Here is a 142951-nt window from a genome sequence, read left to right on the forward strand (position 1 = left end):
GGTTATCATCCTGGAGCATTTGGTACATGTTTATAAACAGTGCTCAAAACCATACTTAATGATTATTCATATAATGTTAAAAAGTAGGGGTGGATGGTATAAACAGTATGGAAAGTACACCAGTATGAATTTGCCCTACGATCCCTACGGTATGGAATTTGACTATACCATGCTGACCAGTAGAGCCCTCACAAATCTAAAGTGGAAATGTTGTAACTACACCACTGGAAGGCAGCAATGCACTATACCCAAGGTCAATAATAGGTGGATCATGGGCCGGGTCCAGACCTGGACCTATAATCGATAAATTATTGAGAATTAATAAATTTTACATTAATACACATAAACACTAGTTCAGTTAATGGACGCATTAACACAGTAGTATTGACTGGACTATTATTTTATTTAATTTTAATGGTAAATGGAAAATGTATGTTTTATTTAAAGAATAAGAAAGATTGTAATTAGATTATTTATTTTACTTTATTTTTTTTTATACTATGTATTTCTGTATTTATGCAATTTGCATGGTGTCAAATAAACAGTTGGCTGAGCGAAGTGGCACTGATAATAAGTAACCATCACCTTCCTCATTGTTTCTCCCATTTTTTTCAGGAAAATCTTTTCTGTACACAGGACCTCGGCCTGAGACCTGTAAGATGATGATTTTTTGACACAGCATTGTGACTGTCCCACAGCCGTCTCCACATGGCCTGGAGTATGTGGAGGAAGGATGGAGTGGGTGTTACACATCCTTCACTGCCTGTTGCAGAGCTTTGCAGCTGTTGGTCATTACAGCCTGTTGGCCAAGCTTTCCCCTTCCAAAAAATGCTTCCTCTGGAAGGATGATCCTCAGCAAACTTGAGTCCTGCACTGATGGTGTTGTGTGACTCAGAAGTTGTGATCACCACTCCCAGTGGCACCCCCGTTGCAGCTGAATGTGTCAGGAGGAGGAAAATCTTGCTGTTCATTCGGTCGCAGTTTCCTGACGGATCAACAAACATCATCTCTCCGCTGTGCTTCTCGTGTTTGTGCACTCTTTTCATTACTGGACTGCAGAAAGCAACGATGGTTTGACTGATGTCTGTGCACATCTTGGCACATATCTCACCTTGTTCCGTCTTGTTGGCATTGAGGCACTCTTGTAGATTGCACAACATGGCATCCCCAGAGGATGCTCCATAAGCCCTTTCAAAAATGGTGTAGTGTAAGCTGTAATGAAGGCAAAAAAAACTGTTGTAATACTTGTTTGAACTTAACAACCACAGTGAGCTGGCAATGAAGCAGCAAAGGGTATGGTGAAAGCCATACACTTCAGGTACATGATGAATAGTCGTGAAACTTACCTTTAACAGTTCAGATCAGGGCAGGTGGAGTGATCTGCTGAGGCATGCACATAAGAATGCAAGATGGCACCGCCGGGTTTGGTCGCCGCTGCGGCAGCTCCAGTCTGACTGTGCATTTATTTGATTTTTTTCTTAGTTTTCGCAACTTCTTATGTGCCTTTTATAACCACATTGATTAGTTACGATCGGTACACCCTTCTCAACATTGGATTAAGGTTGACCCACCTGGCAATCCAAAGTTTGGACACCACAAAGTGGCCGGAGGAGATCCTTAGGAACGCCAGCCAAAACAACAACAAGCCTCCCCATGTGTGTGCGCACAGACTATCATTTGACAAACTGTAAATAAAATATAACAAGGTGAGTTAACCCTCTGCCCTGAACTCTAAAACACTAATCAAAGTCATTCTATATAGTGTTTGCAAAACTACAGCTGATGACAATAAAATCTCTCTGCAAGTGCACTCTCCTGTGTATCTGTATCCAATATAAGAATGGTGTTGTTACCAGGAGAGAATAATAAAACAAAGTAATATGAATAGGACAGTCTTTTCAATAGTTACATTAAACCAGAATTAATTTACATCTTACAACATTACAGTATACACAGGCTGCCAGCACCTTTTCAGATTTCCATACCCTTTCCATGATTTTTCAAAGTCCCATTAAATTTTCAATCACGGCTCCCCTCTCCTGCTCCTCTGTCCTGTCCAAGCTGCTCTGCTCCACTCTCACCACCTGCCCTGTTCTGCTCAACTCTGTATTTAAATGAGAATTGACAAAGGAAAAGGAGAACCTTAAAGTGAAATGAAAGCACTAATGCTATGACATGATGATGACATATCTGACAACAGATTGAAAATGCGCCAAGGGACAACAAACTTGAACTAGCTTGGCCATCCAGTTTGGTACTTTTATACCAAGAAATTAAATCATAATTGTATTACCTAGTGAATATATTGCTACCAAAAGACATAAATGGCTTCAGCACATGTGCTCAGCTAAGCTGGATCAGTAATGACGTTTACCTTCTGAACAAGTCTGTACACTTCCTCCTCTTTGCTTCACTCATTTCTACACATAACTTCAACCGCTAAACTCCAAAATTGAAAGGAAATAAATTTATGCAACATACACACATTATCTTAGTGAAAACAGGAGTGTAAAAAAGCTTAATAAACTAAAATTAAATGAAGCCCTGTTCCTATGAGAGGCAAGAAAAAGACTACTAGCTTGTTCCATTTCACTAATTAATGTTATAGCTAGGAAATGGTCAAACAAGCCTGCGTTACCTAGCCATGATGTAATTTGAGTTGCTCTGATATTCTGCTCAGACCACAACTGTCCTGACAATGCTGAGAAAATTTCAATACGTGCTCGCTTGCTTGACAGTTTAACTCAAACTAAAGCTTGCCAGCTGGATTAATGTAACAGCCCTGAGATGCCATGGATTTATATTTAATTTAGATTCCGTTTTCTAGTGATAACATGTTACTTTTCTTTGTTTTCTCGAGATGTCGATTTATTTATGTCATTTTCAGGAAATGACGAAACTATGTATCGTTCTTCTGAGATATTAAATTAATTATGTCATAATCATGGGAGAACAAAGTTTCGTTATTCCGTGATAATCTCGTTAATAACTCGAGGTCTCGAGAAAACAAAGAAAAATAACGCGTAATCACGAGAAAACGGAATCAAAAGTTAAATGTAAACTGATGGCATCTTAAGGCTTCCATAGGTGCTTGTCACATTACTTTAAACGCAGTGCTGTGCCAATTTGTGTATTTCAAACAGAACCAACAACTGATTAAGCTGACCTCACACTGACAACTTTAGGCTTCTAGTGTATTTAAATGGGCCATCAGAATATGTGACCCCACACTTGGGAGAAAATGTCTGACACACCACCCAAACCATTTCAGGTGACTTCTTTTACCTTCTCACAAATGACCAAAAAACTGTCATCACTCTGGTCGACAGCTGGACCTAAGCACAAAGGGTCACATATTTTGATAGCTGTCATCAGAATATGTGACCCCATTGTAAGTTGGGAGAAAAGGTCTGACACACCACCCAAACCATTTCAGGTGACTTCTTTTACCTTCCCAAGAATGACCAAAAACTGTAATCGCTCTGGTCAACAGCTGGCATAAGTGGTCTCATATTTTGGCAGCTGTCATCAGTAACTTGTGGGAAAATGTCTGACCCACCAACCAAACCATTTTAGGTGACTTCTTTTACCTTTCCATGTATAATCAAAAAACTGTCATCACTCTGGTAAACAGCTGGACTTAGGCACAAGCGGTCACATATTTTGACATGAAGAATGGTTTGGCTGGTGTGCCCTTTTTAAGAAGCTCTTCCAAGTACTTTTCTATGTGTGTACACAGCGTGGTATTTCGCCTGCTTGATTTCTGTTCCATTCAGAGAAGAAGCCTACCAACTGGTGTCGTGGCAAGTTTTGAATATTTTGAATCTTTAAATCCCGAAGCAAAACAACGATATTTTCAGAAAATTAAGTCAAAAAAGACATTGAGCAGAGATATTGAAGATTACCCTGGAACAGGACTGCCAACTTTTCAGTTTAGTTTGGAGTGAGATTCGGTATCGGTGCATTTTATGAGAAGGCCTTCTGTGACATTACCCACTGCAGAAGTCAGGGCCATCACTCCTCAACAGCCAGGAATTTTGTTTAAAAAGTTCAGCAGCCAAATTCACTGTTTTAAAGCATTTATAGATGAAAAGCCAAGTCAATAATCATGGTATGGTTGATCTTCCCCCAGAAAACTGTTAATTTCAGAGACTGTTTTCCTCCATTCTACTGAATTTATGGAGTAATTTTTTTTTGCCAAAATGTGGAGTCAGGAGAACAGGGAAGGGGTCTTTGAAAAAGGGGACTCTCAGGAGAATTTGGAGGGCTGGCAAGAAGCTCCATCTACAAACAGTAAAAAAGGTATGAAAAGTATGTGCAGAAGAAAAACACATTGTTCAAAGACAGTGGATCCCGCAGGATAATTTCGTCTTAGAAATAGAAGAGAGGATACAAACAAAGAAAGTACATCAACAGGATCAATAAAACAGGATGAAATATTTTGTTTTATTTAAAGTGAGAAACAGATGAATTGCCCAAAATACTTCAATTCAAACACTGGACCATTTTGAATTCCTGAGTTTATGTACGGTATATGAATCCTATTAGCGTTACAGGGTTTGCATGGGAGTAGAGGTTCCTCCTATTGGAAACACCTTGCTTTAACTGGTGTGCTTTGTTGTAACTTGTAGCAGACACTCAACGCCGCGCTGTGCGTCTCGATAACTTGTCAGCACGGACGCGCTGCTGTCTGTCCGACCGACGGCTAATAACGCTCGGTGACATTATCAATTATAAATGTGTTTTTCACTGCGTGAGAAAATGAACGAGTGGCGTGAGGGAGTGTGAGAAGTGTCAACTGCGTGAGAGTTGGCAGCCCAGCCCTGCCCTGGAGTAACGTATCCAGACATCGTGGCTTATCTTTTCAGCAACCGAAAAAACGACTTTCCCTTGTCTCTTCCAATCCTGTTGGAACACCCAACAATCGCACAGAAGTTCACCATTTTCATTGCGAAAAGGTTTCTTTCAATGGCCAAGAGATCTAATAGGCTACTGACACCAAGAGACAAGTTGCGAATTCAGAATAGCTCCATTTGCACACAGAGCAATGTACTTATAAGAGGTTTTAAAAACTGCTCCCAAGATGAAAGTGTACAAGATCATTGACATAAAATTTAAGTACTCATTGAAATCGAGAGCTTCAGCGGGTTTTTACGGCCTACAGAGGCGATAACACAGCGTAAATGCATGCATTGTTAAGACTAGGTTTTGCGCCATCATGGTGGATATTAATTCGTCACGTCACTAATGGGATTAATGAATAGAAGTGTAGTACCGCTACCTAACGTAGCGCTGCCTTCGTATTAATCATGAGAGGGCTGCTACTACCCACTATAGTTTGAGTTAAGTACATTCGCTAGGCAACAAGTTATCCACTTCAAGTTTTTTTTTAATTTATTTTTAAATAATGGTACATACACTCAAAGACATGCATTTTGCATTGATGAGAATGGGTGCTTTGGTTTCCGTCATTAACAGGTTGCGCTCTGTCTCTACTACTACCCATGGCCGCCATCTAGTGAGACATTTGCTATACTGATCACAATTCATATTGGCAGAACCAGGAAAGAAACACCTCAGGATCCTGCAACATTAGACCCACCGGACCCTTCAGGTATAGGGTGTTCATTAGCTGATTTTGTAAAGTAATGCAGATTAAACATTGATTAATTTTAAATATGAATGTGATAAACATACTGTTTCATACAAACAAATACATTCACCTGTTAATATAATGCACGGCAATATTAGGGAACTAGGGTTATTTTAAAACCAACATGCAGTCCAATAAACAATTTGAAAGTTTAGTAATATTTATAGATGCTGGAGAATCAGATTTTGTGGACCAATCAGGAAACTCTGAATCCTCTTATGAATCGCTTGGTAAGCTCAAATGTGAGATACTGTTATTAGAATTTCTACTCCCAAGTAGGTCTACATTTCAATGCACATTATTCCCAATTAACAACTTGTTGGTTCAGGTCCCGATGATCATGACCCAATGACCCCAGGCCAACCAGTGCCACAAAAGACAAAAAAACCCCACAAAACCACAAAAGACACAGTGCCAGGTTTGTACAGACTCAGACCCAAAAGCAGATTAAGTTCAATAGTTTAATGAAGCAGAGATTGACTTCTCTCAATATGTAGCACAAAATCTCCAGTCTCACGGGTAAATACGCAAAACATAAACAGAGCTCAAGATAGCCGTAGACCAAAAACAAGGAAAAAATCCAAATGGAAGATTGACAAACCAGATAACATTCCAAAGGAGAAACATGCACATTGGCAAGGATTACTGGGCAACACTTAGCAAATGGCTTCAAGGAAGTTTTGCGCAACCTCTGCATCCACATACCCAGTTGCAGAGGCCAAGGTTATGATGGTGCAAGTAACATGAGCAGTGCCACTGTTGGGGTCCAGGGTATGCACCGCAGGCAGTTTACATGCACTGCAGTGGATATAGTCATGGCAAGATGAAATCAACAGTCATGTTTTTGACCAATAGCCCCAAAAGGGGATGTTTCTTGACTGAGATTGTTTCTTGAAGGAGTGGCCCAAGTGGGGAAGAAGAAACCCCTGATTGACATCTGTCAAATGAGATGGGCTGCAAGGCATGATGCATACAATCATTTTGACAATTACTTTGTATTTATTGTGAAATCTCTGGCTATTATGAGTACACTGGAGAGTATAACACAGGTGTAACCACTGGATAGGAGGGGAGGTAGAGTAATGAGCAGAGGCCACGGGACTTTTGTCTGGTTTTCAAGACTTTGGATTTGTGATCATATTCTTGTCTGTATACCATTTTCACATCTGTCAGGTATCACCATCAAACTGCAAAGCACATCAACTGATGTCATCCAGGCTTTCAGCATGATTGATGAAGTGAAGAGTTTGTATGTCCATCTGCAGGAAACAGTACAAGCAAATTTTCATACCCTCTACTAACATGCAGTCAGGCTTTCTGATGAAATTGGTGTTGATCCAAATAGTCATTAAAGGGTCACTGGCAGACAGCAGCACAGAGCCAGTACACCTGCAGAAAGTGTGGAAGGGTACTTCAGAAGAAACATGGTAATGCCCCTCCTTGACCACATCATTACAGAGCTTGATGCAAGATTTATCACCATCAGTGAAAGCCTGTGTTCTTCATGGATAAGTTCCCTCTGTGCTGTGCAAGGAAGGCGTTACGGTAGGCATCTCCACTGCAGTGGATTTCTACAAAGAGGATCTCCCATCACCACAGCTTATAGATCACGAGCTCAGTAGCTGGAAACATAAGTGGACCATGATTTCTCATGAAGAAAGGCCAACAACATGTGCCACTTTACTTTACTTTTTAAAGCAATCAAGAAGTGTGATCCTCTTTTCTACTCAAACGCGCACAAGCTCCTCAAAACTTTTCCCATTACATCTTGTGAATGTGAGAGGACATGAAGTACTCTGCAGAGATTGAATGCTTTCTTACGCTGCAGCATAGAACAGGAGAGATTGTCAGCACTTGCACTTATACATATGCACTACAATGTTGCAGTGGACCTTGATGAAGCAGTGTGTCAGGTTTAGAACGGAGAATTGGACCCAAAAGCAGATTTAGTTCAATTATTTAATGAAGATCTCACTCAACAAGTAACACAAATCTCCAGTCTTGCTGGGAAAAAGCAAAAAACACAAAAACAGCACTCTAAATAGCTGTAGACCAAAAACTAGGGAAAAAATGCAAAAATAGACAAACCCAAAAACAGTCCAAAAGAAATCCAGACAAAGGCAAGCAAACTAACCAAAACAGCAGGCAGAAAATCCACAATTCAGAAACTGGCAGGGTGCAAACAGGCAGAATACCAAAAGCAGGATAGGAGTCTAGATGGACACAGTCAAGAGGCTGGGACAATCTAACAAACAGGGACTAGTAGAGGAAGATATAAATAGGCTGAGTAATACAAACAAAATGAGAAACAGGTGAACTCAGAAGGCGGGAAACAAACAATGCCAGGAAGTAGAACACAAGTGAGGGGCGGGGTCAGAAGCACAAGGAAAACCAAAACAAACAAAAGCACATGGTAAAACAAAAACACAGAATGACCAGCAGGAGGCCACAAAGTGACAGTCCAAGCAGAGGTACTGACACAGTGGACATATTCTGCAGAATGCACCCAAGAAAGCTTGAAATGGAAGGTGTTCTGTGTGGATAATGGACAGTTAATTTTATAACAGCAGTATAGCAGTCTATGTCTCTGCAAAATATGGATAGGTTTTTGCCGTTATGTGGTTTATAGTTCAGGTATGTCAGTAGGTGGCTGGACGGTGTGGCTTCACTAAATGTAATGTATGAGCTGTTTATTTTTCTCTCATATCAAGTGCAAAGAATTGTATAGGCTATTTACATAACAAAATACAGGATACTTTGGCAAGATTGTGCTGCTATGATTATAAAGCTCTGGTAATCTACTTCTGAAATACATGTTTGAGTATGGTTCCATAAGAATATCTGTGGTTGCGTGCACGTGCTAAAAATGGAATAGAATGGAAAAAGACCCACCCCATCTACCAAGCTGGCTACAGCCCCACCATGGTAACATTAAATACTGTTTTCTGATTGATTGGCAGTCAGTGGTATGTCCGTCAATACTGTAAATGAAAACTTCAGTTTTATCACCTATGCGCGCAACCAAAACGGCTGTTGTCGAGGGTGGACTTTCATGTGCATTATTTTTGGGCTTTTATCCTTCCAAGGTAAATTTTCTGTGACGAATTGATGAATGCACAGTCTGTCTGAAGGAATTCTATGCCTGTATATATGTATTCTCTCTCTTTTATTTTAACTTAGACTTTTCTCATGTTCATTACCTATGAAGTTTCAGTACTTGTTAGCTTGTTATAATGACATTGCCCAAAAACAAAAGGGCTAAGGCTGGTAAATGGTCCCTTTAATGGACCTATAGCCTATACAACTTGGTCAAAGAGAGGTCTGATATAACTGAGGCCAAAGTATCAAGGCATGCGGTACATAACAAAGCTCTGGGAGAGAAAGTTGATTACATATATATTCAGGTGGAGGGCATTCATGTTTAAACTGTTGAATTGAGACACATCTGATTTCCGTGCAAAAAAATATGCTATGCAAGAAAAGCTCAGTGAAACAGTGAGATACGTGATTATGTGTTTGGCTTTGTTGTTTGGCTTGGTGGACCACTGGCAGGAGGATATCAAGACCAGCGTCACATCTGTGTGCAGCACTGCCCCAACATCAAACATTGCCACTATTGACGTGCTTCATCACATGGCAGGGTTTGACAGTAAGAATCCGCGCCCAAGACCTGTGATTATGCGTTTCATGTCGTCACATTTGCAGAGGGCTGTACTTTGAGGGTAACTATGGGCAACGAGTGCCTGAAGACAAATAAGCTGCACCTCAAAGAGAATCTCACAGTCGCTGACAGAGCAGCAATGTAGTGCCTTGAGGTAGAGTGCTTGACGAAAGCGGCGACAACTGCTTATGTAATCAGGTTTATATGTATATGTATGTTTATCATGACTCCCCCCCACACACACACACAAACAATTTTTCATGACATGTCCATTTATATTTTCATGAAATACAATGAGAGGAGGCGATGTCCTTTCTGTCTGTTTATTGATTTACTGTGCGTAGCTTTTAAGTACAGCTGGCACCATGTGTTAGAACAGTCTTCGTGGATGTTCCTCTTTTCTTGTTACTTGCTCTGTTTTTGAAAGGACATTTTTCTTTTAACTTTCTGGATTTTTTTGCTCACTTTTAAGCATGGTCTTTGTGAGGGTGTCTGTGAGGATGGCAGCTTCCCCTCTTCTTCCTTCCCCTGCCAGTTTGTTTACTTGGACCCACTTTTGGGTATGGCCACAGTACTGCTGAAATGAAATTATCCAGAGGTAAGACTGGTGAGGTGTACACCAGTGATTCTCAAGCACAGTCCTGAGGGCCCCTTGAGCTCAGGACTGACACACCTGATTTAAACTGTGATAATTAAGAGTATGATTCTTAAAAAAAAAAAATCATCAACAAACTGAATAATTACAAGTTGCTGATAAAGCACCTGGAGTTTCTGAACACTGGAATGTTTCACAAAAGGGTGATGTTTGACATCCTTGTTTATCTCCACGCCCAATTTTAAATCAAGGTCAAATGCCACAATAAGAAATTTGTGTGTTATAATGGGGTTTTTTTTCCCTCACTGCTTCTCTGGCATAGACATGCCCCGGCTGAAGCTGCTGCATTGTGATTTGCCGGTACTATGTACAGAAAACAATCAGAAAATGAAAGCTAATGATCTGCAGCTTGGTTCTGAGGTGGCATGCAGTAAAAACTGGGATAGAGTGTTTGTTTTTGAAAAATTTGGTATGAACCGTGACTCTGTTAGAAAAGGGCAGACTGCAGTACCACAAAAACGCAAGGACAAACCAAATGTTCAACTGTCCAACAATACATAAGAGCAGCAGATACATTGGAATCGGTGTTTCAGTTTCAGTGCATTGCACAACTGCTGTTAAGGATTCCTTAACTGATTTAAGCAACAGATGCATAACATCAACATGCAATGCAATTCAAGAGACTTTGGAAAATATAGTAGCATATCATTCTGTACACCTCCGGCCCCAGTTTAATATTAGCTGTAATAGTCCCATCTTAAAAACAGAGTTGTTGAAAATGTACTTCCAGTTCAGATCACAACAGTAAAAAGCATCTCTTCTAATGCAACAGCCAGCATTTCAAACTAAAAAAGCAGATAACAATGCATAAAATAGTCTGTAACAAATGTTACCTTAGAGGTTTTGACAAACAAGGTAATGCTGTGCAACTCCTCATCTCAATCATAAGTGACTTTGTTAACCTGAAAACTTATTTTATGCACAGTACCGCAATGATACCATGTTTAAGAGATGCACTGATATGGGTGCATATCTGATATTACAGATATGTAGTGTAGCTAAATGCAATTATATATCTCAACACCCTTACAAAGTGATGTTTAGAAACAAAGGTCATGACTGGTATGTTGTGGACGATATCAAGCATACAATGAAATAGAAGCATATACACAAAATTATTTCTACATTATTTTTGGCACTTCCATAATTTGATACATATTCAGAGGAGCCTCTGTGTAACTTTACTCTGATAGAGCAGGGCCACATTTGTGAAAGGGAATGTGTTTTAAATTATAAGATGTGCAGGAACCCCTTACATTTGCTAAAGAAAATATACATACATTTAAGTGCAGAAAACATTCAAAGGTTAAAAGGGTTTGGCAGATGGTTTCAGGACAAAATTACTGATTCTCATTTTGAGCTCCTAAATAGCAACACAAGTGAATAACACCCTAACTATACATTTGTGACACCCACTAAATGCGTGGTCATATTTGTATATTTTTGTAGGTTTTATTATTATTATTTGTTAAATTTTCGACCTAGATCATGTGTTTTGTTTTCCTTTAGGAATTTGTGGTCCGCCATGGAACTATATGTTATTTTATTTTCAACTATATGTTCAGTATTATTTTCTTACAGTAGAGGGCTGTGTGAAACAGTTGTCAGCATCCAGCCAAGATGTTCCTTGTAATTAGAACTGGAGGTTCTCTGAACCTTATGTGCGTCACCTAGTCTTATCATCTATTTCCTATATTTCAGGCATATTTGTGAAGTGTTAGCCAGAAAGAACACGTTAAATGAATTTGACTGAGGGAGGAAATACTAATACACGATACTAATATATCATGTCCCATAAATGCTCTATGCAGGCCTTGGTATTTTAAGTACACAGCTGGAAGATGCATAAAGCCATAGGCATGGTGCTTGTCTGGAAGAGGGGTATACTCTGTGTCCCAGCATGAAACCTTGGTAGTAGAGGAGAGCCTCCTCGCAAAGGTGGCAAAAGGTTGACAATTTTTATCAAAGCTTGAAGAGAAGACTCCAAGAATGCATCGAATTTACTCAAGGACTTCATAATGACAGATATCTCTGATCCATAGAGAGTGAGTGGGAGGAGCAAGAGCCTTCCACATCAACAGTATAAGTCACATTCTTACCAAGGCAACAAAGCCCATGAGGTCAGAACAATTGTTTGGAATTGACTTTGTGTAGTGTAATTTGCCAAACAATGCCATAATGGGAGTAGGATCATAGTGTATATCTTACACTTCTGATAGTGTTGAAAATATTTCCACCCACTAGTTGTGCAATGATGGGAACATCTGTATCATGGAAGCAGGGGCTTGATGACAGCGATAAAAGGTTGGATCTATCTCTGCATAGATTCTACTGCTGGATGATCCCATGTTTGGTACAGATAGAAGATGAATGGACTTGGTGTCAAATACACTCATACACTGTTAACTGCACATCTAATCATCCACCCATCCCCACAACCACAACCACAAAGAAGTAGCAACAAGAAACAAGCGATGCACCATTCAGCCGTTCATGAAAACAAAGGAACAATATGACTGACAAGGGATATGAGACGTTTTTAGCCAGATCTTGATATGCAGAATGATGACATGCAGTAGATTTGTGGCCCTAACACGTCAATTTTGCATAAATTTAAGAATTATTTTCATACAACCATACTAATTGGGATTCATGTCGATAAATATGAATGGACGTGAGCGCGAGCACTCATTCTCAATGTGGCAACCATTTCGTTTCACATTTGTGGCTGGTAGCCTACACTGCTTTTTGTATTTCAATTCCAACCTTGAATGAAGTAATATTTTCACCAGGCTGTCCACACTTATGCACCCTGCATGAAACAACACGGTAAGAACGCACGGGGCAAAGTATCTAAAGGTGGGTGTACGCTGTGCGATTCTGGGCTGTTCCGGGCGAAAGATGACAAACGTTGCGATATCTTTGGTCTTGGCTTGTAAACGGTGGTCCTAAATCGCATTCTGAGAGAGGTTCTAAGATCCGTTGTCACGGTCTTGCGACAGTGTCAGAAATTTGGGATGACCATTTCATAATGTGACTGCTGCTACGACCTTCGTCTACAAACCAACCAACTACTAACGCTACGTCCACTAGCGCTCATGACGTTTTATTCTTGTATTGTCTTAGCATTCAGAACCTGTGTATATCGCACAGTCGACACGCATCAAACTTGATGTCGTGCCCAATTCATTAGATCCATGTCGCACAGTGTGGCTCGCAATTAACTTATAAGATTGCTGATATCTCACAGTCTGTAGGCACTTCAAGATGCGCTTTTAGTTGTCCTCGGAACATAGTAGCTTCACCACTGCAGACTAACGTCAATAACAGTCGCCGTCGCATAACTACGTGTTTTAGTGTAAATGCAGTCGGATTCCCACCGCAGTTGTCTTTTCCTACGTCCTTATGACGTTTTCCACCGAGATCAAGGAAGAGTGGTTAGGAAAGGACAGAGGAAGTAACTTTTTTTTTTTGTAATTTTTTTTACTATTCGACCGTAGCCAAAGTTTTCCCAGGTTTAAGTGAACAGACCTGTTCTACAGCGCCATCTTGGCCTGGTGTACATTGCTGTTTTCGTCTTTATTATGTTGTCCCCGCAGTCCTGAGTTAGATGACGTTGTGAACTGGGGCAGAGTTGAACGATACTCGTTATCGGGAAAGTCGTATAAATAGAGGATCATTCGTAATTTCGAAAGGTGACAGCTTTTCCTCATGATGCTGAATTCAATATAGACCCATAATCGAGTTTCTCTCAGACCTACAAATGAGCAGTGCGAGCACTCTGTCAAGAGTTTCGACCTTCTTTAACGTCGTACGGTCTGCAGCACTTGTATCATTCCTTCCAAACAGAAAATTCAACACTACACAAGTGGCAGAAGTCCACCAGAACACCACTTAACCTGCAAATGGCGAGCATGGTAATCACTAACAGGTAGAGGATTTGTTTCTTTCATTTATATAGCCTATGAATGATTTTACTTTTTCTGAGTTCTTTGAAATGTTTTCCCACAGTTGTCATAATGCTCAGATGCATACATTTGTAGCGTTATTTTGATATACGAAATATAAAAAGAATCAATTTGCACCGTTCAAATCGATCTCTTTACAGGAGTCTAAGCCTCAGCCCGTTAATATCAGTACAGCCCTCTCGAGCGCTCGTGGACGAAAAAATTACAATTACTGTGAGAAACTTGCCGCCGAAACAGAAGGTGACGCTTCACTCACTGCATCAATCAGAGGATAAAGATTTTTGGGAGGCATTTGGACACTACATCAGTGACGAAGATGGAACTGTAAATAGTGAGTGCAACGATAATTTAATGGGATTTCTACTAATGATATTTAAAACATGTTATGCACTTGTTACGTATCCTGTTCAAAATTAGCAACAACAATACACGTGCAATGCGAACCGTGCAATGTGAACTGACATGCATTATACCTCCACAATTCTTAAAATTTCTGGTACCCAAATTCCGTACTGCTCGGTCTTTTAATTACCACAATCATAAGTTGTCACAGTAAATTCACCCTCTGGAGAATAAACTGACAACAGTAATTTGCCTCCAAAAAATCTAGTTTTCCTTCATGGATTGACGGACTGTAAACGGTACCTACAACTGTATTTACACGTTTTGGAGACCTATTTTTCAAGAGTTTTTTTTTTTCTCTTGACTGACCTTGGGATGAACCATCTTTGGCAAGCACAGGCTCGCATAAAATGGTCTACACTGGTGAAGTTAATTTAGACAATTACTTTGTGCAGTCCAGCATCCTGTCCTTCACAAACCAGTGATGCCGTGGGGGTTTCCTCCAAGCAACATTTTCAGTTAGCCAGATAATTTAAACCAAATATGACTGTGATGTGACACCTTAGGTGTTGAGAGAGCAACCACATGCTCTACTTTAAAAAAAAAAATCTCAGAAAAGTGTGAATTGGTCAATACAGCAGATGTGAATTGCTCAAGTCTCAAGATACACAGTAATCAACTCAGTGCTGTCTGTGAGTCCAAGTGCACATGTACCAGTCAGTCATCTGCAGCTGTTTATTAACTTTGGAACATGTAATGGTCATGCCCGCTAGATACATGTTAATGTTTATCCTGCAGACACAGCAGTCTGTCAGACTTGAAGCAAGTGTATGCCGATAACACCTGGACAAAACAATTTGTGCACAAAGGCTCTGAATCAAAAGCAAACAATCTTGTAGCTGTAAACATGTTTACATAGTTTTAATCTCCCATCAACAAAACTGTAATTCCTTATTTCTAAATATGAACCGTAGGGGCTGTTCCTTATCACCTGTGATCTGTGGGTGTGAACAGATTCACAAGTTGTAAGTCTTTATAGACACAAACCATTGTTTTTTCCACATTTAAATTATAATCTGTAGTTGCTGATAGCTTTAATAAATTGGAAACTCCTCTTTGACTGTAAAATGTATCTCACATTGGCAAATCTACACACTTGACTTTTGGACTGTGATCCCAGTCAGAAAGACTTGTCTTGGGAATTGTAGTTCTACGGCTCCACTCTAGGATACTTTTCACTCAGCCAGTTAGAGCTGGACTACATCCAGCAGCATGAGGCAGAGTTGATCAGTCAGACTTTAGAGCAATGGGTTATGGGAATGTCTCCGTTTTACTGTCATCATCCTAGGTACATATCTGTACTACCATTTCCCCACAGGCTGCTATGACCTATATGACAGCTGAGCTATGATTATAGTAACAGTATGCAGGTGACAATGATTACTGTCAGATGGATGATATTTTTGATGAAATTTAAGTATATCGAGATGGCTAGAATATAATTTGAGTTTACCACCTAATCATTTATTGCTTTGCATAAGTTCCACTTGTCTTCTTTATATTGATGACTTTAAAAATGCTCTCAGTTCAGAGTAACTTTAAGATGTTTAAATACCCTCTACCTGCTATTTCTTTGACATTTTCTAATATTTTTTTCAATCCTTCATTGAGCGTTCAGTGCACTTTTTTCAGAATGAATGGGTTTAACAATTTGGAATACGTGGGAAACATACATTTGATGCATATTCATACAACTGATTAGTTTATAGATAAGGATGCTGTTACACACTGAAGGAGATTTTGGACAGATATGCAGACTGCTTGGTTGATTAGGACAAAAGTTCAAACAAGATTCCTTGGAACTTACTGGCTTCAGGTCTCTTGACTCAGATTTATGGCATCAACACAGAAATTTGTAACTCACTGACAATACAGTTCCACACAAGGGAACTCTAGGAGTATTTATACAAAACAGAACAGGACTAGATTAACTGAACCAGATGTACCAGATATAACTAGTGATAGGACAAACCAGGAAACCAGGAAGTAACTATGCAAATGACCAGCAGAGGGGAGAGAGAGACCCAGGCTGCGACAGGTGCAGATGAGTGCTTTTGTGTACAGATTTTTTTAGCAGTGGTTTATCTCTGTAGCTGAAATGTTTTTGATGTCTTTGCAGTGGCAGAGGATGCAAGCCTCGGAGGCACATATGAAGGAACGGAACCCATGGGGCTGTTATGGAGCCTGCAACCAGTACCGGGGAGCCGACCCGGGCTGAGGTACGTCAATGCTCAAATGCAGGTTTTCCACATGCCTGAGTTTGGGGATAACACAGGACAGGGTGGTGCCAGGAGTTGTTTGGGCTCATGTGCGACATTATGACTTTTCTCTGTGTCTCTGATTTTAATTCGTCAGGTTACGCAAGATGAATGTCCTTTTGCCGATGGTGGTACACATCTCAGTGCACAGTGGACACATTGTCCACGGCTTTAGCCAAGCTGCCGCCCTAGCAACAGCTGTAACTGAACGTTGGTTCATGGCACCTGGTGTGAGGAGGGTAGATGTAAGAGAGAGTGGAATTAGAGGAACCCTTTTCATCCCTCCAGGTAAACATGCCTCCAGGCACAAGCTCACTGCAGTCACCTCTTGAAATGCTGTCTGTCCCAGATTGAGGTTTCGTAATATTGGGCGATTGCTCCTAATTGGTGGGAATTTATATAGTGCACAAGTGTAACTAAGAGTTATTTAGAAGGTCCAGCTTAAAGTGTGCATGTCACAAGCTGGAACTGTCTTATGAGTCTCATGTCTACCTTAACAAAACAATTAACACTTACAGAAGGTCAACGCCAGAGACAGTCATATCCAAAGCATGATGAGGACAAGTAGAGAGCCTCTCCCGCTGCTATGTTCAGGTTGTAGAATATTAGTGCGTTGTGCGTTGATCAGTGTGATTTGTCCATGTCAATACACTGGTACAGTGGATTATGAGGAGAAATATTAATAATTTTTAGATTGTCCCTGAAACAGGATACCTGTGCAAAGTGACTGGTTTTTATTACTGAGCACAAAACTGGTTCAAAGGGGTGAGATACATGAAAACGGAACCTAACTTAAAAAAACAAAACAGGCCAGTGGCGTCAAACTAACAAGGTCAAGGAAGAAGAAAAGGATAAAATGTACAGGCAAAAATTGCTTAATCCACAAAGAGAAAGAGCGGATGCAGAGGATAATTGAATGAGTGACTGATTTTACTAAAGACCAGTGAGGTGGCAGCGCTGAACTCTGATAGGTTGTTCGTGAGGGAGGGGGAGACAATGTTATGATTGATTAATCATTCACAGTGACAATAAACCAATAGCCACGTCCCGGAAAATGTGTGATTTGTTATTATATTTTTGTTTGGTGTTCGGCAGGACATCTTGTGCTTCATGTTCTTTGTTTAAATATCACTGTTTGTGTTTTTATGCATCTTTGTGTGTCAGACAAACCTGTTGATGTTGCCAAGACCTGTGCGTAAGTCATTAAATGATCCCTTAGACCTGGAAGGCATGCTTTATTCCACAAACACAAACCAAGGGAAACACATGAAACACACAAAAAGTGTTTCAAAGGTGTTAGGGCAATGGGACCAGCACAAGGAGGGGCAGGTGTGGTGGTGTTTGGAGACTATTGCTTTTATCCTGCTGCGGCTGGGTTTCGATGAGCTGCAGGTATCACTCATCAGTGAGCAGTCAGCCATGCCTCCTTGGTGTTTCCATTGGAGGCCTGTCCCCATGCACCTTCTTCACTGGCTTGGCATGGTGCTGATCTTCCAGATTATGTAGTACTCCACAGTATATAGATGCAGCATTTATGACTGGGCTGGCCTCTGGTATTACTGGTTACAGTCTCTTTATTTTTGTTTTTAATTTGTACACTTTTCAAATGTATTTTCTTTTTGTTTGTTAATTGGGGGTCTCTCACTAGGAATATTACCTGCACTGCCACAAAAGATTGCTGCAGCTGTCTCTGGCGTACTCCATCCACATCCCGTAAGGTCACTTAGGTGGCTCCACTTGCATGTGCACCCTAACTGTGTGTGTGCGTGTGTGTGTGTGTTACTCAGGCCATGGACCTTTTCCTGGAATACTAGACATGTGGGGAGGAGGTGGTGGCTTGGTTGAATATCGTTCTGCTCTTCTTGCATCACATGGATTTGTGTCTTTGGCTCTGGAGTATCTCTCTGTGGATGAGAGGAGGGAAATAAATGTTGAGACCACTTATTTTGAGGTAATTTACACAGCAGTCAAATCTGACCCTCACACTGTTCACCTCTCAAACCAAGATTCTGAGTTTACAAACGTAGCCCCTCTAACCTTCCATAGATTTCTAATCAGGTCTCTCTCAATAACAGGTCTCTTGCATAAAAAACAAATTTTGTGTCAAATGCAATCATTGTCTTACACATTATTGTTCAGCTGAACCATTTTTGAAATCTTGGCAACAAGATTTAGTCCAGTTGTTTGGTTGGGATTTTTGTACCTGAAATGCATCTTTATAAACTTATTTTAGACGGCCTATCAGGTCCTCCAGAATCACCCTCAGGTGCAGAGAGATAGTTTGGCTCTATTAGGTCTGTCATTTGGCTCATCAGTGACCCTCACCATGGCAGCCTACTCTAAAGTCATAAAGGTAAGCTTGTTTTGCATGCACAAACCCTTGTTCAATCTGCCCTTGATCCGTACACAGATGCTTTCACAAGCATAGCATGTTCTCTGATATGTTTTGTGTTTCAGCCGCAGTGTTGTGTGTGTATCAGTGGAAGCCATGTCCACCTTGTCAATAAATCCCTGTTTGAAGTCTTTCAGGATTTTAGCATGTGAGTATTGAACTTGGACTGTCTTTTCCTTAAAGGAGAGTACATCCTTGCTACTACTACACTTGCTCCTAGTCTGCACAGAACACATTACATTACCAACAGGTAAAAAAACAACAACAAAGCAATGAAAAACAAATGTTTGGATATTGTGCTTTATTTACATTATATTTATTGCTGTAGTTTATCACTGTGCTTATACTCGGCTAGTTTATATCACTTATCTTTATTTTTGAGGGTCGACTGTTAGTTTGTCTGATATTGTTTATGTTCAGACAGGCTTCTGTCTCAGCTTTGTCAAGTCCTTCGCACAGAATTTATAAAATAAAGTTCTTTTCCATTTCTGTGTTTCAAAGCTTCACACTCTCAGTGAAAGGAAAAGAGGCAGATCTAGAAGTGTAGAAGTGTGATTTTTTTTCCATTTCAGATACTGTGATTCTTGTATTGGGGCGGGGGCTGGAATTGTTTTATGGTTGTTTAACATGTTTATAAAATAGTGTCGATTATAATGTATTTGTGGCACTATGTGATAATGAGTTTGAACTGTAGGAGTTATAATACATAATTATGGTTTAAGGTAGTACTTATGCAGTGCTGTAATTCTGGGTATATTGAAAGTGTAGGTGTGTTATTATAATAAGGAATTATGGTGGGGCCCTGGTAATACAAATCTGTCGTTTGATTGTAGCAATATGCCTAAAGCCCGTGTGGATGAAAACAATCATGTGATCTGGAGGGGCCTAATCCTACCAATCCCCACAGAGCCTGGCAAGAAAGTGGATGTAAGTTCAACACCCAGCATTAACCTGTTCTTTTATATTATGTAAACTAATACAAAGTATTGTGTTGTGGCAAAATCGTCTGTGTTCCTATCAGTATATATGGATATCTGCATATAATGTTGCAATGTTGGCAAATGTATGTGAGGCATGAGGTATCCTGCATTGCAGTTGTGGTTTTCGTGTGTGTGTGTGTGTGTGTGTGTGTGTGCGTGTGTGTCTTCATATTACTGCATGTATGTCAATACCCTGTTGTAATGTCACAGGTCGGCAGGATAAAGTGTCCAGTACTTTTGGTCCTTGGTGAGGATGATCAGAACTGGGCTACAAAAGAGTCTGCCCAGGATGTAAGTAACCCCTCGTCTGAGCATGTCTGAGTCTCAGGAGGTGTCAGTGTTCATGTCTCACATTATGGGGAGAGTCTGTCATTCTGTGATACAGTTTACCTTTCCCCCATTTGTTCACTAACCGTTTTTGAAATGACAGATGCTCCTCTTCAGAAAGCTCCATGTGAGCATAATGGCCTGTGTTCATCTTAGTCTTTACCTAACCTAATCATAGTGAGATGAGTAAGAATGTGTTGTAAACCTGAATATACTCTCTGACCTTTGTCTTTAGATGGAGGCTATGATGGAGAGAGCGGGGAATAAACACTTGCTCACGGTCCTAAGCTATCCTGGTGCGGGTCACCTGATTGAGCCACCTTACTCACCTCACTTCCGCTCCAGCAACTTCATTATACAGCAACTTAAAAAGAAAGGTTAAGACAAACAAATTTGAATAAAGAGAATATGAGAATGAAAATTTGTCTAGCAATGCCTAAGTCTCTGTTTTATTTTTGTTTGTTTGATAGTGATCATGCTTTGGGGAGGACAGACCAAACCACATGCATATGCACAGGAAGATTCCTGGAAGAAAATTCTGGACTTTCTATACCAACACCTTTACAACAAACCAAATGCTTCCCTTCAGGCCAGACTCTAGTGCTGTGTCCTGGGAGCAGAATGAACCACGTATCCTGTAGTAGATTTTTTTCTTTTTCTTTTCTCTTCTTTTTTTTTTAATCAGATTTACTAAAATTGTGATAACAAGAAACAGTATTTTGTGATTATTTGTTTAGAGAAAAATAAACAGCTGAAGAATTGAATAGGCACCATGTAATTTTGACAGAATGTTACTTACACATATCTAACATAGTTACAGAAGTGCCCACACAACAAAAAGGAGCATTGCTTTGGACATGTTCAAATAAAGCGGTGGAGCGCACTTATGGGTTGTTTGCTCGGATCAGGGGATAGCGCATGTACCATCTGAGCCAGGCACATGGGGGACACAGAATGGATCTGGTCCCATTTAGGGATGTCACTAACACCAATAGTTTGGTGCCAAGTTGATGCCTAAATTCAGAAGATGATAATGGCACTACTATTTATATTACACTATTAGTGCCAAGTCAAAAATCAGACTGACTGCAAGCAGAGGAAGAACTTGGGAACACCAGTGAGCATGTTAAAGTGGTGCACAGTGGAGCTGCTGCTGTAATTGCACAGAAAAACTGTAATACTCATCAAAAATAAAGTTACACATGACATTTGAGATGGCTAAAAGCTAAACTACATTCTGTCTTCTCCTATGTCTAGACTGTAGCTTGTTATAACGTCAACGACGTCCTTACCATTCAGTTAGGTATCTGTGAACAAAATGTAAAGATGTAGCGTTTTACGCAGACATTTACGAACAATAACTGTGTGTCACCATATCAGTTCAATTTTGAGCACTGCTTGCTATTGGAATTAATGTATATAAATATTTAAATTACAGCTGTCTGTTTCATTCAGTTCCTAAACTTTGAAATCAGTGTTGAGTTAGGATATCTTTTTTCTTCTTGAAGGATATATGCCAGTGACAGACCTGCAAGCCAGCCTACATGTTGTCTGTATTTTTACTGACATTACTGGTGGTGCCCATGGTACTGCAGGTGGAAAGCTGTGCAGTGAACAGGATGATTGGATTTCGGTATCACTGAATGTCAGTATTGGTATACTTGAGTAATGATTGGTTCACTACTTGAATGATACATATCACCACTTTAAAGTTGCTGTTACTGTTAGTAGTCAAGTCTTTCATAATTTATTACTGTTGCATCTTTTATAATATATTTCTGAATGGAAACACAATAATGTTCACTTGAATAATGGAGTCTAAAGCTGCTGTTTAGTGTTAACTGTTAAAGACTCGAAGGCTACGAACCACTGTTGTAGTTTTTATTTGTTAATATTCATACAAAGTTTTTTAGTAAAGGGCATGCTTGGTATTGAATCACTGGCAACAGTTGCAGATGTATCGACTCAGGTATCATGAACTTTGAAATTTCACTGGTAGCAGAACTACCAAAATTCTGGTATCATGACATCCTTTGTCCCCTTCCTCATCCTGAGAATTCGGGCCAAAATTATTCTCTGTATCAAGCAGAACTACAGCTTAAAGGATTGGAGATTTTGACCAAGAGTAAAATATTTCCATCAGACAGTTCAAATGTAAAAAAAAATAATTGGTCTGTATGAAAAGAGATCAAAGTCTGCAAATTGAATTGGTCCAGACAGAGATAAACAACTGTGTATGCTGAATAAAAAAAAAAGATTACCTAACTTTTGTATCTTATCTTATCTTCATATAGGTTACTTTGTTTCCTACACTAGGACAATTAAATCAGTAGGTGTGGAATTTGCTTGCAGTAAATGCTATCTATACTGAATCAAACGTGACAAAATCTGTGTTTAACAGTAGAAATGTCAGGGCTAATGATTTCTAACCATATGGAGCATGGTCAAAATACCATACTGTTATAGATTTGTGAGGTTTTGACGGAAAAATCAAGGTCTTTAAAATATTGAACAAGGGTTTCAATCAAAACGTGGCACAAGGTCAGTGTGTGGTACAAGCTGTCTTACCCTTTTTCAAGCAGAGTGTAATTTATCACATAGCGTCTTCAATATAAGTAACATAAATAAGCAAATGTTGGTTATAATCCCAGTATGTTAGCATTGTACCCCGTTCATATAACTGCATAAATTCATTGAATTCAGATAGTAACAGTGAGTTTGGAGTAAACAATAATATTACCTGCGTGTTCTCTTACAAAAGAAAATTAAAAGTCGGTCTCATAAAGTTTGAAGTCTTGCATCACTCCTCTGTTGTATAATTGTGGAGAGGGAAAAGTTCACAAATGTTCTGCTTGCAGGTTGTTTCTGGTGTAGTATCAGCGTAAAGGATCTATTTTACACACTAATCAGAAGTTCCAATGTACAAGTTGAGTCACAGCTCATTTGCATACAGTTTGTTCATGTAACTCGTAATATTACAAAATTCTTTATATTTGCTAACCTGCTGATAGCATGATATTAATTAATTCTATTCATAGGTTCTGCAGGAGGAACAGACCTATATTATTTTAAAAGAGGAGGAGTGAGAGAGTCAGTGTCATAAGAGAATGACGGATGTTATACTGGGAACGTGTTTGCATGTAATTTTGGCACAAATTTGCCAGAGACTGTTGAGAAATGACCAGGTAAGCCTTAAACACAGCACTAGATGTCCTCATTTCACCAAGAAAATGTAGAGAGCTTTTTTGTGTTTGAAGTGCAAAGGATCACAGATAATCCTCTAGGTGTATCCATGACTACTTGATTCCTGCACACTGTGAATTCTCATGATAGAGCCAGAGCCCATTAGCCACAGACTTGCCTGATCCAGGCCAACAAGAGGCTAGATCATGACTCCACTGAAATTTGTTCTCTCAAGGGACAATTCACACCATATGCTGATGGATGTGGTATGGCAGATGCCTGGTGGATCCCATTGAAGCTGACGGATGACATTATACTTTTCTTGGCCCAGACTAGTTCTTGTGGATCCAAAAATGGCAAGTCTTTCACTGATGTGCTTAACAACTGACTGCATTCCAATTTTCCCCCTTTCTCCCATTTGGGTGTATCCACTTTCTTGTATGGCATGACCCAATGCCATTGTGGAAGAGCAAACACTTACTCTGAGACATACAAAGTGTCCCACTGTTTCTTTCCACCTGGTACTATACAAGCATCTCCACAGGAAAGTAATGCTCTTTGAGACCCTCTATTTACCCTGAGTCACCAGGGTATGCTCCCAACCAGTTGTACTCTAAGTCTGACCCAGCAAGTGTAATTTCCACTGCACCACATTCATACGCTCCATATTATTGGCAATTCTGTGGTGATGGCCATCATATGGTTAATTAATTCAAAGTCTTTCATATAACACAGAAACAATTGCATTGGAATCCCTCACCATCTTCCGCAAGAAACTGAAAACCCACCTCTTCAGAACCCACCTGTCCCCCTAAGCCTAACCCCCCTTCCTTTAAGAAAAAAAAAAAAAAAAAAAAAAGAAACCTTGTCTTGTATCTATGTTTGTCTAAGAATTCCAGGGCGCAATACGAAGGAGTAAATTGACGCTCAGTCTTTTTAGCGATGTATGCTTATGAGGTATTAGGAATCCGACTGATGCACTGATTGTAAGTCGCTTTGGCTAAAAGCGCCTGCTAAATGCTAAATTGTAAATTGTAAATTGTAATAAAATGTCCTCATCTTTCACCTAGGAGTATACTATGGGTCCTACGGGCCCCTAAGGACACAAAACTGGATGGGTCAGTTTTTGGGAAGACTACATGCAAAATCTAACCCAGAAATGGATCACTACAAACAAACGAAGCCAGCTGATTTGTTTAGTACTAATGTATGCAGTTTACTTTATTTACTTCATAATTATTCATATGGATTTAATTCCTTGTCTACTGTTGCCTCTCCTTTTCCAGAAAGATGTGTAGGGAACAATACAGGTTTCCATTCCTCATTCATTTCTTCCACAGAAACTGCCTAATTCATAATGTGAACCATTCAATTTCTTTGATATTGAATTTAAAAGATTGATCTGTTTTAAGACAGGGATTTTCACGCAATAGTAGGGGCATGTCTATAAAAAGAAAGCAGGGGGCGCAGTCACTCTACAATAAGAACATACTCTCTAGGTCAGGGGCTGGCAAACTTTTTTGTGTTGCGTGCGATTTTGAATTATTTTCCGGACGTGAATGGTTCTTTGTGACGTGTCATGTTTCCAAATAATATCTTTATGCGAAATAACATGAACATTGTTACACAGTTGGATACACAGTGTAACTCACTTAATTCATGTCCCCGTGTGGTTCCTTCGCTGAGCTGATCTATTTGCAATACTTGTGTGATGAGTGTGAGCACAGGCCTCTGAGTGCTCCACAGATTAATAGTAGTGTGCCTATGGGTTCCAGGCCTGAAACCAACTGAACAACTGTCAAAAAAAAAACCCAAACAAACAAACAAAAAAAAAACACGACCACACTTTACCTTAGTCTTCTTTATTCAGAAATGCACCATGTTTTGGCTGACACCTTCATCAGTGGCAAAAAAGTAATACCTACCAAACAGCTTAATATACTTTTTTTTCAAAAGAAATTTGAGGCTTAATATAATTAAACAGTACGTCATCTACATAGGTGCCATCTTGAGGCTCATTTAATTTTCTAGCAAATAACAGATACCAAGAAAAATAAAAGACAAAATACTGTCATGTGGTATTTATATATGATATATGAGTTTCAGTTGCGCTGTTTTCCACATGTTTGCTAAGCCACAAGGACACTGAAGTACACAGATAACACCATTAGTGGCACAGGTATTGTGCCCTTTTGCATAAAAAAAATTAAAATTAAAATTAAAATAAAAATAAATAAAAAAAATAAAAATAAAACTCCTTTATAGTGCTTTCCAAATCAGACGAAACCAAAATGTCTTTTTAATGTTGTTTCCCTTTTAATCTGGCCTGAGAAAAGGGGGAATCTAGAAGTGAAGACACAGGAACGAGTTCTACTAGATTTATAAGCTGGCTACATAAGAGACTCTCTGATTAAACCCTGTTTTTCTTATGAGCATCATCAACTCACTGTTTTGGAAAACCCACTGAATAAATAGAGTTTTTTAAATCCTTCTGTATTTGCTTCAACATCTTTCTCAGAGGAACAGATTCTCCATAATCCAGTGCCATTTAAACAAGACGGTGCCATTTAAACAAGAGGCACTGGATGAAAATTGCTCGCAGTCAAAAGAGTATTTCTCTCTGTGGGCTTGATATACATCGTGGTGGACAATTCACAGCCATTTTTGAACAGTGTAATAAAAAAAAAAAAAATGGAATAGATTCAAAACGGAAATTCACATTGAAACTAAGGATCGGCCTGAGTTGACTGTAAAAAAACTTGAACTCTCTTAATATTTCCATGGCCCCATTGAATACCAAAAAATGTCATCAATGAACCTGCCTCAAGATGCTATGTATCGCCTATAGGGGTTGCTGTTATATTTGCAATCCATCTCAACTTTCCCCCCAAATTATTAAGGGCTGCACTTGACCTCATGGCAGTACCAAGTGCCTGCAGATAGAGGGAATCATTTTGGTGGGGATCGATTCAGTCAATAGAACAACAAAATCGACTGGCAAAGTTTAATTTGTATCATTGTATTTATCAGATAAAACCTTAAATCCTCTAAACCAATTTTTGTGCAAGATATTAGTGTACAATGAGCTCACGTCAACAGTAGTAACTAGTAATTGTCTTAGTCATTAATATTTATTCACTGACAACATGTCTGAGGTGTCCTGCTGTTACCAGGTTCTTTTGGGGTGAGGTGCGTTCTGGGACCTGAAACAAAATTTACTGGATGACAATAAAGCGTTACCTGTTCAGTCCTAGCATCTGACTAATTCTCACATGTTTCCCGCTCTATATATTTCTAAAGACTCATTAGTTGTTGAATGTTTCACATTAATTAAATAGGACTTGCTACAATGCCCTGCATGAGAACGAAGGGTTGAAGAGATTCCTGAATCAGGAAATCCGAGGAGTAGAAAAAAAACTAATGTCGTTTCGGGTGATGGTCTCAGACATTCTAAAAGCTAGTTAATTAATCTGTTTCAACAACATGCGACTCACGTTCGACTACGATTTCAAGTATTCCTAAATTGGGAATGCGAACCTACTGGAAACGTCACATCTCCTTTAACTTACACATACGATACTCAGCGAGGAAAAATGTGACGTGTCAAAGAAGTGTCATGTGTTTATAATCTGGACCAATGAGACTGCTCAAAGTCATACATTGCAGATTTAAGCCAATGGCTTTACGATGCGTGGTGGCCTAGGAAGCAAAGTTTTTTTTGACTGTTGTGGGCTGTCAGCTGCATAGACTAGAGGCGTACTTGAAGCAAATACAAGTCCTCAACACACGGGTGAGTTTTTAGTTAATGATGAGCTAATAATGTTTATATATTAATACCTTTTCTTTACTTATCCACAGAAATAGTCTGGAGTGTTCTGTTTGTATGAATAAGTAAACACAGCTTTATAAAATTGCAGAGGAACTGGGACTATATGGGACGGTAGCTACTTGCTTTTTCCCCTCCAGATTTTTACTTTTTATCAGAGTCCTCTCTCTGTTGAAAATGCAGTACAGTATTTAATAGTCCAGAAGTTAATAACTGTAAATAGAAATTGTGTTTACTAATATTCTATCTACTGCTAAGAGTCTGTTACTTGTATGTTTGGAAATACTGACAAGCGAACACCGCAATTTCCTGAAAACATTTAGTGTTATACTGACACGCCTCTTTCACTTGAAGCGTCAACTGTCTTCTTTTTTTATTTTACAGAGCTGGTGCACAGAGCCGCAGTCATGGCAACTGCACAATCCATGTTCATTGCAGCTGTATGCATTCTTTTAATTAGCGAGCTCGTCCTCGCTGAAAAAGACTATTACGAGATTCTGGGTGTTTCGAAAGAAGCCTCCGAGCGTCAGATCAAAAAGGCTTTCCACAAATTAGCCAGGAAGTATCATCCAGACAAGAACAAGAGCCCAGATGCAGAGGCAAGATTCAGGGAAATTGCTGAGGGTGAGTTGTTTCTGTTTCTGACATGTATTGCATTTCTTACTCTTAGACTTGGAAATTGTAATGCTTCACTCCCAGTCTCCCTCTTAAGTCAATATGATCAAAGTGTTCAGTAAAATCTTGTCCTCCACCTAACCTTCCATCTTGCAGTGTCAGCTGAAAGTTTATCTATTTCCCTGTCTTGTCTCCATCTCTCCCAGCCTATGAAACATTGTCAGATGAGAAGAGGAGGCAGGAGTATGATGAGTCCAGGAGAAATCCATTCTCCACTGCAGGCCACGGAGACAGGCACTTTCATCAGTCATCATTTACTTTCAACTTTGATGATCTTTTTAGAGACTTTGAGATCTTTGACAAGAGACCACATTCCCAATTTGGGGGACATTATGAAAGTCATTTTGAGACCCAGCAGGAGTCACAAAGTTGGCAAAGGAGCCATTTCCAAAGTTCGTTTAGAGGAGGTATGTTTGATGACATGTTTGAAGATATGGAGAGAATGTTCTCATTTGGCCAACATCCTACTGGGGCTGAGGGCAGGTTTCATGGCTCAGGAAGACAGGCCTGCCGAACTGTGACGCAGCGCAGAGGAAACATCGTGTCTACATACAGAGACTGCTCCTGATTCAAAAATCACCCATAAGTGTCCCTTGCAACCCCCCCCCCCCCCCCTTCAGTGCAATAATCTCATTTTGGAGCCATTGATGCTTAATGAGTTGTTTGTTGTTGAAAATGACAATTGTTTCTTGTTTTGAAGTGGTTTTGAAGTCCTCATCCTCTGTAAACATCACAAGAGCAGAGAGGAGATGAAAAACAAGCTTTGAGAATGCAGGACATGCTTTTGGTTCCAGATATTAAGACAGTAAAGCTTTTTTTTCTGTGTGCTTTTGAACGGATACTTCCCAAAACTTGTTTACAGTTATCTGTCAGATTACAGATCGCTCACTCTTTTTATAGTATCACTCTCATTCATGAATGACTTTGATTTTATTTTTGCCTTATTCTCAGGGAGGTGAAATTTGTATGAATGTGCAATAATTACCAATTGATTTATTTGCCTTTGCAAATTAACTAAGCTTTGACAAAGTATGATAGTTGTGCTTCCACTTTCTAAATATTAGTAATACAGCTACAATAAGACCATGCTTGTTAAAAAGGGTTGTGTGTTGATCAAAGTTTGTCATTTGGGTTATTAAATCTACATCACACATGTGCTATTTCTGTGGCTGAGAACAGTGAGCAAAAACTTGCTTAACTTTCCTAGGGAAGGTCTCTGTGGTACTGTCATTGTGGTTAACTGTGGTAACTTGACAAAGTATACCCCGTTAGGAGCAGAGCACTTAATTTTAAATATACAATAGCAGATCCCCTTGGTCATTGTCTCAATATTTTATGTCTCCATCAACTGTTACGCTTGATATATTTTTTTTTGTCATCATAAAAAATGTGCAATATTCGTGTCTAGTGCCTTATGCATTGTTTGAAACATCTTATTTTGAGTACTGATCCCCTGTTGTGTGTAAGTTATAACAAACTGTGTTTGTGAAATTAAATTTTGCTGTGTTAAATATAATGACGAATTGTTGTTGTTTCATTTATCAAAATAAAATGTTTGAATTCCCCCCTTTCTTCATGCAGTGTTCCAAAATCATACTTTTTTTATACACACACACATCAGCCAACTAAACAAATGTTTAAATGGATACTTAATAACCCATATGACATCAGTAGGGTGTCCTTTAACTCAGGACCAAAAAAAATGCTTTATCAGTAGTGTTAGGATGTAGAATATATGCAAATTCTTTAGTTTTTCTTCTGCTTGAATTATCATGAAATTTCGACCCAAAATATGGCTATTAAAAGCTTATAATCAAACAGAACAGCTCATCAGAAGTGTGCTGTTATTAGAATATTTAAGTTAAAAACATTGCAACTTTCAAAGAAAAAGATGCCATTCCGTAAAGCAAGAACATTCTATTTCTCAAGTTTCTTTGACAAGAGGCAGGGCTTCTAGGGAGTGTGACAGGACCTATGTGCTCTGCTCTCCCCTTCAGTTTACATGCTTCTGTAGAAGAGACAAAGGGCAACACAGTGCCCTCTTTTGTATATAAAGTGAAATACACCATAAGCTCCGAAACTCTGTACCAGGTTCCTGTGACAGTAGGACTGAGTGTGGACTTTTTGCTTGCATTGATTGCTATAAAATGTTATGTGAGGTACAAGATAAATTTCAGAGGTTTCATTCGGAAATAGTGATCTATGCTTGGAATTTTTCTATATAAGATAATGTGTTTACTGCTAGCCTTTAAGTGCAACAATTTTTTCTCTCTTTTTGAAATACTTTTTTATCATGGTTATATCTGTGTAATATTAACAGTATGGTGTGATTCTTCTCACAATCTAGCATAAATTTACACTGTGTTATAACATTTTAAATTGTATTGCAAGATTTTGTAATGACATAAATACATAATACTAATACAAGTGCACCCCTCAGAATTGTTATTTTTGTGATAGTAATTGTCAGTATAATGCAGGGAACTAGCAACTACTTTGCTAAATAAGAGAGCTGTAAAAATCTACAATTCCAATGTGTTTATGACACGAGACTGCACAACAAATCCAAACAATCATAAAGAGCAAAATGTAAATGAATATAATCATCATGAAGTGTTGAGTGCCTGGTGTAAATGATTACATTAACAACATGGCATGATACATTCATATTGTATTGTTGTACAGCCACTGGCTTTGTATACTTAAACTGATATGTTTATCTGTGCTGGACACTTTGGGAACTTCTTGAATTTTCATTGAGTGCCCGTAAATAAAGAAGCTGAATAGCTGGCAGCGGTGTTGCGGTTGCGCTGCCCTTCCCACATTGGTTTTGGTATTAATAGTGCTTTTGAATAGAAGTGACACAGAAGAGGAAGGAAAGTGGTTGTTTGTTTGAGGAGATAAAGCCGTCTCACTGCAGCTTTGCCTGACAGGATGGCAGGACCAAACACAGGCACGCATACACACACACACACACGCACACACATGCACACCATACATACCTCTTCACAGAAACAGTCACATGCAAGTAGATGAGCCATGACTGCATGTTACTGTAATACAGATTTCACTGAAACAGTTCTTTGCTTAAAGGCTCCTTTGATTAGCAGGATTTTCTTTCAGGTTTGTATATGAAAAATATTTTAATGACATGTTATTTATTCGTAATGTAGGAAAACACTCCCATGAAGTCCTAAATCCAACAAATCTCTTATTTTCTGTGTGTTTTGTATAAAGTGTTCCAAGTGATATTGCAAGTGTTAAGTGGAGTGATGATATACAATCATATTCACTTCGTTTTGAGGCACTTTAGTTGTGCTTTTGTATTAAGAGTGAACCCAGGGCAAATGCCTGAATAGAGTTGATTTATTTTACTTTATAATGGACTTTGATGGATTGAAGAGGATGGAGGTATTCGTTACTGTGGTTCTGAGTTATTCACCAGCAGCTCCACATTTTATCAGTGAATGCAGTCAGGAAACTGCACCACTATGTGCCTTTCTCTCACTCATGCTCTCTCTCTCTCTGTCTCTCTCTCTCTCTCTCACACACACACACACACACACACACACACACACACACACAAAATGTATATTTTACATGTACTTGTCACGTTTATATACATTTATATTTATATATATATATATATATATATATGTCACGTACACATTTATATATTTGTATATTTCCCTCTTTTTCCCTATGTGTGCATGCGTGCGCACACACACACACACACACACTTATTTTTGAAAAGGATCTAGAGAAATTGGTAGGCCAAATAGATAGACCTAAGGTCTTCAGTAGGTTAACAATGCTGTTATCCTGATTTGTGTCCACATGGTTAGTTCCTGTCAGGCAACTGTTTATTTGGTTGAATAGCTGTAATCTCAGCCCTCTGAGGCCTCTTGTATCTATATAATCTCTCCATCTGTGGATCACATCTACATTTACACTCTGCAAACCTGAAAGGGGAACTCCGGGAGGTCGTCAGTTGATATTTAAAACGTGTGTCCCTACAGCAAACGTAATAAATAAGCCTCTCACAACCAACTGTTTATTCTGAAAACCATGGGAGATGTGGTGGTCAAAGAAGTCAAAGAGATTTCAATACTGGAGTGAGGGAATGATCTCCTAATGTTTGCAAACTGTTAATTATCTCAAACAAAAATAAGAAATACACGTGTTATCCAAAGCCCAGAGGACTAAACTTTCTTTGTGTGAAAAAAATGTCCAAGTGAATATATTCTGTCTCCTTATTTTCTCATATATATTTCTTTTCTCATCAAAATCTTAACTCCATGGAATAAAAACGTTAAGCGTAAAATATAAAAAATGAGTCGATCAGGCAATCAAAATTAAGGAAGTGTGATTCAGACAACAGCCCATTGTTAGTGACAGCAATGTGTTTGTCCATCAGTGCGTGATTTTAAACACGAAGTCCAGAGTGTACCAAAGGTGTGCATATTTTGTAACAGGTTTCGTCTTTTTAATTTCAGACTTCATTCAAGTTTGAATGTTTGCACATTTGGTCATTCAAAGACACATACACATAATGATGAGATAGAATAAATAACATCTGTGTAAGTATGGCCACATTTGGAGATACCATAAAAGTGACTGCCATTGGAAAACATTGTTCATAACATTTAACATCCTCTTTCTTTCTTCCTTTCTTTCTTTCTTTTTCTTTCTTTCTTTCTTTCTTTCAAATTGTGATAACACAAGTTTGTCTGACAACATCTACCCAGAAATGCAAATCGTTAACTCAAACACAAGTGTGTGGTCCCCTGGACAAACTAATGGTTAAAATGTTTTGTTTTTATGGATGGAGATGGAGAGATAGCATTAGAGAACAATTGTGGGAGGTCTGTCTAATCTTCATTTCCAAAAAGAGAAGTGTTCTGTAGCATCGGCTCCACCATCACTTAACGTTGACACATTTAAATTGACCCATGTCTTTTTTTTTTTTTTCGGGCACACCTATTCGTTTGGATGAACTGCTAATATCAGGTGCTCTCTCTATATATACCTGTCTGAATATACCTGCCCAAAGACAGAACAACTTCGCCATCGTTTGTGGAACATAACCTAAGATCATATATATGTTGCTCAGCGACGTACTTTTAAGAGGCAAAATGGTAAGTTTTAGTCATGGATCATGGATTTTTTTTTTTTTTTTTTTTGAAACTCACTATCAGTTGGCATTTCCTTAGAGGGTATGACCATTGTTTTATTTCATTAGCTAAATTTGAGGTAAGAGGCAGGCCAGAAATAAAATGTTCTATTCTCTCCAAAGATCATTTTTGAGTGTTGATGTATTTCAGTTGCTGCTTGTCATTTCAAAAAGAGGAGCACATTGACAGGACAAAGATCATTAACAAGGTCACTTTATTTAGCACATTTGATGAGTTAGTGTTGTTTTTCTTTTTATGCTGCAATTAGGGCTCTTTGGACAGTGACATCAACCAAGATTTTCAGGATGCCATTGATGTGATCCAGCGACACTCTAACATACTGTATTATGATACAGGTATGGCTGTATACTTGTATTTATTACACTAGTCACTGGAATGCATGTTTGATAGACAGAGGATACACTCTGGAACCCCTTGGCCACCATGCCTCTAAGTCCAAGTCTGCACTTGATCCTGCTCTAAATTCTAGTTTTCGAAGCCAGTCACTTTTCATTGACCACTTCAGGTTTAATGATAGTTAAAAGACTTTCTACAGGCTGCCTTAAACAAACTTATGGAAACACTCACTTGAGGTCCTCCTGTTGATTTTTTGCTGTTTCCATCCTACTTTCATTCAGAGAACAAATATTATGAGACTCTGGAAAGCCAGCAGCCGCCCCTGGCCCACAGCATTGCCTGTTTCCAATTCACAACCCTCCCTGAAGGATCTGGACCCACTTACGAATGGAGTGATGCATCTGTGAGTATCAAGTACATGGGCCAATGGTTTGGTTTGTCTGTATGCCCACTACACCAGCCTGTTATGGTGCCGCTGCGCTCAGTTTGACTCTTGCTCTGTGTCATTTGTGAATTTGTCAAGATCTGATTGTCTCTTCCTCCTTGTGTTTAGCCATGGAACCACTCTACGCCAGACGTTTCTACAGGTCCTCTTATTTGTGCCGAGCCACCACCGTTTTACCCATCCTTATCACAGCGGAGCGGAAAAGGTGAGTAGTGATGGTTGTTGGATTCTTGGTCTCAAGGAAACTAGTGTGTCAGAGGGCCAAACTTCGGTTCTCATACTATTTTATACATATATATAAAAAATCTCAGTTTAGTACAACCAAAGAAACTTGTCCATTTCAAGGAAGCAAAAAACAGGTTTCAGATCTTAAATTAGGTATAGACAGTCCTACTTGTGGAGAATATCATTTCTTGCAAAATCACTGCCCCTAACCTTGCACAACCTCTGTACTGTTCAAAAGCTCATTTTTACATAAAAAAAAATCACACACATAAAAAAACCACTGAATCTCTCCATTAAGACTTTTTAAACAGTTTCCTTCATATCTCCTCACAGGGCTACCCTGCTATAGCTTCACCATGAGATTAGACATCTAGACATCTTCACATCTTTGTTTTGCTCTAGAGGTTTGTGGTTGCTAAGCTTAAGTTTCCAAATCCATTCTGTGTCTTCAGGCAGGAAGAAGCTACGACTCTATGAGTACTTATACGAGGCTCTGCATGATGCTAACATGGTGGACTCCATCCAGTGGACAGACAGCAGCAGCGGTGTCTTCCACTTCATTTCCAAAAATAAAGAGAAACTGGCCGAATGCTGGGGTCAGCGCAAGGGCAACCGAAAAACCATGACCTACCAGAAAATGGCACGGGCCCTGCGCAACTACAGTCGGACAGGCGAGATCGTCAAGGTGCGCCGTAAACTCACCTATCAGTTCAACCCGGCAATACTGCAGAGGCTGGGTGGCGGTCCCACAGTGGGGCTCGGATCCCGCCCCTCAGCCAGGGAGCCAATGCAGCAGTCAGGCAGCCCATACACCAGCATGCCCACTACACCAGCCTATTATGGTGCCGCTGCGCCCAATGAATGGCACAGCTGGTATGGACAGTGCTCTTATCAAGGGGAGTATGACCTCACAACTGTTCTCACAGCAAGTGAAAGCCCCAAGACCTGTATTCCAACACAGTGACTATGTAGATGACAGACATCTGTTGTCTTCCAAGTGTCCAGATGAATGTTGACCAAGTCCTGTCATTCACACTCATATGGTCAAAACCAGCCTTATTTAGAATGGGCTGGTGGTCCTGGAAATGAATGCGACCAATACGAGAAACCATTAAATGTGGCAGGGAAGAGCTATGAGTGTCCATTATGAAAAACATCAATTGCTTTGATCTCTACTGAGATTTCAACCAATAAGAGAGGTCATTCCTGGGACATGAACAAGAAATGTCTGATGTATTTTACTTTTATCACCATTTCATAAAGCTCCCTTGATTTCCCTGTTGTGGCTTTGTTCTGCAGTTATAATATTTTTATTATTCTTATTTAAAGAAACATATCTGTCTCTTTTTGTAAATAAATAGTAAATTGTATAGATAGTTATTTCATTGATTTTTTTTTTTTTTTACAAAAAAACAAAAATAAAACTGTAAACTGTATGTGTTTAAAGTAATAGAAATAAACCAACAACTAACAACCATTTCTGTGAGTGAATATGTGCGAACGTCAAATCCCAACTTAATAAATAATAGCTGAATGTCTCTTAATGAGTTTGGACTATTCTTTAAATCAGTTTTCTAAATTTGAATCATTCACTACTAAACTGTATTTACTACTAACTGTAATTATTGCTGAAGGATTCTCCATTACGCATAATTATGTTAATGAGCATTTTATGAGTCACAGTAAAGGTTCATAAAGGCTTACGTGCTTGACAAAACAATGAATAATTTACATTTGTTCACTGTTAAACTGTAATTCTTAAGATTTAAGATTATCAACAGCAGAAACGTCTCTTAAAGGCCCACTGAGACATACTGTATTCGAGTGGTGTTTTCCCAGTGGTCTATAGGTGCTTCGTGTGGGTGTCGTGGTCCAGTACTGTCCTTATCTCTCACAGTAGGGAGGATGTGGTAAGTCCCTGCCCCTGGAGAGCTTGGTGAAAATGGCATTTTTGCGTGCATATATTTTTGAAAGTGTGTGTGTTTGCATGTGTGTGTGTGTGCACGTGCGTGTGTGTGTGCTCTGAGGTGGGCATAGGGGCTGACATATATTCCTGTGGGTTGTGTGGGCCAGAGATCACAGCAGGAAGGCCAGGCCACTCGGTTAAAGAGTTATGATAAAAGGCCCCAACCAACTAGACTCTCAGAGAGACTGCTAGAGTGTGCAAGAAACACGCCTCTGGACTGTTGCGTGCATTAGGTGAGGTGTTAACTGCTTATCAAATTTTATTAACTGCAATTGCATTGCTGTTTTCTTGATCACACTTATGTTAACTAAGACAGGTATAAGACAAATCACATCACGACAAGACCAAGATCAACAAGATCAAGATCTCGACAAGATCAAGTCAAGGGTGATTCATGGAGCAACAACTTGAAATGGTAAATACTGAGTTCTGAATGAAAGGTTTTCACTGCCATTAGTTTTGTCCAAAGGGAAAAAAACACTTGTACCTTTTGCTAGAATTTTTCAGCAATGTATCAGACAGACCTAGAGGTGATCATGGAGTTTCTGGGAGAGCACTACAGACAGGAAGGCAGAAGAGAGCACATGGGGCCAAACAGGATTAATAGTGAGTAAGAAGTTTCAGAAGTAATTGTTTGGAGATATAGTGGACATATTATTTACTCCTCTAAACAGAAAGTATTCCCAGTATGTTAATGCCAAAAGTAAGGACACAGATGAGAATTGAAGTCAAATGGCCATTTCAAGACATTTTTTTGGGGAAAAAAAATATTGCCTCCAGAAAAGTGAATATAACATTGTCATAGATCTGGAGCAGCAAAAAAAAAAAAAAACTTGTTCAATCACAACTTTTTCAGTGAGAGAAACTTTTATTCAAATTTCTTTTCAGTGGGAGATCTCTACGCCTTGGCACCATCTGAAGTGTATGGGAATGATTTGGGTGTGAGAAACGCCCACTGCGACCAGTTTGAACACACTGAGTCAGTTGGGTTTCTTTCCTTGCCAACAGCCAATCAGGTCAGATGAATCCATCACTGCCATTCTTTTAGTCTGCCAGTGACAGTAGTATGTAACCTATGAGTTCTTTACTATGACCGCGCTATCTCTCAACTACTATCACACAGCAAACGGGCGAGTCTGACCTCATCATGACTGAGATCCAGTCAATTAGGAAGCCTGTCGCGGGGTTAAGCAGTTCAGCTCTCGACAATAAACAGCACCTGCAGACTCAGAGCTCACACACCGGTGATGCTTTTACAGTTCCCGGAAGACAAAGCATAGGGAGACATTTGACTCGACTGTCCACTCCCAGAAGTGCAGCTGAGTCATTGCCCGAAACTACACCTGCAGAGAGAGGTAAGTTCTTCTTTTGTGGTTTTTCAGAAAGATGTTATCAGTGCAGCTGAGCTCAACCTGAGGGAACAAAACTTAAAGATTTTAAAAAAGAGCCCTGCCCTTAACTGTCACACACACACGCGCACACACACACTTTCTTTCTCTCTCACACCCACACTCACACGCACACATAAACAAAAAAATCTGAGTTCTCCGCTATCTGTATATCTATGTAATTCAAATAAAATTTCTAACTGGCATGTGGTTCACTGAGAGTGCTTATCAGTAGAGTAATGCCAGTACATAACACGTATTCATTTTGTTGATACTGAGGAAAAACAAACAATTCTTGTTGTCTCACCCCAAACTCCAAATCCAAACATCCTCCTACAAAAAGAAAAGTAAAAACTGCATATGTTTGCAGGGAGAAAGCTGCGGCTATTTCGTTTCTTGTTTGAAATGCTGGAGAACCCAAAAATGGCCCATTGTGTTTCCTGGGTACCAGCATCCGCTGGCCTCTTCCGCTTCTCATCCACACACAAGGAGCATGTGGCAGAGCTCTGGGGTCAGAGAAAGGGCAACAGGAGGCCAATGACATATCAGAAAATGTCCCGTGCTCTGCGCAACTATGCCCGCTCTGGCGAGATCATCAAAGTGAGAAAAAAACTAACATACCAATTCAGCCAAGCCACTCTGACAACACTCAGGAGTCAACAGGATGTACACAAGGCTCGATACTGAAATGCAGATTTTTCAAGACAAAGGCATTCTTTGTGGATAAGAGTCTCCATCCCTTATCATTAATGTATCATTGTCTTATGTTGCCTATTTTACAAGTCCTTAATTGGACTAGAGAGGCAAGATGGCTAAATATAGGAGAAAAAACTGAAGGAGACTGATAGTGCTTTAAACTGACTAAAGCTACTGAGATTTCATAGTAGCATTGGTTAATACTTGCATGTGCAACGCACGCTGACACTGTTTTCTTGATGAGTCAACAGCCTTTTAAATAAAGAATAAAACTGTCATGTTAATATTGACTTAAGATATTTTGGTTCTCCATTGTATTGTGTATGGTAGGATAAACACTGTACATTTGCATGTTATTTTGAATTAAATCTTTGCTTTTGTTTTTGTGGTACCACCATAATCTTTACATGTTCTTCCATTCTCCATGGGGTGGCAGTATTGAGGTGTTTGTGAATTGTAAGTTGATATGAAATGATGAAATGGATGATTTACAACTAACACTAGAAGAGAGGGGCAGAGAATGACACACAAACTGACATTATGCTACTAGATTCTTCATATATGTATATGTATATATATGTGTGTGTGCGTGTGTGTGTGTGTGTGTGTGTATGTAGGTGTATATATATATATATATTTTTTGCAGTTATATATCAGCTTGAAACTTTTTTAAAAACACGAAATCCACATTTCAGTCTTAACATGACAAATTACTGACATAGTTCTTCAAAGAGAGAGTAAGTCTGTCAATGTTTACATAGTTCTTGTCTTTGCCAGTTGTGCACAAGTATGTGCTACACCACACACCAGGTTTTCACTGAACAGGACTTTTCTTGTCCAGGTTCATGTCTTACTCAAGACTCCACAATGCCCTTAAAGGTTCACTTAGCACACCTTAAGTAGATGTATTTAAGTTTAGGTCAATTTGTCAGACTAACAGATTATTAGTGTTCTAAATTTGAGAGAAGTGGCTGGCTTTTCCATCTGCTTACCAATAAAAGGAGGAGGGCATGCTATTTATAAAGCCATTGTCCATACCTTCCACGCTGGGTCACCATGCTTGAAAATGACTGTTAATCCACAGGGAGTGTGTATGTACTCGTTGTGCGTGTGGGCATGTCTGTCTATGTTTGTTTTGTTTTGTTTTGTTTGTTTGTTTTTTGGGGGGGGTTTTGGTGCTAAGATAGGAGCTTTGTATACTTTTTGCTCAGTGACGGGGTAGTTACTCAAAAAAAGTAATTAGTTATAAGTTAGCAATTACTTCTTTAAATTGTAATGGGATTATTTTACTCCTTACTCCTCTTGAAAAGTAATTACACTACTCATCAGTGTTCTGCAAGTCACTGAAAATTAGCAATTAGTTACAGTTACTAGTTACTTCTTTCAAAAGTAATTGAATTACTTTACCAATTACTGCATATAAAAGAAATTAGTTCCGAGGGAAAGTAACTTTTGCATTACTTCTAAATGTTTGCTTCAATTCTCAATTTAATTCTAATGCATACATAGCTATATTATTTTAGTGTTGCGCTAGCACTGGGGTCTTTCATGATTAGCTTTGTAGAAGCGTGTTGTTTTGCCAGGTGCCTCAGAAGATTAGAATTACTATTCTTTGATGTGGATAAAGTTCTCACACCTGCACATAAGACTACAACTCACCAGTATATTTTGGACCATGTCGAGGAGGGAAAAGTATTGTCCATATTTCCAGGACAGCAAACTCATATTGCCCAAACTGTCGGCCATTGTGTGGGCTAATGCTGATTGATTGATTGTTTCACTCATTCGTTGCTCCACCATGAGGCTGGGTGACGTTAGATCATAAACAAGAAACTGGGGGGATAGGTTGCATTTGTCTGCTATAGTCTGCAGTTGCGCATTAATATTTTCATGAAAGATAAAAGTAATGAGTAACGGGACCATTTAAATTTCAGTAATTGTCATTGTGTTAATTTGAAGAGGTAATCAGTTACATTACTCGTTGGCCTCAGCTTGGCCTCATTCATGGGTTCACATTTTTGATCAGTGATGAAAAATAGAAACACACGAGCTTAGCCATCTAACAATAACTATAGTGTAGCTACATTAAACAGGATGTTGTCATTTAGCTTCAATGGTTGACTACCGGTAGTTTCTGAGGTAGCTAGTAATACATTTTAGTATCATCATCAGCCGACAGCTGTGTTATCTACATTTTGTGATTAAAAGTAACATTAAAGCTCTCCATTGTCCTGGTTGGCTAGACTGTATTTTCGGACCTTGCTATGTAGCGGACCTTGCTATGTATCAGACCTTGCTAGCTAGCTAACTAACCAGTTGTCGGTCTTGTCCCATTTAACGGGAGCTACTGTCAAGGACCCAATCTCTCCTTAGTGACAGTGGGTAGTGATATTATAGATACACAATTAAGGTGAAAAGGTGTGTGTCGCATCATAGCTGCATCTATTACCGTGTATTTTAACATTGCTGGAACAATGTATTGATCAATTAGCACCCAGGATGGGAACTATCCATTTTATAAGTTAAATTGAAATATTCAGTACGAAAAGCATTCTTTTGAAAAGGTGTGTGTAATGCAGTACAGGACATTTTAATAATCCACTTACTGTAATGTGATTACTGAAATTTCAAATGTAATGCTTTACTTCGTTATGGAGGCAAGTAATATAATTATAGTAACACGTTACTCTGTAACTCGTTACTCACAACACTGTGCTCAAGTCCGTATGCAAGGGGTGTGTGTGTGTGTGTGTGTGTGTTGTGTTTTTACATGTTTTTTATGTGTTCAAAGTCCGATTTCCTGTGGGGTACATGTGCATCGTGTTTGTGTTTGTGTGCAGTACTTCACCAGAGTGTGTAAAGTAAACAGCAGGGGGTGCTGTTGACTTTCATAGTTTAATCTAGTTCAGTCTTCTCCCCAGCTCCAGAGAGGGTGACCTCATGGCTGAACCACCTGAGTGATGTGGTATGAACCTTTACCCAGCCTTGGTGCCTCCAAATGGGTTTCATTATGGTCTCTGTAGCTGACCCACATGCTGTTGCCCTAAGCCCTGTCTTCACAACTGGAGTCCACACAGGGTTATAAATGGGGCCATCCGAATGCCCTGTGCACTACCAATAAAGGCCACATACCTCAACTCCTGGCTACCAGACCAGCTAGTCATCTAACACTGCAACTGAGGGATATTTCTCACAGAATCAGACCAAGCCATCATTAACATCCCCCCCACCAAGACCCCCCCCCCAACCCAAGTCCACTCCATGTCCCCCTCGTGTCACCCTTCCCCCTGTCATGTGGAGAGAATTCAGAGCACAATATTGTGTACTTGGATGAGCAATTTCATGGCGGTGTTCTTTTTTATCGGCTTAACTGCACACATTCCAGCCTTCCGTCCCACAGGGCCAGGCACAAGGCTATTCCAGACAGTTATCCTATTGGTGAGGCAATGATTTCTCATCAGGAGCTTTTACTATTCTTATATTAATGGGTGGAAATGGATAAGGTTGTCCTGAAGTCCACTTTCTCCAAACTTTCCAAATGTCTGAACACTTGTTGACAGAACAGTCACAGTCAGGGAGGTGAGGAGTTCTGATATATCACTCAACCAACATGCTGACAAGTTAATTATGCTCTAAGCTATGACAGAAATCTCTGCATTCTCTCCGTGAACTCTCTTGTCTTGTGTCACTCATGTCCAATGTTAAGTAAGTTTATGTTTATGGTGACTTTCCAAGAACAGGTACATGAAACCCCTGTCCAGGCATCCTACCAACATTTACTGGCAGAATAGTATTGCCCGCCATGCTTTGAGGCTGTCACTGCTGGATTAAACTCATATCTGACACCTGGGATCAAAATTATTGTCATTCATTAATTTATCTGCAGATTTATTTTTTAATTTATTTATTGATCATTTAAGATCTTTTCAAGATTCTTGCAAAATGGAGCTTTTATTCTGAGTACTCATGAATTGTTACCATGTCCATTCTGGACAATGTCCCTCCCACATTGGTAACTCTCCCAACTGACCCACCCCCCCTAGTCTACTTTCAGCATATGTGTCTTTCATTCAGAGCTGTCTGTAGTGGGACACACCTCCATTTAATTATATCAATTTGTTATGTCAATTTGTTCCAGGTTATCAGGAAGCCCAGCTGTTACTGCAGCATTATGACAAAAAGTCTGTCTGTGTCATACCTAGAACTTTCATTCAGAATGATAACCATGTATTTTCTGTCTCTAAGTCAATTTGAATACTTGTGATTTTAATACCAGAGAAAAAAAATAAATATTCCTGTTAACTGAAGATCCCTGGAGTAAACTGAAGCCTATTTTCTGTTGATGTGCTTGTCCCAAAGCCTTTAAAGCAAGGAGAGGTAGGAGAGGGTAATCTATGATGGCACACTGCAGAGCTGATAACTGAGGTGCCCTGAGATGAAGCAGGATGGGTCTCCACTCAGAGTTTAAGGGAGTCGGGGGTGTGGCCTGTCACAGCACTACTTAAACCCTGGGGACTCTGACTCCCCCAGATCTGTTGTTTCACAGTGGCTGCGCCCCACATCGCTGTCCTCTGCTCTCTTCATCCCATCTCATCGCCTGTTGCCCAGACTCACTCTCATTCTCCTGTTATCCCTTTTTCATCGTCCATCCAAGGCTGTCTCTCCCTGTCACAGACCTGGGCTGCTTAGCACCCTTCAACTAGCACCTAGAGTCTCCTTCTGGTGACACTTGAGACTGGGACACATCTCAACATGCCTGAGCCCACAAAGAAAGGTAAGGTCCATTCCAACTTGTGCATCCATTCCACGGTTTCCCGTATATGGGACTCTGGAGCGTCTGCTAATAGATTCGGATGATAGACATGCCAGCAACTTCTAACTGATACATGAAAACACCATACTAGTGGGAGCATCACTGTTTTACACCATCATTTCTTGTGTTCTGTTTGGATCTTCTGAATGGGTGCTTGCATTGACTCCACCAGAAACGAGGTCAATTAAGCTGTGAAAGCTTTGAAAGCTGCAAGTGTCTCCCTGGAATTCTGAAAGTGACTTTGGGCATTGGCATTGTGTTACTGCCACCCTGTTTTCTCTCTTGCCTCACCAGTGGGATATAGGGGAGAAAGAGGCAGAGTCTAAAAGGAGAGGCCCTGGAGGTTTATAAAAAGACTCTATTGTTCTTGATGTAAGGATAGTGATGGGTAGTAAACTGCTGCAAGGTGATTAGCAGTATTATGTCTTGCAGTGGCTCTTTGAAGGAGAGGCGATGAGTCCTAATATGTTATGTGTCCCAGGGCTGCCTTCTTCTCAGGAGCCCTGATAGATGATGCAATGTTGTGGTCCTGGCAGGGAGCTGAGGTGGCATACCGGACAGATGCCTGTTGATGGCAGATATGTCAGGGGTGATGATGTCTAGATCCATGGGGATCCAGTTGCTGGAGGTGTCACGAGATGAGCAATCATAGACTATGTGCATGCTTCATCCTCTTCCATATGTTTCTTTCTTTTTCCCTATAGGAGTACTCACTTCCCTAGAAGATTTCTTCCATTGTACTTCATAGCATACTATGTATGTTCTCTCCTACTATACTTTTCCCTGTATGTTAAAGCTTCACAATAGAATTGAGTCAGGCTTTGTAGTTGAATGTAATCTTTTCTCAGAGCATTGTCAGACTTCATTCTCCCTTGGTTTTAGTTCTAAGTTCTCTTTCCAGATAATGGGTACACGTGTTCCTGTCTCTCCACACCCCTCCTTTCGATGTTCTCCTCCTCTTTTGCTCTCTCTGCCTCAGGACAATGGGGATTACGGGACAGAGTGATAGGGATTTGCACGATTGGCCTCGTGTCAGTTATTTGGAAGAGGCCCGTAATTTAGCCAAAAACAGAAGGTGTTAGCAGGACCCCATTTCATAAAGCTTACAGAGAGCCACTGACAGGCGCTGTACAGCCCAACCATCATTGTCTCCCTCTGCTTGATGGTCTAACCCTGAGTCTAATCATCATGTTTACAACTGTGTGCACCACATTGCATCAGCGTTTGTTGTTGGCTAAAAGACATATCAAGTGGCAAAGGGTCACCAAATCAAAACGCTTTGTGATGAAATGATTTACTGCTGAACTGATTTTAGTATGACAGCACCTCTGCTTTTTTGCAAGAGATTCAAGCACTTGATTGATGTCTGTTAGGACAAGCCAATGAAGTTTGCATGCCTGGCCACAAAAGCCATCCTCCATAAATAGCTCTACTGGATGGAGTGACCAGGAGACCACGTCTGTTTGAAAAAAGAATTGTTCTCATAAATGTGAGTGAACAGCTGAGGGAGAGGAGGTCTTGGTAGCTCTGGATGGCATGGCTGAGGCTTTAAAAGGCTGGATGAGAGAATGAAGGATGAGTGGAGTGAGGGACTCTTGGGATCTGGATTCCTGGTCCCGGGAATAGTTCAGAATGAGCAGCCTTTTAATCCCCATCTTTCTATCTTGCTTTCTCTCTTTCCCTAACTCTCTGTCCCTCTGTTTCCGTATCCTCCATCACTCTCTGGCATGTGGAGAATGATGAGCTCTTGTTTGTTTGAACTCAGAGCCCTGGTCAATAATACTTTTTGCCCTCCTGGGAAGGATGGTGTACTCCATGACCACATACCACTAAAAATAGCAATAGAAAACAAACAAACAAACAAACAAACATATTTTAAAAATGCAGTTGCATAAGCATAAGCTCAAGCTAGGGAAAGGGATCATGCCACCGACACGTCGAGGTTAAATGTTGAGAGCCACAGTTGTTTAGGAAGGAAAACCCACTGTCTTCAGCTCTGTTCATTTACAGTCAGGGATCATACTTCAGTCATGGTCTAAACCATTGTCCCATTTCAACTTTCCCACTCCATAAAACGGCCCTTACATCAGCACCACCGGGTGTTGCCTTACCTTCACTGTCTGCGAGGTTGAGTTTGTGCATTGCTACCCTGCTGTCTGGTGCTGCCATTCATAAGCTTATCTGCATGACCTTTCAGAAAACAGGGTGGAGAGAAAGCCCTCTTCTTTGAAGAAGTCTCAGTTAATAAGATCTCTATCAAGAGACAGAGGTAGCAATATTGGCTAGGCTGGTAGAGGGAAGGATGGTTGGGGCTGTATGTGAGCCTGTCTGTCCTCACAACAGCAGAAGCAACAGCTGAACATACCTGCAGACTGGGCAGCTGCAATGAGTAGGTAAAACAATACTGTTCGGAGCTTTGCTCTTTTGGCAGCGCAAGACTGACAGCAGGGATTCTCTTTGTGGGCAGGATTCCACTCCAATGAGCTTTGGTGATGGAAACAACTCTCAGATCATGGACAAATTTATATCAAGACTAGTGTTGCACTGAAGTCTAGAGAGGGCAGTATCTTATAATGGTGGAAACACTAGACAGGAAAAAGAAGAGATGAGAGAAATAAAGATGTAGATGACAGATACTTAAGGAGAGTGGATGATTAAGAATGACAAGAAGAAAAAAGTGGTTTCCTGCTCCTAGCTCTCTCACATGATCTTGGCAGTTAATATATATATATATGCCTTTTTACCCAGTTATACATGTTTTCCCTTATGTGTTATGCATTCTCTCTTTCAGCCTTAGGAAAAAAAAAAAAGTAAAATGAGACGATCATGGGGGGACATGGGCATAGATTTGAAAATGTCACTGGTTAGAACTATGAAGAGAAGAAGGCTTGAGTGTCTCAAGGGGGCTCTCTGCTCTTCTAATGTTCACAGCAGACGATTGGGGAATCTCAGAGGGGACTGGGCTGGTAACCCTCACATCAGTCTGAGATTCTGTAATGGAACAGTCATCGTCCTTTAGCACAGCCTGAGACGGACATAGACCTCACTGTGCCAGGCAGAATTTAAACTGGCATCCTTACAGAATTCACAGGAGACCAAGCCAGTGACCTATGAGTCAGAGGGTATTATATGCGGCCTGTTCAAGACCGTGTGTTAAATACGGCCAGAGGGTGCTGCAAATGCTGTATGAGTGAGAGAATATTATATGTGGTGAGAGTGTACATATATGTAAACAGTAAACAGTAAAAATTTGATATTTCTTTGGTAACAGCTGCATTTTTAATTGTCACTGAAATAATTTTGTTTAATGTGGGTAACTTTTTCAATACTGAAAATGTTTTAATGAGGAACAGACTAAACAGGTGAAGCATGAGTTTTCATCTGCGTATTTCTCCTTTACTGGGGTAGAATTATAGTAGACACAAGTGCCGTGCATGGTGGTTGTGGTCCCTCCCAACTTTGTTGAATTGAATCTTAATTCTACTGAACTTTTACACTGAAAAATTTACACTTTTGCACGAGTACTGCTTTAGTAATGGTCCTCTAAAAGCATGAATTTCACTGATAAAATGCCGAGTTGATCTCCACACGTGAATCAGTCAGATATTGTCCTGTCGTTCCTTGGATCTCTCTGGTACCTTTTGCCGACCCTATTTTTAAACCCTGCCAACTATGCTTTACCCAGAGATGTATGGCTTCAATGATCCTGTCTGGCCAGATCTTAAGTCCTCTAATCGGTTTGGGTCAGGCAGTGTTCAGCTATAGGCTTTCATCCCTCTCTGTGTGAGGATCCAAAGATGGAGTCAGTTGGAGTTTGTTTATTTAGTTGAGGCTAATCAGTGTCTGGACCATTCTCATTCAGTTAACATTATTCAGTGCTTAGACTGATCCTATAACAATCAAACAGACACACAGACACATACACACACACATACACACACATACATAGACGTAGATATAAACACACACACACACCCTAACAGAAATGTTCCTTTATATTTGACCTTTGGGGTAAAAGCAAGACTAAACAACAAACACTGTTAAGTACTAAGCTGGGCCAAAGAGGACATAAGGAAGAAAGCCTAATTAAAATGCTCTTTTTTCTTTCCCTCTGTTTCAGATGATGGACAACCAGAAGGTGAGTAAAGGGTGATGCTTCTTAGGTTCTAACTCAACAGTAGTAGATCACAAGGAGAGAGTGAGGATGAAGGCATTAACGGAAAAGAATTTCGCTCAGTTAGCAAGTTTAAATTATGGAAAAGTTCCCAGAACTCTGGAAGCATGAAAAAAATCAAATATCCAGAGGTACAGTGTTTTGTTCCACTCTTCTGTGCCTCCTAGAACACTGTTACATTCACACATAGATTAAGCAGTTTGCAAACAGTTTTTATGAATGACTATGCAGTGAAACTTTTGTAGTGTTCCTGACACAACATCCAAGACAGACTTTAAAGTAATACATCCATTTGCCTTGGAAAATTTTTCATGCTAGCAAACCCTTTTGTTTCATTAATAAAGGTTTCTATGGGAGAGATATCAGTGTAATACTACAGCGCACTGGCACATGGTGACCATATTTAATCATGATTTCAGGGTAGACTACTTTACATATGGTGTATAGTGAGATGACAGTACATATGTATGTATTCAACAAATGCCACTCATAATACTTTTAAATAAATACCTACACAAAAACATGTGTGGCTTGTGGTTAAACACTTAACCCAGAGAGAGGGACAGACAGACAGAGAGAGAGAGAGAGAGAGAGAGAGATGGTGGTCATCAGAGTAATAATTTGACTGTGGAGAAGAACTCAGCTCTCACTTACACTGTTATCTCTCCTCCATTCATGTCTATCGGCCTTTTATTAAATTCACATTACATCTATACAGTTCAAAGCAACACCTTGCACAGGATTGGGTGACTACACCAGTTATGCTAATACGTAAATGAATATTGCAACACCAGTGATGTGTGACTGTTAATGCTGCCAGTTATTAATGTCAGAATGACAATAGGTGCATGTCCCTAGCGTAAATGTGCAAACATGGTTGCTGTCCTTAAAGATCACCATGAAGTGCAAATGTGAACGGTGTTCACTCGTCTGCAGAGTGGCTCGCTGGTCAGTGGTGGATGCTAACCCAGTGGTCTGACCCTTGGCATTCCACTACAGACATGGCTGATCCCTGTCTGTTGATCCAGCTGACCGCTAAGGTCCATGTGACCACAGCACAGGAATTTTAATGAAACCCATCACTGACCTTGAAGTTGAGGCTCTTTGAGCTGCGTATGGTTAGAACGGCAAACAACCAGCCCTAGACATTCCCCATGCTGTCACTGGTGTCTGAGTCACACATTTTTTATATTTTTCCTGCAAAAGTATGTCTATATTTATGCTACACATGGTGTTGTTGTCTAGATCAATCAAATCTGGAAGGCTTCCTAATTTTGAATGATGTGAAAGATTAGTTTTAGTAATCTGGTATCTACAGTCATGTATAATGTTACTAATGAAAAAGCACGTTTCAGGTTTTTATTTTTTTTTTTCCTCACAGAACTGTAAATCCCAAATCTGTGTCACAATATATGGTGCATGAGGGTTAGATTTGTACATGTATAAGCAATATCTAAACATTTCATTCTGAACCAGATTCAGGCCTTTTCTTCCCACCTACTCATTAAATAGAAACACTTACATCATGCTCACTCATCTACCTATCCCTTGAAGAGATTGCACCATTCCTCAATTTCTTCACTTGTTTTCAGACAAGCAGAAAAGAGTTTGGGTGATTCCTCTTCATGGACTGTGGTTTCATCTCTTGTACTGTTAGCGTGTGTGTGCGTGTACGTGTACGTGTATGTGTACGTGTACGTGTACGTGTACGTGTGTGCGTGTACGTGAGCGTGTGCGTGTGAGTATGCGTGCGCGTGCGCGTGCGTGCGTCTGTGTTTGTGTGTTTGCATGCTGATGCTTTGTGCAGCTGTAGTGCCGCATGCATATCTGCTGTATTTGTCACATGCTCAGAGAATCTTGCTCCTGACGGTGGTGACGCTCCACCCCCACCAGAGATCACTGTCCAGGAATCAACACGAGGTAGGTCTCCACGCATTTTTCATCTTCCTCTCCTTTGATGGTCCCTCTTTCTTCCCTTCTCTATCACTGTTCAACTCTCTCCCTGGTCACTCAACACACTAAACTCACTTGTGTGAGACTGTGTGTTGTGTGGGTGTCCACTTTGGTTCTCTTTAGTCTAAATACCAGCACTAAAGATCACACATTTTCTACATTTTTTCACAGTTCCCATTTGATGACATAAATGTGTTCTTGTTCAGCTGACACCCAAACACATGCCACTATGAACTGATCCAATGAACAGCAGGCCAATATGCACTAAACATCCACAAGCTGAGCACATTGTAGCATATGCATGTTCTCTCTCACTCTGCTTTTACTAACACACGCCTGGGCTTGCTCTGCTGTATTTTGACCTTGACAACATTAATGTAGACCTTTCACATAAGCTACAGGTGACACAAATGCCCCCAAAATTCTACAGAAGTCTAGAAAGGCAAAATGCCTACATTTAAGGTAAAGTATGGGCCAAAAAGCACAGACTCACAGCTCTGTAGCACTGGCTTGGATCTGTTAAAAAAGCAAACAAACAAACAAACAAACAGCTAAATAGACTTTCAACAGTCAAAGGAATGAATTCAGAGGCAGTGCTATGGGGATGTGATGTGTATTGCACATTACAATGGAAAATAATTCAAGGCAGGGACTGACCACTAGTGGTCATTCCCTGAGTGTGTTATTCTGTGCTGTTTTGGAATCTTCAGGATCATAGATTCATGATGCCTAGACTGGTCATTGTCACAGGTCACAGTCACTGTACAATGACCAAGCTGGTGATTGTATATCTATGGTTGGTTTCTCATATGCAGCCTTGCTCCGAGGCTGCCAATATGTGTGCGTGTGTATGTGTCTTTGTTGTGTGTCTTGCTCGCTTGCTTTGAGGTTTGCTGCTCCAGCCTTGCGCTATGTTCGCTGTGCAGAGGCTGAGACGGAGGGGAAGGTCCCCATAAAGCCTGAGGGGACGGACATGGTCACAGTGCAAGAGCCAATAGCAGCTGAGGTGGCAGAGCCACAACCAATAGTGACCGAGGTAGCAGAACCCCAGCCAGTAGTGACCGAGGTAGCAGAACCCCAGCCAATAATCACCGAGGTAACAGAGACCCAGCCAATAGTGACCGAGGTAACAGAGACCCAGCCAATAGTGACCGAGGTGGCAGAAACCCAGCCAATAGTGACCGAGGTGGCAGAGCCTCAGCCAGTATTGGCTGAGCCTGTAGAGAATGGGCAAAAGGAACCAATACCTCCACAGCCAGTGGAGGTCTGTGAGGTAAAGGATGTGGCCCCCAGCACACCTGGTCCCTCTGGTGAGTACTGCTCAGTCTCCAGCAATAATGCACTCACAGCATGCTATAGCAGACCTGGCTCAAACATTGTCTGTCACCAAGTAGTTTTGTTGTCAGAACTTGTATGTGTTTGAAAACACTTTACCAGTGCCCAAAATATCTTTTCACAGTTTGTTTATGTCTAGAGTATAATCCTAAAATAAAATCTTCAAGGCGAGATTAAGATGATTTAAAACAAAAATGATTTATGTCATGGTACAACTAAATAAACACATATGATGCTTTGAATGCATATTATTTGCATAATTATGGATAGACACGATAAGTAAATTCCAAAAACCTGCCTTTTGACAAGAGTTAGGACATGATGATTCAAAATTAGTGGTCAAACTCTACCTGTGGACCCACCCCTTTAAATAATACAGAGCATAAATTGTCTATGTTGGTCGAGTAGTATGATGTTGCAGGTGGGAATATTCTTTCTTCAGCCTTTACACTGTATTCCCACAGAACATGGTGCTGATATTTTTAATCACCACAAGCTAATACATTATTAAAGGTCTTTGTTTCATGCAATATAATACTGTAACAATAATATTCTATGGCCACCAGATGTCCCTGCATCTGGATTTGGATCTGCATTTAGCTCCATTTTTCACAAATAGATATATTTAGGTTATAGTACTGCTGACCATACTAATGATATAAAACATTTGAGAACTATCTATGGTGGTGGGTTTTATGGCATGTGATTTGATAGGGGTTCACTCAGCTATAAATATCCCACAGAGAAGCCCTCAGGCTCAGGTATGGCTTTTCATGCAGTCAGTTGTCTTGCCCCTTTACTGACGATTCAAAATATTTCCAAAGAACACAGGATCATAAAGTTAAGCAATAATTTAAGACCTTCATATACCACTATGCCTTTGTCTGACCAGTGTGAACATTCTAAAGTTGGCAGACAGCTTTGAAATATTCCAGTGAAAAATAATTTTGGTGTTAATGAGCAGAGATTCTCTCTGTTTATATATATATATATATATATATATATATATATATATATATATAAACAAATAACTGCAAGATTAATTAATGTTATTAGTGCTGTCTACTTTGCTGGCTCTGTTATCATGGAATCAAACAGGTAACTTGTCAGAGGTCTAGACTAATTCTTAAACAATTCACAAAAGCAGCAGTCAACATATGAGTTCTTTACACTGACTTAAAGTATGCTTAATATTAGAGTCCTAAATAGTGTTACTTATTTCAATTAATAGAACTGAACAGCCTGTTCTTGATTAGCCACTGATGTTTGTGTTTAGACCCTACTGGACATCCCTGATTAAGATGGCTAGTGGTCATAGTCAGAAACACTCGACATAGATGTTTGACCCAGGTCTACAAAACGTCATTTGTTCACAATCATGCAGGCAGTGCTTCCATAAATAATGCCCCCACCCCCCATCCTCCTCCCCCAGCCAAAAGATCTTGTGTAGCGAAAGACCAATGTTCAGCCCCATTTCCTCAATTACTGTTTACCGAAGACCTAAAGCAAACTGTTTACCACAGTCAGGTCACCACCCGCAGGCCGCCCTAAAGCCTAAACTCTACTATATACTAAAGTCCACTATCCACTAAAGTCTACCATAGTTCAAAGTCTACTACACACTAAAGTCTAATGTAGCCTAAAGTCTACCATACACTAAAGTCTATTGTAGCCTAAAGTTTACTACAGCTTGTCTTAGTGCTGTTTTATTTTCTCTGTGGAGGAAAAAGTAAGGAAAAGACTGTACCTACTACTGTGCTATGGGGACTACTTGGGCTGAAGCACTGCCTGTAATGATGAATCTGGTATGACAATAATGATGTAAAGCACTAGTGTTAAAGACAGCGCAGTAGCTTATGCTTTGCTGACAGCAAATTGAGGCTCCTAAAATATAATCCTACATTTTGCCTTTACCATACCCACAATTACTTTATATACTTGTCTTATTGTACACTGTGTCCATTACATTGGGATGTCTTATGGCAAGGTGTCATATAGTGGAACGGAAGTGAGTGATTGAGTGATTTGTGAGTGATTTTGAATATGAAACCGAGTGAGACAAAGAGAGAGAGAGAGAGACAGAGAGAGACAGAGAGAGGGTGAGTGTTTGTGTATGTGTGTGTGTGTGTGGAGAGAGATTACCCCAAATTAACTTTATCTCAATCAGCACCAGCCAAAACTGAGGAGAAGTCTGCTGAGTCAGAATCTGTAGTTACAGTGGCTACCACATCCCCATGCCCTGCTGTAAAAGGTCTGGCACTGTGTGTGTGTGTGTGTGTGTGTATGTGTGTGCTCATGTGCAAATATGTGTTCATCTGTCTCTCTCTCTGTTTATCTATCTAAATATGTTTGAATTTGCAGGTGTTCATCTGCTTTGTGTATATATGTACTCTTTCATTCCTGTCATCATGCTTTCTGTGGCACCATGTATCTCATACATCATTCTGTCTGTTGTACATTTTTGCTTAAAAATTGCCGCTGTAGTATGTTACTTTATCCTATGCCTTTACTGAGCAACACTCAAAGTCAATTTGGTTTAAGCAGCATGAAAGTGTAAACATAGAGCTTCTGTGTGACAAAACATAAACTGAGATCACAACTCACCCCATGACACAAGTATACCCACATACACACACTCAGACAGATGTGATGTCATGCCTCAAATTTCAGTTCCATGTACATGACTGTCACTTTTCAGTGTTGTGTAATTGCCCCATCATCCATGTTTCAGGAGAGTGTGTTCTCATGTCTCTGAAGTACTGTCTGCTACATCATTTTTTGTCAGTACATGTCATTATTTGTCATTATATGACATGGAACTGTCACTCATAGGTGGGTCTATGTGTCAATCACACCTTTATTACAGATAAAGATGATGATGTCACCAACAGCACCCCATCACCTCCACCTCCATCAGGTTTGTAACCACGCTGACACCATCCTCATCACCTCAATTGCTCAGACTGTTGTTATGGAGGGAGCAGGGCCTCCTTTCTCAGAGTAAAGTCTCACAAGGGCTTTGTTCACACTGCATTTTGGATATTTTTCATTCATATGTGACACAGATTTGATGTTTGTAGAGTAGCAGATCTCCTTAACTTAAATTTGGACTGCATGTATTTGTGGTATAAAAAAATCTAGTCTCTACCCATCAAATTGGAATTTGTTTTTAATTTAATTCAATGTAAAAACAAATAATTGTGTATTTGTCATTTCTGTGGAGTCTTGACATTGTTATGATGTTACTACAGTGTTACTACACCATTTGAGTCTTGACATAACTACATCGTTTTGATCACTGAAAGAAAGGTTTGGAGACGATAGCAGTATCAGCTGCTGTCACAGTTCAGTTCAGCCAGCAGAGGGAGCAAGAGAGCATTTCTAGAGGTCATTGCTCTCAATCACATGATCATTTCTTTACTAGTTTCTCCTCTTCTTTGTTTTCTTGAGAGTATTTACTTTTCTGGTCTGTTTAGTTTCTTTTCTTAACCTTGGAATTTTCCTTGTCTTCAGCCTTTATGTCTCACTGTGCCAAGTTCTTGAGTCTCTGTTACTGTTTTTTTGTTTTGTTTTGTTTTGTTTTGTTTTACTTATCAAAGACTGTTTCTTTTTTAGAATATTCTAAGCTTCTTTAAAAACCATTTTGGATTTTACTGTCTGGACTGGTCACTGAAGTGATTCTGAAACTGGATTCTCACTCTCTAAGACTCTCATTGTGACAGCTGTATAGAATGCTAAAGCTATGTTTTTGACTCTTTTTGTTTGCCTTGTGACCTTTATCAGCATGAGGGGACCAATGCTTTTGACAGCTTAACCTGGAAATAATCTTACAGATGGGAAGAGGCACCATTATTTTCTATGTTGACCTGGTAGACAGAGCACTGTGAGCTCTAATGTATGTCAGTTTACAATAAAACTGGATATGGTTCAGTAAAAAGAGAACTGAAACAATTTAGCGCAGTGCGAACAAAGCCATAGAGTCGCTTCAATGGTTTGGGAATGTTTGTGTGTTCACGGGATAGAGATTCAGTTACCACAGGGAAACATTTAAAATTTGAGGTCTACAGAGGTTACACATACATTTTTCAAAACAATGTAAAGGATCTTTTTTTGGGGGGGGGGGTGGGGGGGGGCATACAGTGTTCATTATGAAGTTTCTTTGCATCTTCATGAAATCAAGCATACTATAGCGAACGCTAAACAATGTTTGTTGAGCAGAATGGATAAAATCAGCTTAATGCATTAAATGAGCTTATACAAAAGTGCACAATGGATAAGCAGAGATATCCATGTGTGTCATTTTTTGTGTGCATTGCCAAAATGCAACACAGTTCTGACAAACAGTTGAAATCTTTATATATGATTGTATATAAAGACATGAAATGTCAGACATATATGTACACATACATATATGTATGTATACCTTTACATATCTATCTGTCTGTCTACCTAGCTAGCTAGCTAACTAGCTAGTTAGCCACACACACACACACACACACACACTTAACAGCATTAACAAGTTGTTGTTTTTGGAAACAGCACCCAGATGACTATGCATATAATGCATGTATTATTATACAAGTGAAGATTGTATAAGTACTACACTGTCCCTGTAAGGGACGACATGGCATTCTTTGCAACACTAATAAATGAAGGTGGGTCATAAAAATATTCCAAAAATGAAAAACTATGAGGGAAAATACTGTTTATTTATTTTGAGATTAAATTTTGAGATTCATTTTTGATTATTTATTTATTAGTCTGCTTCCCTCAAGTGAATCCAGAATTAGCATCCACTGTATGATTTCTGTGGGGAAAACTGTAAGCATGTACAAGCATACAACCATAAATACACACATGCACAGACACACACACATACACACACACACACAAATTTGTGTGTGTATATGCATGCATATATTTGTGTACATACATATGTATGTTTTTGTCTATTGTCCATGTATATGTGGTGTTATGTTTGCACATAAAATAAAACATGTGTAGTCAGAGCGGATTTTACTACATGGATATTTATATCCTAACAAATCCGTCTGACTAAATCTGTTTGGTGGCACATCTGTTTTATGTAATAATGCTAACTGTCATACATAATTTGAATGTTATGTGAGTAATAACATGGTAAGAAACAAACAAAAAAGCACTTTTTTCAAGTTAATAATACGAACCACTGTGTTTCCCTTTTCAGAGGACCGCAGTACACCCAAGAAACTGTCTATTGACCTGCCTAGTAAGACCCCTGTCTGATCTCTATAGCTCCAGTCCTGACCAAACTCTTATCAAAGCATCATGTGCTATTGCCTGTTCTAGGAAACATAATGACAAACAAGTTTATTTTAGCGGATGCTTGAATTTAGGAATCAGGAACTTACTGCATTTTTGACCCAGAAACCATGAAGAATTAACACAATTATAGCACACAGTAGAAGTAGGACTTGTATGTCTTTGTCTTGGTCTTGTCCTAAGAATGTATTTGCCTTGTTGATGCTGGCTTGCAAATTAATTATTTGTGTGAGCACAAAATGGAGCCACATAGTGACAGCTCTATTTTTCTTTTTTCTTTTTTTTTACCAGTGATATAAAAAAATATGGGCTACTTATACCATATTTTAGTGTGTTTGAATATAATGAAATTTGTCATGAGGTCAGTGTTGTTTCTACTGACCAAAAGTGCAGAATGGATATATATTCAAAAAACCTGATTGGTTTTCCAATACTATTTAGTGCATGTCATAATTTTGGTCAGTTTAGTAATTAATCATCAGGAGATGGAAATGGACAATTTAAAGGATGGCTGCCTTTGGTCACAGTGATGTCACTATCATGTGAAAATTCCTAAAGGAACTTGTCATAGGGAGCTTGTTACTGCATGTTGCTTCTATGTTCTGAGTCTTTGTGTGTGTGCTTCAGTGTGCCCAATCACAATAAGCTTTTCCATAGTATGCTGTAAACTTCTCTCTGTCTCTGTTTAGATGATAGCGTTCCTGAGTCAGCCATGGGAAGGAAAGACTCAGGTAATCTCAAAACCATAATGGCTATAAAACATGTGATACCATTACCTGGTAAACAAGAGAGAGTAGTGTGATGAAGGTCACGTGAGATCATCTGAAACTTACTGAGACTCACTTAGTCTTAGGTAATAATGAGGCCTCTCATTTAACTTCCTCATTCTGGTTGGTTAAAAGGAACCTAATGTAAAAGGTACACAGGTTCAATTTGCCAAAACCAGTGAAAGTCTCTATGGAAAAGACAGATTTCCTAAAACATCATAGCTCTTCCATTGGCGAAATTATTGCTTGCAGGAAGCTATGAGGCTTTTGGAAATGACATGCTTTTTCATAGCACATGGACAGATAAATGGGGAGCTCTCTGTACGACAGTTTATCATTATATGAAGTATGCTGAAAGCCATCTGGGATTTTGAGTTGTGGTTTAGCTACCTTTGAGGGTTCTTGATGAAAGTCAGAGTGTTCACAACATTTATGACCATGTGTTAAGTCCTCGGTTTACGCCAGCTCATCCTAATGAAAAAGACTGCATTTTTATGACTTTTCTGCATTTTTCTCATTTTCAGATTTTTGAGAGTTTGTGGTGGACAGGGTCTCTGAACATTACCCATCATTGTCAGATATTTACTGTTTTGATAACTGTTCTTCTCTTTTATCCCTTCTCCTGACCAGTGATTACTGTTTTTTTTTTCACATATACAGCTTGCCTTATTGCTTTGATTTCAGCTGACGGCAGTAAGCAGGCTGCTTTGAGCTTCGTGCTTCGGTGTGTGTGTGTGTGTGTGTATGTGTGTGTGTGTGTGTGTGTGTGTGTGTGTGTGTGCGTGAGTGACAAATCCCTTGAGTGATGTGTCTCTCCCCTCTGATTGTGGATAGTGTGGTCCCTGGGGGAGGGGCAGCCTCCTGAAGACATTGAGAAGCAGATTGAAAATCCTCCTCTGTCCACCTTGCTCATTGAGAAGCCTCAGAGTGGTTCTATCACAGTAGGTGAGGGAGAGCTCATAAAACGTAATCCTGGCACTGAGCTCAAGTGAACAAAAACAAATAAATACCATCTTAGCATCAAAGCATTTGTAAAGTGCTCTTATTCTTTGTATTCCTAAGGTGGAGACATCACATTCATTGCTAAAGTGGAGGCCAAAGATCTGCTGCGTAAACCAACCATTAAGTGGTTCAAAGGGAAGTGGATGGACCTGGCTAGTAAGACTGGCAAGCACTTGCAACTAAAAGAGAGCTTTGACCGTTTCACAAAGGTGACTGTTCTCACCCTACATCACGCAACACAATGTAATGTAAAATGATCTTACCTTTGTGTACTCAATATTCCACCACATATCTCTCCCAAATCCAAATGCCGTGGAGTGGTTATTGCCAAAACCTTTCTTTTCAACTGCAGATCCACACGTTTGAGATGCACATCATCAAAGCAAAAGAGAATTATGCTGGAAATTACCGATGTGAGGTGACATACAAGGACAAGTTTGACAGTTGCTCTTTTGATCTGGAAGTTAAAGGTTTGTCCTCTGGCCATGAATCATGCTCCAATGTTCCCTGGTTGCGAAGCAAGAGAAGACTGTTAAAGAAGAGTCAGACTCATAGGAGATGTTGACATTTGTTGCTGTTTTTTTTTTTCAGAGGTTCCAGAGGCCACTCAGAATATTGACATTCGCTCAGCTTTCAAAAGAAGGTAATGGGAGGTATTGTCTGGCATTGTTTGTACAGGCAGTACAAATTATCGGTGAACAACATAAAGGATTTTCAGTAGGACTCTAAAACTGCTGTGCCAGCAGGATTAAATATTATTCTGGTGAAATACATCATCTTTCAGTTTAGAGTAGTCTTGTTTTGCTCAGTCAACCCTGAAGAAAAGCTCAGTGAAAGGAAACCAAATCTCCTTTACGTTGTCTTCAGTTGTTGTTCTGCTGAGATGTAAGTCATGGAGCAATAGATGTATAAAGTTCTGACTGTCTGACAAACCATCTCGGGGCCTGCCAGTTTTGCTCTTTAAAGTAGGTGTAGAATAACATTTACTGAAATCATGGTCTCAGTGAACTAGTACAAACCGATGTGGAAAACATGGTTTGATTAAGTCATGAGTCACCATCAAATGTTCAGCCTTTAACTGTTTTAAACTGGTATTTGACCAATAAAACCAACCAACCAACAAACCATTAGAACAACCAATGTGTTGAATTTTTCACAAAGGCCAACGCTTGCATTTGGAACCTGCTTTCCAACAATGTGTCAGAAAAACAACGCAAAGCTGTCCCAGCTCATGCCATTCTAACAACCTCCAGCAACCTCCAGCGTTGCTGTGATGTTGTGAGACCATTGTCATGAATTCAAGGGGTTGCTCTTGAAAGCTCCAACACAAAGCCAATTTGCAAAGAGAGGCAAAAGGCTTTTTGTCTCAGCTCCAATCATGCATTATCCTGGAGGACCTAATGCATAGATTGGAATCAGTGCTCTGCTTTGCGTTGATCTCTAAGCATTGTTTTTCTCCAGTGCCTGTGACTGTTTCTCTGACTGGATGTGTATTAATCTCTTCTTGTTAACAACAGCAGTGAAGGCCAAGAGGATGCAGGAGAGCTTGACTTTAGTGGGCTTCTAAAGCATAGGTGAGAAATATCTCCTGGCTAAAATGAGACCCAACCCTCCACCTCTCTTCTTTATCTTTATCTTTTTGTTTTCTCTTTTTCTTTCTTTCTTTCTTTCTTTCTTTTTTTTTTCCTTAAATCCGACATCATCTTCTTGTGTCTTTCTCGTTTTTCCCTTTTTGTAAATCCAGAATCTCAAATTACTTATCTCAGTTTTCTTTTTTTTCTTTTGTTCTAGTTCCAAATTCACCGTTTTTGTTTTCTTTCATCTGGTTTGTCAGTTGTGCTCCTCCTTCCCCATATCATAAGCGTATTCAGTCATAACTGAGTGCTCATCTACGTACATGTCATAGCTGAGGTGTGAGTCGATGGAAATCGCTATGTGTGACTTCTCCATTCTTTCCCCTCTACATTTTATTGGACAGTGTGAGGACCAAATCATCACGTTACTCTTATTATTTGGCACTACCTGTATTTTTGAGTTTCATTTTTCCTTTTTTTTTGTTGTTGTTTTTTTGTTTTTTGTTTTTTGTTTTTTTTTTCCAAAATACCTGATCTGTAGTCAGGTTTGATTTTTATATTCTGCAATGAGGTGAACAAAAAAAAGAGGTCACCAAAACTAAATTCAATCCGTCCTTTAATCCATTTATTTGGGCCTTGTCTCTTCTTCTTCCCTACACATTCAGAAACAGCAGGTTAGTAGAGAGAGAGTACCATAGGTAAATAAACGATTAGACCTTATCACCGGTAAGTACTGTAATCATGTAGCTTCCCTCAAGCATGTAATGTAGCTCTAGGAACTGGACAAGCAAGAGTGTTGGCCTACTGTAGCATGGTAACACTTCATTCAAAAACAGCATTCATAAAAAGCTTCACTATCATTCAAAAACAATGGAAATGCTTCTGCCATTTGGAATTCTTATACTACTGAGTTCCCACGATCACATTTTTACACAACTAAGCAGACAGCATCCTTTCCAATTGTTTCTGCTGATTGGTGAGATGCTTAAAAATGAAGCTGTGAAATAGTGTTATCGCTACATTATAATTGATTTTCTTTTTACTTCAACTTATAAGTACAAACCGCAAAACTACAAATGTTTTTTACAGTGTTCTTAATAATGCCTGAATATGTATAGACTTGAAAAACAAAACACATTAAAAACACAAAAACAATAATGTTTCCTGCTATTTACCTCAAATCTTTCAGACAATCTTTGGGAGATGTCTGCAAAAGAAAGCTGATGTTGATTGCAACTGACTAATGTACCAAAACTACATGCCTGTTAAATGTGATATAACAAATGACACCTAACCCTAAAATCCAGAGCTCCTCTGGATAAAACACTTCTAATCCCAGAGGCAGAGAGTTAGATCTGATGCCTCATTCAGATAGGACAATTACAAAGGGATGGGCATAAGTCAGCCATGGTTTAAGGTATCAACACCCAGCGCTGTTCATTCAGTGTAGAGTACTGCGTGTTTATAGTATCTAATATACTGTGGATTTGCATGTGTTTCACCAATGTCCCTCAGTTCCAGGGACAGTTTCATCTGCATCATAATGTGTCACTCTAAACATCAGACCATCATTAGTGTCATCATGTACCCAATAATGTGTCACTCTATCCCTGATAAATTCATACCACGCCAGTTATCAATACCCCTGATATTCTATTTTTTTTTTTATATATATATAAGACCTGAGCCTTAGCTTGCTGTAACACACAACTCCACAATGAGTCTGCTTTCTATTTGTCCCTGCACTGTCAGCACAACTAGTATGTTGTGTGTAGAGGCTGAAAGCTCCACTCTCTCTACAGTGGTTCTCCTCTTATGTACCTCCCCTAACCAAGCCACCCCACTCACTTATCTCTTGTATGCAGTACACACAGGGGAATATACAGGATATATGCCCATCTCTTTGTGTGACATGTCCTGAGGAACTAGAGAGAGAGAGCGAGAAAAAGTGAGTGTGTGTGTGTGTGTGTGTGTGTGTGTGTGTGTGCGCGTGCGTGCGAATGAGAGAGACAGGAGAGAGACAGATCAATCCTGGATTTTTTTTTTTTACAATTTCAATTACTTCTCAGCATCCTGGTTTGTGAGTTCCTCAGCACACGTCGCAAAATCCTAGCCCTAACCGGGGGCCTCCTGACCCTGTGTATGTGTGTGTATGGTGTCAGGGAGCCCAAGCAAGAGGAGGTACCTGAGGTGGATGTGTGGGAGATCCTGAAGAATGCCAAACCTGAGGAGTATGAGAAGATTGCCTTCATGTATGGTATCACAGACCTTCGAGGTCTACTGAGGAGATTGAAGAAGACCAAGAAAGAGGAAAAGAAGAGTGAAGGTGCTGGTGGTGTTCTATACCTCCTATCACACACATCTCATTCATCTTAGTGCTGTTCATGCATGTGTTACAGACTCATGAAAGCTGTAGGTATAAAAGTAGGTTTATTTTGTTCAAAGACAGCAAAATAATTCAAAAGCCAGAGGTGGTTCATGGAGGTGAGATCACAGGTTCCATTCTCAGCTACCAGGCCAACTGTGGCCGAGAGTCCTTCAGGACTGACTGTCAGTCTTTGTAACTAAGAAATGGGAGTATACAGAGTGTCTTGGTTAAGAATGGATGCGGTGAAACATAGAAGACCTACACATGTTAGAGTGAGCGCCCCTAGCAGATCGTAGTGTATGGATGATTGGGAATTCAGCTGAAAGAAAATTTCACAATTAACAATGAGAGAAAATGTGAATTTCAAAATAGAGCACAACTATCCTGAAAAAACATTTCATAACAAATTTTTGTCAAAATCAACTAAACTTTGTTCTGTAGCTTTTGCCAAGAAGTTGGACCCTGCATATCAGGTGGACAAAGGGGGGAAGATCCGGTTGGTGGTGGACTTGGCTGATCCAACAGTAGAACTAAAGTGGTACAAGAATGGTCAGGAGATCCGTCCCACTCCAAAGTATGTGTGCTCTCATTGCTCCTGTGCTGTTTTCACCTTTGTCATTTATTTTGATGTTTCCCCTCTCATCTACACACAAATGAAAAGCATTTTTGGGACCTTTCCTTAAAATGTGTTTCATTTGTGATTTGGTCCGTTCACATTTTGGTCCATTTTTGATTTCATTGTGAATTTTACCCGTATTTTGTGGTACTTCTGTGGTGTTCTGAAACCATGGTTCACATGCAAGTTTGATGATTAAGAAAATCTTAAAAATTCAAAACATGCACATCAAATTGAGATGAACAATGAGTTGGAGTAGCCTGTATTTGTCCAGACCAGCTTGCTGTGAACCATCAGCCACTGAGACCCACCAAACAGACAATGTTCTCTAAACCATGATGTGGTCTGGGGGAGTGACCAGAAACGTCCAGGGAATGTTGTGTGTTTTGGGATTATGCCTGATCATAGGCTACATTTGGATGCAAAATGTAGTGTATCATGTAAAAAATGGTCCTTTGTTATTAACGACAGGTCCCTCACTTTACAGGAAAACAACGCTACCTCCTTCATAGGTCTTTAATGGACCCCGGCTTTGTAATATCCACCATTTTGGAACATATTATGAGAGAAATCACACAGATTGCAACATCTATTTGATGCTTGAGCACTAGAGGAATAACACTTAAGATAATGATGCCAGTTATATTCCTCCAATGTAAACCTACTACTTAGTTTATTTTGTGGTGTGGTATCACTTTAAGTGTTACACTACTACGGCAGGCTTTTTGTATACTTACATATAATTTAGAGTTTATCATGTTAAAGATAAGAAAGAATTTGTGACTGCTTTCTGACTTCATTCATATGTTTTTTACATTGATAAATTTCACTAAATAACTTACAAGAACCACTAAATTCTCCCTTTAAAAATCACCAGGGTGATCATACAGCAAGTTGGGTTGATTCAAAGCTAGGAAAACTTAAAGCCATCTAGGAGGTCAGTCATGTTTTCCTGGTCCTCGATGGCGTTCAAATCTCAGGATTCCCTGTTCTCGGAAGGTTGTTTTTGTGTTCTCTCTCTGTTTGACCCTAATGGCTCTTCCAGTCCCCCAGGCATGATGTCTCTCTGTCCTTCTGTCCTGTCTGTTTGTCATGCCATGGTGCTCCTTCCTCTCCGCTATAACCATCTCCCTGTGCTCCGGCCCACATTGTGGCTCCAGTAACAGGAAGTAAGTCTGCTTATCAACCCCTGCATCCTGTACTATCTGCTCCTGAGCTCTGGAGTTACCTTCAGCTTGGTATAATCTGACAGTTACTGTCTGTGTTCAAAATTCCATACTTGCATGCAAGGCAGTATGGACTTATCATTGAAATGTCAATATTTTGGGGTATATTGTATGTGGTTTTGAACACAGCTCTGTTCCACAAAGGTGTTCACTCAATATAAAGCCTCCAAAAACAGAGGTTTGATTTCCGCTTTTCTGAAGCTACACAAACTACCACAAATGATGCAAACATTTTCTATTTCTATTTCTTTTTTTATTATATATATATATATATATATATATATATATATATATATATATATATATATATATATATACACATATATATATATATACATACACATTAGTAGTAGTAGTCATAGTAGTACTAGTAGTAGTAGTATTATTTACTAATTGCTTTACATATTACACAGCAGTGTTTGTTAAATTCAGTCCTGTAAACTGAAAAAAATCTGTATTGACCGATTGGAAGACAGATGATTCATGTGTCTTAGTACTGGATTAGGACAATAATTATCATGGACACTCAGTCTCTTGGACTAGAGTTTTGAGACACCGTCACAAACTATTGTCATATTCATCATGAAGTTTGAGTTGTGGAGACATTGTGGAAGCTCAGTGATTTGACTGACGGATGTTCACGGTGTAGGTATATCTTTGAGCACAAAGGCACACAGCGGATCCTGGTGATCAACAACTGCCAAATCAGTGATGATGCGGCCTACTCAGTCACAGCAGGAGAGGAGAAGTCCTCTACTGAGCTTTTTGTGAAAGGTGGGTCCCTTTTGTACAGCCACGCACTGTTTGAACTCACAACTGGACTGTCATACTTCAGTGTTATTCTTTATCTTAAAGTGCTTTGATTACCCTTAGTGTCCTTACTGTAACACCCTCACTTACCATGCTCTGATTTGACCCTGGTCACCACACTACTGAATTAAAAAAAAAAAACAATAAAAGGAAAAAGTGATGTTATGTAATGTAAAATGTTACTCTTGTCATTGCTGAGGTGTATGAATTGGTATAGTACACAGCCTCTCCCTTCTGTATATGAGTATTTTTTAATGTCCCATACTGGTGATGTAATGTGCGTCTCTCCTGTACAAAGAGTTACCGATAAATATAGTCAAACACCTGGAGCCAGTGAAGACCACAGTGAACGAGAGGATTGAACTGGAGTGTGAAGTATCTGAGGAAGGCGCCAAAGTGAAATGGTTTGTTTGTGTGTGTGTGTGCGTGTATGTGTGTGTGTATGTAAATGTCAGTCTGTGTATGTGTGTACATGTGCATGTAAGTGTTTGTGGGTTTGAGTAGCACTGAAGCTAGACTGCCAGTGCACCAACCAACAGAGAAAAAGAAAATGATGGAACAATGTGTGGCATCCATGTTAATTGGCTGTTATGGAGCTCCCAGGAGAGTCAGTATGAGTGTGTGAATGTCAGTATTTGTATCAGTTTCAGTTTTTCTGTAAGCCAATATTTTAGTGACAGTTGTTGTGTAAATATTTGTCTCTATGTCTGAGGCTGAGGTTCCATGTCATGTGTCCTGTAGGATGAAGAATGGTGTCGAGGTCCCTACAGGAGTGCGATCTCGTTACCGTGTGAAGTCTGAGGGCACCAAACACTGGCTGATCATAGAGGATGCAACGAAAGAAGACACTGGCACATATTCCCTTATGGCCACTGGGGGCACCACTCAGGCACATGTTCAAGTTGACTGTACGTGAGGTTACTTTTTTAAATTTTATATATATATATATATATACACACACACACACACACATACACAGACACACATATATATATATATATATACAACAGGAGACAAAAGTGTATGTAGTTAACTACTAGTAAAGATATTCAGGGGCTCAAGTAAGAGCTTGAGATCGCATTAAACTGTTTATGTAAAGATAGGTAGCTGCAAATGAGATATCTGCTTTTGCCATTCGATGAAGTGCTCATCAGTGATTGTCTCATAGTCAGCTTGTCGGACAATATACCTTACAAAACACTTTTCTGTTATTCTCTAACTTCTCTTTTATACCCCTTCTCTCTTTCCTCTCCCCAATTTTTCTGCATTCTTTCCTTGCTTTCTTTTAGTGAAGCCTCTAAAGATTCTGCAGGACCTGCAGGATGTGACTGTGCTGTTGGGCAAGCCACTGAAGCTCCATTGTGAGATCTATCCAGGGAATGTTCCAGGACGCTGGTACAGAAATGGTCAACTCATCCAGCCAAACGATCGCATCAACATTATACACAGAGCCAAGTGCGTTCCCTTGTCCAGCCAACCTTGGGATCTAATCCCTTACGCTTGTCAGCTACAGTACATGTCACAACCTTTTCACAGGGTGGAGTCAGACTCAGCCGTTTGTGTTGCCTCTGTACAGGGTTCACAGACTGGAGATTGAAAGCGCTACAATCCATGATGCTGGAGACTACACATTTGTGCCGGAAGGATACTCTCAGAGCCTTTGCGCCAAAGTTCATATCATAGGTAGCGAACGCCCCGTGTGTTTCACTGGAGAATGGTGCTGATGTGGCCCCAATACTAGGCCAGTATGCAGTGACATTTTGCACTGAAACTCTAGTCTGAACATCACCTTACTCTCTGCAGATCCACCAAGAGTGCACCTGGAAGCTCTGAATGTCCAAGACAACACCATCACCATTGTGGCAGGGAACAAGCTCCGTCTGGAAATTCCCATAAGTGGAGAACCTGCTCCAAGAGTCATCTGGATGAAAGGAGAGAGAGTGAGTGGTAGAGACAGTGCAGAGGAGATGGAGAGAGAGGCTCAACTTTTAGTGTAGGAGGTCAGAGTTGATACTGATTGTCAGTTCTAGACCTGGAACATGCATTAATCATTTCAGGACTGTATGATTAGCCTTCCAACTATTCATGCAGTTTGGTCATTAATAAAACTCCTGAAAGGACTTGATCACTGGTGCCAGCCAACTGAGAGTGAGCTGTGTGTATATTTAAATATTCCAACACAACTGAGTTAGTCAGGTGTCAATGAGCTTGTCTTCCTTTCCTGTTTTCTCCATATTTCAGGTGATTTTGGACACCGGCAGCCGGGTTAAGGCAGAAACTTTTACTGACCACACTTGCCTCACCATAGATGTTACAGAGAGGGAAGACACTGGCAACTACAAGATTGTTCTGCAAAATGAAGCAGGAGAGGACACAGGATGTGTCAAGGTCAAGGTTGTAGGTAAGAATCCCACGTAACATCACTGCCAGGCATCAGTTACCAAAATTGCCTCTTGTTACTAAATATGACCGACCATTTTTTGCGTTGTTTATCAAAGCTAGGATGTGGAATATGCAATACCAGTTAGTGTGTGCCGATACTAGTTTGATAAAAGGTGGGGATTTTATTTGTGGCAGTATCTGAGTGCCACTCACTATGTGCTAATTGTATATGTAGATATCCCAGACCCACCCGAAGCACCTAAGGTTCCAATGGTCGGAGGAGACTGGTGCTCCATGACATGGGATCCCCCACATTATGATGGAGGTTCACCCATTCTAGGTAGGCTAAATACTGAAAGAACTTTTTGTAGTGATACAAGCTATTTTATATAGGTTTGTGATTGTGTGTGAGCATTAACGTTGTGTATTCTGTAGGGTACTTCATTGAAAGGAAGAAGAAACAAAGTTCCAGATGGATGAGGCTGAATTTTGATCTGTGCAAAGAGAATTCCTTTGAACCTAAGAAGATGATCGAGGGTGTGCCTTATGAAGTACGAATCTTTGCTGTGAATGCCATCGGCGTATCAAAGCCTAGTGAGCCTTCCAAACCGTTTGTGCCTTTAGGTGAGTATCCCTTTACTGCTTGAACCCTCATATCCCCCTTAGCCACATCCACATCCCAGAACCAACAACACTTTTCAGGGGCAATAGACTCTTGTGTGTCTTATAGTTACCTGTGCCATAACAACTGTCTTGTGTAGTATGAACATAACCTTCAGTAACCTTTTAAATAGATGCAATAGTGAGAAGCAGGGACCTGGTCACTGCTCAAGCTGTGATAACAGCATCTGTCTCTGTCCTTCAGTCTGCAGCTGTTGCCCCTAGTAACTCCAGAATTCAGAACACTCTGACTGTGACCTCTGCAGTCCATGCTGGGGAGTTAGAGGATATTAAATATGTCTTTCTAATGGCTGCCAAATAGTGGAGGGATTAGAGCTTTAAGAGATCAGGCCCTATGACCATCTAGCTGCAGGTTCAGAAGGAGGACCCGGGTAAGAATAGAAGAGCTGCAAATAATGAGATTTCAGAAGATTGATAACATACCGTATACACACATGGAGGTTCCACTGTGGATAGATATAACACTTATATAATTTGGACTTTAGTCACAAGTCCTAGTGTTTTGTTACCATGGTAAAACTTTTTTGACTGCTGCATTTCCCTAAGCTGTGACCAGTGAGCCTACCATGCTGGTGGTGGATGACGTCACAGACACTACAGTGACAATGAAGTGGCGTCCTCCAGATACAATTGGTGCAGCAGGATTAGATGGCTACCAAGTGGAGTACTGCATTGAAGGAAGTAAGAGAATATTATGAATCACAAATTATAGACTATGTTCCATCCTACTAACTTCAAAAATGTATCACTTATATGTGTAACTAATAGCTCTTGACTGATATTATTTGACACATAATTATATCATAATGATCATAAATGTTCAGGTTTTGTAGTGATAAGCTATTTTTAGGCAATTTCATCATGCTTACATAATGCGTGACTTTTTTATTGGGGGATATAGTAAGATTTGTAATCTGATAAGTATAGTAAGATTTGTAATCTGATAAGTGTCTCATTTCCTTCACAGCGGACGAGTGGATCTTGGCAAATAAGGAGTTGACAGAGAAGACCAGATATACAATCACTGGTCTGCCTACTGAAGCCAAGCTCTTGGTGCGAGTGAAAGCCATAAATGCCGCTGGAGCCAGTCCCCCACGCACCACTCAACACTCCATCCTGGTCAAAGAGGTGATCGGTGAGTCCTGCCAATGACTTCCCTTTTCCCAATTCTAAAGTGTATACTACTCAAACACTATGTAAACATGACTATTAACAGCTCAACTGCTGAAGCCAAATGGGATCAATAGCAGGCATTCGTGTTGTTCACTCATGGCCTACTCATCTTCTTTCCCCAGAGGCACCAAAGATTCGTGTACCACGGCACCTGAAGCAGACCTACATGCGCAAAGTCGGAGAAGTCGTTAACCTTGTTGTGCCATTCCAGGTAAGATGGCTGGTGAATATATACATCCACAAGTATGTCCACTCACACAAGAGTCTATTGGTGCTGCACATCAGATAGAAATGTTCATAGAGGTACTAATGGTTTTGTGGCCACTGCTACAGCTGCTGCAGTCACTTTTTTAGCAATAATATCAGCAAAATATTGGAGCTTTCACTGGGACTAGATATAAACATACAGAAGCTGTTCAGTCATGTTTCAAAAATGTAGGTAAGGGGGTTAAACATGTCAGTTGTTTAGCACATTCCAAAATATTATTTTCCTTCTTTAATTTTTCCATTTTTAAGAAGCTCACACATCTTTTATATAACTGTACATGTCATTTTTCATCTGGCTCTAGGGAAAGCCAAGGCCAAAGGTCACCTGGCTTAAAGATGGACAGGCCATTGACCCCACACAGGTCAACATCCGCAACACTGAAACTGACAGCATTTTCTTCATCCGCAAGGCCGAGCGAAAACACTCGGGGAAATATGAGATGACTGTTCAGGTGGAGAACCATGTGGACACTGCCATCCTGGACATCCAGATTGTGGGTTAGTTGATCACTGAGACTGCCTTGTGACAGGCAGGCCTGGGAAAATGGGACTAAATTATAACATGTCAGTAAACCAGATGTATATGTAAAATGTGCCTTCTGCATTTTTGATTATATGTCTTATTGATACTGTCCCCTGATAGACCTTCCTGGACCACCAGCATATGTTAGAATAGAGGAGGTTTGGGGGGAGAATGTTGCCCTGGACTGGGGCCCTCCAAAGGACAATGGCAATGCTCCCATCACAGGCTATACCATCCAGAAAGCGGATAAAAAGACTATGGTATGGAAACACTTCAGCCCATAAATGTAAAAAAAAATTATGTGTGGGTTACACACTTGACTTTCATTGTGGTCTTTTATTAGTGCCATAAATGTCACTTAATAGTTGATATTACCGATGTCTTTGATCAAATGCTTGGATTTTCAGTTTTCTGCACTTTCAAAAAATGGAGAGAAGTTCATTTAACTTGTAACATCCCACAAACTTTACTGATTCACCACGGCGTTAACAATGTTGACCGTGATATCATGACTCTCCAGATAAAGAAATATTTAAATGCCAAATGGGTTAAAAAATAGAAAAACAACAAGAAGAACCAGTCTCTTGCCAATGCATAATTTTCTTATTGATGAGCACATATTGTACAATATATATTTCAGGTGGCTCAAAGATTTCTTTTCTATTTTTGCAATATATATTTATATAAAATATATATATTTTCACTTGCTGCTTACATTTCACTGTGTTATGCTTCATTAGAATTAAACAGGTTACTAGTAGCATGTATGCATATAAGTGTGTGAATGTGATGGTATATAACTCTGTGTATCTGTATGTGCTTAACAGGAATGGTACACATGTATTGAGCACTACCATCGCACCTGTATTACAATCTCAGAGCTGGTGGTAGGAAACGAGTACTTCTTCCGAATCTTCTCAGAGAACATGGTTGGACTGAGTGAAGCAGCCACTGTAACCAAAGATAGTGCTCTCATTGTCAAGGAAGGTCAGTCCCAATGATAGCTACCACTAACAAATTGTCTTCATTTAGTTTGCATTGGTCCGCAGACTTTGTCCGTCTAGATGTAGCTGTTGCCTCTTTCATGTATGTGAACTTTGCTGTGCTGAACTGATGCAAGTCCATAGCTAGTAAAGTTGGCTTAAGCAAAAGAAGTGTTGACTTCTAGGCTTGGGGTAGGCAGTACTTTTAGAGGGCTACACTCCTGTTGTGTAGGATTTTGTTCCAGTCCTAATTTAACACATCTCAATCAAATATTGAGAATGTGCTCAGGACTTCGGCAAGCCACTACAGCTGTGTTTGTGTTGATGTGGTGCAAAAAATTGCACATCCTACACCCTCCAGTAGGAGTATTGCCCAGCTCAGCTCGAAATTAATGAAATTCACCAGAGCTCCAGAACCCTCAGAGACTGTGAGGTCCATTATCTGATGTCTTGGTGCTGAGGAGCATTAGAGTTGCTCTAGAAGTCAGCCTCAAATCAAATGATGTTGTCTCTTCCTCATCACCATAAGGGATATTCCCACATGATACAGCTCATGGCCCGTATCATGCACAGCCCCACTCTCCCTTTCCCTCCTCTTCCTCTTCCTCTCGTTCTCGTTCAGGACTAAGTCTCAAGAGCCCTGAATACATCGACTATGACTTCACTGAGGCTCCCAAGTTCACCCAGCCGCTAATCAACACCTTCGCCATAGCTGGCTACAACGCCACTCTCAACTGCAGCGTTCGTGCCAACCCCAGGGTATGTGAACACAGCCTTACAGAGGCTATAAACTCTTTACTGAACTCATTGCCAACTCAGGGGTCATCCTGCATTACAGACTTAAATGTTTTTTCCAATTACAGAGATGAGCTTGGTTTGTAGCTCAGTAGATGGACTCAGGGACCACTGATAGTCTACTTTTCAAATAGGTCTAATGATTAAATATCCCACAGTATAGTAACTCCTCTGGTATGTCATTGTTTGCCAAAATCTGCATTAAATGAAGAAATGCCATCAGAGAAATATTAGAAAACTACAGCTCCCTCTCTTTCACAAACTTCAAGCTTGAGCTCAAATATAAACTTGATGTCTACAGTATCTGATATGCAAGCTCTAGAGAGCAGAAAATGTTAGAACTAAGACTGAAAAATACACAAATTGAGAGACAACCCTTGTATGTAGAGAGAGTCAATATTACACAATAACTGGCTGTAATTCTACAACAATTATCTTCATAATAAGTTCAGATAACTGTCCTAGTCATAACTATTGTGAGCTGACTGGCAAGTCAGTATCAAGTTCAGTATGACACATAATTTGATAATGCTGTATGTAAATGAGTGCTACAGTGGAGAGTACATTAAATTAAACAATTTATAGGCCACAGTTTAACAGATCAACAGATTGAACTTATTTGAACTAAACTACACTCCCAGTGCTCTCTACAAGGTAAAGCTTAACACAGCACTGAGGTACAGTACCAACTGTGAAACAACTTCAGGTAAGTCATAAGGAAATGAATTACAAGTAGAGCAGTCCTACAGTTCACATAGAATCTCCCAAACCATGGATGGTTACCCGAGTGCTGTTTTTTTTTTTCTTGGAATTTTTTTGAATAGATACTCACAAGCTTTCTGTATTATATCTGAAAAAAAGGGTACAATTTTACCATTTACTGAAGTTTGTGTTTTATAAGGTTTGGTTTGCTTGTTCCTTTTCATGTTTGTCTGTTTATATTCCCCACCCTCAGCCTAAGGTCATATGGATGAAGAACAAAATTGCAATTGTGGATGATCCACGCTACCGTATGTTTAGTAACCAAGGTGTATGCACTTTGGAAATCCGCAAACCCAGCCCTTATGACGGGGGTGTCTACAGCTGTAAGGCCATCAATGATCTTGGAGAGGCTCAGGTTGACTGCAAACTGGAGGTCAAAGGTTAGACTTCACTTAGGGGCAAAGAGTGTGTGTGTGTGTGTGTGTGTGTCTGTGTGTGTATGATAGGATCACCTGAACAACTGCACCTAGCCCAGCACCTCCATATTATCGCTTTAATGAGGGCAGTGTATTTGAGTTACTATCAGATGCATATTTATTACAATCATTGCAGTTGTGTGCACAAGAAACCACAATCCATATCAGATACTTTGCCTTCAAGTCTATACAGATTTTTCCAAGAGTCACAACACCTCATTTACAATACCTCTTAGTACCAATATCATTCACAGTACCACTTTAGTCATGATATGAATTTCTAGGGTCTGATGAATGCATTTGCCTGTTTTTTTTTTGGAGAGGGCAGTTTACATGTTTACCTGATTGACAACAGTCTTAATTGACAAAAGGATGATAAAGATGCCCTTAAACCTCCTCTGAACTGACTGGCTTCTTATTTTCACAGCCACCAGTGCAAACTCTCTGTTGTTATCCCCTCTACGCTAGTTTGCAAAATGTAAGAGTTCAGTGCCATGCCACATGACACTAGTTTCAACAATGGCACTTGCCCATATAACCGATGTTCTCTCTCCATTTTGAGATTATGAATAAAACAATCTTAGCTTCAGACATGCTGATATGATGGCAGGCATGTTCTATCATAGCACAACAAAGGTAAATTCGTATCACTGATGTACTGTTATGTTATTTTCAAATGCAAGTGATAACACATGTTCAGTAGATATTTAAATGGTTGAGGCAAAAGATATTTAAATGGTTGAGGTTTTCTTTTCATAAATTTTGGACAGGAGGTTTCTTATCCTGCGACCTTCATCCTGTTTAACTTTTTTCAGATGTTTTCAGTCATGCTTACAAAGTTCATGCATATATTATTTTCTGCATGTCACAGTAGAATGGTATTTCACTGTTTGGACTGGAGATCACTGCATTCACAAGAATAAAGGATGGGTTTCACTTTTGATTAGTCTGTCTATCTTCAACTCACAACAGGTCCCATGATGCAACATTTCCATGAATCACAGCTGTGATAGTTGTCACACCCAGACAAAGACCTCTGACCCACATCGACTCCTGCACATTCACATGAAAACACTTCAACTGACCACACTCATTCACTGCTTACCTCTGTATCTGATGACAGATTGTTGCATAATACCATTGCAACATGTTTCTCCCTTTTCATAGCCACAGTACTGATTTGCTTAAGATCAGTGACATTGTCTTGGCATACATTTGTCATGTGACATCTATTCCCTTTGGACAGATAGCATTGGCTCCATTATAATATGTGCTTAACTCATTCATGTTAAGAATTTAATAACTAAGTTCAGTGAAGTGCCCTACACCACACATAACCCCCTCATGTAAACAACGATGGTTAACCCCTCTTCTCTTCTCTTCCTCCAGTCATCACTCAGGAATAGTGATTGTAATGTTGTCATCTAAGGTAAGCTTTCATATGATAAAAGCATATGAAGCTTATTTCATTCATTCTGCATCTCTTACTCACAAGTGTAGTCCTGCTTTTGTGGGACTGCACAAATAAATAAATAAATAAATTTGCATGTGATCTACAATGAGTCATCCTAAATGAGAACCACCATCCAAAGATAAATCAGGTTGAAGCGAAGCGAAGAATACGTCTGATCGTAAGGCCATAAATTTGTTAAAAATGTGATGCACGAAGTCCAACAGCTTTATTTTGCTCTTAGTATTTGGCTGCTGTCTGAGAAAAGATGGGGATACATCCCAGTTCAACAAAGCTTTTAGTTTGAGGAGACTTGCTAGTGGAATGGTTGTTACGCTGCTTGATGTGTGAGCTGCTGTTTATGTAATGTCAAAGTCTTTTCTTTGTGTAACATCACGCAGTGCACAAGGAGAGTGAACCGTAAGACTAGAGTCTTTTGTCTGACTTATCAGGATGTCATACCTTAGCATTTTTTGAGCTAATGTCCTTCCAATTCTGACTTAAACTATTTTCCAAATTCTGCTATTAAAAGATGATGAATCCGAGCTATACACCGTGAATACGTTATCAGACAACTGATCAGACATGATGAGACAGTTAATTACACAGATATACCTGGTTAATAGTAGTATATTAAGAAGTCTTGTAAGAATGCAACAGAGATAGTTTTATATGCACTGTAAGATTTGCCTGAAGGTGTGCAGTTGTGTGAAATAAGTATGCCCATATGAATGCTGGCAGCTCTGCAGACCTCAGCAGAAACCACTTTAACTCAGTCTCTGTTTTCTGTGTCATTCTCTGTGCTTGTAAAACACTGACACATGTCTGTCTCTATCCTCTCCCCTTTTTCTCTTTCTTTCTCTCTCTGCCTGTCTGACTGCTGTACTCTGACCAGATTTCTGTATATGTGGAATTGTAGTTTGTATGCTGAAGAGTGACCTCAAACATTTTCTGGTGCTCCAACACTGAGTTTTTAGTGGTTCTACACTGTTTTTTGCCACTGTCCCTGAAGCTCGATGTCTCTCACCCTATTTTACCCTTCTGTTCACTCCTTTCTTAAATTTTTTTTTCTCTATTACTCTAAATTCCCTCTCTATGTAACTAAGTGTCACAGAATACATCCACCCTTTATTTCCTTTTTTATTGTGTTATATGTGTAAAAATGCTGTTATTTGTAAACAGCAAACTAAACCATGCGCACTGTCTTATTCTCTCTCTCTAAGGGGGGTTTACCTTTTATGAGCTGATGAAACGAGGAGTTCCCTTACACCTGATTGACAAGTACATGAACGAGGCAAAGGGCTCAGAGTCAGACAAGAAGGGCTCGGACTGATTGCTGGTTGGCCCAAATATTTGCCCAAATCCAACCCCCCGCCCCCAACCCCATCATCACCAGCAGTGATTCACCTCTCTATCTTCATAAGCTGTACTGGTGTAGGGGAGATTAGCCCATCTTTGGCATGGAGTGCTGTGTACTGGCATGGAGCTAGGATAGTCACCATACAGCCTATTTATGGCCAGTTCTGTCTCACCCTGCTCCCCTGATGGCTGCTCTTTCCAAGGCCTGTTGAAGCTCAAATGCATGTCTGCAGTGTATGTGGATGTAACCTCAAGAAACATATATGCACACTACATGAAACACAACATATTGTGGTAGATTCAGTATTAGACTTCCATTAGAAGACAAAAGGATATATTTAATTTATTTATTGGTCAGAGGTATATGGGAATAGTTATTGTAACACTATTCCTAACATGAAGATAGGATATAAATCAGTCATGTGTCCCTCTGTTTCTTTTTTTTGTTATGTTTTGTTTGTGCTCCAGTGTGAAACCTCTTCACAATGTACTGCTATAGATGGAGTGAAGTTAGTCTGTGCTATGCTGCAGAGACAGAACATCTCTTACAAAGTGATAAATGTAAGATTCACTAACTGGGTGGAAATAGAAGTGTCCTTCCTCTGACTCTCTAGTTACGCATGGTTGAATTTAAGTATGTTTCAGTATCAAAAATTATTTTGGCCTGACACATTTGAAAACTCTGCATTCTACAAATGATTTTTGTTCTAATTTTTCCCTTTACTGTCAGTCTGTATGTTGTGATTATTTCAATAAACATCACACCCTCACTAATTTTAGTACCATACTTCTTTTTTACCCCCCTTTTAGTGAGAGATACATGGGAATAAAACACTTGATGTCTGAAGTGCTTTCTTTTTGTTTCCATTAAATCAAAAACAGTACACTTGGGGGGGGTAGTAATCAGTGTATATGAAGCTAATCCCTTGGCTCCAGGATGGCTAGCTCTCCTGTGGGGATGCTGCAAAGTAATTTGGCTTTTGCTGCTGCAATACTCAAACAATCTGATAAGGAAATTCTGATGAAGAAAGACCCTGATGAGCAGGTGTAGCTAAGTAGGTTCACTGTCTGAATGTAGAGCAAATTGCCAGATTATACATTATTTCAAGATCAGCATTTGTGCAACAGCAAACAGACGACACACACCAAACTGACTATGCTGTTATTATCACTTTGAAACAGTAAGTCCATCACACAATGGAAATAACTAAAACAATGCACACACAAACTCACAAACTAGGCACAATTTTAGAGAAGTGGTGAGTCATAGCAGAGACTCGTGAACAATGAGAAGATGCTGAACTCTTGGAAAATGCATTAACCACAAAAGCTTGAACAACGCGTCGTTATTTCTTCCAGAAGACAGAGCGAGCGAAAAAAAAAAGACTTCTGGTGCTCACTCTGTCATCGTACAGCAATGTTTCAAATGAAGAGTAACAGAATTACCATAACTGTTTCCTTAAAATGCACCGAAGCGCCATATGAGTAATTGGACCACTCTTAATAATGGTGTCGATTACTGGATATTACGAATATTACTGGACTAGTTGGCACACCTGGTGGTGAAAACGGTATACGTCTCAGTGTTTTAAATTTCCCGGCTCCGTTCCCTTCCGGGCATCAGTTTCCTGCTCTTTTTATTTTCTCGGTCTGAGACATACAGTGAAAGAGCGAACGTTGGTTCCGGTCCTCAAGATGACTGTCCTCACGTAACCCGTACCTATGTGCACCTCTTCTGGGTGATCGCTTGAAACTGGAACACCAGAAAGAAATCAGAGTAATTTGTACCGAACTGGCTTGCACTTTTGGGGCCCTGCCGTGACAATGCCACACTGCCTATGCCCGGAGCCGCTGTCAGCTGCTCAGCTCAAGCGACTGGAGGAGCACAAGTACAGCGCCTCGGGTCGGTCTTTATTCGAACCACCGTGCCAGATATATTGGAATTGGTTAGTTCAGCAGATACCGACGTGGGTTGCACCTAATACGTTGACTATAGCTGGACTTATTGTCAATATTGTCACCACTGTCACCCTGGTTTATTACTGTCCGACAGCAACAGAGGAGGTAAGTTCGACAGCGACATTATGAAACTTCTCGCGACATTGCGTTGCGCGTCACAAAGCATCGGTCAAACCTTTGGTAGCCTATAAAATGTCCACGTTTGTGGTGACTGTTTACCCAAACTAAATACGAGACTATTGAATTGTATTCGTTAAACCTCTAAATGCCCATTATTCACTGAGGCACTGGACAGATATAGGATAATTCATACAGTTACTGCTAAAATTTACACAGACACTCGTAAGCTTCTTTAGCGAGCATTTAGGCATCAATTATCGAGAGGTTACTTTCCCGTAACGCTCGATAAAACTGCCCTTAGCGTGTTGCAAGATATTCTGTAAGTGTCAGAAGATTGCTACACATTCTGTTTATTTTCTTACAACTGACCTACAGTGTACAAAATCGTTACAACATAACTTGCTGGACTTAAATTCTATTTATAGTGTATTGTGGAGAATTCAAGTTACACCAGACTTGACAAAGTACGATTTTTTAACAACCTTGTATCCGCAGGTAGAAATGATCTTTGTCGGTGTTGATGCGTGACCTATCACTAGCCGACAGATCAAACCGTAGACAAAGTCCAGATTCCATCGGTCAGGTTTACTGCCAGTTCAACAGGTTACGCAGGCTACTGTGCTGTGCCTAACCCGCATATTTAGTAGTCGACGGTAGTGAGGACCTATAACCTAGCTGAACACTGTACTCCCTGCACGCTGAACCAGGCTTGAATGGTCGTAATTTCCATCAAAATGTAGATGTCTAAAAAATGAAAACATTTATTGATTTACAAGATTTTGACTGCTTGGATTGACATTGTCACCATTTGCATGATAAAGTTTCAGTGATCACAATAATTACAATATTCCATTTATCATGTGTGATGCATGCCATGGCGAAACATGTTCACCAGCTACATCATTCACATCTCAGCTATGTAAAGTTGCTATATAGAGTGCTCTGTGCATTAGGACATATTCATGTTTAGACTGCACCCTTGGTAAAGGTAATTCCATCATTACACCATTAAAAACAACCGTTAGAGACACTGATATTTCTAGCAGTGTTACTTTATCGTAAGGGCTGTTCAGAAAGTGTTATCATGAATATTAACTGTTATCTTCATTATGACATTGCAGTGTGGGATGCATGTTTTTTCTCCACTGCAGGCCTTTACCCTTTAGACTTTAGCAACTGTCATTATATTATCTGAAGTCTTCAGCAAACATGTTCACTGAGCTCCACAGAAACTGCATAGAAAGGATTACTTGAAATACATTGACTTCAGAGCTTTAGTATTATATTAAAGATGAGTTATTTTCATAGTAATGACCATGTGATGAAGTCTTTAAGGGAAGTACGTGTATATAGGCATATTTTGACATGTTGCCTTTGCCAGGTCATATGTTAGATTATGACATATCTGCTTTCCCTCCAACACTTATCAGTGTGTGAATCCTGGAGAGGGGCACTTTGTCCCTTGTGTGTTGTTTGATAATGACAGCACAGCAAGGGGACAAAAACTGTTGCTCTAAACGATAAACAGGTCAGGTTGTTATTCATGACCATATCAGGATCTATGCTGCACTAAAGTGTTTGTAAATCTGTTCACTTTTCCTGTGTCTCCTCTCAGGCTCCAGGGTTGGCCTTTGTCCTTAGCGCCTTAGGCCTGTTTATTTACCAGTCTCTGGATGCCATTGATGGAAAACAGGCCAGACGCACCAATAGCAGCTCTGCACTGGGAGAGCTCTTTGACCATGGCTGTGATGCAGTCTCCACAGGTAAATCAAAGTCACTAAAGCATTCACAAACATATCTGGAGCACTCACAAGAACAGCTGACAAACTACTGGCAACTGCAACATTTAATACATGCACAGATACAGTCACCCAATCCCCTCTGCTCCCTTTGGCAGTTTTTGTTGCCGTGGGAACGTGCATATCCTGTGGGATAGGAGCATACCCTAATTGGATGTTCTTCTGTGGCTTTGTGGGCATGTTCATGTTCTTCTGTGCACACTGGCAGACATATGTGTCTGGAACATTGCGCTTTGGCCTGTAAGTCACGCCTTTTCACCCCCTGCACTATAATTAGCAGTATATTTTATAATATATTCTATGACAGGTCCTTTTGTGTATTTTATTATTCACTGGATGACAAATCCTTTTTGGCAGCACTAAAGTATGATCCATGCGTTTGTTTTCATTATCAGTGTTTGTACAAGTTGTGATCTACTACACAAATCACTCTGTTGCTACCACCCAGGGTTGATGTGACGGAGGTCCAGATTGCCATTATAATCATGTATCTGATGACTGCTTTTGGGGGAGTAGGTCTCTGGGAAATAACGGTATGACCAATGCATTTACACCAACCCTCCTGAAACATGAAATAATACACATCCACTGTACTGCAGGGTTAACCAATGCAACATAGTAAATCTATATTAGAATTTTATAGAAAAACATCTTAAAATGGAACTTGTGTCTTTGCTCTGTGCTGCCCATGGAGTCTTGATTAATCTACAAACGGGCAATGAGAAGGTAACTATGGTAACTATTGCCATGTCAACAAGTCACCCATGGACATGATCTTGCTGAACAGCAGATTATGTCACCACCCGGCTTCCTCTCCCATCATGCTTAGCATGCTTGCAGCTGCAGTACCAAAAAAGAGTGTTAATTCTGTAGAGTCTTGATATAGTCTCAAACAAATAAACACCCTGCGTCTCTGTAGTTGCCTGTTCTGGGAGTGAAGCTGCACATTTTCCCCATTCTGGGCATCATTGGTGGCTTCCTGTCCTCAACCTACAACTATTTTTATGTGATCCTCAATGGTGGAGTAGGCAAAAATGGCTCCACAGTAGCAGTAAGTACATGTATGCATAGCGCACATATCACCTTCCATAATCTTAAAAATATCTCATTTTATTTTTGTTTGCCTCACTTTTCATGTGACATCTCAGCTGTCCCTATCAGGTAAAATATAAAAAACAGTGTCACGGTTTTGTCTGACACGGTATTTGTTAAAATGAGTAAAATTTGTTTAATCTGAAAAGTTAAGTACAATACAACCCATTGTTCCGAACTGAAACTTACCTTCATATTCAGTGTAAAGTCTCTCTCTAAGCTCTCACTACTGAAGCCTCAAAAATTGGAAAAGGAAAACTGGGTGAAGAGAACATTTTTACTTGATAGCTTCAGGTTTTGTCAGTTACATTTTTACTGATGCATACTGCTTAAGACTGAACAGTGAAATATTAATACATATAGTGTTCATTATGCTCAGTGCATGTTTATGAAACAACATAACCATAACGACCTAATAACCACTATGATTGAATCTGAACTAATAATGAGTAGTATTATTGCTTATAGTAATGACATGAAAAACTGTGTGCGTATGTGTACACTATCTATTGTATGTGTATAAAAGTGTTAACGTATTTCTGTAGGACACCAGTGTGCTGTCGCCAGGGCTTCACATTGGCCTTATCCTCACTCTGGCTTTAATCATATTTAAGAAGTCCTCCAGTCAGCTGTTTGAACTACACCCCTGCCTATACATCCTAACCTTTGGCATGGTCATTGCCAAGATTTCCAACAAGCTTGTGGTGCGTTCTCAGTCCTGACTGTTTTTCTTTCTCCCTCTCTCTCTGTCTTTTGTTGCTGTGTCATTATTAGGACTGTACTCTGCTGTGCAGAGCGGATTCACTTTTCTAATGATGGGTTGATCTTCAATTCTAATTCTTTATTCTGAGTTCGTCCAGTGGCCAGATAAATCAATGTGTTATGGAAGCAGATTATGTGTTTTGCAGTTATTTAGCTCTCCACCGCTCACAATACTGAAATTCCAAAGTTAGGTTTTCCCAAATACCTGTATTGTATACTTAGGTATTGTCTCAATATCACTTCTCCAGGTAGCCCATATGACCAAGAGTGAGCTTCATCTCCATGACACTGCCTTCATCGGTCCAGGGTTACTCTTCCTTAACCAGTACTTCAACAGCTTTATTGATGAATATGTTGTCCTTTGGATTGCTTTCGTGAGTCTTCCTTCTATAACTGAAAGCTGTGTATCCCAGTTGTGCTCTTGGAGGCCTGCAGCTCTGTACACTGTGGGTCTGTTTGTTCTATAACAGACCTCCTTCAGTTACTCAAGGGCTTTAAAAGTAGCTGATCTGTACAATCAGGTATGTTAGAGTAGTGAGAGATATAAAATGTGCTGTTCTGTGGGCCACCAGGGGCAGGATTGGGAGACATTGCTCATGATCCCATAAAACCCTTGGTCTTCAGTTTTTGTTTTGGGTAATTTCTTGTTCAAATAGTGCTAAGCCTCTAAATGTGAACTCTACTGTCCTCTATCCTTAATGATAAATGATCTGTAATGACTGCTGATCTCATGTAACTGTCAACGTCTAATGATGCCCTCATGTGTTTGGCCAGGCCCTGTCTGTGGTAGATCTGATGCGTTACTGCACAGGTCTGTGCCTGCAGATTGCTGCTCACCTGCACATCCATGTGTTCAGCATTACCCACACCCACAAAGACTGACGTTTTGCCCGGGAGGAGCAGGCGGGGGGGCATGGTGAAGATGCCGCCCCGTTACTGACGACAGAGCAGGAAAACCCTTCAGATCCAAACCGCAGCAGCCTTTTCAGCGTAAGCACATCTGACTGAGCGCAATTCAGTCGGGCTAGGCCGAAATGAATCAAGCATGATGCCATGAGTGACAAGACAATTTGGTGCGAAATACTCTTCCACTTGGCGTTAATGTGTAAGCCCCTTCAAGTGCAGGGAACAAACCATCTCACCGGAGGGAAATGAGCATTTACGTAGCATACATGCTTGGAAAATGAGTGGGAAAACTTTTTTTTTCTTTTTTTGACACTGTAATGCAGTTAGAAAGTCTGACCAGTATCCTGACCACTGCCTGGGAAAGACTGAATATTTGGAAGAAAACATAGGATTGCAGTTGTAGTGTTTGGCTGATAAAGTGGGTTTTTAAAAGACAGAAAACTATTCTGTGACCAGTTAAAATGCTAAGTATTTTGTGGTATGGAATTTTGGAGGATGTCATTTGACAAAACAAAACAAGCAATTATGGCTGAGTGTGCATTTTTTTTTTGTAATTCCTGAAATCAACTGATTGTCATTCAGAATAGCTGAATTTGGGCTGGTTTTGTAATTTGTTCAGCAGACCTATCATTTTCACTGTCACCAGTAATGTACAGTTAAGGCTTAAATATTATAAGTAAATTTAAATACCATCAAATTTTAAAATGAACATGAAACTGTAACAGCAGTGGTGTAGCTCACTGAATATCGATTGTTAAATTATTACCTTTCATTGTACAGTTCTGTGTTTTTCAAAGGCAGTTTAACCCAGAAGACAACATATAAGGGCAAAACAGCCCAGCTCAGACACAAAGTAATATAATTTAAACGAAACCCAATGTTTTTATTGACGTGGTCATTGCCTCTCACATAAGAACCCCAAACTTCATTCAGATTTAAAAAGGTTCGAATACTACAAACACATTCCTGTCTGTCTGTATCACAGCAGAAAACAAGCAGAAAATCCTACTGCATACAGTTTTTTTTTTTTTTTAAATTAAGTACAGTTTTAATAATTGGGTCGAATCTGGTGAGAATGAATCATGCTAGGAAAACAAAGAAAGAAACAAATTTTTTTAAATGGCCAATCTTACGATCATATTAACTCTAAGAAGTGGACTTGAGGTCAAAGGGCATAATTTCTTTGAGGATCGGTATTTCATATTGTAATTGTCAAGCGCTGTGGTTTATGGTGGGACCAGGATAGTGTGTTTATGATGGAAACAGGGACAGCTTGATCTCGGAGGAACTACAGATTGTCTCTTACCCATTTTTCTGTCATCCTTTTTGTATCTTGGTAAGCCTTTGGCGTTTCTCTGTACAAGAACTATGTCCCTGTTCAGAACACACAGTTACTCTCTACCTGCTTCTGCTCCTCCCAAAGGGCTAATGACACTAATAAATTTTATGTAATTTACTAATAAAAATGTGTCTGCAGTCTTGGCTTTTTTGACGTCACATAATAACTAAGTTCAGAAGGACGCAAGGAAGGCATTTGTGGTACGACCATAAATAAAATAATTGTTTTTTGAAAAATTGTTTTTGAAAAATACTTTGGACAGAAATGACTTTCACATAAACTGCAATCTTAACACTTAAAAAACCTAAATAGGTAATGGGAAAATGTGATCAAAGATGTCAAGCAAGAGTGCAATAGCAACTGTTGGTTCGCTCGTAACTGTAGCTGTCAATTCAAGTGCGAACTTTGTACATTTCGACAACCCAAGCCATCTGCTTGACAAAGGATAGTCCGAAGTTCGCAGACGTTTCACCTTGTTAAGAGGACAGCCAACGTTAACATCACGAGGAAAGGGGAACGTCATTCAGCCCTTAGAATATATCACCAGGAAACAAGCAGCTAGAGACGATCATGCAGATATCAGTATTACTGTGTTAATAATTTTACAGTTTAAAATTAAACCTGCCTTTCGAGGACATAACAACCGTGACTTAAAGCAACTGAAGCGTATCTGGGTAGGTGACCTTCGAGGAACTGATATAGCACTCACAAAGAGCCCAACTCATGACGGAGCTGCACCTGAGGTCTTGACATTTGTTTTTAAAGTACAGTAACAAAGCACACGGTCATGTACGGAAAACTGGACTTTGATATTATCTTATGGATGTTGGATGATTCTTCCTTACTTACACACACTGGAACGAAAATTTGACCGCGGGACTGTCCATTTAAGTTGCAGAGTTTATTCTTAGGGACAAACAAGCTAGATTCATCCCCATGAGCAGTATCCAGTGTTTTACACACATTTTCATTCTGTATTTTCAATTGAATTGTGATTACGCTAGAAAATCACATGACAAGCAGTTATTTGACATCAAAAATCGGGGCAAAATTGGGTTAATGAACATCCATTACAGGAAGCTTGACCAAGGCAGTGTGATTTATACAGTCACTGGCAGTGGAACACTGCTCAGAGTGAACCACTTACTGTAAACACTGCCAAAACCCCATTCAGTTAAAAGGACATAAAAATACAGATTCCGAGATCAGAATTCCAGACAATCAACTGTCTCATACAGCACTGAAACAAACATGCAGATGGCTTTAATCTGTGTGTTTGAGATCAGAAACATGTGGCATTAAAAAAGTACTGCTCTGATAAATCTGCCAAATCTGTTACGAACAGCTACAACTGGAGTGTTGATTGTGCTTTTTGCGCCACATGTATTTGCAGAAAAAATGCAAGCGGGAAGAACTTTTTTAAACATAGCAACACGGATTAAAAACAGAGTTCAAGCAGAGAGGCAAAAAGAAAAAGTGCACTGGAGTCATCCATAATTGAGGAAAAAAAGGCACTGTCAAAGCAAAGACTAAGGAGAAGAGATGGGGAAAGATATAGGGTAATACCTCTTCTCTATTTTTTTCCCTCTTCACAATTTCCAACGTTATACACACAATAATTCAAAATCCTTTTTTGAAAAAAGTTTCATGGCTCTGCCCATCAAGGCGAAAATAATGCATCATATAGAACATCAGAGACATGTCTGCCAAACACATTCAGTCTGAGTAAAAACACAGTAGTCATACAATTTTGATCTGACATAAACGCAAGTTAGTCTCAGACGGATCAGTGACTCGCAGAGCATATCGACCGGTGTACAACTCAGTCTCTTTAGCACCCCCTGGTGGAGGAAATAGGCAAGGTTCAGTTCCCTGCTGCTAGGGCTTCGCAAGATTCCGTACATCCCTTGCTGCTCCTTTCAGATGAAGGTTCACACGGATCTCTCACGATCTTGACAGATCATTTGGTATTATTTCAGATTGCAGATTGGCGATTCAACATTTGCCTGCATCCCATGCATGCCATTCATGCTTGCCTCTGCAGTCTTTCCTCCTCACTTTAGAAGAAGTGGCAGAGTGGAGAGGTAGGGATAGGAAGAGTGTTTCAATAGTCTGGTACTTTCTCTTCCTCACACTCTCTCTGGGTTGAGCTCCTTAACGACTCTGCGTCTGGGGCACAGCCTGCGCTTTAGCACAATCAGCTGAGGAGAAAAACATACAGCATTAGGATTACTCTAAATCTACTGCTCGAAAACTGCTCTTCTTCACAGAAATACTGCACATGCACCACACATTGGTTCTTTCAAAACTCTGATAGGCTTAAAAAAAAAACAGACAAAAAAAAAGGAAGCAACTACAAGCAAACCCAACACAAAAGTAAAAGCACTCTTTATATGTGATAACATTGTGAGTCTATTTTGTGGGACAGTGTTCAGCCCAGTCCTCAACTTTGCTCCTAATCGCATTTTTCTGTTTCAGCTATGTACAAGAACACCTGCTATGCATATGACCACCTGATTCAGCTCATCAGGTAATTATCAAGATAACTGTGAATAAAGTGCATTTCTGTAAGTCAGAAGCTGAATGTTCAGGACAAAAGGCTGCGGAGGACTGTGTTGAAAAACACCGCTTTTGACCATCTGCCAGATCATTAAAGAAACAACTTGCTGTCTAGCTGTGCATACACACTGTGTGTACATATGTGTGAGAGAGAGAAATATAATGAATAAACTTTAAAGATGGTGATCCTAAAGGCAAGGAAGACACACATATAAATTTAGGAAGACATCTTCCTAAATTTATACTTCTCATTAAGTTCTGTTAAAATTAGGGGAGCTAATTAACCATTCTCAGAACAGTGAGGGAAACCCAACACCATTACAACACATCAATGCATATTAGCCCCACTACATCAGTACAATTGTGGGTGTGATTGACAGTTAGTGAGAAATGTCACAATGCCTGGGTGATATCATGGCATTATGACTCTAGGACTGTCTCTCTGGAACATTCTTACGGATTAGGTCAGCCAGAGAAGGTTAAGGAGAATATTCTTTACTCAGAACTGATACAAAACTCTATTCAGCTGGCCGTATGGAGAATTTTTCAAATGTCTTCTTACTGACCTGCTCAGCAAAGAAAGAGATGACTGTAAAGATGACCAATGTGATCAACACGCAGTGCGTCCAGAACTTCAGCTTGTCCCTGTAAACACGCCTGGAACAGACACAAACATTCAGAACACTTCTGCCCCTCCCTCAAATGGCAATATTAATGAAGTCTACATACACAGCGCATACAGAGGGCAGCAACTGCGGAATTTGGGGTCCCACAATGAACAAGATCATGTCGATTGGCTAGATTCCACAGCTCAAGAGTCTGATATCATCCAGAATGCCAAGAGCAAGAGGGTGACAGGGTGACAAGGTGACATCATTGGAACGGAGGAACAAAGTCACCTGTCCCCACCTCTAAGTGCACGGCTAAATTAACCATTCAGCCAGATTGGTTGTTCTCAATTACGTGCACACACACGCACATACACACACATGCACACACTTGAGCATGCACACAAATACATGGGATACACACATATATACACACATACAAACAAAGACACACACGCACGCACAGAAAGACCCTGCCAACCGGTTCCTGCCAAAGCCGCCCACACCGAAGGCTGGAACACTATTTCTGTGTCTCACGGGAACTCTTCTGAAGCCTATGGCTAATTTAGGGAACACTGCATCTGGACAGATTTGTCCCTTTAGAGACGTGGGCTCTGAGCAGCCTTCACAACCCAAGTCCAGCAAGTGCTGACAGGTTCAGTAATCTTCCTCTGGGTGATGACAGGCATGAATATCCATCTCTCTCATGGAACTGCAACCAGGCTACAAATGGACTATAAATGACTGAGGCATGCTTCCGTGCGCACACACACTCACAGAGACACACAAACAAACACACACTTTCCGACAGTGCTAATGATTCTCATCCAAACCGTAATAAATTAACTTCAAAACAAAGTTAGAAAGTTGTAAAGAAACTATAGATTGGCTTGAAATAGCTAAGCCTGTAAAGGCTATAATAGTCTTTCGAGCCTTCAAAGTAACAATGTTTTACTTAGATTTGTAGTTGTGAAGAAGGTCTGTGCCGCTGATATGGCCTTGACATGGAACTTTTATACAATGGTGTGTGTGTGTAAAGTGTGGGTGGAAGTGATTATAGTGCAGGTGTGTTCTTATTGTTTTTAGACACACTGAGGTTTTATTTAACTGACTTCATAAAATATTTTATGTCGTATTTTGAAACACAGGCTGATCATGGATCATAGAGGACAATGTTGCTGAACCGCAAACAAAAACAGGTAACGCTCAGACTAATGACTCACTGTTTTGTTTTTGTTTTGGTTTGGTTTTTTCCTCATTTACAAAGTTCATACCATTCCTGCAGCTCAGCCATGTGGAGGAAGCGGTTGCGGTACTCTCGCGGCAGCTCAAACTGCGAGGGCAAGGGGAACATGGACTCATAGAAATCCCTCAGGACAGCTTTTACTGTCCCAGCATCCTTATGACTGTGATCAATATTGTCATTCAGACAGATAAACTTCCTGCAACAAGAAAAATGGTATTAAGAGTACAGCTGTAGGTAAGTAATAAAGACAGCAGTGCTGTAGTTGAACAAAGTACCAACTGCTAATCAATGGATGGCCAATACTGGGGTAGCTCTAATCTTCAAGTTACACACCTATGTCAGCCAACTGAGGCCCTGAAGAACAGCACAATGTAACCCTAATCATAATCATGTGTGGATGACTAAGGCTGGAACAAAAAGTCCATCCAGGAAGTGAACCCCAGGAAGACTACTGGCCTGCCCTGAAGTCAGAGGAGCTGAGAGCACCCATGGCATACCGTGGGTTCTTCCTGATGTCATCCAGCTGCCCGACCACATGGGAAACATTGGTCCTCACCATTTTGAAGGCAATCTCCTCCTCCCCCATTATTTCAAATCTGCACCACAGGACAGACAAACAATGCTGGGAAAACAACCCTCAACATATAGCTGAACATAACTTGTTAAATTTAGGTTGTCAGATGCACCTAACCTGTATTTGTTCTGGTCCCGGAAGGCTTTGTGGATACGCTCGGTGATGGCCTTACAGTGAACCACCAAACCTTTAGTAACTGGAGGCTATGGACATAAAAAAAAACCCCAAAACCAATCAGACATCAGACGTTGCCCCCACATTAATCTACAGTCAATTACCACTGAGAAAATTCTGTCTGTCTCACCATGCTAGGGTCATAGTAAGCCTCTTGTGTGGGGTTGACTATGTGGAGCTGGGTCAAGTTGGTGGGCAGAGTCCTGGAGCAGTTGATCAGCATTTGTTCCAGACTAGTCAGATCCTATAAACCAGAACACGTTTGTAAACTCAAGGAGTTGCATGAGCCATGAGCAGCAATACTCAACCAAACTTCTGATCAGCAAATGTGTGGCATGATTAAAATGAAAGTGCCACTGAAAAAAAACAAAAAAACAATAACAATTTGCAAATCTGGGGTGAGGAGTGGTGTTCTGCATCTATAGACTAAGGAGTGTTGTGTACTTACAGACTCCAGAATGTTGTATGTCTAAAGCCTGAGAAATTCTCTGTACCTGTAGACTGAGGGGTTTTGTGTACGTGTAGACTGAGGGGTTTTCTGTACCTGTAGACTGAGGTGTTTTGTGTACGTGTAGACTGAGGTGTTTTGTGTACCTGTAGACTGAGGGGTTTTGTGTACGTGTAGACTGAGGAGTTGTGTACGTGTAGACTGAGGGGTTTTGTGTATGTGTAGACTGAGGGGTTTTGTGTATGTGTAGACTGAGGTGTTTTGTGTACGTGTAGACTGAGGTGTTTTGTATACCTGTAGACTGAGGGGTTTTGTGTATGTGTAGACTGAGGGTTTTTTTGTACCTGTAGACTGAGAGGCAGTTCATGGATTCGTGTGGCCAGAGTGCGGATCTCACGGTCGGAGAGAACGCCAGAGTGGTCTGTGTCAATCTCATCAAACACCTGTGAAATGTTCAGCTGCTGCAGAGCACTCATCAAGAAATAGAAATAAGAGAAAGCAAACTGCATGTCCTCTGAGTGACGAACTCTGTGTGAGGACGTCTTATCAAATTCATCAGGGAACCTGGAAGCAATACAGAGAGACACTTTAACACCTCTATTTGGCAAAATGTATCTCTTTCAAGAGACCATAATCCAGATTCAATAATATCATAGTATACTGATGAGGAAAATTAACAACTATCAGTGCAGAGAGAAAACTCTCTCTAAAGGACTACACCCCTAAGGCCAGATCTGATGCACTCCACTAACTGACTCAGACCTGCTGATTGTGTTGGGATGAGGCAAAACCTTGTAGATGCTCATTACCACCTCTGTATTCAAAACCTTGTAGGATTTGCGCATAGAGGGAATAAAGAATATCTTTATCATCTTAGACAAACTCGGGTAAGTTTTGGACTGGCTTACGTGTCTTGAAGCTCCTGCATAATGAGCCGGTCGATCATGTGGGGCATGTGGGCAGGCACTTTACGGGAAGCGAAACCAAACTGGCTGTTTAGGAGTTTGTTGACATAGCGAAGGGAGTCCGCAAAGGTATCATGGAGCTTCCGAGCTGCTGCAGCGCCGTCCGCCTGATAGAGGAGCTCCCTCTGTAGACGCTCATCTTCCTGTTCAAAGAGTCACAGCATTACACTCAGTATACACAGAGGTAGCACATCACAAAGGTTAGCTGCTGTATGTCCTTTTATTCAGAACTTAGTCCCTTGTTTAAATATGAGTGGTGTCTTTACAATGACTGTTGTTTCAAGAATCCCTCAAAAAGCATTGTAGGCTGATGATTCTTGGTATAAAGGGTCAAGTCTAGCTAAACTACCAGAATCGAAGTGACAAGGACACTTCAGGACTTTGATAAGCTAAATGAGGTGTATGTATAGATCAGGCGCCAAACCCTGCTCACCTCAGAGCCCTCCAGGAGGAAGACTGCCCATCCTTTTAAATATTACCCTCTTTAATCTTTTTTTTGGCCTTCTTTCGTTATCCTTTTCTTGGCCTTCTTTCCTTTCCTTTTTCAGCTTTTTTTCCATTTAGGACTAATTAAGCCATTACTGTTAGACAACAGCAGGTGTCATGAACAATCTTGGCAACCAACTACCAACCAACTTCTCGTGCCAGTTTGTGCCAGGGTGGAAGTTGCCTCTGCTTACCTCCAGGAGGTCCTGAAAGTACTTCCTTCTTTCCCAAGGCAAGAAGCCACGGTCTGCCACAGTGTAGTGCTGAAGCCTGCGACCAACTGCCACCTTTCCATCGCCCCTGTCCTCAGTTCCCTGTGATGCCTGAGCCTGGGCCTGACTGTCAGACTCCCGGCCTTTGGACAAACTCCCCACCAGAGTGCTAAGAAGCCTAGACCCTGCAGCTCTGGGTGTACCCGTTGGCATCACACCATCTCCAACAGGTCTGTCATCAATCGGAACCTGGATGAGGGAAGATGGGACCGCTGGTGCTTCCACCTTTCTCTCTCTGTTGATATTCTCTTTCTCCTCATTTTTTTCTGGGTCCACTCCTCCCTTATCTGCTCTCTTTACACGCATCATTTGCTTGGACTTGTCAGTTTGGGGTTTCTCTGAAGTGTTCTTGGCCCCATGCTCCTGGTCTTTATTGGACTTTGGATGTCTGGACTCTAGTGCTTCTACGTTCTGGTTGGAGCTCAGAAGAGAGTTCTGGGACATTGTACTGTAAGGTCTTAGGAGCAATGCTTTGGTAAGGTTGTAACCTTTCATGGTGATATCTCCTTTCAGTAGGCGCTCCTCCAGTTTATGGAGCTCATGGCGTACATCTGCTGGTAGGGAAGACTCGTTCACTGATGGAACCTCCACAGCCACCTCCAAGTGCCCTGTTGGTATTTTCTGGATCTTGGGACCACGTTTCTCCACAGGAATGTCGGGAAAGGGCATCTCAGGCTCTGGGGTCACAACAGGGGGCTTTGATTCTTTTGCTCCCTCTGAATGTACATGGTCTGAGCTGTTGGACTTTGGAAGCTCCCGAGTATCCACGGTAACTGTGAAGGTGTAGATGAACTTGGTGTCATCAGAGCCTTCAAAGGTTATGTTGTAGTGGATCTGGGTAGAGTTGTGGCCAGACATGAGCAGTAGGTGGATGGTCTTCCATTTGTTGGCAACAGAGGTGTGGCGAACAACAAGGCTGTCGCTAACCTGAGCTTCCGCTACACGATTGGCCAGGCCAGTGAAACTGAAATATGGCCTCAGTTCCCCCACAGGAATTGTGTATTCACTCTGGTTCCTCCGCAGGACCACATGGTGCAGCTGGCCAAAGTTATCTGACCCACACATAACGACACAGTGATAGATGAAAAAACATCAAAGGCTGTTTAGACAATATTAACTGAAGCATGCCTTAGCAGTTAAGTTAAAGGAAATGTATGCCATCTGTGAAAAACAAAGTTAATACTGAACCAAGGCTCAATTTCGATAAAAAGCATTACTGTTATCAGAATGTGATATGAAAAAAAGAAATATATCAATACTACTTGATGTGAGTACTAATGTGATGTGTCCACAGGGGCCTAAGCTCTCTCATACATCTCACCTTGGCCACAGTCTCCCACGTCAAATCCGCAAGATAGCACATTGCATGCTTGGTCGCAGAACTTGTCCGCCAGCCAGGAATTGGCACAGCCCTGATTACAGAAAGATACTCCGCCAATACCACCCAGGCCTCCAGCAAACTGCCACGGTTGCCCACCTCCTGCCACTGCTCCTGCCACAGCTCCACCACCAAAACGGCTAGTCCCTCCAGTTCCTTACACAGGCATCAAAAGACATACAACACATTGACTCTATTTCAAGAAGACTGTTTATGTCAAATTATTCGCCATTCTGTAAATGCTCACCTAGACAGTCTCCTCCATCCCAGTCACAGGCCGAATTGTTGCACGCTTTATCACAGTAGCCATCTTTAATCCAGGAGCCTGGACAGCCTTCCGCACAGTTTGGAACAGGCCATGTGAGGTATACCTTGGGTGTGAAAGAAAGATAGAGGGCGGCAGACAGACGAGAGACAGAGAAAGACAGAGAGAGAGAGAGCAAGAGAGAGTAAACACCAGGCTGTTAATTGCTTACTTACGAGTTAAGTAAGCAATTAACAGCCCATAATGCTGAAGGTCACGTATAAACTTGTACGAGCCATTGCTTTAGCTGGCAAAACTAGAAAGAGAGATCTCAGTGACTCTGAAATAAGGATGACTGTTAGGGGAAAGTTTGTCAGGAGCTTCATAGTGACAAGTATTTCCCAAGTTGGTGATATTAAATGTGCAAATAGGCTAAACTGATGTTGACATGAAAGTTTGAGGGAAAGAAATCAGCTTTGTTCAGTGGTGGCTGAATGGGCATACACCTAAATCATGATGTCTGTGCAGTTTCACAGAGAACAATTCATGAAGAACTTAACAGACTGGTATCCTGTATTCAGGTTGTAGTCCAGAAACCCACACGTGGTGTGCTTTCCTGGCATGGTTCAGGTTTATGAACCCCATAAAGTCAAGCAAAACACTAACATGAACAAAACCACTCTGACTGAACACCCTCATCCTACTGTAAAACATCTCTGGCCTGATGTGAATGGTCTCTTCCTGGAAGACAACACAGTCATCCAGAAGACATGAGTGGTCACCAAAATTGGCAAATGTCACATGAGAAAACAGCGTTACATCCCTCCAAACAGAGGGACACTTCGATCTATGCTGAGGTGAACAGAAACCTGTTCCAAGGGCTCGTGGTAACCCGTCACTCTATCAGAGCATTTTACTTTGGTTTTCCTTCATGTTGATTTCCTATACAATTACACTTTGTGATAACAGTTAGAAACAACCCCAAATTTGAATGCAGGTTCTAGTAAACTTTGACCATTACAGAAAATAAAATGTGATGAGGAGGACCTACTTATGGATGCCTTATGAATGGACAACAGAGGGTCAAAATGTTTCTAAAAGCAAAATGCTTCTGACCTTCTGACCCTTGGAATGGCTGTAGAAATCATCTGGCCACACGTCCTTGCCAAACATGACGTCATCATTGAGATAGATGAACTTCTGAGACAGGCCTGGGATCCGATGGATGTGTGTCTCTATAGCGGGAGAGCTAAAAGTGGGCAGATGACTCTGATTTTGGAAGATATCCTGGGGAAAACCATAAACACACACAACACGTGGCAAGACATAAATTGTAAAGGCCAAAAAAAAAAAAAAACCCAACAACAAAATGTGTCGTCATGAAGCTGAAGGTAAACATTGTCATAAAGGTCACTAACAAGTTCCACTGCATTGTTTTCCTTAAGCAACCTTGTAATGGATTTGTTTAAACTAAAAATACTCCAAAGTGTGTGAGGACGACTTCACTGTAAACACAGGTGTTGTGTATGGTTGTAATATAGATCACAGTAATGTAGTCATAAATTGAACTTGGATCATCAAGTTTTCAACACCTATCTACTGGACTGCCGCTGGCCTGTTTGGCTGCTTGGAAACTGAACCAACTCTTTGAATTTCACAACATAAACAAGTGAATACTGCTTCAGGTCTGTACAAACAACATTTCAAGCATTCTTAAATACAACTGAAATCTTAAGTCTTTGCTTCAGACTACAAACCCCATTTGCGGAAAAGTTGGGACATTTTGTAAAATGCAATAAAAACTAAAATCTGCAATTTGTAAATTCTCTTGGACCTTTATTTAACTGACAAAAATAAAAGGGAATGACTTTTCATATTTTGGATGCCCAACTAGATTGTATTTTGTAAATATAAACACATTTTGAATTTGATGCATGCAACACACAAAAAAATTTGGGACGGGGCAAAATAAGAATAAAAAGTTCATAGAATATTCAAGTTACACCGTTACATACATTCCACAATTAGCAGGTGAACTGGTAACAGGTGAGGGTATCATGAGTGGGTATAAAGGGAGTATCCACCAAAGGCTTAGTCTTTCCAAGTGGGTTGTGGTTTACCACTTTGTGCCAGAGAATTGTCAATCAGTTCAAAAAGAACATTTCTAAACGCAAGATTGCACAGAATTTAGGTCTTTCACCATCTACAGTGCATAATATTGTGAAAAGATTCAGGGAATCTGGAGAAATCTCAGTCTGTGTAGGCCAAGGCGGGAAACCACTGTTGAACGTACATGACCTTCGAGCCCCTCAGAAGGCATTGCATGAGAAACCGTCATGCTACTGTGATAAATATAGCCACATGGGCTCGGGTGTACTTTGGAAAACCATTGTCACTTAACACAGTCTGCTGCTGCATCAAGAAATGCAACCTGAAACTGTATTACGCAAAGAGAAAGCCATACAGCAATTCTATGCAGAAATGCCGCTGAATTCTCTGGGCCCGAGCTCATCTCAGGTGGACCAAAAGACAGTGGAAACGTGTGCTGTGGTCAGATGAGTCCATGCTTCAGCTTGTTTCCGGGAAAAACAGACGTCAAATTCTCCATGCCAAAGAGGAAATGGACCATCCAGACTGACATCAGCAAAACGTGCAAAAGCCAACATCTGTCATGGTATAGGGGTGCATCAGTGCCCACAGCATGGGTGACTGGCATATGTGTGAAGGTACCATTGACGGGGAGGTGTATGTTGGGAGCCATATGCTGCGCTCAAGGCAACGTCTTTTCCCGTTAAGTCCATGGGTATTTTGGTAAAACAATGCCAGGCCTCATTCTGCATGCACTACAACAGCGTGGCATTGTAGACACAGAGTGCGTGTGCTTGACTGGCCTGCCAGGAGTCCAGATCCGTCTGCTATTGAAAACGTAGGCCGCTTCATGAAGAGGAGAATATGACAATGGCGATCACGGACAGCTGAGCAGCTGAAGTCTTGTATCAAGCAAGAATGGGCAAAAATTCTACTTGCAAAACTGCAACAATTAGCATTCTCAGTTCCCAAAAAATTGAAAAGTGTAATTAAAAGGAAAGGTGATGTAACACAGTGGTGAAGATGCCTCTGTCCCAACTTTTTTGAGTGTTGCAGGCATCAAATTCTAAATTGGTTTATATTTACAAAATACCTTTAAGTTGGTCAGTGAAAACATTGGAAATCTTTGCTTTATACTTTTGTCAGTTAAATAAAGGTTCAAAAGAATTAACAAATCTCAGATTATTGTTTTTATTGCATTTGACAAAATGTCGCGAAATGGGGTTTGTACGTATTTGAAAGCATAACGTTAAAAAAACAAAACAAAACAAAAATATATATATCATAAATCACGTAATAGGACAATGCCCTTGCTATCCTCAAGCAGTATACCACAGCAGACTATAATGTTACTAAAATCACAGCACTTAGGTCACAAGAGGTCTAGGACTGACCTGGTGCGTAACCACAGTAACACGAGGGTTATCCAAGTTCAGCCAGGATGGGATCTGTCCATTGGTAACGATGAATATGTGCCGGACCCAGGGGGCGTGTTTCTCCACCGATCGAAGGGAATAGCGCAACTCCTCGTTGTCTTCAAAACGACTAGCAGACACATCTTCATCCTGCTTAGACTAGAGCCGGTAAAGACACAGTATAATAGAATCAATCAGCTTTTCAAAATATATATTTGTGAGCGTGTGTATATATGTACAGCATGTGCGAGAGAGGATGTATCCTTTACGACGTACACCTTCATCTGCATGTGTATGAGAGAGATAAAGGTCGTGCACCATTATAACCTGTTAACACAGAGAGTGAAAATTTCACACTCCTCACAATACCCTGCACTATCACTGTCATACACTTCAAATCAGTGTTTCCCAAATCATATCGTACCTGGCACTAAGAAGACGAATCAACTGATTTAGGAGACTAGTAATTCATGGAGGAGTTGATTCGGGCATGTTAGCTCTAGGCTTGAACAATAAAATGGATCTCCAGGACTGGAGTTTGGGAAGGTGGCTGTGTGTTTGTTCACACTATATCACAGTATAATATAACTTGTAATGAACCAGAATATAATCTATTACAGCAAGTGATAAAACTGAAGCAAGCTCCCTGTTATCAAAGGATGGTGTATCAGTGATAATGACATAATAACGACATAATCTGTCTGCTCTCATTGACTGGTTCAGTATGCCTCAGACAATGAATAGTACCATAGTGATGGCACTGAGGTCCCAGAACAGGTAAGCTGGGCTGACGGTCAGCTCTTTCCCGTCCATGGTCAGGTTCTTGCGGGCCTGCTGGGTGAGGTCACTGAAGTCCTGCTGGCTGTTCAGGTGGAGCAGGGCAATACTGGCCTCCGAATACAGGTGTAGCTATGAGAGAGTCAACAGCACATCATTATACAGCAACACACACAGCATGTGATACAAACAATGATACAAACCAATGCATACCAAAAACTCTATAAACCCTCCAACTCATAGCTCAGAATCTGAAAACTAATTACAACTAAATATGATGTCACACAGCACTAAATCACTAATCCACACAAAAAGTCAAGAGTTATGAGGAGACTGTGGACAAGGCTGGTGTGCACAGACTCATGGGGCTGACATTATTGTGACTGTCTGTGGAGAGCTCACATCAGACTGTGACAGAATGACAGAGTACCACTCATCTCTCACACAGCCTAACAATGTGAAGAGCTGAAACACGAGCTGGGGTCGACCAGTGGCCCCCCTCTGGTCGCCCAGTTTGTGTGCATATGTATGTGATGGGATGCATGGACCTACTTAGATATTTGGCTCATCAACCTGGTCTTTCTTTCTTTCTTTCTCTCTCTCTCTCTCTCTCACACTTACACACACACACACTCACAGACCCACACATAAACACCCTCCCACACACAAACCAAAAAGGATGAACGCGTATCTCTCCATTCAGTCAGACTGTGGTTTATCTGTATTAGAACTACCCGTCATTTTATGCCGCGAGAACAATACAGGAAGATCACTACATCTCTGTCAACACTACACAACCATCCAAGAGCAGAGCATATATAACCTCAGAGCTCACTTTCTGGCACCTTCCACAAGACTGCTTGCATACACACACAGACAATAAAAACACACAAACACAGACACATACCGACACTGCATTGTTAACACGCCTGTACAAAAACCCATTTAATCTCTGCACACAGACGCAGTAGTAAAACTGAGCTGCATCCATCAATAACATTTCTACGAAAGACACATTTCCAGGAACAGTGGTATGCCCATAAACATAAACAGGCATGGGTCACACTGGCAAGCAGTATAGAGGGAAGAGGCAGTGAGAGAGAGTGAAAGAGAGAAAGAGAGAGAGAGAGAGAGAGAGAGAGCGAGAGAGCGGACCATCTTCTACATACAGTGTTGTTTGAGAATGACAGAGATCAAGGTAAAGTTTTCATAAGCATTGTTAGCAATCTAAAACAGTCTATAAATACAGTCAAACCTTGACCATCACACCTCCAGACCTCCACCCTCTCTTTTTATCAGCGATTCACAGAAGAGGTAAGGGGCCACCAGGAAGAGAACCATGTGGAGAGGCCAAACTGAGGCCACTGAACTACAACATTGACACACACCCACACCTGTACCTGCATCCACACACAGAGCACTGCCAATTATCCACTTCATGTAAAACACAATCACAAAAAACAGATGGTTTACCAGGAAAAATCAAGCAAAAAGAATGCCTAAGAGACAGAGACAAAGAGTGAAAACTTGGCCAAACAGTGAAAAATTGTCGGGGGGGGGGGGCAGAGCCAGGGGTTAGAATGAAGAGACGGCAAATGATGCAGAATGTCTGAAGTGGAGAGACAGGGGAGACACAGAGAGATACAGAAGGGAGAGTGAGAGAGGGAGCAAGAGGTTCAGAGAGTTACAGAGAGCTAAAAAGGAGGGGGGGATAGAGAAGGGAAGGTCAGCAAAGCCCTGTTGATCTTTTAGAGTGGCATCTGGCATTAGGCCATGCAAAACAGTTGTTCTAATGTTAACCCCCCATACCCCCAGCTAGGGTTTCACTCCAATACTCCTGCTATTATCACACGACCAGACACACACTCACAATCACATGCACACGCATACACGCGCGCACACACACACACACAGGCATGGACGCACGCACACCTGTGCTGCAGTCTCCTTCAGATATTAAAAACTTCCTTATTTGTTAACCGTTACTCAACCCAGTTCAAACTGGTACTTTAAAAAATGTCAGAGAGATAATAAACCAGATAACATTTTTAAGACAGAGTACCTGTATAGAAATATGACTAAGTGTGTCTGTCTGTATAATCAATGGTTTTTGTCTCCACATTAAGAAGTGCCTTCAATGTTCTTTTTAATGTAAACATAACGTGTCAACTGGCAGCTCTCTCACAGTTGCGGTGACTTCTTTAAAAAACCCAATGAGATGTGCATTCAGTTAGATCTGATAAAACAGTTAACTTATCTTACATGTGTAAGCATGCCAAAGAGGCGAACTTGCAGCGTTTCCTATTTAAATATATACTGAAGATTAGCATGACAAACTACCAAGTAGTTTCAGTGAAACAGTGCCACACTCAAATTGCCTTTTTGTGATTAAACAGTGCCACCTATTGGACACTGTCTGTAAGACTGTGTGGATTTGCTGTTAGGATTATGCAGCTACTGCATCAGACTACTGATTGGTTCTGACCTGTTTGATTTTGCCAGTGACAACAGGGGGAAGTTTGGCTCTTAGCTGTTCTGTCTCTTTTAACGATGCCGGGAAACCACTGAGATAAGCCAGTGTCTGCATGCGGACCAGCCCCGGAGCCTCTTTATCTGCCGTCTGTAGGGAAACAACCAGAATGGACAAACAAATACATCTAGAGAGCAAAGCTGCCATGCAGCACTTCAGTGTTGAATGAGTGCATGCATGTAAAGCTTAAAATATGCAGTCAAGCACCACAGAGATGTCACTGAGTGTTTTACATTAGGAGTCTGGTTAATTTGAGGAAGACTCACCAGGTATCCTCTTGAGATGGAATGTTTCAGAGTGGCTTTTGGGAAGTCTGAGAAAGCTTCATCAGCTGAGAAAGAAAAGGGAGAGTGAGAAAGTCTGATTTGACAGACATAAACTTAACCAGGACTGTGGCTGTATGCACATGCGTTTGCATTCGCAGGTTTGCTTTTACAGGGTGTTCTGAAAAGACAATACTGGAGTTATGCTGTGATGATCTGCATAAAAACTGCTTTTGTATGAGTCAGTTCTAAATTTAAGCAACCAATTATGTGTGTGATCATATCAGAAACCGAGAGACAGAGACAGTCTGTGAGAAAGCATGTATGTATGTATGCATGTATGTGGGTGTGTGTGTGTGTGTGTGTGTGTGTATGTGTATGTGTTCACATGAAGGTGCTTATGAGTGTGTCCTTACCTTCACTAGGAGAATGGAAGAGTACAACAGAAACACTGCTGGTGGGATGGAGAGGCTTAGCTATCTGCAGAAGTTCTTTGGCAGAGGAGAGGGACGGAGACAGCGATGGCAGGTCCTTCAGACTCACATTTGCAGGTAGAGCCGGATCCAGCACCACAATAGGCCCAACAATGCAATGGGAGAGCAGGCACTCAGGCCTATCACAGGACAACCAACAAACTGCCATGTTAATCAACAATTACCACATAAAGTCAAACACACACACACACGCGCACACGCACGCACATAGCGTAACAGTTCACCTAATATACAGTTCGTTTTGTTTGGCTTGAAAGAAAATTGAACCGACACAACTCAGCTGCTCAGAACTATAGTTTTTCTTTCTTTTAATTTAAACATATGGACATTTAACACAAAAAAGTTTTCTTTCTTGTAAATCAATATGTTATAACGCCTTTGGAGATGTGAGGCCATGTTTGATGTGTTTTCTGCCACAGTTTTCTCATTCTTTAAAAAACTGAACCTTAAGTATAAATAGCTTACTAAAACAGATAGTGACAAAGACATAAATATTACTTATATACATTCAAGTTACGAAGAAAAGAAAAATCTTGCGTCTGTCAAATCTGACAAATCTTGCACAAAAAAACTCTTCTTCAACTATCTACCAGAATAAACCAAGGTCATAGATTTAATGAAAACTGTCTCCTCTGTGTTCTAAAATCAGTCTGCACAGAGGTAATGGTTCAATAGAGAGGCACTAAACAATGCAAATGATGGGCTGACTAATCAGTGTGATTATATGAGCTCTGACTGCAATGGTTCAAATGTCCCACAGGCCCACAGCATGTAGCATAAATTTAACGTATAGAGTTAAGACATGAAAACAAACGAACTGGAATGCACTGTCTTATGATGTAATTAAATACAAAGGCAATTTTAATACTTGTTATCTCATAGTAGGGGAGACAATCTAATAGTCAGAATTATTCGTAACTGACATAGAATGGAAGATAGGAACATTGTCGCACTAGCTGTTTTCACAGCTGTTGCTGTCAGTGCACTTCACACCACACAGTGGTTCATACCCAATGTGGCTAACAGAAAGACGCCATCTGTGAGCTGTGAGCTCTGACTGAAACATGTACACGCACGCATGCACGCACGCACACAAAAAGTGTGCAAAATATCAGGAGAGCCTTGTTAAATCACATGAGATTAATGCATTTCTGTTCAGTAGGCCACTATTTGTAAACCAATCACGCAGGTGGGCTCATTTTCTGACTCACCTTCCCTTTGGTGCCTCTGTAACTTCACTGACATTTTTTCCCAGCTTTTCCCTACAGAAAGAGCAAGTGTTGGCATTAAAATACACATACACTCCTGCTGTTTGTTGAGTCAGCACAGAGCCTTAGAGAATGAGGTGATTGTGCAAAGGTTTTAAAAATAAAAAAGCAATCGTATTCACCACAGCATACATCACAATGTATGCCTGATAGGAATATAAACACGGAAAATGCAGTGGTGAGATGTTATTGTGCCTGGTTGCAGAAGTAAGAAGAAAGAGTGAGGTACTTTGGTACACGCTTGGTACCTAAGGGCTTTCTGCTCCTGCTCCAACTGGTCCCTGACAACACGCAGGTCCTTCAACAGCTGTGTGTCCGAGCCATTTACCCAAGTGTACACCACATCGATGGGCATTGGGAGACAAAGCCTGCAGCACAGCAGAAACAGAGACAAGAAGACACCTGCTCAGAAGCAACACATGGCTGCAGGCATACAGACAAGGAACAGTTCTTATGAGGAGACATAGTCTAATGTGCTGTCAAACCTCAGGCAATAACAATGGGCAGTTTTCATTGAGGGTGACACATTCAGACGTTTAGGTACATCTTTTGTTTACTTTTTTGTGTTTTTAAGCACAGAAACAGCTGCCTTTTGAAAAACATGCTTCAATCCCTTGCAAGGCAGCAAAGTCTGCCAGATGCTAGGAACTCAGACTACAAAGTGAGTACATAAATATGCCCTATTATTTATTCTGTGAGGAAACTTCCACTCCTTGCCTCCTCTTTATCATAAACAATTCAAACACTGGCTGAACAGGTCTCAGTGAAGCAACATCTTTGCTTGCACCTATTCAGTCAATACCGTCAGCAAAGGAAAAGGGACTAGAAGAGGACAATGTATTAGTATGGAGGCTGGTTGTAGTATCAAGAGTAAACAAAACTGCTCTAGATAGCGCACTCACCGTGTCTGAAAGGATCTGCCTGCTACATTATCCCTGTAGGAGTCAAAGAGCACGTGGTATTGATCTCTACTCCACTCGACCACCACCTGAGAAAGTTAAACAGAGCACTAAACGTGTGACAAGTCACAAACCCTCACACAAGTCCGTTTAAAAAAGACATTCGAGGTTGCACGACGAGCACGCGACTTAAGTGTTCGACGTGTTTTTTTTTGTTTTTGTTTTTTTTGCATGCTTACCTTCTCAAACTGATTTAGATGACAAGCGACATGTAATTCTGACTGAATATCTGTGTAATAAGTGATTTTTACGCTTATTAGATTGCCTACCCTGCTTGCATGCGCCAACTATAGATTTCACTCGGCTTCGGTTTTGGTGCTTTGGCTGATGAAATTAGTGATGCAGTGTCTCTGATCCTTCTCAAACTAGTGACTGAGGAGAACCTGAGAATATGCTATCATTCACTCACATTCACTGAAGTGGTCTGACTACTCACCTCTCCAAACTGAAATGCTGACACGATCGTAAGCACCAAACCTCCGAAGCAGAGGTAAAGTCCATAACGATGAGACAGACAGGTGTACGTCTGCCTTTGCAGGAGTTTGAGAAACGAACTGATCACCATGGCTCTCCTTGGCACTCCATTCTTTTACCGCCCTTCACAAAAGACAGGGGTCCATATTTAATCGTGAATGGTATAAACAAACAAAAAAAGTGCATAATCAGAAGGTATGAATCACCATGTCACCAGATCTGTCAAATGCATGATCTAGTTATTCACGTTATACTTCCTTATCGGTGACGACGAGTCAACGGGCTGATGGGTGTCTCACGGCTCATTATCGCCATCTATCGTCCAGGAGTCCACATGTACATCTATATATCTATATCTATATCTATATGTGTATGTGTACATATTCCATATAGATAGATGCATACATACATACATACACACACACACACACACACACACACACACACACACACACACACACATATATATATATATATATATATATATATATACACACACACACACATATATATATATATATATATATATATATATATATATGTATGTATGTGTATGTGTGTGTGTGTGTGTGTGTGTGTGTGTGTATATATATATATATATATATATATATAATACAATATATACAATATATATACACAATATATATACATATATATACACATATACATACATACATACATATACATATATGCAATATATAAATACAGCAGTAAACAGTCTTAACAGCTTTAGTTTCCTGAAAGTGATAAATTATTCACAAGGAGGAAATCGGGGGAAGATTAAATAAGGGGGAAATGAATGAAAAAATTTAATAATAAATAACAATTTGTGGAGAGATGGGTGGTAAAAGTCAAAGTAATGCATGTGAATATCTGGTTAAAAACACACAAGAAAATGCCTGAACACACACGCGCGCAGACAGACACACACACACACACAGCTTGGGCACCCCAGGGCAAAGTCTGTTTCAGTGAAGTGTATGTGTGTGCATGAGAGAGAGAGAGAGCGAGAGAGAGAGAGAGAGAGAGAGAGAGAGAGATTATAACAAATTATACAAATTATAACAACAAAAAGAGAAACATACTGCCTACTGGAAAAACACAATCACAAAATGAACTTAAATGCTCTTTGGGCTCAAACAGAGAGGTCATGATAGAATATCCGACTACCATGACTGATCACAAGCTAAGGAGGACACTGATTGCAGCAGTCAAACAGTTTGATCCTCTTTCTTGTCAAGAAGAAATGTCACATGGAAGTGCCACTTAAGATAAACTTCCATTCATGGAAATGCCACATAAGAGAAACTTCCATTCACGGAAATGCCACATAAGAGAAACTTGAGTTAAGAGAACACCCAAGAGTAATAACAATTGCAGCTAGACATGTTGCAGTCTGTCATAAACCTAGGAAGAGTCACTGGACAAACTGACATTAGACAGCAGTTAAATTAATTGGTTATACATTTATTTGCATTTCCAACTAATTATTTTATTTTTAACTTTATTACCTTTTTTTCTTGTCATATATTTTATGTCTGTTTAATGTTTACTGTATGGTCGTGGTTCTGACAATTCTGCCTTACAGTCATGCAAAAAAAAAAAAAAGCTCCCTTCGAAATTGAGAGAGAACGAGAGAGAGAGAGCACTGGATTCTCCAGATGTAAAGTTCTCATGAGGGCATTTTCCCCGTTGTCTGTAAATGATGCGGGTAAGCACAATGAGGAAGAGAGCACTGAATGCGAAGTTCACTTTAGTTTAGCTGAACACGTGACAAGAAGTAAATTTACAGTTTATGTTTGATGAGGGTACTTTACACTTGTAAAACTGAGAAATGAACTGACATGGACGAACGTTCTTCTTTAAAAGAGAGGAGATTTGCACGGTCTCTTAATCGCTTTTAGACCTGTTTGTTAAGATTAGCTGGAGTAATTCAACGGTAATAATGGCTTGGTTTAATGAAGGTCTCTGCATTTTACCTTTCTTTTTGGTAGTGTGGTCCTCAAGTACATTTGTAATTCCTTACATAATCGCAGTGCTTCTCGGACATGTTGATGTAATATTTCCATATATAAGGTAAGTGATTTTTTGGCATGCGCTGATATTGGTATCTGATGTAGAGATTACACTTTCGTCGTGTAATGAAACCGTTGTGTGAATAGTCGTCTTGACTTCACAAACAGTGAAAATCCGCTTGAGCCTGAACAAGTGCTACAGAAAATGAAATTATACACATCAGATGTTTTTAAACTATGAAATACAGCTGTGTGTAACAACTTATATTATTCACTTAGATCAAATAGATCAGTTTCGTTTTCAGCCGAAGTGTTTAAGGCCCCTTTGGTTGATGCTTACACATCCCAGCTGTGCGGGGGCGATTGAGGATAAACATCCGCTGAGTGCATTAAAGCCAGTTTCACTTTAAACCTAGGAAAATCCAGAGTAAAAATGCATTTACAGCTATGATAGCGACTCGGCTACACTTTTGCCTTTAAAGTAATTTGTTACATAGTTTTAAAACTTAGACTAAATGAAAGTGTTTCAAACTGCCTTAGCAAACATGCCCAGAAAATAACCAGTCGATTGCAAACTAGTCTCTAATCGCCTTGAACACATGGGTTTTTCTAGGGTACCTGTAGTACATTAAAAGACCTGTTTCTTTTCCTATTTCTCAACCGTATGTGCTTCCAGTGACACGGGGGCAGTCCCACCAGAGAGCTGCATCTTCGGGTTGATGACAGTAATTACAGCCTTTGCAGGTGAGAGAGTAGGGCACATGCTTTGAACTGTCGTTTATCTTTCTTTTTTTGATCAAATGATCTGTTCTTTCTTTCTTTCTTTCTTTCTTTCTTTCTTTGTGTGACTCACTCACTCAATTTACTCAACCACTTTGAATATAACCAATAACCATGGCCTGTAATCACACAACTGATACGGTGAACATGTGGTTTCATCCATAATGATGAATGGTCTGTGGACATGTCTGGTTGTGTGACCATACTCCTTTTAAGTGAATGGTGTCTCAACTGTAACCAGCCACTTTCACAAAAAGGAGGCCTGATATAGCACCCTGTTAGCTTTGCTAAACAACTAATACTGTGTGAGCTTAAGTTCGTGGACTTCCCTTTGGACAAATTCTATCGTATGTATACACTTCTCTTTCTGTAGAAAATGAAAGCAAACATTTTCAGCAAAAGAGAGGGCAAGATTTTCTGCTCAAGTAAAGTTTGAGCTCACAAATGCTCCATGGATGACTTATGAGACAAAAACCTCAAAAGCCATCTGGAGAAGTGAAATGCAGTTGAGTCACTGAGTGGCTTTTTGTGCTAGCTGTACTCATGACTTCTCTGGGAAGTTTTCATATTTCGCAACTAAACTGCCACAATACCCCCACAATATAGAAATCAGTACACAAGTAAAACTGCTTTTTCCCTGCATTTTTTAATTGTTGATGTACATCATTACAACTAATCATGTCAATGTGTTAATGTTATTTACTTTTTCAAATCCAATAACATCACTATTTACTCCCTTACTTACTAGTGTTCATTTATCTGTCATTACAAATGCACTGAAAATCACTGACCATGTGACTAGCTTCGGTCTGTAAAAACCTTTAACACACCACAATACTGATTTATAAATATCGAGTTGATCTATGATTTTGTCTCCCAGCACTGGCCACTATGTATGCAAAGTACAAGTTTATGGAGAGGCTGAATGAGAAGACTGGTGGGGTGCCGCGTAAACTCAATCAAGCCGCCCTTGGTCTGGGAATCATCTCTTGTTTCGGAATGGGAATTGTAGCTACGTTTCAGGTGCTTGCTATCTCAATATCAAATTTCAGAAGAAAATGGGTTTTTGTAAAATCATAGTTTGATCTGTAAGTCATTATTTTCTTGTCCTGATCTCACAAGGAGACGGAAGTGAGAGCAGTCCATGACCTCGGGGCCTTTCTTTTTTTCTTCTCCGGAGTGCTTTACACCATCCTTCAGAGTATCATCTCATTTCGAGCATATCCATACGGAACGTCGTTCGCTGTGTGTGTCATCCGTGTTGTCATCGCTACTGTAGCCTCTGTGGCAGTTTTTCCAAGTATCCTTTCTTGCTTCTAGACTGCAGGTTGGCAGATGCTCCTGAATGTGTGGTCGGTAAGTATTGGAGCAAAAGCTAGCATACGCTGCCGTTCCACAGGAAGAGGTATGCCTACTTGCCCCCTACCTAGACACCTAAACTTTATGACTTTGGTCAGATTTTCCTTAATCTTGTTCCTTTAGCTATTATCTGTGCAGCATTTGTCAGTGAGACCAAGTTGCACTGGACCAGTGAGGACAAGGTGAAGTATGGACACATCTGGCCAGTGCCTGAATAGACTTGTTTACTGATTAATGTCATACTACCACACCAACAGCCTTGTGTAAACACACAGGCTTACATTCCCTCTCTGTTTCTCTCACACTACAGGACTATACACTCCATTTAGCTAGTGCTGTTAGTGAATGGACAGTTGCCTTCAGCTTTGTGTTCTTCTTCTTCACTTACTTACAGGAGTTCAAGGTGAGTTTTAAGTGCTTGGCTGGCTACCCTGCATGCAGGTTGTTGTGTCACTCTCTTCTGTCCTTGTCCTCCCTCAAGTGCACCCATATCGCTGTTCTGTTTTTTTAACCTCTTGACCAAAGCCTGCCCGTCTTGGCCCTATCTGAGCACTGATAGAAAAGCATTAGCTAAAACAGCTAACACTGACACCAAATAAAAAATCCAGGGAAAGTAATTATTTAATTTGAAGACAAAATCCTTAGACAACTTCATAAAATTGTGTATCTGTCCCAGTTATTTAAAGCAAAACACAAAATCAAAGAAATGTCTAAAAATTTGCTCAGATTATCTGGTTAAACTCAGGTTAATCTTGTACACAGAGTAAAATTTCTTAATTACCAAGATGAATTTAGTTCATAAGATAAAAATGTCAAAGTAAGTACTTTTATAAGATACAAAACGTCAAAATGAATATTTTGCTGCTTGGTCTGAAGAGCAATATTCAAAACTGACATCAGTTTTTCAAAACACGTTTGAATACAGAATCAAGGCTTTGAATGAACTGTTTTTCCTGGCCTTTCTGTTCTACAGCAATTCACACTCACAGTAAAAGCTGACGTAGTGGAGTACATCTGACCCGGATACCAGAATGTAGGACTACAAAACTAACACAGTTCAGAGCATTTTTTCTATTGTTGTTTTTTAGAGACTTTGTTTACACTTTTTGCACAGACTTTGTAATTTTTTACAAACAATTGTTGCTTTAATTTAACATTTTAAATGTATACTTTTGCTGTGTCAATGATATAGATGCTGTTATACATGTGTGAATTATGGGCTGATTAACAATTGATTCATTTAACTGTATCTGAAATAGTGCATCACTTGTGTACTGTATATTAAGTGTTGAGGTTGAAGAACCCAGCTTGCCCCAAAAATGTACTTCACAACAGAGATGGCCTTGTTTGGCTTATTTTTGACACTTGTCTGTGTCCTGAGAAGTTACGAACTAAGCAAAGCCCGACTTTGGTAAAATCATCAGCAAAGTTGACCAGCACGTTTAGTAAATACCACCACTGATATTCTTTCTGTGTTTTGGGGAACAGTGGTCAGTAACCACACAGTATTAGTGATGATGTTGACATATATTGTTCCCATCCGAGTGCTGTGCGGTCTCTGTAGCACATGACCAGCGGCAATAAGATAGTAATGAAGGCAGAGGCAAGTGTCTGTAACCCTGTGATCCAGAAGCAAGTGACCCTGAGTTGGGAAATAAAGGCACATGATTGTAATCAATGGCAGAGGTATATGTGGGTTGGAGATAACCGAGTGGAACTTTACAGGACTGTTGAATCAGCCACACAGTGTTTCACTAGGTAAAATCCACATCAACAGTGAGCTGCAGTGAACTTATGACCATGTCATGATAACATGGCTCAAACCAGACTAGGTCATCCTGCTTTACACACACACACACAGACACAGACACACACACATACAAAAATCTCATCTTCCAGCAGAAACAGATATCTATTTCTTTAAATTTTTACAAAAAACTGAAAAAAATGAGATGAACTTTTGCTCTGAATGAATTTGAGTTCAAAGGCACAAATATAACTTTCTCTTATAATTAGAAATGTAGTGTTGAACAATTTTGTGTCAGTGCGTTAAAACAAAATAATTATCATGTTATCACATTTTAAGAGCACTATGGCTGTTACAGCTTAATGTTTAGCTGTTATAACCATATAACCATAACACAGTAAAAGTTTACTCCAAATATGTCTAAAAGATCATTTGTAAAACACTTGCAACACAATTAATTGTCTGACAGGTAGGTGTGTAACACATGCAGTATATGTCTCAGGGAAACTGGAAAAAGTTTTGCACAAAAGTAGAACATTTTAAGCTGACAGAGATAATATTTCAGATAATTTGTTATCTAAAATTGATTACATTTTTTTGATCCAAGAATATGTGAAACTACTTCCTTGCCCAACTGAACATGTCTGTTTTACTAATACATTCATTAAGTGCTTCATTTACTAAACTTTTCTTTGATAGTCTTTATATCTGTGTTTGAATTAGTACTGAGTCTCTATAGCCACATGCCTCAAATGCAGTAAATAGTTTAGTGTTACATTTTTTTAAAGATCTGAATTTGATTAGCTTTGCATATCCATTCATTAAAAACCCTTTAGTACCAGTGTGATTGTTTATATTCACATTACAAGATCTCCATTTCAGACAAATGAATCATGTTAGAATCCATGAGGCTTTTTCAGGTTTAAAAAGGAAGAGGGAAGGGAAGTGAAATGTTGAGCCAGCCAAATTCAGATGAACAGATCTTAAAAAATGCAGCCTCAGAAAGATCAGACGATCTGCTGTCTTGATGGAGTGTGATGGGAGTGTTTAGACAACTTATGCAAGGATTTCCACATTCTCACGGACTACATCTTAGAGCGTAAACAAGTCAATATGTTTTGGATCCACCAAAGTCATTATGAAGTTTTGCAGTTATATGAATGGGTAGTGCAGCATTTTCACTTTTTAAATGCTTTTTAAACAGATATTCATAGGCAAACGGCAGATTAAAAATCAAGCTTTTGGACTTGAAATGAATCTACCCTTGTTTTAAATCTGAACCTTGTGAAACTGAATTTTCAATATTACATGTAACTGCTGGCATCAAATATTTTGTTCAAAATACTCCTTTTAATAATTTATAAACTTTCAGAAGAAATCAAAGCTAAAAGAAGTCAAATCAAACCTACAGATGTACAGTCTTAGGCAGTCATCTCTAATATTCATCGAGGGTGATAAACAGCTGCTTTTATTGCTGAGAAAATCAGTAAATAAACATGATAAGTATGGATTTGGCAGGTTAAAGCATGACAGCTACAAACCTAAATGCATTCTTACACAGTGAGGCTCACTGCTTTTTTCCCCCTGCAATCCGAGGACCACAGTTCCAACCTGGTGCGCTCTGTCCAAATCCTGACGCTTACCTGTCACTTATTACAACAAGTAGGACAAAGCTTTGGTCAGTGACAACCCCTCCAGCTCTGGACTCTAAAACACACTAACATTACATCACACTCTCTCTGTTCCTAGCATGAGAGAATCAGTCCTGTGTGGAGGGTGTTAGAGGGGCCAGTCCCAGACAGATATTTTAAAAGGTGCTGGGTGCATGGTGTCTGCAAGGTCAATCGCTGAAAGATGATTCGCTGCCTGAGCTGTCCTCATCCTGTGCCTCTGTGTTCTTCAAGCCTCCGTCAGGCACAGGAGCATCTGGTGAACTGGAGAAAACAAAGATGACCCCATGAACACACACATAAGAGTCAATTATCAGACGACACACTTTGCACTCAACAGAGTGGAGGCAGTGAAAAAGCCAATGGCAGCGATAACTCACTCAAGAAGGTTGGGATCCAGACCTTCAAGGACCATCTTGTTTTTTATTGCCATGACTGGAACACCCTTAAGAGTGAAAAAACAAAAACATATTCATTTCCCACCATTTAAAGAAAAAAAAAAAGTCTCTGCAAAGCTATATTTTGTGTAGCCTCAAACAAGTTAACCTGGTTTAAACTGCCTTCTTGTCACTGCACATTTTATCCATTGATTCACCTGAGTTACATTGGCAGACAAGACAAATGACATGAATCTTTGACAGGTCTCTGTGAGACAGAAACTGAAACTACAAACTTCACGGCAGACGTACCACTTGGACCATTTTCAGGTATCTTGCATAGCGGGGATCCTTAGCCACAGTCATTACATTCTCACTCGCTGTTTCAGCCTTAGCTTCCGGGACTGTCTCCTGAGCAGAGTGGACACAGCACAGATCAGAATCCCAATTCGATCTGTTCACACCAATGACAGACAAATGCTCACACTTTTGGAACTTGCTAAAACCATGGAAGACACTGAGATATTAAGAATTCATAGAATGATTATGTGTGAGCATACAATCAAACCTAGAGAGGTCTTTCACATTTTCATATACCGTAGATATAATCTGTATGGTGTACCTCAGCAGCTGGACAAGTAGATGGAGTCACAGCATGATTGGAACCCACTACTGGGCCGTTGGCGTCTGCAGTCGGCCTCTCGCTCACTCCTTCAACACTCACATTCTCCAGGCCGGGGATTGAGGATAACTGCAAGAAGATGTTAAGACATTTTCTGTTTGTTTCTCCACTTGTACATTTCAATTGTCTAAAGGAAAAATGAAATGAACGCTGTTTACCTTTGCCTCTAAGATGCTAAGCGTAGTCTCAATTTGTTGGATACGAAGTGATATGGTAGCTAGTTTCTGAAAAGATTTTGGGGAAACAGGTTTATATTTGTATAGGCATAACATTCAGTTGGTGATGTCAAGTGTACAAGTAGTTATACTGCATGAATAATAAGAAGCAGTAAAGCAAACAGCTCACCTCCTCACAGACGGTGGAGAACCGGTTGAGGAATCGAACCGTGTGCACAATGAACTGGTTTAAAAACGCAACAATTCTCCTCTGTTGTATAGCTGGAACCTAAAGGGCATGTACAACATATAAACGTTGTTTTCATGGTATTCGTTTTGGTTGTTCCTGTTCGTATTTAGTTACTAATACTAACCAACAGCGAAGCAGAACTGTTGCATTGTTACAGTGTTACAGAGCTGTTACAGTGTTAAAAGCATGTATTTGCAGGTGCCAGCTCAAACACTACAGGCGGAACATAATTACAGTTAGTTAGACAGGTTCATTAGCACATTAGATAGCACAAACTAGCAGTTAGCAAATTGTCAATGAGGTAAATTCAGCTGACCTTTGTGAGGTCTATTCCTGATCCAACAATCGGCAGTCCATCCTCGTCCATTGTGAAGTCCTAATCGAACTTATAAATGGATAAACTTACACTAATACCTACGTTACAGTGTTAAATACAGATACGCGTTTTTTTGGACAATTTTAGGCTCACGTTGAAATTTCCTATCATGTGACTAGCGTATGATGCGAGGTGTGTTCAACACATTGCGTTTCGTGTTAGACCAAAATCACCAGCTCTCAGCTGAGATACAGGCTCCGTTGTGTGGCGGGTTCAGATACATTGATTACCGAATTGGATTACCGAACTATCACATGTCACCTTTGCAACATTTAATTCCAATCGAATCCCGGCGTTTTTATGAATTCGAACATTTCCCTGTGTGTGAACAGACCCCTAAAAGAATGGTTGACGTAAAATGTCACAATAAAAGCTTCTCTCCCTCGTAAATAAATGACTCAATGTATGAGTGAATGAGCTACATTTCGCTTCTGACTAAACATTAAAAGTGGCGCCGATCCAGGCGAGTCCTCAGTCTTTTGATAGGATAGTTTCATTAACCTGACTGACATTCTCTCTGTATAACAAATTACTACATGTGAAACCTTCTGTATTTTACTCCTGCAGCCCCTGGCAGACCACAAGCCAAAGCTCTAGACTTTCGCCCAGAATCGGCTGATCCCTGAGTGGAATAGGTCTTCTCAGACTGAGAGGACCATCACTGTAGACCTATCAGTTTTCACTCACTTTCCGTGATCAGACAACAGCTTTTCTAGTGTTCTTTTTGTGATAAACCGGTAATTTCCCCGATTATTTAGAAAGTTATGCAGCGTGTCCATTCTTAATGTGTTAATCTCTTCAACATTACATACATTTTATGCCTTTAAAGCTTGCAATTTAATATGCATCATATTTCTGGGAAACCGAAACAGAAGAAGTCGCTGCTTCTCCTCTGGCACGCGGTTCTCGTGAAGGCAGTACTACGTCGTTGCACACCTCTAATAATCGGCGTTATCATGCACTGGACGGCGCGCGAGCAAGACTATTTTGCAGTACTCCTTAAGGAGCACAAGATGGAGCTAAGTAATAACTGAAGGTACTGCCTAGTTACATTGTTTTCATTCATTTCCTTTTACCTGACTGAGATTTAATGAATATAATTGTGATTAAATGAATATAATTATGTAATGAAATTCTGCAAATAATTCCAGATTGGTTTATTGTAAAATTTGATAAAGAAGTGTATAGCAAGCAAACACAGAAAATGATTTTATATTACAAATAGAGCAACGTAGTTGCTGTTGGGGAAAACAAATCTCACACATGAAACTTCATTGCCATAAAACTGGAACACATAGAGTGCGAGACCCATAATGAAAACCTTTGCTCAAATTCTTGCTGAATCTCTTGTGTTTTTTCTGTTCAAACTTCATGCGAAACAGAGCTGAAGCTGGATTCATTTCCAACGTAATAGTGGACTATGTTGAGGCCAGGGGTCTATGCCCAGTCTCTCTTAAAGCAAGAATAAGAACAACTCTCACATGTCAATAGACCTGACCTCCTGCCCATTTCCAAACAATGCATTTGACTAGAGAAATAAACAACAAAAAACAAACAAATAAATAGATAAAATAATAAAAATCAAAGTGAACTTGAAACAAGGCTGTATCCAGAGTGTGGGGAGATGAACACTCTTTAAACCCACTGAATATTGATTTATTTGGGCCTGTAATTGCTTCAGTGTGTGTCCTGGATGACTCCCCTGTACTTGAGGGCTGGCAGGGCTGCACTCTTGGACATGCCCCATGCCAGACGATGGGCAGAAGAGCACCCCACCCTCACCCCTGTGCCAGGCAGGGAGAGGAGAGAGAGAAGTCCTATTGCTTTCCCCTTTGCATCTCTTATTTACACACACACACACACACACACGCACACACACACACACGCACGCACACACACACACACACACACACTGGCAAAAAAAAAGAGACAGAGTGTACAGATCACTGGATGAAAATATATGTATGGAAAAAAAAGAACACTCAGTCTATCTCAGGCCAGGTGGGTAATCATAGCCTATTTGATCCTTTTTATGATGTCATTTTGTGGTTTTATGAAATATTATGAGCTCATTATCTATTTCTGCAGAAATGCATTTTGAGTCTGAACAAAAATACACTTCCATCATACTGCTGCTGAAGGTGATGCTAAGAGATATTCTGTGATTTGGGGCCCATATATCCAGCCTGAAACAAAACTGTAGGCTCACACTGTAAAAATGCTTGAAAGCATAGACTGATATTGGGCCTTGAGAGGGTACATGACCTTGCAGTCAGTAAATTGCAATAGCAAACTTTGTCTCAGAACTTGCATTTGTATTGGAGTCTTGTCTTGCTATAACTCAGAAGTGAACACAAATCATTTACTGTTTTGATACAGTAACAAATAACCGTCATTTGTGCATGACCTTTGCTGTACATGAAAACAGTTTGTCAGGTTAGCCTCTTGTTTCTCACCATTCCCCTATTGTTTGTTTTCAGTAACAAAGCAACTTTCATCCTTTTACTTCTGGCAGTTGTCCATATATATTGAGACAACTGATACCTTTGCTCAAAGTTAAAATAGTGTCCATGTAAATGCAGAGAAACTTATATGAACACTCATGGTCCAAATCAATTTCTATTTACTGTGTCAAAGTGGGGTTTCTCAACCAACCTCAGCTGAAAGTGAATTAGTGTACACACAACATAAAACAACTTTAGCCCTAATACAATAAACCCCAGTGTAGCAACAGAGAGCACTACAGCAAGTATCCAACTTTCTTTTTGTTTTCCCTGACACTTACACACCTACACAGACACACCTATACACAAACAAACAAACAAACAAGCAAATATAAGCAGAGGTAGGTGCATACAACAAAGACAATTAGAGTAAATAAGAAAGGGTGGGAAAAGCAGAATCTCCCCAAATTCTCACAGTTTAGACGAAGAGTACAATTCATACACTTCCAGAGAGTTGACCAATCAAAAGTGACACCATATGAGGGGTTGGCTTGATCAGTATGAAGATGATAGAGTAAAACCAAATTGCCCAGTCATGTTTGACATACACTGGACTGACTAATGCATTAGTTATGAGTGCCATAACTTCTCGTCCCCTGCATTTGTTCATTTCTGTCAGATAGTGTTTGTTGCTTGCCTTACAGAGAACTCTTGTATACTCCTTACATTTGGGGTATCTTACAATGGATCTAACAAGGCCCATTGTCTGCATTGATTCCCTGCCTATCTCAGCCTCCTTTGTCTCATTTCAGTCCTACTTGTCTAATCTCAGCCCTGTTTGTCTCATCTACATCCAGCATGTCTCTTTGAGAGCAAGCTGCATCCTGGTCATTGAGTTCAAACAGGCAGGCATCTCCTAGAAGAAAGTGAGACAGAGAGAGAGAGAGCTGGCAGGGAGACAGCTTTGAGTGTTGTGCATTAAAGTGAGCAAGCAGAGCAAGGAGAGAAAGAGAGAGAGACAGAGAGAGAGAGGGAGGAAGAGAGAGAGAGAGAGAAGGAGAGAGAGGGAGAGAGGAGAGAAAGAGAAGGTCAGATCACTGCATCACATGAACCCACACATCAGCTCAGCTGAGGGATTTCAGCCCTCTCCCTGAACACGGATATACAGTAATATTGGGTCTCCACCTTAAGGATTCAGAAAGATGTTGCAGAGGAGAGTGAATGAGTCTGTCTTAAATGTATGAGGGTGCTTTGCTTCTCACTGGGACATTACAATTCATTTATAGAGTAGAGCATATTTTGTGTATCTGCACGGATGTACTCACTTGAGGCCCATGTTTCTACATTTGGGTGTGTTATTGTCAACCCACTTCTGTATCTCTAGGTGCTGTCTTTGTGTGTCACTGTCCAGCTGCCTGTGAGTGTCGACCTCATTTGTATGTAACACTATTCACATTGAAAGGATCTCTGTGTTTCCCTGCTTTGTGATTGGACAGTGTCTGATCTCTTTTATCATGATTGGAGCTGTGTTGATCTGATGTCTGTGGAAGTGAAATTTACTCTTCTTAAGCCATTGCACAAGAGGGCAGCATATTTATCAAAAATATTACAATTACAACAGCTTGCCATTGTAAAAAGCTTTTTGTTTGTACTCACGGGTTATGATAACAGCATCAGCAAGCATTGTTGTTCACTATAAATTGCGACAAAGACAACATTTACAGAGCTAAAGCTGATCTGCTCTGGCCAAAAATACACTCAAAGAACAAATAACAAAAAGATTGTCTTCATGATGCCTGCAGCCACAAGTACTGGGTGTCTCCTTATGAGATTTTGATACCAAAAGAACTCCTGCGCAGATTCATGAATACTGTTCCGTCCCTTTCCTCACCACGGTGACGTTATTGGAGTGTCCGGTGTCACTTTTATGTTTTTTTTACAGTATACATTTACAGTTCTCACGATACAGGTTAGAGTCTAGGTATTTCAGTTGTGAGCCAAAGCTTGAGAGAACTCAGTTTTCGGAGGTCAGCCAAACTGCATCTGTCGAAGCTCACGGCACCAGCATCAGTCACGAAGCAGCATAAGGCTATAGAACACGCAGCTCTTTAAAACAATTAAGTCTTTCATTATACCTTGTGCAATTACAACATGCTTTTAAAATAAGTAAATAAATAAAAGACTAACTGAAGATAACATCCAATTACTCACGTCTGTGTGTGCTATATTCATGATAATCAACATATGGAAATATGATTCAAAGACAGGAAAACAAGTTGCTACGTCTGTTTTATGCACGGGTGCTGCAATAATCTTTCACTTCTGCGCGTTACAATGGACTGCTGTTTCTCATCTTTTCATGAAAGAAAGAAAAATGTTTTTCTTCGCAATCTTTTGTTTAACAGTGTGGGTGGCACGGTAACTCTATTTTATCTTGAACTAACCAAGTCTTTCAGAGATCAAAATTCAATCCTGTTCTGAGAAAAGGAGAGATGACGTTATTTGAAAGTGTGCCCAATATCCTTAATGAATAACTTAGCAAGCCGAGAAGGCAAATGCTGCCCCAGCTGCTTCCTTTTGAAAATGTCTCTGTAATGTAGATAAATGTGTGGGATTTTCTCTCTAAATCCGTCTCCTGTTCGCTAAATCTCACTTCTCCAAAACGAGCCTGCGCAATGAAGCAAAGTCGGGCTATTGAGATGTGACATTGCCTGCATCTCATCCTCTTTCTCGTTGTTTTTAATGACTTCAAACAAGTTCATTTTCGCTGGGCTTTGTCGCGTGGGGACCCATGGGGATGTCTAGCGGTCATTTCTTTAACTGGCAATGGTGTGATGTCTTCAAGGTAACTTAACATATTTCCTTTCAAACCAAATATTCTCATTGGGGTGTCGTTTATGCTTTTTGTAAGAAACACATAAGTGAGAAGTTCTGGGTGACAAAAAATTAAGAAAAATCTTTTAAATTGAGATTAAACAAATTTTGATCTCGGTTTCGGAATTCATGTCCGTTTATGTGCAGATCACTAGCTTTACGCGTGCGTCACCTAATAGCTTTTGACAATTTTAAGGTAGTGCATTTTCGGACGTTTTGAAACAGAAGAAATGAGAGTTGAAAATTAGGAAGTTTTTAAAACTTGCGAAATAAAATAGTATTTGTCGTGAGATAGGCTACACACACTCAAATGATGTAATGGGTTTGTAGAGGGAGCACTGATTTACGCATTGCACGGTAGGGAAATCAATGGTCCTTGCATTTTAGATTAAACTTAAACTAAGTTCTGCTGACTCGGCATGAATAGAGGCATAGGACAGATGTCGCCAAATCAAATGTTAGAGGAATGACGGACATTTTAAAACATTCAGTGTGACTTTTGATATACAGCGTTATGCTCAAAGTCGATTCATAAGTAATTCGAATATTATTTTTTCTTTATTGTATAAGTTTTAACTTGCTTCCCTTGCTGGTTTTGGCTGCCCTACGGGTTTTTCATCTCACATTTCGAAAGGTAAACCTTAGACTCATTCACATCTGCGAAACGGACAAGTGCGACAAGGCGGTCTTCTCTACTACGGTCATACGGCAGTCATAAAATTAAACTACAGTCAGTAAACTACAATCATAAAATTATAGTGATAATAACATCCATCAAAAGGCATTTGCAAAGAGACCGCAGCGCGTAATAGAGTACTCTCTCTCTCTCTCTCTCTCTCCAAGAAATGAATGCGTTATGTCTGTTCGATTTCTCCCCGTTCAGCAGGATGAGATTCATATCTTCGATGTAAAGTGATTTTAAATTGAATTCTTCACCTCTCAGTCTTGAGGAGGTCGAATATTACAGAGACCAGTCACGGAATCTGCGTTCAGTTTATGCTGTAGGTGATTTCCTACTGAGAAAAGAACCGCACTCCAGGTGCGGACTTTTGCACTCGCTCTACAATAAATCCTCATTTAAGCGCTCCTGCAAATACCAAGCATCTTATGTGTCTACTTATCTATCGTTTATGTTATATATTAGAAAGGGGAGTTGTGATAAAGGGAAACGTTACAGTTTTGTTGCCAACCTATTTTCCCGTCTGTGTAATACGTGCATGGGACTCTAGAGTGGACGGTTATTATTTGACATGATTGACGTGATTCCATCTGTTTATGCATGACGACTATTCCATCTGTTTATGCTTTGTTGATGGGCCATCAAGGCTGCAGGTTGGCAAGGCATTACAGACTAAGGATATTGCTGATGGTAGATTAAAGATGTGAGGAGTGTGACGACGACTGTGATAAGTATAAAGATGGTGTTACTCAGGACTACGAGTCGCAGAGGTAGCTGACAACCCTCACGACCGTTGCTTCCGTGACTGATTTTTCTCTCCCGTTTTCGGACACAGAATACCATGCGCTGCATCTCTTGCACCCACACCCTCTCACTGGTGCTGTGCGTCCTCGCCTTGACACCGGCGGCAGAGGGGGCGGGGCCCGAGACGCTATGCGGGGCGGAGCTAGTGGACACGCTGCAGTTTGTGTGTGGAGATAGAGGCTTTTATTTCAGTAAGTGCACTTTTTATTTATTCATAACGGACCACCGCTCCCCCTCTCTCCGAGCACTAATGTGCGCCTCATAAATAAAAAAGCATTCGTTTTCACTTCTTGCTCTTTCTTCACACTATGCTCTCTTTCTCTCGCTTTTTTCCCTGGTTGCAATATACTAATGTTATCTGTGCATGTAAGCTGGCCAGTGTTTAACATTTCTGTCATTACTGCATGATTTAAGTGTTTTATGACGTGACAAAATGGTGCTAGGTCCCAGAAAGAGAAAGTCAGTGGTGGCAGGCCAGGCTGCTGAGGCGCAAAATGATTTGTGGACAACTGCTTAACAGTCCACAGTTTTATGCATGTCACATACAAGGTGAGTAATTGCTCTGTCCAAAAAGAGGAGACTTTAAGTGGAATTTGGCTAGCAAGTAGAAAAAAATGATAGTGAAAGAGACAGAGAGTGTGTGTGTATGTGCATGTGTGCATGCGTGCATGTGTGTGTGTGTTTGTGTGTGTGTGTGTGTGTGTGTGGGTGTGTGTGTGTGTGAGAGAGAGAGAGAGAGAGAGAGAGAGAATTAGAGAATAAATGCACCACAGTTTTTCCAATAGAAAATGGAGAATTACGCAAGGAAAACCCTCTATTTCGAATCCAGGACTTAAATCTCTTATTTTCCATTGAGAGGAAAGTGCCTTAGCCAGCTGAGAATATATGGACAGCGGCTGAGTGGAGGTGTAGTATTCTTCCACTCTGCAGAAGCCAGACACACTCATGTATTCTGGCCCTACACTCGGAACCTGCTCTTAATGCTGTGGAGGCTATTGGACTATTCATGAAGCAAAAGTCCACTAAGAGAGAATCCACATGCTGATCTGCAAAAAGACATGGCCACTCTTTAGAAATCATACATGAACGTTTAACATAATAAGAATAATATCTGCAAGGGTTAACTCTTTGAAAACTGACCTATGACTGTGTTCAGCTGACAACTTAACATTTCTCATTTCAGTTTTTGCTGCAATGTGTACTGTTCATTGGCTTTCAACTCTCTAAACAAAACAGCATAGCTTACAGCAGATGAAACAGTTCCCCTGTCCAAGACTGTTGTGTTTATTCTGTGATGCGAAATGTCAGTTTGACTAAATTAAATATTGTGCTTTGTATGTGTACACAAGTTTTTTTTTTTTCTTTTTTAGACTGTAGACTCAAGTCTTTTTCTTGGCTAGCTGACTGAATACATAGTGGTTGAACACTGCCCTGTAGTGGTTAATGTAGGTATCATTCTCTTTTGTAAAATGGTTTTTAGCAGGATTGGTAAATTGAAGCTAGTTACAATGACAAGTCTAAAGAATGCATACTTATTAAGGAGAATAGCCACAGAACAGAACCTGTGACTGGCTGTGTGGTCTTGCCATTTCCTTTGTAATCCCAAAAGCAGAATTATTGCCAGAGGGATCTAACAGAAGTGAAATACTTTTTGTCTGACTTTAAGACAATAAAATTAATCTGTAGTGTTTAATCAGTAGTGGCTGTTTCATGAAGCTGGTTATGCTGACTGAATTGTTTGATGAAGTGTGAGTGTGTTAGCCCATGTGATGATGTATGACGGCACGATGTTTTTGGACGTTTAGCTTCATTCTGAGGTAGAATTGCTGAGAAATTCTCGGTGTATTGAAAGTATCAAATAGGTTGTGACATAGTTAAAACTGAATTGAGGGTTTTTGGTATCTTAAGGGAAAAGTTGGGCAGCACATTCGTGGGGCGTCAATGATCAGGATTTTATTTTGACTGAATGACATCCAAAGTAAACACATCGGCAGTGATCTGAACATTCTGTGAAAGTGTTGCATCACAGCAGAGTTTTGCATGTCGGGAAGCTGGGAACAGATGTTCAGGGAGCTGAATTTTTTTTTAGCAGAATTCTCTGTGTTTCCCTTGGTAAATGGCAACTAATCAAAATAATGCCAAGCAACAAACACAGACTGAACCATGACCTTGTTTAGCCATCGATCCTTTGTCTGTCCTTAGCGGTCAAAATTCCATGTATTTAATCAGTAATGAGCGTCTGAACTTCACCAAGTGCAAGAACATGTTGTAAATGGTTAATTCAGTCTTTTTTTTAATCAGTTTCTCCAAGTAAACAAACCAGCCAATCCATCCACAATCACACATAAATACACATAAGGAAATATTCTTTTCACAGGCTGAGTATAGAGAGGTATTTTAACTCAGCATAGGTTGACTGGTGCAGGTGAAATTTGTTTCATGGACTCTTGGAGAGAAACAGAAAGATACGGAGAAAAATACAGAGTGCGGAGAAAGACACAGACTAAGACACACACACACACACACACACACACACACTGCCCAGGGCCAGTGAAATGAAGGGTAACCGAGAGTGAATCTGTCTGTATTTGCCAAGAGAGGGGAACGCATGTGTGGTGAAAACACAACCGTACTGTCTGCACAACCCATTTTAGCTTGTGTGTGTGTGTTTTTCTTTCTGAACAAGAGAATTAGTGATGAATGAGTGACAGCGCAGATTGCTTTGCGGTCTCTTGTCTCTTGCCTACTCTGTTTGGCTTGGCAGCACAATGAGGTGTCCCAATGACACTAGCACAATAGACCAACTAGTCATACAGTAATGTCTGTTTAAGTGTGTCCACCATCTCTCCATCCCTATCACTGTCAAACAGCCGCACAGACATCCGAACACTTCTGATTTCATTACTGTGACAGGAATGTGAAATACTATTCACTGGAAAAAAATACTTTATTGAAAGAAAATATGGTCTAGAGAGAGGGAATCCACAATATAGTCATTTTTTCCAACTATTACCCCAACCCAGAAATTCAGTATTGTCGCTATAACGCCAGGGCAGTCTCATTCAAAGAGGGCTTGGTCATGGGAGTGTGTGTGTGTGTGTGTGTGTGTGTGTGTGTGCGCAGCGGGAGGGGGGGGCATGATCAGGACCTCCAGAGTGAAACCACTCAAAATCTCATTCCCCGAATATGAGCGTCAGTGGGCACCATGGTTGTAATATCATCACAGAAATGCAAGTCAGCATTTCTCATTTTGTGCCACCTTTCTCCCCTCTGCCCCATATCATTCTTCAACACCACATGGAGTGAAATGGAGAGGTCTGCCAATACACTCACAGTGTGTATCTCCAAAGATAGATTACCACTGCAGACTACACAGACAGAGAACGTAGAACACTTTGGTTGAATTAAAAAACGAAGTGGGACTTCTTCACTCTCATCAGTTGCCCAACTGTAAAAGTCCATATCTAAAAAATAGGCAGATACAGTCAATATCAGACAGAACTCCTACGCACACTCAAACACACACACTTAGAAACAGACACAAACACACACATGCACGCACACGCACCCACATACACACACACACACACACACACACACAAACACACACACACACACACACACACACACACACACACACACACTCACACACACACACACATTAACAAACTCACATTATACCCAAGTCAAACTATAAACTTACTGAGCATTGCAGTTGGCATGATGGCCAATGATGAAAGTTGAAAGTTAACATGGTTAACATGGTTTTGACAAGGTACTCTATATGTTTTAACATTGTAGGAACCTGTTAATTCCTGGCCATAAAAGATATGCAGCTTTAACAACCTAAACCAATGGGAACAAACCATCAGACGTCTGATGATGGAGCACAATGCACTGCTAAGAGAAACCATAGAGCAGCATAGCAGAAACTATAGTCCTCCATTAGAAGACTAAAGGAGAGCTTTTTCAAAGGGCAGTGATCAACCTCTACTCATTGTCTCCCTAACTATCTCTGCATCAGCTAGAACAAGGGAAGGGAAAAGACACGCAAACAGCACATCATCCTCTCTCTCTCTCTCTCTCTCACACACATGCACACACACACACACACACACACACACACACACTCACACACACACACACACACTTCGATGCACTCGTCCCAGAGTGGCAGAGGATTATGGGGGGATTACAGGATGATCAGGATAACCCCCCCCCCCCCCCCCCCTTTCAAAAGCTGAGTAGACAGCAGAAGCACTCCCAGAACTATATAAAGGCCTCCAGTGTGTGTTTCACCTTCCCACTGTCAAAAAAAGGAGGTGTCACGCTCCTACCATGACTGAAATGCAAACTCATACTCATGACTGAATCCCAGCCCAAGTGAAACAAAGAGACATTTTATTTAAAAAAGGACAAACAGGCAGTCCTCCATCCAAGCCCATTCTGGGAACTGACAGCAAATCCCAGAAACATTCTCATAAATAAGTGAACTGATCTTTGATCTTGTGATCTTGTGATCTCTAAGTAACCTTTAAATATATGTTAAATTACAAGGGGAAAAAAAGAAAAGAAATGAAAATCAGGTGATGTGAGTCCTTACTAGCCGTTCAACTGAGTAGGGTCAGAATCTGAGATGTTCTACATATTTACATTGAGAACAGGATTCTCCCTATGAAAAGAAAACTGCTATGGTAAAAAAGAGAGCAGATGATAGCCCTGAGCACTGAAGTCTAATTGCGTAACGAATGAGGGCCTTGCCGAGGCTGAAAACGTGGTGGAAATTTGGTTTGGCCATAAACTGGTTTGTGGTACCAGTGATAAAGAGGTAGTTTCCAGGTCTATAGCAGCTTTCGTGGTCCCTGTTGGGCTGTAAACTCCCTGACACTCCGCAGGGCTGCATGCACTGCACCGACTCCAGGAATCTGCCTGCTTTTCACTCTCTCTCTCTCTTTCTCTACCCTTTTTTTTTTTTTTAATGGATCATGCCGGCAAGGCTATAAAAGCTGATCCCCACTGTGCTCTGGAGAGAGAGAGAGAGAGAGAGAGAGAGGGAGAGAGTCAGGTCATTTCTTTCCAGTGTTCATTCTCTAGAGGAATGTGTGCTATGTGCTATGTTTTTGCTACTGAGAGGAGGTGTTGGTGGGGGGTTTATCATTGAGCGCCCAGCACTATCACTTTACGTAACAAGAAAAAAGCCCCTCAGTTCGGGTCAGCAAGATTACCTCCAACAGAAGAAGTATGTATATTGGACAAGGACAGCTCCACCAGTGCACCAAGGGAAGAGTAACAGCAGCATCAGCATAATTAGAACAATTATAGTGTAATTATTGATAATGTAAGTAGGATGAAACACTCATGATGGATCACAGCCTCTAAGCATGTCAAAGTTTTGACCTTAAGTCAGATATATGCATGCACATGAACATGGACACACACACACACACACACACACAGAAACACAATGATCAACACATAATATTTATGACTATGTGTATGATTACAAAAACAAAGCTCATGACTTACTCTTCAATAACTATATAATAACTCTATTCAGTGCATAATCTGCACTGAGACACAGAGACTGGACTGAAAAACATGACTGATCCATGGGGGCAGGTCCATGCTAATGTCATGCCTTCTTTCACTTGTCTTGACTGTGTGGATGTTTCCCTTGTTTGTTTGGTGTAGCTATCCCCAGTAACCCTTTGTTTTATGGGGATTACCATGGGATCCTCTGAAATACAGTGCCTAAACTCCAGGCCCCCTACCACTCTCCAGGCCCCCCTACCTGAATACCCTGCCACATATAAATTTGTCTCAGTTGTTTATTTGGCCTTTTAAAACCAGCTCTCTTCCCCTGCTGTTTGAAGAGCACTGTGATGAGGGTTGTTATTGAAGAAAATGACTGATGTGTATCCAGGGGGCTTAGATCAGGGGCACTGAGGAAAATGAATCAGGAAGGAGCCCTTCTTGTTCGTCACAAACTCTGGCCGACTCAGCAAACAGAGGCTTGGCAAAGAGACTGCAGCTCTTTTACTCACACACATATGAGAAGTTCCTTTTCGGGAATGTGTAACTGGCAGTACACTTTTTTTTTTTTTCAATGTGACTAATCTGTTTGGTAACATGCCACTCCAATGAATATGTTTACAGCAAGCGCACAGGGAGTCATATGTTAGTGGAAAATACAGACACATAACATCTCTCTTTCTATTCCTCTCTCCCTCTTCAGCAGTCAGAGATACCACCCCTTACCTAAGGCAGAGCGCATACATTCTATACATAATGAGATGAAGCAAAACTTCCCAAACTTTAACGGTTCTGAGCAGACAGGCAAAAGACTGATCCAAGACCTGTAGTCACAGGCAACAGGGAAGTTCTGACTTACACTTTAGAACAAAACCTCCTGTCATACGTCATTCCATTGGCTCATTTACACAAGCTCTATGATGCCTCCTAACTCTCAGTTCAGGCACTGCATCCTAAAGCCTGCTGGGGTGTCCATGTGTTAATGTCAGAGAGAGGACTCCTTTCTCTCTGTGAGCAGTCGAGTCTCAAGAAGGCAAACGCTAAGGCAGAAGCTAATGGACTTTGTCAGCACTGGCAGCCCCACAAGCCAAGCGCTATTAACTGTGAAAGGGAAAGGCATTTCCTCCTTGTAAATGCCATATTAAATTATTATTATTTCATTTGGTAACAGGGAAAAACCTAGCGGAGCTTATGTTGCTAAAGGTGAGCGGGGAATTAGTGAAGCAGGGAGAGAGGGACATTTTAGAAAAGTCTGGATGAGAGAATGTAGGGAAAGAGAGAGAGAGAGAGAGAGAGAGAGAGGGAGAGAGCAGGATGGGTACACCGAGGAGATAGGGCACACTTACGTAAATCATAAGTGTTCTAAAAGAATTCTCGGCACCCACATACAGACTAAAACACACAGCTAGCTCCTGCACTGAGATCTATGACTCATCAGAAAAACTGTGTATACACTGTTAAGTTTCTTCCACGAACACCATAATAAAAAATAACAAAACCCTTTCTGGAGTACTCCTGTAAGTATTTGGAAACATTGCTGAAACTGCAGTTCCCTTTATCAGTGTGTTTTCAAGTCCAGGTAAACAGGCAGTGTTACATGGGAAGATGCCCATACTTGGTGGACTTTGGGGAGATGCCTACAATCCTCAAATTCTGGCTCACATATGGTGTCGTGACTGAATAGGCTGGTTGTCCAGGGCCATAGAGAGAGAGAGTGTTTTTTTCCTGCTGGATCCCTGGGCCCCAACAGCCTTCGGCTTGGCCTTGGGAAACAGGGAAACAGTGGATAGAAGGTCGGGAAATATCAGCTCAGAACGTGATATTCTCAACATTTAGGTGCCTGTGACCTCCTTTTTAACTGGGGACAGCTGCCAAGAAGGGTCTACTGAGTGCAAAGCAATACCCTGTAAATTTGACGCAGAAGAGGTGCATGTCATTAACGCCATCCCATACATCCGAATGAGCAGAAGCTGCTCCTTGCCTGGCTTGTTGGCTGCTGCTACTCCAGGCTGTTATAGCACCCATAGCCTGGCTGGCTGCCACAGGTTATGACTGAGACTCTCATATGAATTCAGCTCTCAGTGCATGACCTTGAAGGCAGCAATTATTCTGCACAGGCTGAAGCTGATCCAGAATGTAAATGGATTAGTGTTGAACTCAGTGCAAGTAAGAGGTTCTCTGTAACAGAGAAACTTTCTTTTTCAATTACAATGGAAAAAAATTGAACAAATGAAAAATGGAACTAATGTTTAACTTCAAACAGTGTTTTTTTCTCCATCAATGGCTCAGTGTGACAGTTTTGAAAGGAAAAAATTTTGCCTTAAAAAAAAGATCATATGTGTGAAAGCATAAGTCACATGTAGTATTTATGCAGTATTTAAATGGATAAGACCTATGTAATAAAGGCATTTTTCCCATTTTTTTTCTCTCTTTTTTTGAGCTTTAGCTCCTGAGAATCAAATGTACAAGTGATAATGAAGGAAATGGAAGCCATGTAGTCATATTAAATGCTATAATATCTATCTCTCTCCTCTGTATAGGCAAACCAACAGGTTATGGGCCAAGCTCACGGCGGTCGCACAACCGTGGCATTGTGGATGAATGCTGCTTCCAGAGTTGTGAGCTGCGTCGTCTGGAGATGTACTGCGCACCTGTCAAATCAGGAAAAGCACCACGCTCGCTGCGGTCTCAACGCCACACAGACATTCCCAAGACACCAAAGGTGAACACAAAAGTGCCCAAGACCAACCTCACCCTCTTGGGGAGCATTTGCTCGTCTCTCATAATAGGCTGGGCTTTTGACTGCGGCATGTTAATCAAAATGTTAAACTCCAGTCCTGAGGACCTCAAGAATAGCCCAACTGACTCAGTTTATCAGTTGATCAAGATAGGAAGTACAGCGCTGGGTTGGGTAAAGTGCAAGGTCACATAAAAGGAGCAAGTAAAAGGTTAGATCAGAGACATAAATCTAGTGGTTCCTCAGGACTTGAGAAACAAAACACTCGAGTGTGAACAAGCTTTGAGGTAGAATGGCCATCCCAATGTTTTTATTCATTGTTTCCTTTACAGAAACCTATATCTGGGCACAATCACCCATCTTGCAAGGTATGCGTCCACATTTAGCAGAGCCTTCTGTGACCCTGTGCTGCTGTTAACTCCACAGTGTCTGTGCTTGACTGTAGCATTAGCATGCTAATTATGCTAACACAGCAGAGCAGAATGATGTGTTTAAGTGAGACTTCTAACACCACCAGGCACACGAGAATGCATCTGAAGATGAATGTTCTCTCTTCCACTTGCTTTTGGCTAAGTGTTACCGCTGTGCTTCCTGAAGCTCCCTTGAGGGATGACAGAAATGCTTTAGCAAGAGAATGTGCTAAGTGGCATTTGTGGTAGACCTGTTCTCTCTCTCTCTCTCTCTCTCTCTCTCTCTCCCCCCTCTTTTTCTCTCCAGGTTTATTCTAGAAGTGGTCTTGTCCATGCCCTTTCTTTTTTAATCATTTAATTCTGTCTCCATCCTTCAGAACGTTTTTGGTTTACTGTTTGAGGATTTCTGTCCTGTGCACAGGGAGATCATCTGGGACTCAACTAGTTTGTCCAAGCTAACCTTCTTTGTACTACGTCTTGTTGCAGGAAGTTCATCAGAAGAACTCTAGTCGAGGAAACACGGGTGGCCGGAACTACCGAATATAGAGGGAGGTGAAGCAATTGGGTGTGGAGATGGACAGTTCAGAAGGACAGAGCAGAAAGCAAGAAAGGAGAGAAAGGGGCATGACCTTACCTGGTCCTCCAGTGGAGTGGTTCACTGTAAAAAACAAACAGAGAGGATGAGGGTCAAATAAGCTCTCTGTATAGAAACCAACAACTAGAACCAAAATCCAATGACCTTATACATTGAACCATTCCATGCTGGGGGAAGAAAAAATTGGTCAAACTAATAAGACTAGTTTAGCTGCTGAAATATGAACAAAACTGTTTTTACTCTTCGTGGGAGCTTATTTTGCCCCTTGACTGTAGGCACCTGTTTATCCTCGCAATAAGAAAGCAGGCGCCCTCTTATCTGGTCCAGCAAGGTGTGAGCTCCACCACATTCTGAACTGCTACTGAGAAGCTGGGCTATTGGAGGAGAGGTTAAGGCCTCTTGTAAAACTTCATCAAGAGTTCATTGGAGGATTTTACACCTCTTTTCCAATCTTCTCCTCCCACAGCCCCACCTGGTGAGCACTACATAAAATTACATTAGAATTCCAGGCAAAGGTTTGGCCAGAGTGCATCTTTTCAGATTGGGTCGATTCTGCTCAAGAAGACATTGGACTTCATTCAAACTGTTTAAAGCTGTTATCACAAGCTTTGTTGAAAATATTCACCCTTGAGAGTTTTGCACTTGCATCGTTCAGAAATTTGCTGGTTGTGCCTGGGGGAAAAGCCAGTGGGCTGAAGCAAACCAATAGAACTAGAGTACTGCACCTAAGTGGAATGGGAGAAGATGTCTAGGCAAAATATAATAGTTATCTTTAGCTATCTTTGTGAAACTGACATTAGTAACTATCAGTAGGATTCTGTCTGAGGCCTTACTTATGTGGAGGACAGAGGGTATTAAAAATAACCACTGAGAGGAATCCTATTAATGATTAATTCAACTTGGCCTGCACTCTTTTTCTTTTGTTACTGTGGGGACAGATCCTCTTTTTTTAATCACTTTGACTGCATGATTCTCTTTTGGAGGAAAAAAGGACAGTCTCACACGCACACACATAGATGAAAACACTACTCAGAATGAAAGAGAACACACACTCAGACACACTTGAGATTCTTTCCAAAACCTGGATAGCACACACACACACACACACACACACACACACACACACGCGTGCGTGACCACATGACGATTCAGATCAGCACAACTGTGGGAAAGGTTCAAATCACTGGCTCCTGTGATTGCCACAGATTTTCCAAATAGGATGTGGCCATTTGCACAGTCTTTCTGGTCAGTGGTCACCTCACTCATCTGAACCCTAGAACACACATCTCATGTCTCTCTCACAGTGTCTGTTCTCTCTGTATGTGCATAATCCAACCAATACTGCAACATATGTTATCCTATGCATTCTTTAACTATCATATAGCTGAACAGTATAAAAAATCTACCCACTGTATAATGGTGCTATTTTGTAGTTTTACTTGCAAGGGTTGGGCCAAAGACTGCAGGAGGGTGAGGGCAAAGCTGACAGTTTGGCCAAAGGCTGCATGATAGTGAGGTTGAACCTGGCGGTTGGAGGCCTTTCCCTTTTGCACAGCCTTGTGGCCACCAGTTTAAATAGCGTAGTTTTTTTTTATTGTAATAATTTTCATTTTCATTTTTAAGCTGTTAAAGGTAGTCATGTATGCGAGAACATGTATGTGTCTGATGTCTGTGAATGCATGGAAATAATATCATGTTGTGATCCCTAGCAGGCAGACTGCAATTTGTTGTTGTCATTGTTGTTGTTTTGTTTTTAAAGGTTTTTAAATTATTATTTGAACTCGGTAGAATTCCCAATGCCAAATACCTTTCATAGAGCACTGTGAACTGTGATATTCCAATATCATCTTCCAAAAGAGGAGTGTATTTTTGTCTGTTCCGAGACAAATGGATTTGTCTCCTCTCCAGCACATAACAGTATCAGGTTAGAACAAGGCCTGGGTTCAAACAACAACCATTAGATATTAAAATCTGCAGAGAGAGGGGTTTTTTTTTGTCTGGTCATGTAGTCCCATCGAGCATAAATGAGAATGATTTTGTCGCCAATTTTGCGTGTTTGTTTATCAGTTATTCTCAGTGTGCTTTTCTAGCCAGTGTAATTTACAACAGTTGCCTGCTAAATTGGGTGTTTGAATCCAGGCTTCAGACATATGTTCTGCTTTGTGGTGGAAGAATAACAGAGCCCCATCACCAATTCCTTTTTGTTTATTCATACTATGCTGTTCTCATAAGAGTCATATGCGTAGCAGTTTTACCTAACCCACACACAAACATGAACATTTGAGCAGCACATTATCACGTCTACTGTTGTAGCTAGGATCATTACTGCGGACTGAATAAAACATATGCTGTATGTACATAGCCAACCACAATTTTGTAGGGAAAATTAGCCGTTTAAATATGGGCACATATTCTTATATCAGATAGCAGCAACTGACTACGAAATATGTAATGATTCAACAGTCCTTTGTAGTAACACGTTAATTGTCAGCATTCCATCCGGTATATTTCCATTGACACATGACTTCACACATACTTGTGACGTAAGGGGGTACATTTTATGAAACTGAGGGTTAAATACCCAAAACTGTTGGATGTTGACATCTAAGTAAATCTATTAAACAGAACAATGGACAAGTTAAGGAATGAATATCAGATGTGTTTTTTTAAGGGTACGGGACACAAGGAAGATAGAAACATCTTTCTGCCCTCTCTTGTTTAAGAAGCGTCACACCAAATCTTAGGCATGCTGTTAGCCTTATGACTAATACGCTAATGGCATCATAGAACTTGCTACATTCATCGAGGTTCATTACCCTTAATTGTCATATCTGTGGAGCTGGATTAAGCAACATGTATTTCATGGTTAGTGTTTCAGGACTGCTTTTGCCCTGAGCGTCAAGGAGTGCTTTAGAGATGTATTAAGGTGTAAGACAACGGGTGATATTATTTTGTGAATTACTCTTGCTACAAATCTTTCCTTCTTTTTTCTTTCAGAAAACATATATTGAGTAGTTTTTTTTCCAGTGTATTATTTCACAAAACCAACGATAGAGTCACAATGAAGACAAATTTTGAAAGCTTAATGAGAAAATACTCTGGGGTCTTAAGGTTGATAAGGAGAAGGAATGTTTGTGAGAAGCTGTCATATCTGGTCCTCAAATGCCTTCTGTATTGGAATAAATTATCGGAATACTGACCAACTGTACACTATTCCTGCTGAATAAATCACTTGTAAAAATACAGAACAAAAGTCTCTGTCATTTCTAACATGAGCAAAACAATAAAATTTGGTAAGATGAGAGGAGAGGTATGAATACAGAATGTATCTGATTGCTCCCCCAAACCTTCACTCCTTCTCCATATTGAGAGATGCAGATCATTTAATACCCAATATCCACAGAATTATGCACTTTACATACAACTACACTACAGATACACAGCTCCTCTGCAACAGGAGGACTTACTTCCACAATTAACCTGCGCTAATACACTATACATATTTCTGTGGCAGTCCAAAACTGGAGTTCTTTTCACTGGAGCTGTAAACCCTCTCCCACAATATATGACAAAGTGATACTTCCTAAACGATGGCATGTCCCGCCAAGCCAAACAGATCAGGGGTGTGGGTTCGCCAAGTAGAAAAGCTGCGAGTTCAGCTTTTTTCAGCTGCAGCGACAAGACCAAACTCTCATTCCCTGTCAGCACTTTTTAATGGATTTATAGCAGAACAACTGAGCCCCTTCTTTTGAACAGATAAATTGGTTGTTTGGCTTGGGTTCAGCAGACATAAGAGTTTACAGAATGTGAGGAACTGATGGCAGACGACATCCACTCCAAGCTATTCTGGATGTCCTTTTGTTCATCCTCTCTCTGTATGACTCATAGCAAATCAATTAATAGCCCCGATTAAGAAAATTACACAGTGCAATATACCCTGGCTAGACCGAAACCAAGCGAAATAAATGACTTTACATTCCAAAAAGTTACTAAATACATTTTCACCAGAACAGAATTTATACCGACTGTCTCTTCTGCCTTCAAACTTAATACTGACAGTATTTAGTCAGTGATGTCATGTCAAGACATCATTTGCATTACAACTGATAAAAGTACACTTATTCAGAGTCGCCAAAAAAGGCACACTTAATCTCTACTTGGTCATACAGTTACTTTGTTGACATCCTTTGCTACAGTTTCAGTTTTAGACATGAAGTATTTATTTCACTTTACATTATCAATCCGCACACTGAGTCTATGGCAGCTCCACTTGCATAGTGCATCTGAGGACATTGTTCCTGGAACTCACTCTGAAACTAAAGCTCAGAGCCCATGCTCCTTACGTGCGCTATTGTCTCTTAAATGACCTTGTGGTCTATTTTAATGTCCTCTCCCATTTCCAAACTTTCCCCCTCAGTTGTTCTCGAGGAAAAAAACAAGAAGAATTAGTATAAGGGGCTGACAAGAAGGCCATGTTTTCTCTGCTAATGAATTCCAGCTATCATTTCCTTGACTCTTGTTGCAATATCACTGGTTTGCACTGGCACAAGCCTTTTGGTTCATCACAATGCATCCAGTGCCTGAGAGAAAGTAAAGATTTGTTGGGGCTGGGTTTTTTGGATACATTTTAGCAAATTGCTGTCACTGTACCAAATGGCTAAGTGATTGATGACAACAAATCTAGAAATTAGGTTATACCACACACAGAATGAACTCAAACACAGTATTCCAGGGACTGGAGAAGAATGAGCTCAGAAAGAGCTTGATTCAATAGATTTCTTATAGCTGGGACAGCGATAGAGCAAAATTTTACCATCCTAGGAGAATTATGATAAATTGAATGACAGGGAGCAGCCAGAACTGGGTTTCTCTCATGTTGCTCTTTGACAGTGGAAATTCACTGGGAGCTGGTGGAAGCAAGAGAGAGTATTGGCTCAGCTGTGGACTTTAAGAAGTGATGATGTCAGACCCTTGTTTTCCTTGGAGAGTTTTTGGTCGGTAACATTGTTCCTGGAAGCCATGGGCTGTTCTCTGGGCAACAAAGGAGTCAGGCCCCCCAAATCCCGTCCCTCTGGTCCTGATTCAAACCCTCTATGGGCCCCTTTAGCACAGACTGTATAGCTGACTAAACCACTAGACTTCATACAGGGAGGGCAGTCTCTCTGGCCTCTCAATGTGGTTATTTTGTTGTTGGTTTTTATGATGGGAATCTCTGGTCAACAATGAAATACTAAGTGACATAATGGACTGTTTGTGTATTATGCATGTAAATAAGGGTGATGATGCTACCAGTGATGTAATGTGTCTTGAGATTTATTGGATTTCATTAGTGACCTAAGGGTGCACAGGGTCACCTTGTGGGAAGCCCCATGACAGATGATGTAAGCAGATACTGGAGAACAGTGTCTCACATAGACTCATCTCCAACAGTGAGCTATTTACTTTCCACATTGAACTCTTAAAATCTCAGATCAATAAAATTTGTTATGAGAATGAAAAACAACAGACAATCTACATTTGTGTAGTAATCTAAATCATTGAAGTTATGCACTTATTCCAAGCATTGCCAGAAAATGACTGAGAGCTGATCTAATTTACTAAGATATCAATTCACTTCAGTTGTGTTGCTCTATTGTGCAGTCAAATTTCATTTACAGATGCGCCTAGTGCTGTCTGATATATTTGCTTGAAAAATACATATTACATCTACTATTTAAATCAGGTAAAATTCTGATGTTGATTTCGTAATGTTTCTTTTGTGTTTGGTTGATTATCAACATAGTCTAATAGAGTGTCATTTCAAAGAAAATGAAAGCAGAAGGCATTTCTTTGCTTTAAACTTATCCTCAATCTTCACAGATACCAACAGATCACCCCTTTCCCCTGCTGCATATTTCAACTTCCATGCAAACACACTGAACTGCTGACTGGATGTCAGATCTGTCGCTAGCTACATATGTGAGTCAAAAGACCATGCTTATTCGTACCTAGAGTGTGGGAGATGGAAACTCTGAAGTCACTGTGAATCTATTGTCTGTCACCTCTGGCAATCCTCTACCCGCTGGATTTCTCCAGCCACTTAAAATATAATGGGAATTTCACATGAAAATGGTTTCAGTTGCCGTTCAGTACTTATGTTACAGGATGTCTGTCATTCCAAGCTTTAAAATAAAGGACAGACCTTGTTAGAGGAATGAAATAGTTATTATGCCACAGTTACAGATTTCTTGTTGTAAAAGGTCAGACAGTCTATCGTGAAAATGGTAAAAATGGTCAAAAATATGGTCAAAAATATGGACATCTTCATGATTAAAAGAAACACTACAGAAATTCACTGATGCCCCTGAAGCATAAGGATGACCAAAAAGCAGGGATTTTCTGGGGACTGTTTTGCCATAGCACAAAAGCGAGAGTACTTGATAGAGAGTGGCCCATCTAATATAGTGTTATTTGCATTGCCGTTTAACCTTTAAGAAGATCCAAAAAATATGATCCGAAGAGAAATGAAACCACATTGGCTTGCTACATTTTTTAACCCTATTCTTATTATGCAAATGTACAGCATTTGAGAATTATGGTAATTGTGGTATAGTTTTCTAAGAAATTCCTCTGATGGAAAAATTGAAAACCACCAGGAAAAATAAAATCTCTCATAGCCAGAATGGACTGAATTCATTTTGAAAACGTGCAAGACTGAGAGACTATAGAGTTCACAGTTTAAAGATTTGAAGAAGCTCTGGATGAGGTTTGCTATTGTGTAGCATAATTTGATTGTGCGTCTAAGTGAATTATGGCATGAATTCAACTGAAAAAAGTATATGTTATGCGTGTTCTGTATCTAAATCGCAACGTTTACAGAAACAACAACAAAAAATCAGGGCAGTGGTTCCCAAAGCTGTTCTGGAGAAGTCCAGGCCAGCTTCATCTATCTGATCCACCTTAGGACCAGTTTCTGACAATTAATTGATCATCAACCACTAAACAATTCCACAAACCTTTCCACTTGTTAAGACTGGAACTGCAGAGAAATGTTAGGGGTTCAAAGCATAATGTTTGGTCCATTTATCCATTACTACTGAACGTTCGCTAACTTACTAGCATAGTTAGAATCTGAACTCCCTCTTATCTTTTTCATTTTATTTAAGCAAAACTGCATTTGTACTACTACCACAAGAGCCTGAGAGAGAAAGAGGGAGTGAGTTTTTTATTATTATTACAAGAGAGAGAGTAGCAATAGAGGAAAGAGAGGTTAGAACAACAGAGCTCCAAGCTTCGAAGTTCAGTTGTACTGCGGCTGGAACAGTGGTGTCTCTGTGGAGCAGTTGAGTCCTTCAGTAGAGGCCCTCTCACTCCAACAAAAATACTCACAGAATCAAGGCTGAGTGCTCCAAGTAAAATCACCTCAGCTGAGTTCAATAACTATTATTCATGTCCTATTTCTCCTCCTGTATGCGATAGCCTCTGTGATGGTAATGAGCTAAGGCCCCTCATGTTTACCTAAGAATCGAAGAAGACCCAAGAGGAGTTGAATCCAACATGGCACTTTGGGCGTCGTAGAACACCCTTTTTCATTTGTCTGCATTTAGTTGGTGGCTGTTGAAATCAAGCGTGGTTTCCAACAAAACCAGTGAGATTGGACTGAAAATCCTGAGACCCAACTCTGACCAAAAGGCAAAGACCTACTTACACGAAGGGGATCAGTGAATTTGTTGTATTAGATGAGACGTACACCTTTTCTTGAGGCTCCTGCTGTGTGTGTGTGCGTGTCCGATGCAGTCCGACGTAGCATGTTTTTTATTTAACTTTCATTCATGACCTCAGAGTCTAGCAAGAAAATATTACTGACACAATGAGTCAGAAGGCAACATTGAACTGAATGATGATGATGATGATAATGGTTCGCTGCTGGCCTTTAAGATGCACATTCGTCCTCATAAAACCACAGCGGAGTGTCATCGCCATATTTTGATGATTTCTTTGAAGATAATCATAGTATGTCGACATCAAGGGTGAAACCTTTGATCTCTAATATTGGCGTGAAAAGTCCACAACAGCAGGCCATGACAGATGATCAAAGGAAACGCATTGTTCCTCTTTGTGGCATTTGTACTTGGAAACAGTATCCAAACGCTAACCCTCATCTGACCCTCATTCACAAATTCACCCACTCAGGAATTTCAGACAATTAGAAAACCCACTCCAAAATGAAAATCTCTCAGACTGTGGGCTCTCTCAATACATAACCCCCTGAGGAACAGGATCATATCCATCTCAGGATGATAACCTGAGGTCATTTAATTTTTGTTGGGTGTCCTTTCTGGCAGCATCAGTAGAACTGCTTCATCTCTTTTAACCTTTTATTTACAACGTCACATTTCTGTCAAACAATAGATGTGACAGAACATGTTGCGTCTTATTCTCTAGCATCTCTATAAAAAGTCTCACTCTAAACCCTAGAAACACAGTTTGGATATTTAGGTGATAGCAGGTGTGCTTCAACCATAGAATAACAGACACTATGTCTTCTTCCTTGTACTCACTTGTTTTCACCCTAGTGCTGTTTGCTGAGTGCAGCACTCTCTGGGCCAACATGGCCTTGCCCGCAGGCACTGTATCTGAAGAAACGTCAGAGCAGGAAAGCCTGAGCTCAATGCTGGGTGACGATGCGGTCAGTGACGGGAGCGCTGGAACTCTCCCTTCCAGAAGACACCCAACCATGGATGGACGATTGGCCGATGAAGAGGGGCGAAAAAGGATCCTCATTCTCCCAGTGAGTGAAACATCTCAGTTTGTTTAAAGTACCAGGTGTCCGCAAAGTCTTCACCATTTAACAGAGAACGTTCTGATGACAAATTTTATGACAGAAATGTTCTTAGGACATTTCGGAAAGGTGTAAATCAAGATGTTTTGCTGAAGGAAATGTCCTGTGAAAATTAAATATGTTGTGCAGCTGTACCAAAAGCTAACAGTCTAATGTTTGGGAGAATGCTCCTGTAATGAAGAAGTTCCTCATATCCTATAAGAAATTTAGTGCTTTTGTGTCCCTAACATTCATATGTAACATTCTCCCTAATCTAGGGCAACTACATGCGTGTTAATTAGCTGTATGTGAATGAATTTGAACATGGATTCAGTTACAGAGAAATGAATGTCACACTACATATTTGCAATTTTTGAGGATGCAAAGCCAATTTAACCTTTATTTGATATCAGTAAAATTGATAGTAAATTTCTGCAACACATAAAGTTTCTCCATATTTATGGTCAAACAGAGCTTCTCTTCGCTAATGTAGAGTTGTGTATGCACAAAGTTGGTCTGTTAAGATGTTTTGTGGCAACATCTATTTCATTTAACATTATAAAATGCTCTCAGATCTACACTATTTTACTGTCCCTTCAATTGTGCTCGCTGTATTAATAGGGAATATTAAATCCCAAAATTAAAAACAAAATAGACTAGCAAAACAAAAAGAGGTCAGAGCAGCGTTTTCTGAACGGTGCATAATCTTGTTGATACTGTTCTCATTTGTTTGCACAAGTGGAGCAGAGAGCAGCAAATTTTACTACTGCAGTGTAAGATAGGATGTAAAGCTATTTTTGCTCATTCGAGCCTGCAAAACTCATGTGTTAATATACTTGCTGAATTTCAAAATATCAACAAAGAACATATTGGTCATGATACACTAATATTCGTCATGATATAAACAGTGTGTGAAAGAATTTATTTCAATACTATGGCATGTATGTAAGATAAACTTCCTTAAGAGCATAAGATGTATATAACATAGACTTCCTTGCCCCAGCATCCATCAACAGATGTGTAAATATCCTACATTTTGGAGTTCATCCAAAAGATCCCGCTATGTTTTTGTTATCTCTGTTGTAATGGAACAGTGCACCAGAGGGTGAAAAGTTGGGGGAACACAGTCATACCGGGGAAACTGAGACTGTGGAGAAAATGGGGCCCCTGCGATCAGGCCTGTGTGAGGCACGGGAAACTTCAAGATATTTCTTCTGTGTGGGACGTTCCACTCAAACTGGCCATGTTCCAGAACAAGTTGGGAGGTTTAGATGGGTTCTGCATTGCTCTTGGGCGTGGTAATGTCTAATTTAGCTTAAACATCTCCAGGTGTGGATATGTGTGCACCCTGAGCAACGCAGACTTTTGTAAAGTGTCTTTGGTTCAACTGGTGAATGAAAGTGTTTCTGATGATAAATGACTTGGCAGGATGTGGGCTTGAGGGGCTCCAGCAGAAGTGATCTGAGATCAGGCTTAGCACGTGCCTTCCCTCTGCTCTCCCTGCCCAACACTGATCGAGCCACCAGAGGCCTTCATCTGCAGGACCTGCACCGCAAGGCTGATGATGTCAACCCTGTAGGACGGAGAGACTTGGACGGTAAGTGCAGCTGCTCCAAGAGAGTGAGAGAGAGACAGGCTCCTTTTGGCAGTTGCTGTCACTTCTCCAGCTATTTGTTTCTACAGTGAAGAAGACAGGAAGGAAATTTTTCATATGGAAAAATCTGACGAAACCCTTAGATCAAAGCACATATCAGTTCAATGCATCTGCTCTACAAACAACGCATAATACACTCAGTCAAAGTGTGATGTTGAATTTTGTAACTAATTTCAGTGGAACTACTGTTCTCACTCTCTCTGATTATTACATTCTTCTAATTCACTCCGTGAACTGTTCCAATTAACCTGAGTTTACTTAGTATCCCCTCCTAGCTGTTCATTTGTTGAGTCACCTTCCTGTTTTCTTCTTTCTACAGTGCTCAGATGCATGATAGGCCGTGTGTATAGACCTTGCTGGCAGTCCTGAGAGCAGTGGAGGGAGAAAACGCATCTCGACAGCCCTTCCTATCTTTGATTAACTCTTCTGCCACAACCTGCTGTCATGCTATACAATATGTATGAAAAATGCACATGTAAAACGGTGAAATAAAAACTTTATTAAAATTCTGCAAAATCTGCATCAGAGGAAAAAAAAAAAAAAAATCAACGCTGGGAGAATTCATTCAGTAGATCGTGATAGAGATATTAAGCAAAAGGGTGCTTAAAGGCTTCGGCAGGTTTTGCGAGGGTTTTGAGGGTGTGTGGTGACATGAACTGGTTTTTACACCATGTTACTTTGAGTCCCCCTCTCCTTCACTTATCAAATTCATAACGAACCCATACTAGAATAAAACACACATACCCCAACACAAATTCACTCATACCCATCACTGTCCACAGAAAAGTGGAAAAACATCCCTACAGTGAAAAGATAGACACAATTCCTTCATTAATAGTCTTTCAAGCATGTTCAACACATTCATATCCTATTTAAAAGGTGATATGCACATGATTAGAGTCTGAAAAAGCTTGTCAGTTTGCATTGGCCAGGAATAAGCTTCTTGTTTGGAGCTTTGTGGTTTCTCTTGCTCATGGCTCCACAGGTAGCTTTGGCAGGGGGTCTCTTCTGGGGGGGCTGGTTCTCCTCACCAATCTGTTCAAGAGCATCTCTGTTTGACTGTTTCCTCTTACAGCTTTTAGAGGTCTTGGTTCCTCTTTGTGAATGTGTGGCTGTCTTTGCCTCCCCTCTCGCCCCCATCTTCAGCCTGTTACCACTCTGCTGCTCCAGCACAGATCTGTGGCGCTCTCCCCCACAATTCAATGCCATTGCTTCCTCGCTCGCCTCCACTAAGAGAGGCACAGGAAAAATAAAGCAAATAAATAAATCAAAACAAGAGGTCAATGAAATAACTGCATCAGAAAAATAAAAAAGGGTTAGAAAAAGTAGAAAAGGTGAGAGAGAATGAAAGAGAAGAGCAGAAAATTATGATTGAATTGCTGACGTTAGCCTGTGGTTTAACAGGCAGTGCGTTTGTTTTTGTTTTTTTTTTCCCCGGAAACTGAGACGGAACGTTGGTCATGTCGCCTTGTGGAGTGATGCCTGAGCTCCCGCAAAGAGAGAGCGAGGCAAGGGGGAGAGTGTGTTCTTACGGCTTTACAACAGATGTGGGAGCGGCCAGGTTTTACAAGATGGGGAATCGTTTAAAAAGGTTGACTTTTAAAAAGTACCAGTTCCCCACAGACAAGAGCTGGCTTGAGTGTGAGGCCATCTTAAAAAAAAAAAAAAGGAGGTTCTTGGTAATTTTCCCACTGTTTAGCGTCAGAGAGGGAGCTGGAACTGACTAGTAGCGTGTCTGCGTGTGTGTGTGTGTGTGAGAAAGAGAGAGAGGGAGAGGGAGAAGGAAAAAACTGGCAGAGCTGGTACCTATGAGCCTGAGCTGTGACCCCGTGGACTGCTGTTCCTTGGTGGTGGTGCCAATGTCGTCTCCGTGTTTGGGTGCAGGGTGCTTGCAGCTTGGTAGCTGGCTGCCACTGAAGTCTAAGATGCGGTTCAAGGGTAGCGTCTCCTCTTCCTGATAAGTGCATGCAAACTGGGAACGGATCACTTTCTGCCTCACCTGTTTGTACACAAATACTTCAAAGTGAATGGAGAAGCAAACCTGGGATATGGAACCTATGTCTCAATAACAACAAAATAAAAGAAATGTCTTAAAAAAGCAAACAAACAAAAAACCGAACAACCCCCTCCCCCTTTTTTTGGAGGCATACTCATGTCATGTAAATGCACTATAGGTGATATCGCAAGACACAAAATCAGCGAGAAGGCATTTGTGATGAAGAGAGATCTTGGTGGTTGGAACAGATGTTGGTGTGACCCCTCTGAAGGGAAACTGAAGCTCCCAGCATCTTAGAGAGTAGTGAGCTGCTGCTGACATCCCTTTTGATCAGTGTCTACTTGGGATTATGGAGGATTGGAGAGATTCTGCCCTTCTGGAGGGGAGAGAGGGATCCAGAATATAAAATGAGTAAAGCAGGGAGGGATAGCAGAGAGCACAGAGGGGAGGAGAAATCAAAGAGTATGAGGAGGAGGCTGTTGAAAAGAGCAGCTAAAATAACAGGAACCCAAAGAGCTTCAACTCCCACTGCCCTCGATGCATTCTAATGGGTTTGCTCCAAAAAAAAAGAAAAAAAAAAAAAAAAAAGAAGAAGAAAAAAAAAAAAGCTTTACAAAACTTGACAGCTCGTTCCAGCATTACTCGATCCCATACTGTGAGCAGATTAATTATGAGCAGCTCAAATGTGCGCAGGTGGACATGGGAAACTATGTTACCAATTTAAATGATGAACATAGAAAAACAAAATGTACCCTGATCTATGTTTTTCTATTGTTCTCCTGTATTAATAGTTGTGAGTTAATGGTTAATGAGGTTATGTAATGTGTAAAAGTTTCACTTTTACTTAGTTAAAGAAGCCTTACTACTGAAATTCTCCAACCCAGTCTAATTCTACTTCTTTTCCCTCGAACTTTTATTTCTTAAATATTACACTATTCCCTCTGTTTTCTGGGAGGCAGTTTTATATGTCTTGGCATTACAGGCCTGTCCAGCAGTGCTACTCTTCAGTGCATGATTTTTCTCTGCTTTACAGCATCTGCGTTTCAGAGAGGAATCATAGCCTGTCATTTTCAGTGGTGCCTGAGAAAATAGGAGCTATATATCAGCTTCAAATGCTTGATTTATTTTTGTTTTTTGGGATCTACATCCACTGTTGAAAGTTATTTATGGAGGGCTTCCCTCCCTAAAATGCAATCACATTTGACTGAAGCCATTAAAATCCATCATACAGTGAAAATTCACCATTCACCTGTTGTACAGCAGTGGATGAATCATCTGAGCGTGCACTGTTCCAGAAACAACAGGTGAGCGCAATTATTCTGAGTGGACGTGCATCTAGATGCACAAACACACACACAACGAAAACCAGCTGTTCAGACAGAGATGAGCATGTCACTGGTGCATAATGACTGTCTAACAGGAGAAAAACATGGTTCTGTGCTGAATTTACCACCACAGTGTGCTATTGGAGGAAGAACAAGAAAATCAAGAATAAAGCGGATCTCTTGATATCAAGTTTACATTATGACACCTATTCAAAAGAACCATTACATCTGTTTAATCTGACCACAAAATCAGCCTTTTCAGTTTATTGAAAAGATTTGTGACATTCACAAACCCTCGGCTGTTATTAGCCAGGGAAAAATCTTTACCTTGGCCTCTGCTGTGCCCAGCTGACATCAGTGCATGATGAAACTGTCGGAACGGTGTGGGATAAAGTTGTTCCACATACGACAGGAGAAACAATAGCCTTTCAAGCATCCCCCCCACCCCCACGCCCTTACTCCTAGCCCCCTTTGCCTGCCCGCCTGCCAGTCAAGTTACGCCATTGATACGGTTTCTTCAAAGTGAAATGGATGCGGAGAGCTTCCGCTGGCTGGGTTCAGGAAGCGGTGAGCTACCAGGGGACCATTACAGTGCACTCACACAGGAAGGCAGCCAGAGAGCAGGCAGCTAAAGTGACATCTGCTAGTGCAATCAAATCAAGGAGCCATTTCACCAAATGTATTCCGCATGTACACCAAGGAAAGGAGAGAGAGAGGAATAAGGAGCGATTACTGCTCAATACTGTAGCCCTGAAGCCTGTATTATTTGAAATTGGCACTATTTAATGCATGGGGAGTTCTTCTTGTAGAGCTAGGTTTAATGGTATTATTGAAAGTGGTGCTTTGTATTGATGGTCTATTTATTTAATAACTGGACTTTACAACCAGTCAGCTAAACAGTACCAACCAAAAAAGGCCCACAGATCTGTGCAAAAACAGATTTAGAGAGAAGAACATAAACCACAGCCTCAGCTTTCACATTCACTCTGTCTCCCAGTATCTGGTACATTTTGTCATGCTAACAGGGATAACCTTTCTGATTTGTGCATGAGGAAATACATGTAGACCACTCAGTTCTCAGAAGTTTGAATCTTATTCTTCATATACACTGGTTCCTTCAGACCCATGTCAGGCAGCATTTAGACACGCTCCTTTCAAAAACAGTCCTCTTCCTCCAATGATAGAAAACTCTTTTGCAGGTGCACAGGCATATCAAGTCGGTGCAGACAAGCAGAACCATGCCTGAAGGAGGATAAATGAATGGGTACCGGTTGGAGCCCAGTATTACAAATATGAACATGTACACTATCGAGAGTTTACTGAAGACAGGAGCTGCAGCTTAAAAATGGACATTTGCAAAGGGAGCTTGTTTTTTCTACTAACTCAAACAAACCGTGCTATAAGACCGCTGGAAAAGCAAGGTAAAGGGTATAAAAGCAGCATTACCTTGAGTTTCTTGCAATAATGTATAGATTATAATACATTAAAAAAAACCCTCTGTGTTATTTTCTGTTTGGCATGTCTGATATC

General features: G+C 40.5%; 11 protein-coding genes across 13 annotated transcripts in view; 8 read left to right on the top strand and 3 right to left on the bottom strand.

Annotated features, from left to right (window-relative positions):
- The first annotated feature begins 13418 nt into the window (after positions 1–13418).
- LOC115810650 (peroxisomal succinyl-coenzyme A thioesterase-like) lies at positions 13419–21668 on the top strand. Its single transcript, XM_030772632.1, has 11 exons — positions 13419–13900; positions 14078–14268; positions 16459–16558; positions 16695–16885; positions 18385–18548; positions 18831–18950; positions 19055–19137; positions 19823–19916; positions 20180–20260; positions 20532–20673; positions 20767–21668. The coding sequence occupies exons 1-11, from the start codon at positions 13875–13877 to the stop codon at positions 20895–20897; spliced, it is 1323 nt and encodes a 440-aa protein (XP_030628492.1). The 5' UTR covers positions 13419–13874; the 3' UTR covers positions 20898–21668.
- A 5549-nt stretch (positions 21669–27217) lies between these two features.
- dnajb9b (DnaJ heat shock protein family (Hsp40) member B9b) lies at positions 27218–29481 on the top strand. The gene is made up of 3 exons (XM_030780292.1): positions 27218–27269; positions 27690–27929; positions 28127–29481. Exons 2-3 carry the CDS (start codon positions 27713–27715, stop codon positions 28546–28548), a joined length of 639 nt encoding a protein of 212 aa, XP_030636152.1. The 5' UTR covers positions 27218–27269; positions 27690–27712; the 3' UTR covers positions 28549–29481.
- A 1880-nt stretch (positions 29482–31361) lies between these two features.
- Positions 31362–35145, top strand: LOC115817476 (transcription factor Spi-C-like). Its single transcript, XM_030780823.1, has 5 exons — positions 31362–31391; positions 33423–33510; positions 33793–33914; positions 34065–34161; positions 34634–35145. The coding sequence occupies exons 1-5, from the start codon at positions 31362–31364 to the stop codon at positions 35143–35145; spliced, it is 849 nt and encodes a 282-aa protein (XP_030636683.1).
- A 7838-nt stretch (positions 35146–42983) lies between these two features.
- mybpc1 (myosin binding protein C1) lies at positions 42984–74935 on the top strand. Its single transcript, XM_030780936.1, has 35 exons — positions 42984–43005; positions 47165–47182; positions 49070–49138; positions 50098–50327; positions 50388–50481; positions 53373–53423; positions 55713–55754; positions 56497–56538; positions 57409–57519; positions 57637–57785; positions 57929–58046; positions 58168–58219; positions 59094–59150; positions 59816–59824; positions 61313–61476; positions 61960–62092; positions 63295–63303; positions 64010–64134; positions 64469–64574; positions 64912–65078; positions 65460–65625; positions 65747–65853; positions 65974–66110; positions 66412–66571; positions 66788–66892; positions 66988–67176; positions 67780–67914; positions 68201–68368; positions 68529–68617; positions 68976–69171; positions 69317–69456; positions 70024–70183; positions 70802–70938; positions 71930–72116; positions 74826–74935. Exons 1-35 carry the CDS (start codon positions 42984–42986, stop codon positions 74933–74935), a joined length of 3954 nt encoding a protein of 1317 aa, XP_030636796.1.
- A 1697-nt stretch (positions 74936–76632) lies between these two features.
- Positions 76633–83073, top strand: chpt1 (choline phosphotransferase 1). Its single transcript, XM_030778637.1, has 8 exons — positions 76633–77025; positions 78656–78803; positions 78938–79079; positions 79288–79372; positions 79759–79890; positions 80477–80635; positions 80942–81067; positions 81468–83073. The coding sequence occupies exons 1-8, from the start codon at positions 76786–76788 to the stop codon at positions 81573–81575; spliced, it is 1140 nt and encodes a 379-aa protein (XP_030634497.1). The 5' UTR covers positions 76633–76785; the 3' UTR covers positions 81576–83073.
- A 770-nt stretch (positions 83074–83843) lies between these two features.
- gnptab (N-acetylglucosamine-1-phosphate transferase subunits alpha and beta) lies at positions 83844–102382 on the bottom strand. Of its 2 annotated transcripts, XM_030779261.1 has the most exons (22): positions 102123–102382; positions 101630–101715; positions 100976–101095; positions 100671–100721; positions 99382–99578; positions 98969–99033; positions 98658–98792; positions 96143–96304; positions 95375–95554; positions 93009–93179; positions 91896–92019; positions 91592–91804; positions 90720–91322; positions 90193–90638; positions 89456–89655; positions 88892–89111; positions 88230–88343; positions 88043–88128; positions 87849–87947; positions 87380–87547; positions 86064–86154; positions 83844–85139 (listed from the first exon to the last, which is right to left on the bottom strand). In XM_030779261.1, exons 1-22 carry the CDS (start codon positions 102249–102251, stop codon positions 85068–85070), a joined length of 3732 nt encoding a protein of 1243 aa, XP_030635121.1. In that variant the 5' UTR covers positions 102252–102382; the 3' UTR covers positions 83844–85067. The 2 variants fall into 2 exon arrangements, with proteins under 2 accessions (XP_030635121.1, XP_030635116.1); XM_030779256.1 differs by having other exon boundaries at positions 90193–91322.
- A 1590-nt stretch (positions 102383–103972) lies between these two features.
- dram1 (DNA-damage regulated autophagy modulator 1) lies at positions 103973–107962 on the top strand. Its single transcript, XM_030782411.1, has 7 exons — positions 103973–104236; positions 104852–104919; positions 105836–105978; positions 106078–106255; positions 106438–106496; positions 106625–106717; positions 107288–107962. The coding sequence occupies exons 1-7, from the start codon at positions 104106–104108 to the stop codon at positions 107330–107332; spliced, it is 717 nt and encodes a 238-aa protein (XP_030638271.1). The 5' UTR covers positions 103973–104105; the 3' UTR covers positions 107333–107962.
- A 1528-nt stretch (positions 107963–109490) lies between these two features.
- washc3 (WASH complex subunit 3) lies at positions 109491–111652 on the bottom strand. The gene is made up of 7 exons (XM_030783631.1): positions 111512–111652; positions 111136–111234; positions 110949–111014; positions 110731–110859; positions 110421–110519; positions 110112–110176; positions 109491–109995 (listed from the first exon to the last, which is right to left on the bottom strand). Exons 1-7 carry the CDS (start codon positions 111560–111562, stop codon positions 109902–109904), a joined length of 603 nt encoding a protein of 200 aa, XP_030639491.1. The 5' UTR covers positions 111563–111652; the 3' UTR covers positions 109491–109901.
- Positions 111653–116585: 4933 nt separating this feature from the next.
- Positions 116586–130894, top strand: igf1 (insulin-like growth factor 1). Of its 2 annotated transcripts, XM_030776583.1 has the most exons (5): positions 116586–116860; positions 118404–118563; positions 126445–126626; positions 126974–127009; positions 127538–130894. In XM_030776583.1, exons 1-5 carry the CDS (start codon positions 116807–116809, stop codon positions 127595–127597), a joined length of 492 nt encoding a protein of 163 aa, XP_030632443.1. In that variant the 5' UTR covers positions 116586–116806; the 3' UTR covers positions 127598–130894. The 2 variants fall into 2 exon arrangements, with proteins under 2 accessions (XP_030632443.1, XP_030632451.1); XM_030776591.1 differs by lacking the exon at positions 126974–127009.
- Positions 130895–136164: 5270 nt separating this feature from the next.
- pmch (pro-melanin-concentrating hormone) lies at positions 136165–138469 on the top strand. Its single transcript, XM_030790259.1, has 3 exons — positions 136165–136416; positions 137875–138049; positions 138420–138469. The coding sequence occupies exons 1-3, from the start codon at positions 136165–136167 to the stop codon at positions 138467–138469; spliced, it is 477 nt and encodes a 158-aa protein (XP_030646119.1).
- Positions 138470–138994: 525 nt separating this feature from the next.
- Positions 138995–142951, bottom strand: part of parpbp (PARP1 binding protein) — a 9980-nt gene continuing 6023 nt past the window's right edge. Inside the window, exons 9-10 of the mRNA XM_030780972.1 lie at positions 139907–140099; positions 138995–139329 (exon numbers count right to left, since the gene is read on the bottom strand). Of these exons, the coding sequence (XP_030636832.1) occupies positions 138995–139329; positions 139907–140099 (528 nt within the window). The remainder of the gene's footprint in view (positions 139330–139906; positions 140100–142951) is intronic.

This window comes from Chanos chanos, chromosome 1, assembly GCF_902362185.1.
Source record: "Chanos chanos chromosome 1, fChaCha1.1, whole genome shotgun sequence".
NCBI classification, from domain to species: domain Eukaryota; kingdom Metazoa; phylum Chordata; class Actinopteri; order Gonorynchiformes; family Chanidae; genus Chanos; species Chanos chanos.

Bases quoted from the DNA above. Each gene is read 5' to 3' on its own strand.
- LOC115810650 (XM_030772632.1), top strand. From the start codon at position 13,875: ATGGCGAGCATGGTAATCACTAACAG. The intron at 14,269-16,458 runs GTGAGTGCAACG...ATGTCTTTGCAG, and splicing joins CGAAGATGGAACTGTAAATA to TGGCAGAGGATGCAAGCCTC. The intron at 20,674-20,766 runs GTTAAGACAAAC...TTTGTTTGATAG, and splicing joins ACAGCAACTTAAAAAGAAAG to TGATCATGCTTTGGGGAGGA.
- dnajb9b (XM_030780292.1), top strand. From the start codon at position 27,713: ATGGCAACTGCACAATCCATGTTCATTGCAGCTGTATGCATTCTTTTA. The intron at 27,930-28,126 runs GTGAGTTGTTTC...CATCTCTCCCAG, and splicing joins ATTCAGGGAAATTGCTGAGG to CCTATGAAACATTGTCAGAT.
- LOC115817476 (XM_030780823.1), top strand. From the start codon at position 31,362: ATGGACTTTGATGGATTGAAGAGGATGGAG. The intron at 31,392-33,422 runs GTATTCGTTACT...TGCTGCAATTAG, and splicing joins ATGGATTGAAGAGGATGGAG to GGCTCTTTGGACAGTGACAT. The intron at 33,915-34,064 runs GTGAGTATCAAG...CCTTGTGTTTAG, and splicing joins ACGAATGGAGTGATGCATCT to CCATGGAACCACTCTACGCC.
- mybpc1 (XM_030780936.1), top strand. From the start codon at position 42,984: ATGCCTGAGCCCACAAAGAAAG. The intron at 57,786-57,928 runs GTGACTGTTCTC...TTTCAACTGCAG, and splicing joins GCTTTGACCGTTTCACAAAG to ATCCACACGTTTGAGATGCA. The intron at 64,575-64,911 runs GTTTGTTTGTGT...TGTGTCCTGTAG, and splicing joins GAAGGCGCCAAAGTGAAATG to GATGAAGAATGGTGTCGAGG.
- chpt1 (XM_030778637.1), top strand. From the start codon at position 76,786: ATGCCACACTGCCTATGCCCGGAGCCGCTGTCAGCTGCTCAGCTCAAG. The intron at 77,026-78,655 runs GTAAGTTCGACA...GTCTCCTCTCAG, and splicing joins GTCCGACAGCAACAGAGGAG to GCTCCAGGGTTGGCCTTTGT. The intron at 80,636-80,941 runs GTGCGTTCTCAG...TCACTTCTCCAG, and splicing joins AGATTTCCAACAAGCTTGTG to GTAGCCCATATGACCAAGAG.
- gnptab (XM_030779256.1), bottom strand. From the start codon at position 102,251: ATGGTGATCAGTTCGTTTCTCAAACTCCTGCAAAGGCAGACGTACACC. The intron at 96,305-98,657 runs GTCAGAACCAAT...ACTCTCTCATAG, and splicing joins TCACTGGCAAAATCAAACAG to CTACACCTGTATTCGGAGGC. The intron at 85,140-86,063 runs GTCAGTAAGAAG...TTTTCTCCTCAG, and splicing joins TCTCTTTCTTTGCTGAGCAG to CTGATTGTGCTAAAGCGCAG.
- dram1 (XM_030782411.1), top strand. From the start codon at position 104,106: ATGGCTTGGTTTAATGAAGGTCTCTGCATTTTACCTTTCTTTTTGGTA. The intron at 104,237-104,851 runs GTAAGTGATTTT...ATGTGCTTCCAG, and splicing joins GTAATATTTCCATATATAAG to TGACACGGGGGCAGTCCCAC. The intron at 105,979-106,077 runs GTGCTTGCTATC...TGATCTCACAAG, and splicing joins GAATTGTAGCTACGTTTCAG to GAGACGGAAGTGAGAGCAGT.
- washc3 (XM_030783631.1), bottom strand. From the start codon at position 111,562: ATGGACGAGGATGGACTGCCGATTGTTGGATCAGGAATAGACCTCACA. The intron at 111,015-111,135 runs GTGAGCTGTTTG...AAATCTTTTCAG, and splicing joins TCTCCACCGTCTGTGAGGAG to AAACTAGCTACCATATCACT. The intron at 110,177-110,420 runs GTACGTCTGCCG...TTCACTCTTAAG, and splicing joins ACCTGAAAATGGTCCAAGTG to GGTGTTCCAGTCATGGCAAT.
- igf1 (XM_030776583.1), top strand. From the start codon at position 116,807: ATGGGGATGTCTAGCGGTCATTTCTTTAACTGGCAATGGTGTGATGTC. The intron at 116,861-118,403 runs GTAACTTAACAT...TTTCGGACACAG, and splicing joins AATGGTGTGATGTCTTCAAG to AATACCATGCGCTGCATCTC. The intron at 118,564-126,444 runs GTAAGTGCACTT...TCCTCTGTATAG, and splicing joins AGATAGAGGCTTTTATTTCA to GCAAACCAACAGGTTATGGG.
- pmch (XM_030790259.1), top strand. From the start codon at position 136,165: ATGTCTTCTTCCTTGTACTCACTTGTTTTCACCCTAGTGCTGTTTGCT. The intron at 136,417-137,874 runs GTGAGTGAAACA...ATGACTTGGCAG, and splicing joins AAAGGATCCTCATTCTCCCA to GATGTGGGCTTGAGGGGCTC. The intron at 138,050-138,419 runs GCAGCTGCTCCA...TTCTTTCTACAG, and splicing joins GAGAGACTTGGACGGTAAGT to TGCTCAGATGCATGATAGGC.